A 121,896-nucleotide genomic window follows, 5' to 3' on the forward strand; every position below is an offset into this window, starting at 1 on the left:
CGCTAACCACCTCCGGGTTTTTTCACTACTAATACTAGAGAGGTATAGGGTGCGTAACTCTTAGTAATAAATCCTTTCTTTAAATTCTCTTAGACGTATTCCTTTACTACGGTAAGCTGTTCTATAGATATTCTATAGAGGGGACTTATTAGTAGGCGCGGAGAATCCTTATATGTAAGAGAAATTTAATGATTAACTCCTACACGAGAAGGTAGTAGCTAGTTAGACTCTTATTTTAAAAAGACGTCGCGGTAGTTCTTATACTTAGAGGGTAAACGATCATTAAGGTATTCATTAAAAGCTTCATCTTTATCGGCTTCGTCGATATCATCTAGTATAATAGAATAAAGATCTACTACTTCCGTTAGTATTTTTATAGGTAGGTTAATTTCCATAAGAGAAGTGAAAAAGGTTTCTTAGTTATTAACTTTAATATCGTCGGAGATGTATATTAAAGAAATTAATTAGTTTATCCGTAAAACTTTACTTCGTGCGGATAATTTTAGAACGTTTAAAAGATTTAAAAAAGAAATTCGGTCCGGAGGATCTAACTAAATGAGTTATTAGTTACGGTAATCCGGAAGAACATGATGATATATAAGGAACTAGCGGCCTAGAATAATATTATAGCGCCTAATATCTAGTACGAAGGCGTATATTATAACTAGCCGATGTTAGAAATGGAATTATAATTAATAAATGAAATCGAGTTACTTATTTATGCGTTAGTTAAACCTAGAGACTTTAAGGTTCCCGCTAGTAATCTTTCTTTTCTTAATCCCTAATTCCCTAAGTTATAGAAGAAGTTAAGGATGGATAAAGCTAGATCTATTTACGCCGGTATTAACTAGGGCATAAACAGGTATAGCGCGACTACTAGCTATAATTATAGTTCGCACGGTAAACGGGTGTCCTCTAATAAGGTCATGAACGTTCACCTATAAATTAGTAATTTATAGAGCTCCGAGCTCATGTCTTAGGGAGGAGACTTCCCCTAAGACTTATTATTTTCCGATAAAGAAGAGTATAGTTCTAATGTTATACACTCTTCTCCTTCTTCTTCTATTATAGTATTAACTATCTTTACTTCGGTTTCTAGGCACTATTAGATAAGGTGTCTAAACTTTCCGCATTAATAGTAGGGTCTAATATCGCCTTAGAGTTCCGCTTTTCCTTCACGTATTAGATTTTCTGTTATTACGCGAGGAGTAGATCTCTATGATGACCTTAAAAGAGGCTATTCTCTTAAACTTCTACCTATTAAAAGAGTAGATTTACCTACTTATTCCTGTTATTATTTCTTTATACGGTCTTCCTAGGATGATAAAGATATATTTTAACCGTTTCGGTACTTAATCATACTTTATGTGATAGGGTATGCCTTTTAAAGGTATTCTTTAAATGAAATGGAGTCATCTTATTTAATTCCTACTAAATGAGTTTACAGTAGGGGATCTAATAAAGAGTGAAAATCCTCTTTCTATTATTCGTGCGGAAGGTTAGCTTCTAAAGCTAAGTGTACGAACTCTAACTAGAACTTCTAAAGATCCGTAGGAATTTTATAATGAAGGTCCTTTAGCTTCTTCTTTACATCCTTTTACCGGTGCGGATTCTTAAATACTTACTTAAGCTAGTAATATAAGTCGGTATTAAGGACTAGATTATCTATCTTCGCGCGGGCATAAAGAAATAGTACTAAATGCTATGCTACCTCACCCTATATCCTAGAGAGGATATAACTTATAATGGCTTCCTTAGTATCTATAGTAGTACCTCTTTTAAAGTGGTCCTTATTACTACGGATTTTGTTATTTATGAGGAGCCGCTAATACTCGTACGTAGGGTTTTAGCCGTTTATTAATTCGGGTAGGTCGGGCACTCTTAGTATGCGTTTCTTCTTCTTCCGGGATCCGTTCTCTTCTAAATACTATGAACTTATTAACTTAATAGTATCTTCGCGCGACGAAGTTTAATGACTTAAAATCCTTTCTGCTAAGTTAAGGATAACTTATTTAAGAGTCTTAATTTATATCTTCGCGTGAATAGTAATATCCTAGGTTTATCCCTTTATGAGAGGAGTAATCTCGGATTAATAGTTATTAGCTTCTTCTGGTAGAATATGCCTAAAAGCTTCTTTAACCTAAAATTATATCATGTAAAAAAGACCTTTCTCTTATACTTATATATTAAGCTTAACCGGTGATAGGGAGTAAAAAGACTATAATAAGAAGGGGAGTACCTATCCTCTTCCTTCCTCCGATTCGTAAGGTAATTTAGTACCTCCATACGAGGGTGTTTATTATTAACTACTAGACTCCTCTTAAGTACTAGTCGCGTAGGCTTAATTCTTAGCTATACTATCCGCGTAGAGAATAGTCTTCTACTTTCTCATAAGTAGGTACGGAGAGGATGCCTCCTTAATGTTTATACGCTATACTATAGCCTTATAAAGACTTCTATAGTTAATATGTACTCGATGCTCTTTAGTCCTTAGATAATACTAATGCGCCTTACTGAGATGACTTAAATTTCCTTCTTAAATAATAGACGGTCGTGTATAAGGCTCAGGCTATACATATAGTATACCTAGTTTAGGTATTCTAACACCTCCCTTAGGTGATAAAAAAGTAGGATAGGGATAATACCTAGAATTATCTTCTATATCTATCACGAATCGTTAAGCGGCTAATATGTAGGCTTTCACCCGGAGGCTATCTACTTAGTCGGACGTATGTAAAATTAAAAAGAACTTAATTAAAGTTAAGTAGTTAAAAGATGAAGTTAAGTGAAGTCTTCTTAATTATTATAAATATAGAAGATGCTATATACTCTTCTATCTTCTATATATATTTATATAAGAAGTGAAATGAGAACTAAACTCTCTCTTTACTGCGTAAATTACTACTTTAGTTACGTTATCAAAATAGATAAGAAATTAATCTTCTTATTACCGCGTGAAGTTTCGTTAGCCGTTAAGTAGGCTGTGTATCCTTAGGAGTTTTTATTATCTATCGGCACCACCGGCTTACACGGCTCGGCCGGTTTACGCGGCTCGGTTATAATTAACTTCGGCTTATTAAGTAATCGCGCGAGGGCGTAGTTATAATGTACTCGCGTTACTAGTATCTAATAGCCATCGTAATAGGAGTCTTTACTTTTTACTCATATTATACGTAAGGTTTATTATGTATAGGATGTAAGAGAGTGCTACATTAATTACCTCCTAGGTAGTATTAAAGTTTAGATGAAATCCGAACCTAGTCCTTTTTCCTTAGTAGGTAGGGTTAGGTTTAGAGGCGTCTACTAGGATAGTTCTCTTCGGCATAGTATACTATTTCTTAATTAGGCCTAGTACGATAAGTGGTAGGGATGATAGGGGGAGAGGGCTTATAGGGAAATCCTAGTCTATTTCCTCGGGTTCATTAGCTACTTAAGTAGGTAGTAGGTCGGACGGTGTAGGGGTATCCTAGTCTATTTCCTCGGGTTCATTAGTGAGTTAAGTAGGCGGTAGGCTAGGCAGTATAGGGGTATCCTAGATTTTATGGTTACGGTCGTCTAGTAGAAGGGAAACTAGTTTAGGTAGGGCCTCCCCCTAGGGGGTAGGTACGGGTGTACTTATAGTACGATACTTTAGAGGGTAGGTTTTTACTTTCTAACTTTAGTTATATACGTATGAGCCCGCGCTGTAGAGTTATAGTAGGTGTAGTAATTTTCGATTTTTAAAAATTTTATGTATAGTAATAACTTATTAACGCATAGGCTTTTTTTAAGAAGTAGTAGCTAAACTAAAGAAGAGTATATAATGCCGTATACGTTTATAAGGTAAGTAGGGATGCCTATTAATTAATTAATTAATTAATTAATTTAATTTTACGTCCTAGTAGAGCTAATTAGCTATTTAGGACGGGGCTACCCTATACGTAAATAGCTAAGGGACCGCGTAAGGGGTGCCTAGACTATCTAGTTTATTATCGTATAATAATTTACTATAGGGTATGTAGGTAGGTTTTTAGGGAATAGTTAGCTATTATATATAGATTTTACTCGTACGACCGTAGGTAGCTGCGCGTAAGAATGGAGAAAGGGGTCATATAGAAGGGAAACATAGGGAAGTGTACTAAGGTAAGGGTTTTAGGCCTCCTTAGGCATAAGACTAAGGTACTACTTATAGGTAGATACCTTTATTAACTAGAGGAACTCTATTATGTAGGAGATTCCTAGATGAGTATTTAGGAGGAGCTCTATTAAGAGATTACTCCTATATACTAGCTTAGCTAGCTATGTTAAGAGGCTAGCTAGTAGCTTCTCTTATATACTACTATATCTTAGGTAACTAAGAAGTAGGTATTTTAGGTTTTATGTTACGGTGCTACGGTAGGGGTAGTATGGTATATCTATCTTTCTAAAGCGGTATAGGTAGGCTTTAAAGTAGCTATGCCTAAAAGTTAGTTAGTAGAAGGCCGAGGCACATTACCGTTCCGTATAGGGGATTTTAATGCGTCCTCTAGGCTTCTACTATAGGTTAGCGTAGTAGGTATTAGGGTTTTATATAATAGCTTTCTTAGCTATTTTAGTAATATATGTTACCTATTCTATACGTATCTATACTCATAGCTATTACTAGATATAAGTGAAGCTAGTCCTATCCCTAGAGGGTAAGGTATCTAATACGGCCTCCTTTATAATATGATTAGCTTATTCGTTCCTATAGATACTAGTATGCCCTAGTACCTAGTATAGGGAAACCCTACATCCTATTCATATAAGGGTATTTATGGCTTAAACTATTTATATTTAGTATTCCTAGCCGGCGTTATTAGAGGGGACCTTAAGCCTCTAGAAGGCGGCTTAGTTATCTATGAAGACCTTAATATAGTTATTCTTTAGGCCGTACGAGATAGCCCACTTAAGTATAGTAGGAATAGTATCTAGTTCCCCGTTATATACTGTTAGTAGTAGGCTAAGGTTAGCTCCCTTACTAGTATATAGTACGTCTCTAGATGGGTTCTATGCGTAAAAAGCTATACTAATTCCTTTTCTACTAGGGATGCATGAAGCATCTATATAGATATAAACATCTAAGGAGGGGGCTTCATTTACTATCTACTAATAGGCTATAGCCTCCTCCTCTTTAGAATTAGTACTAATATGCACCTCATACGGGAGAGATCTCTTCTATAGGGGAAAGTAGAAGTGCGTAATCCTCTCCTAGCCATTACTCTTAAGATGTATAATGCTAGCTTTCACTCTCTTAAGCTAAGTTAGCCGCTTTTATACGGGGTCCCCTTCTATTAGAGCGGGGATTTACTTAAGGGCTTTATGGATAGGGTGTACTAGTATAAGTTTCCTTACCTAGAGGGCATAAGACCTAATTTCCTTATTAAGGCGTAGGGCTAGGAGGAGAAGAGCCGCTTCTAGCTCTATTAGCTAGGTAGGGGTCGTCCAGAAGGCTCTAAGAATCCTTTAAAGTGCTACTCCCTATAGGGATTAGTAGCTCCTCATAAAGCTAGCCTAGTTCTTCTAGTAGATTTAGCTGCCGTAGTCTACTATACTAAGCACGCATACTAGGTAGATTTATCATACGGCTTAGGAAGAAAGGCCTTATTCCGTATTTACTAGCCGGGTAAGCCTAGAGAAGGCCCTCTTAGCTTACGTAATACGGGTGGCTAGGTGTTATTTAAAGGTAAGACCTTCATTAAATAGAATACCTAGCCATTATATAAGGGGTTTTAGCTATATCTTTTCCCTATTTAGTAGGTGGACCGGGACTAGGTCTATTTTCCTAGTAGAGAAGTAGATAAGCTCTATCTTATTAAGGTCGAAGTCTACTACACATTCTTTTCCTTTCTAAAAAACGTACGACGTAGCTCTTTATAGGAGGGTTGCGTTACGTTTCTATGAGGAGGAGATAGCGGTAAGGGAGATGTCATCTATATATAAGAGAGGGCTAACGGCCCCTATTTAAAAGATCTCTCATATATATATAAGAAACAGGATGGGTGAGACTAGACTTCCCTAGGGGATTCCTATTTAGACTAGGGTAAGGTTTTCTATCTAGCTATTAAATAATAGCTAGGTCGTACGATCCTATAGGAAGATTTTAACCTAGTATAGAAGGCGTGCCGGAAGCTAAAGTCTAGCCATAACCGTAAGGAGTTAGTTATAGGCTACATGGTTAAATGCCCCTTATACATTAAGAAAGAGGGTAGATGCTTTCTTATTCTACTATCTAGCTCCCTAGACCTAATAAGTTAGGAGGAGAGCTATATCTATTATAGACTTCTTTAGCCTACCCCTAATTTAGGAGGGGTAGAGTAGGTTAGTTATTTTAGTAAGTACCCTAAGCCGTTTTATGAAAAGTCTCTCTAGTACCTTCCCTAGGTAGTTAAGAAGAGAGATAACCCTATACGCCTTAGGTTAGGAGTAGTCTAGTTTACTTAGCTTTTATAGGATCACTCCGCGTGCCTCTCTCTAGAGAAGTAGTTAGTAGCCCTAGTTAAATAGTGTACGATAGATGTAAAGGAGTTACTCTAGGGCAGCCTCGTATACTTTAATGATGATTTCTTACGTAATCATGTCCGGGCTAGGGGACTTACCCTTTATTTAGGAGGAGTATGCGTTAGCTAGCTCTTCTTTAGTAAGTGATAGCTATTCCTAGTCTAGGTCCGGCTAATAGGATGCCTAGTCGTACGACTAAGCCTAAGGGGGTAAGGGGAATAATTTCTCCCGGAGGGCTTAGCATTTACTGGGGAAAGAAGAGTATAAGGTCCCTCTTATGTCTTAAATTTATGGGATAAGACTAGAGGTAGATGGGTAGGTATAAGCCATAGCTTAGAAAATCGTACGGGGTGTTTCTTCTATAAGGAAGGATTTCTAGTGGTTAGACTTTACTGATTTTAGAGCTATAGTGTATTTATTCCGAGCTACCTTATACTCTTCTCCGTTCTTCGTACGTCTAGCCCTTACCATGTTCGTACGAAGGTTAGATAGATCTCTTATCTACTAGGGATTTACCCTAGATTTAGGAGCGTAGGTAGGGATATATATAGCTATAGAGTTACTAATAGCTATTTAAAGTGCCTCCCCTAGTTAGTTAAGTATTAGGATATTAATCTTCTAGGTAAGGACCTCGTTAGGGGCTCGGGTAGGAAGATTTATAATCTTAGGTTACATAGCCTATATGGCTATAGTAAGTCTCATCCGATATAGTTCCTAAAATTCTAGCCATTTAGCTTCCTTTATGTTATACCGAGCTTGTCCGGGGCCTCTAGGCTAGGACTAAATAGTAAGAGTGAATAGTATTCCCTTATAGTCTAAGCCTACCTTAACTATTTACTAGTCTCATATAAGGTTAGCTATAGATGAGGAGGCTACTATAAGATCTATAATAGTCTTATTAGCCATACTATAGCGGAAGTATATACCTTCCCCTAGGATATTCATGATCTTAAGGTTATTATCTTTAATCTAGTCCATTAGCTTCTTAGCCCCTAGTGATTATATAGCTAGGGGGTCCTAGAATGGATAATGTTCGTTAAAATCCCCTATAAAGAGGGAGGGGGTTTCTACCTTATTATATTTTAGGACCCTCTCTATCGTACGAGGAAGGTTTTCATTAGCTTAGGTTTACCTAGCTTCATTATACACGTTAATGAGGTGAGTTTATGTAGTTAGTCCTTCTATCTCTAGCACGAGGGTGTCCTTACTAGGAAGGATATCTAGACGAAAGTTAATCTAGACTCCCTATATGAATCTTAACTAGTATACTAGCGTATAGGGGCGTTTCTACCCGTATAAGGGGAGGATCTAGTAGAAAGATGGGTGGCTAACTAATTATGGACTTCCATCTTATGTTACTATCCACGGTTCTTATATAAGGATTAGGTAGACCCCCATCTCTACTATAAGTTAAAGGGCCGTCTCTATAGGTAGAAGGCTTTTATTAAGGTTAACTTATAGGATTTTAATGTCCTCTATTATGCTTTACGCTTTAAGGTAGTAATAGGGCATTATTTATCTGTTAGCGGTATTCTATAAAGATAAGTAATATCTTTATTATATACCGTATGGTAGATGGTCTATAGTAGAGAATGTAGTAGATTCTTTACTATAAGAGAACTTCCTTAAAGGACTAACTAGCAGGCTACCTAAGGGTGTTTATATAGAAGAACCTATAGATTCTAGAGAGTTCTATCTCTAGGTAATTAGTAATAGGTTCTTCTATTAATAGAAGACGATTTCTAATCAATCTAGACTAGAAGATTCTAGGCCTTAGTAATGAGACAATCTAGAATAAGGGCTAGAATCTGAAAGAACCCGTAGGAATAAGTTCTTAGTAATAGAAGAGGTCTAGAAGAGTCTAGAACAGTCTAGACTTATTCTTAGGCCTCTAACACTATACGTAATAAACCTTACGTATAACATGAGTAAAAAGTGAAGACTCTATGACCTTAGTAACGTCCTACGGGATTATACTGAGATAGGTCGCGTAGGTAATACGTTATTAGTTCTAGCTACTTAAGTTTACTCCCTTAAAAATACTGCTCGTACGCTAGGAGTAAAGGTTTACTAGCTATAAAAGCCGGTCATCCTTCCTATAAACCTAACTAAACCATCGTATATAACCTAAGCCTAGAAAGTAACTACTACTAAAAAACTAAACACGATAACTCCTTACCTAAAGATAATTATAAAGCTAGCTACTACTCCCCTAAAGACCCTATAGGATATATAGGTTATTATCTAGTAGTAGAGTCCCTTCCTAAACTTTAACCCTCTCTCTATATAAAATAATATTAATAATACCTTTAAGAATGTAGGTATATCTAGCCTAGTTATAATAATAGTAATATATATAGAGAAGGGTAACATCCTACTTACCGGCTCACCCTAGTATAACTCTAAATTCTTTACCTCCTATTAAGACCTCTTTACTTACCTATTCCTAGATGCTATAGTCTAGGAGAACTAAACCTAGTATAAGGTTATTACCTATAGCATCCCTCTTAAAGACCTCCATCTACTTAATATTAGATAATTCATTATAGAAGAGGTCCGTACTTTTAACCCTAGCCTATCAGTCGTAGGAACTCTATACTAGCTTACTTCGGCCGAAAGGAGGGCTACCTAAAAAAGTAGGGTTAGTTATTATAGCCTTCTATATAGTAAAAGAGGTAGAGATAGCCATCTTAAAGCTATTCTATCTTATAGGAGTGAGTATAAGGGTTATAAAACTCCTTAGGCTTACTCTAGATGTATAGTATATAAAGTGTTAAGAATTTAGCTATAGCTCCCCTAGGTATTATAATAGGACTAAATGCTCACTATATACTAGCCCCTATACTATAGAAAAGTATGACTATAAATACTATATAAAGAGAGGCATGATATATACCTATATAGCGTTAAAGTATAGTAACTATAACGGTACTCATTACTCCTAGGACCTATACTATCCCTATTATCTAATAAAGCCATCCCCCTAGTATAAATATTAGGTAACCTTAAAGTTATATAAGTTAACTTAAACTAGAATGCCTAGGCTATAGAAGTAGTACTCTAGGATACTCTCTACTTAGGCATCCACCTAATATTTATCTAGGAACTATAGATAATACTATAAGAAGATATAGCTAATATATAATTAATCTCTTACCCCTCTATAATATAAATTATCCTAACCTTCCTATAGGGCTCCTATCCTTAGATAATATTCTACCTAAATAAATCCCTTACCTAAGTCTAGGTAATTCCTTACCTAGATATTTTCTCTAGCCTAGACTGCCTTACTGTTAATTTAACCTACGGAGAAGATACTATCCGCATAGTTAATATCTATAATAAGGTAGAATAAGGTAACCCATCCTCCCTACGTACGATAGAAAGAGTCATTAAGTATAGCCCCCCTACCATGCTAATAATCTACGTAGGGGACTTTAACGAACACTATCTAATATAGGACCTACTCTCCCCCTAATCTCATAAGGTAGAAGCTCTATATGAATAGATTAAGGAAAACCGCCTTAAACTCTAAAACTAGCCTAGAGCAGGTACCTTCTTTCATATAGGGATGGAAAGGGAAATAGTTATTAACCTCTCCCTATGTACTCTAATAATTACCGCTTAAGTGATTAACTAGTAGTTATAAGAGAACCCCTTATCTAACCATAATGCTATTCTCTTTACTATTACGTACGATGAGTTTCGGGATACACTAATGCCTCTACTACGGTTTAACGTTAAAAAAGCTAACTAGGCCTAATATAAGTAAATCGTCTAAGAAGAGTTAAATAAGATTATGATTCTACTTATCTAAGCCCTTCCTAATAGGGTATAATACATACTCTCTAGCGGGACCTTATAAGAGGACCTAGACTAACTTAGACGAAGCCTTATAAAGGTAATAGAGATAGTAGCTAAACGTAGCATCCTACGGGTAACACCTAGATAGTAATAAAAACTATAGTAGTCCCCACTCCTTATAGCCTTAAGGATAACCGCTATATAAGTAAGGCGTAGGGCACATTAGGACTAAGTTACATATATATAAGTATAGAATATATATAATATAGCTATTAAGTAGGTAAAATAAGAGCACTAGAATAACTTCCTTATAAAAGAAACACCCTAGTCTATCTATAAGGTAATAGCGTACATGAAATTAACCCGATCTAAGCAGATCCCCTAGATACGCAACCTTTAAGATTAACTCTCATCATCGTACGACGGTAAGTATACCGCCTTCCGTTAGAAACTCTTCCCCCTACCACTATACATCCCCCTACGCGACTAGATAAACTATAAGGAAGGGCTATAGGACTAGCCCTCCCTTATAGATAAGGAAGTATAGTATGCCTACTCTCGTAAGATTAAAGGCACTACCCCTAGGCTAGACTAGATCTACTAAAGGATGATTACTAAGGCGTACGACGCTTCTCCCGGAAAATTCACCTAGGTATACCGAACCTTCTTTACGTACGGATACCACCTAGATTACTAGAGAGAAGCAGTAGGAGTGATACTTAAGAAACTAGGGAAACCTAATTACGTAGACCTAAAAGCGTATAGAGTTATCTCCCTACTTAACTACCTAGAAAAAGTTCTTAAACATATTATAGTAAAACGTCTTAGAGTGCTTATAGAAGCTACCTACCTCCTATACCTATTCTAAATAGGCGGACGACTATAGAAGTTAGTAATTAATGTAGTAATAATCCTTATACGTATTATCTAAGACGAGAGGAGGGCACGGTATAAGATATTAACCCTATTCCTTAACATATAAGGCGCCTTTAATCATATAGCCTATAACTAGCTCTTATATATAATAGGGGAAATTAGGCTCCCTACTTCCCTCCTAGCATAGGTAAAGATATTTACTAGTGGTTAATAACTCTAGATCTCCTTTAATAGCTAATAAGAGGACCTTTATCTAATAGTTTTAGGAATCCCCTAAGGAAGCCTAGTCTCCCTAATCCTATTTCTTATCTATATATAAAAGCTCTTTTCCTCTTACTTAGTAAGATTCCTCTTATATATTAATGATGTTTTAATCATAATCTCCTTAATGAGTTAGAAGAAAAATGCGTAGATCCTCTAGTAGGAAGTAACCTAGCTCTTCTTACTTAGAACCTAGTATGCTGTTAACTTTAATAAAGATAAAATAGACCTTATCTATTTTATAAGCTTAGATAAGGCTAAGGTAGCTATAATTACGCTCCTAGGAGATTATATAGTAAAGCTAAAGTAACTCATCTAATAGCTTAGGATATAGTTTAATATATACCTATCATTCTGGTAGTATATAATAATTTAAAATACCTAAGTAAAGTAATTACTAGGACGACTCATGTAGCTAGCTAATATATAATATAGACTATCCCCTACTACCGTCTAATAGCTATACCTTACTTACGTATAAAGTGTAGTAGATTATAGGTCCCTAGTTTTCTAGTAAGTTAGTAGCTCTAAGATACTTAGATGAATACTTTAAAATAGTAGACTATGCTAAATCCTAGGAGCCTTTTATACCTCCCTAATTATTCCTATAGAAATTAAAGTAGGCCTTCTCCCCCCCTACCTTAGGAGGAACATGTTACTTTAAGTATATACTATAAGACTCTTTAAACTTAGTTACTAACACCTAGTGCGTATAATTATTAATAAGTTTAAACTAGAGTACATACTAGGACGCTAGACATAACTTAAACATATCTAGAACATAATTTTAGACCTAGTAATAGGTACTAAAAACCCGATTAAGCATGGTTCCTTTCCCCTATAGAAAAAGACTACGCCGTACGAAGTTAAGATTAGCTACCTCTAAAAGGAATAAGAAGCCTAAGCACACGTTAGATACATAGGATATATGACTTAAGCAGTCATCCTATATTCTAACACTTCATCTATCCTAAAAGGAAATAGAGTAGGTATAGGGATCATAGCGTACGATACCTAATAAGATAGTATAAGAGTAGTAGTAAGATATAGAGTAAATACTAGACTATACTAGCTCGTATACGATGGAGAACTAGAGGCACTTATAAGGGCTATAGAGCTAGCTGCCTAGAAATGGCTAGGGCGATAGATTATAGTATATACGGATAACTAAGCTATACTATACCACCTCTAAACCCCGTCCGACCTACTAGGTTAAGGTCTATAACTTTAAGCCATAGATATAGGCCACTTAATTATAGCTAGATAAGGTAGTCTTACCTTCTTATAGGCCCTAGGCTACATAGGGATTAGAGGAAACCTATAAGTAGATGCCCTTATAAAGGAGGCTGCTAGGCTAACCCTAGAGAATAACTACTTAAGTACTACCCTCCTTAGGATGTGCGTACGATAAAGAACTATAGTAGAATAGATAATATATACTATATGTTACTAGGAAGCATAGATAACACCATCCTAGGGGTTATATATACGTAACTTCCTACCTATACTAAGGACGTCTATCTAACTCCCTAAGTATAGATGACTAGAAGTATTAGCCTACTTCTAATTAAAACTAAACTATAGCTACTTTAGAGCCTACCTAGTACAGTTTAGTAAGATAAACTAGGATAATTATAGCTATAATAATACTACCTAATAAATACTATAACACCTTATTAGCGACTACCTACTCTATAGCTCTACTAGGAGAGAAGCTATATAGGTAGTATGTAAGGCGTACGACGATAATAGTAGGAAAATAGCCTCTATACCCTATAGAGAGCTGTTCTAAGGAGATATCGGTTAATAATTCATACTTAAATTCATACGTCGGACGAAGGTTTCTACTAGGGCATAGCATATGTAAATAGTAGACTAAGGGAAAAAAGAAGAGTAAAAAGAAGAGGAGAGAATCCATTCTAATCTCTACTAGTAGAGCGAATAATGAGCTCTATGATCCCTCTACTTATAGTTTCTATAGGTACTACCCTAAAACCCCTCTAACTAAAGATAATTAAGGAAAGGACCCCTTTATCCGTAATCTACCTAATACCCTCTAGGCTTATACCCCTCCTCTACCTTATATAGTGTTAGCGGTATTCTATAAAGATAAGTAATATCTTTATTATATACCGTATAGTAGATGGTTTATAGTAGAGAATGTAGTAGATTCTTTACTATAAGAGAACTTCCTTGAAGGACTAACTAGTAGGCTACCTAAGGGTGTTTATATAGAAGAACCTATAGATTCTAGAGAGTTCTATCTCTAGGTAATTAGTAATAGGTTCTTCTATTAATAGAAGACGATTTCTAATTAATCTAGACTAGAAGATTCTAGGCCTTAGTAATGAGACAATCTAGAATAAGGGCTAGAATCTGAAAGAACCCGTAGGAATAAGTTCTTAGTAATAGAAGAGGTCTAGAAGAGTCTAGAACAGTCTAGACTTATTCTTAGGCCTCTAACACTCCCCCTAACTTATTACGCAGGGTAGTAGAGAGGAATTTAGTAAAGAGAGCCTTAGTAAGTACCTTAGTTAAGGCGTCTGCAGGCATCTCTTTAGTAGAGATATAGGAGAATCTTATAAGATTTTCCTTAACTAGCTGCCTTAAGAAGTGATACCTTATGTCTATATTCTTAGACTTTTTAGTAGCATCTTCCGTAGCAGCTATAGCCGGTATGTTATCCCCTTTAAGGACTATAGGAGTAGGTATAAGGTCTTTATAACCTAACTCTTCTAAAAATCCTTTAATATAAAGGATAACCTTAGCTAGTATACTATAACCTATGTATTCTGCCTCCATAGTAGAAATAGAGACATAGGTTAGTCTACTAGCCTTCCAGGCTATAGGCCCATTAGTAGAGTAAATAATATAAGCTGCTAGAGAATGTCTATTAAGCTCATTCCCTAAGTTAGAGTCGGAGTAGGATTCTAGATTAAAACTAGTACCCTTATAGGTAATAGTATAATCTTTAGTTCCTTTTAGATAGGATAAGACTCTTTTAGCAGCTCTAAGGTGCTCTACTAGAGGGCAGCTTAAATACTGGCTTAAAGAAGCTAGTATATAAGCTATATCAGGCCTAGTATAGACCATAGCATATAGAAGAGAGCCTATTAAAGATCTATACTCTTTAATAAGGTCTTCACTAGCCTGATAGTCCGCGGGTGGTCTAGGAAGCTCCTTATATAAATAAGGAGTCTTAGAAGGCGTAATAGAGCTTAGAGAGAAAGTCTCTAAGACTTTAGAAAGATAGCCTTCCTGTGATAAAGATATAGTCTTTTTAGACCTATCCCGGGTGACTTGAATTCCTAAATAATAGGAAATAGGTCCTAGGTCCTTAATAGTAAACCTAGACCTTATTAATTCTTTAAAAGAATTAATAATAGACATATCCTTACTAAAAAGTAGGATATCGTCTACGTATACTAAGACCCATATAAATAAGCCTTCTTTAAAGGTCTTAGTATATAAGCAGGCCTCAGATAGAAGCTGTTTATAGCCGTTCTCTTCTAAGAAGTGGCTAAAACAGGCTGCCCATGCCCTAGGGGCTTGTTTTAGGCCATAGAGAGCTTTCTTTAATTTACAGACTTTATTATTAAGCTTAAAGCCTGTAGGTTGATGTACATAGACGTCTTCATTTATTTTCCCATTTAGGAAGGCGGTTTCGACGTCTATATGTACGATTTCTAGGTCTAAATGGGCAGAAAGGCTTAGTAGTAGGCGTAAAACTATGGGTGAGACTGTAGGACTAAAAGTCTCTTTATAGTTTATACCATACTCCTGATTTTGGCCTTGTACTACCCATCTAGCCTTATAGCGGGTAAAAATTTCCCTTATTATCAGTTTTAATCTTATAGACCCATTTGCCTCTAAGAATTTTATTATCCTTAGGGGGGTCTACTAAGATCCAGGTTTAATTCTTAATAAGGGAATTATATTCTTCCCGCATAGCTCTCTGCCAGTCTAGGCTATTAGAAGAATTAATAGCCTGACTATAAGTAGTAGGTTCCCCATTACTATAGAGTAAGTAATAAGAGATATCTTCCTCTATATTACTTAGGCCTTCTATAGTAACATAGCTGCTACTACTAGGGATTCTAACCTCTTTAAAGGTCTCTCTAAGAGGATGAGGTACTTCTTCTATAGGGCTATTAATAGTAGCCTCTATAGTAGTCGATTCCTTAGAGGATTTTTCTCTAAGGCGCTCACTTCTCCTAGGGTCCTCCCTACTAGTATCTATAGTAGTTATAGACCTAGATCTTAGTCTATTAGGAGGGCTAGTTATAGAAGAAGGAAATATAGGCTTAGTATAGTCTATATCTTCCTTATCTTCTATACTTTTAGTATAGGGAGAAGGAAATTCATCCTCTTTAAAGGTAACATCCCTAGTGCGTATAATAGCTTGTTTTTCTATATCCCAGCATCTATAAATATGCTCCCCCTCAAAGCCTAATAATATACCAGGCCTAGAGCGTGGAGAATACTTAGAGGATATAGTACGCTTTTCTCTAGGGATGTTTATAAAGACTTTACTTCCGAAAGTCTTTATATAAGAGAGATTTATAGTAGGAGACCTGCCCTCAGCTATATTTAGCCGGGCTAGAGGCGAAATACCCTCTAGGGACTTCTTAGGGGTCCGGTTTAGAATATAAGTGGCGGTTTTAATAGCCTCTAGCCAGAAGGTAAGGGGGACCTTAGAATTTAAGAGAAGGCAACGGGTAATAGTATCTATTAACCCATGTGTCCTCTCTATAAGCCCGTTTTGCTCTGGGCTATAAGGAGAACTCTTTTCTAGAGTTATTCCTTTATTTTCAGCTAGTAAATCTAGCTGAGTTCCCCTATATTCTAGGCCATTATCTAGCCTTAAAGACTGGACTTTACCATGCGGCTCTATAAGTTTAAGATAGTAAACTATCTTATTATAGGCTTCTCCTTTAGTAAATAGGGGGAATACCCATGTAAACCTACTATAATAGTCTATAAAGGCTATATAGTAGGTGTATCCCCCTATTCCCTTAGGAGTAATAGGTCCTACGACATCTAGACCTATCTTCTCATAAGGTTTAGAGACCGCTACTGGTGTAGTAGATATAGTACGCTTAGATTTAGCTAAAGGGCATATAGAATAGTCTATTTTACTACCCTTAATAGGTAGTAGTGCCCTAAGAGCTTCTAAGTTTATATGCCCTAACCTATTATGCTATAGGTTTAAATCTGCTATGTATGAGTGATTTATAGCAGATTCTACCTTAGGTAGTATAAATAGGTTATTCTGAAGTAAAACTTCGGCATATATCTGCTCTCTTTTATCTATAAGTCTTAAGTTCTTTATATCTAGATATATACCATGTGTATATAGCCTAGATATAGAGATAAGATTTATAGATAAATCGGGGATATAGAGAGCGTCTAGAAGGGTTAGATTTATCCTTCTATTAGCGTACTTAAAGGTAATAGGTATAGTACCTATTCCTTTAGCATAGATCTCTCCTTTACCTAGTTTTATAGGTAAATTTACTTCTTTTAAAGAAGTAAAGAGATCTTTATGTCTAGACATATGGGCTGTAGCGCCGGTGTCTAGAATCCAGTCATTTAGGCCGGGACCCGCGGTAAAATAAGAGGTATAACCCGTAATGTGTAGGGTATCCTCTAAATCCGTAGGACTACTATTATTTTCTTTACCCTTTAAATTCCTAGCTCTTTTATAGCAGTCCTTTTCTAGATGGCCATTCTTTTTGCAATAAGAGCACTTCTTAGTACTCTTATTATTATAAGTAGAGGCGTTCTTTTTAGAAGAAGATTTCCCTTTATTACTAGTTGTAGTAATAAGGGCAGTATTGCTTTCTTCTTCTAGTTCTCGGCGCCGAGACTCTTCTACTAGACGCTCTATAAGGTGGTCTAGAGTAGTCTCTTCTTTTAGCCCTAGCTGGGCTACGGCGCTCCATGAAGAATAGCTACTAGGTATATTACTAAAGAATACACCTAGTTTCTGCCTCTCCGTTAAGGCCATCTTAGTCTGAGATAATAGGGTTATCTCATCTAATAGATTAGCCACCTAGGTATTAATATCTCCCGTATCTTTAAGGCTTAGTAGCCTTATAAAGTGTGAGACTTCCCATGAAAGTCCCTTAGATTCACATCTTTTTCTAAGGGCTTCTCCCATAGAACTTGCAGTTCTACAATGGGCAATGCTAGAATAAAGTTTAGGATCTATAGAGGTCCTAATGAAAGTCCTTATTCTAGCATCATTAACCTCCCAGGTAGGATCTTCTACTTTAGGTTGAGATTTAGAGTCTAGATGGGCTTTTAGCCCTTCTATAATCACTATATCATTTATAGTAGATCGCTAAGACTCCCAGTTCTCAGGGCCTTTAAGTTTAGGAATGCTAGGGAATTCTTTTCCTATATTTCCTAGTAGAAGATGTTCCTTTCTTAAGGTATATTAAAGATTTTATACCTTATAGAGGTCTTTAGAGTATAAAACTCTATGTACTTATAGTTTTAAGCGGAAACTATAAGTGTATGAAGTCTCGAAGTTTATTAGGTGCTAATGGGCCTGATGCACCTAATAGAAAGTGGGGAGATTATTAGAGTATCGATGTTTTCTCTAATAACTTAGCCGGGAGTAGAGATATAAGGAATCTGATTTCAGATCCTTATCCGCCGAGTTTTTCTCTTCAAAACGGTATACTACTTTGCTTACTAAGCAAAGTATTCGGGTCGATGCGGGTCGAAAACGTTTCGAAGTGTCGTGAAGTTTTAGTGTTCCTCGTGCCAAGACACTAGCGGGAACTAGTGCAAACGGGTAACGCTTAGGCCTAATATGGTATAGAGGCCGCGCAGCCACACCTTATATCAACGTAGTTGATAGAAATGTGAGGAAATCCGGAGAAAGGCGGAGAAAGGTAAAGAATAGGTAGCGAATAAGGTTATTCTAGACCACTAGAAGGTTCTAGAATAAAATCCTAGGTAGATATAGGCCCGACGGTCCTAGGAAAAATTCGATAGGCTAAGAGCCTAAGGATAGGGCTTAGGATACTAGTCCTTACCCTAAAAAATGCCTTACTTATATAAATAAGTAGGCTTTCCCTAGACTTCTTTATAAGTTTAGCTTAATAGCTATCCACCGAGATAGTCTTACTAAGCCTTACTTATAAGAGCGGTCTAGTATAGAAAGAATAGTATATTCTTTCTTATAAGTAGGGAAGGAAGTAAAATCCTACTTATAAATTATAAGGCAAGCTATATAGTAATCTATAGATTACTATTAGCCGGGCTCATAACCTGTTAGCGGTATTCTATAAAGATAAGTAATATCTTTATTATATACCGTATAGTAGATGGTTTATAGTAGAGAATGTAGTAGATTCTTTACTATAAGAGAACTTCCTTAAAGGACTAACTAGTAGGCTACCTAAGGGTGTTTATATAGAAGAACCTATAGATTCTAGAGAGTTCTATCTCTAGGTAATTAGTAATAGGTTCTTCTATTAATAGAAGACGATTTCTAATCAATCTAGACTAGAAGATTCTAGGCCTTAGTAATGAGATAATCTAGAATAAGGGCTAGAATCTAAAAGAACCCGTAGGAATAAGTTCTTAGTAATAGAAGAGGTCTAGAAGAGTCTAGAACAGTCTAGACTTATTCTTAGGCCTCTAACATATAGAGCCTCTACTAAGACCCTAGCCCTCTAGATTAGAAAGGCGTTAATATAGCTTAGATGACTACTCTATAACTACTCTAGCTAAATCCTCCTACTCCTAATAATGATTAGATAACCGTTTAGCGGTAAGGTAAGGGCTTAACGCTATTTATCTATATAGTATACCTAGGCTAGGGCGGTATATAGAGCTCTATTATTAGTAATAATATTAATGTGCGGTTATTTAACGGTAGTAATAGGGCTAGATTAAATTATAAGTAACATTAATATAGATTAAACCTAGGTTCTTTAGCGTTATTTATTTTCTATGATAAGTGTTAGCTAACTATACTAGTTAGCTAGAAGATATATACTACTAGTTAAAAACCTTACCCGCCTTTTTTACCTTTATAGGTGCTAAGAAAGGTGTTATACAACGCTAACTAAAAAAAAAAAAAAAAATAGTACTATTAGGGATAGTACTAGAACGCTATAGCAGAGCATATATATAATCTACCTTACCTACTACCCTATACTATATTTACTTTTCTATGTACGCCTTCTTCCTATCCCCCTTCCTTTCCTTACTCTTACTTCATGCTATCTATCTACTTAGATAATAGTAGGAAGGCTAGTTCTTAGCCCCCCCTTATCTAAAAAGAGCCTAGATAAACTATCTATCTATAATAACCCTATACCGACATTACACTAAGAATTATACTTTATCGTACGAGATTCTTTAGCCGGGCATCCCTACTTACCTTATAAACGTACGCGGTATCCCCTATAGATAGCTCTATCTTAGATAGCCTATAGCTCTAGTAAGACGTAAAATAATTAATTAATTAATTAATTAATTAATTCCCATCCCCCTTCCTTTCCTTACTCTTACTTCATGCTACCTATCCACTTAGATAACGGTAGGAAGGCTAGTTCTTAGCCCCCCCTTACCTAAAAAGAGCCTAGATAAACTATCTATCTATAATAACCCTATACCGACATTATACCGAGAATTATACTTCGTCGTACGAGATTCTTTAGCTAGGCATCCCTACTTACCTTATAAATATACGCGGTATCCCCTATAGATAGCTCCGTCTTAGATAGCCTATAGCTCTAGTAAGACGTAAAATAATTAATTAATTAATCTAAAAAGAGCCTAGATAAACTATCCGTCTATACCTACCCTATACTAATATTATACTAAGAATCGCGCCTTATTATATGAGATTCTTTAGCCGGGCATTCCTACTTACCTTATAAACGTATACGGGATCCCCTATAGATAGCTCCGTCTTAGATAGCCTATAGCTCCAGCAAGACGTAAAATAATTAATTAATTAATTAATTAATTAATTAATCAATCAATTAATCAATCAATCAATCAATCAACCTAGCGTGGAATAACGCATCATGGATATAAATTCAATAACAAACGTCGTCTCTAATAATAACACTTCGGCACTTTGGCGGAGTGGTTAACGCGCTGGCCTGCTACTATCTCCACGGTCGTAACTAAGCCAGTTCCTTCGGGAGCGTGAGTTCGAATCTCACAGGTGTCGCGTAGCACGTGATTTCTTTTTGCTTTTCACTATGTCATTTTGCTGCTGGTGCGTGTTGTTTTGATCGTTTGCTAGTTTTTTGCGTTCCTCGGCGGAGATGCTCGCGATGGGCGGAAATCGTGGGCGTTGCCCGAACAGGCTAGTGCCACCACTAGCGCCGGCCTCTGGCGAATGGGAGAGCCGTGTGGTCCAGGCGAGACCTCGGCACAGAACCTTGTCTTGACTGCCGCACCCGCGCCGCGCGGGGGCGACGCCCACCCACCACCCCGACCCTTGGTTCTGTCCCATTAAGCCACGGCTCCACAGGCGGATAGCGACGGTACCTGCCGCGACGATGATGACAGCTCCATTATCCAACGCTGTTCCAAGTGCGGACACCTTTTGCCGCGAGAACTAACAGTCAATCATCGTGCCTGACGGCTTACTTACTGTGCTCGAGTCCTTCCACCTCGTCGCGCCTGACATGGGCCGTCCTCGCGCCTTTGATCACCTCATCGCATCGACGTGAAATATACCACCAACCTTCCCAATGAGCCGTCTCTCAAAGTCGGGCATCGACAGTAACGGCGACCACGTGCCAGTCGTGTCACTCTCTGCGACGTGCAAAACAAACGAGCTGCGCGGGAGAACATGCTTTGGACAAAAACTTACACTCACCTCTGCCTACGTTGGGCCTGTTTGACGGTCCAACTGTGCATGGAGCCTTCCGCGCTTCCGCCAGGTTTTGCCTTTGGTAGAGCCTATCCCCGAGGGAGCACCTTCTGCGGCGTTCAGTCACAGCGTCCGCAAATACGAGTAGAGCATACCGAGGGATTGGATTCAAAGCCACTGCCATGCCTTTTACATGGCTGATCATTCGGTAATTCGTTTTTGAACGGCTAATACTGTGTCAGTGTGTTGTTTTCCTCGGACCTTTGGCGATCGCGAAAAGCCCCAAACTACTCCTTACTCTTTTTGGGCAAAGAGTCGCTCGCCAATGCTACTACCTACCTTTGTAGCTCGACAACATGCGTCCCTCATCTGGTGACCAGGGCTGGATGTGGCCAACAAGCCAGGACCGGCGAGTGCTCAAAAAATTCATCACCCGACAATTCATCGCAACACTCCGCCCAAGTGTCAGCCAGTTGCCAAGGCGCAACTTCCCCGTAAGAAGAGATGCTTGGCCGTGCCAACACGCGAGCAGGGAAATCCCTCAAGGATCGAGCTTCTCCTCACCCAGAGGCAAAGTTTGCCCGTCGACCATGCCAACCCAACACCATCTGCAGGATTCGGACCGCTCCTGTCCAAGCCGCAGAGCGCCTCACGACACGGAATTTCGTCGTCGTATTCAACCCATTTACCCACTGTCCCAGATAACAGTCTGCGCTACGAAATGCAGAATCAGTCCGCATCGTCAGGCACACGTAGCGTGTACCCTTGCTGCTCCAGGATGTCGCTGCTCTCGCAAGTGCTCCGGCGAAAAAGATGCGTATTTTCAAAGACTCAATCATTCATTCAAAGTGCTTCATGCATGAGCGCCCACAGCAGCGGCTCAAAGATCGACCAGACGCAGATCAACAAGCCAAATGCGCGTCATCAGCGTGCCATGCTGCGAAACTTGTGACCGCATCCATCGTAGGTTGGCAGTCGACAGTTGACAAACGTAGTAATCCGTCCAGATTTCAGGTTGTCGATTCCAGGGTCGATGGCCGGGAGCCCCAGTTGAAGTGCTTCAAGATTTAATTTCCCCTGGTACCTTTTGTCGATTCAGGTCGGGATGGCTAGATTAGGCCCAGCTAGCGCTCGCGACTTGTGTCCCTTCTCGCGCTACCTATTCTTCTTCGTCGCGTGAAGCTAACGTTAGCTCAAACCGTTGGCACCAAACCCTTTGACAGCGTTGTCGTCCGTCACAAGCCTTGTGCGGCCTAGGGTACTCAGGGAAAGCCATGACGTACGTGTATGCAGGTACGCGGGGAGGAAACAGAGGGGTCGAGTCACCTTGTTCGAAATAGAGTTGACGGCTATTTCCTTCCTTGACAGCAGTGTTTCCGAGTAAACCCAAACCGCCGCCACCACTTATCAGTCACCGGAAATACCAAAATTCTCTATAAGACGGCAAATATCGGACATCGAATGACGAGCTCTGCGAGCAGCGTTAAGGTTGCGCTTGATTCTGAGTTTCATTTAGCTGCCCGGGCTTGGAAGGGAGCTTGCCCCTCTCCAAGTCACCGCTTTTTAAAGAGTAACTTATGCCCTGCACTTTCTTTTAGCAGTCGCCACTTGCACCGACCTCTCGACAGATATTGTGTCAAGCGACAAAACACAAAACTTGAAACCCATAAACGGATCCGACATGCGTCTCCTTACCCTCCTGGCTGCTGGAGCATCCCTCCTCGGCTTCGCGGCCGCGATGCCTGAGGCCTATCCCGACGCGGCCGACTTGGACGTAGTCGGACGTCTTGGAAAACGAGCTCTGATCACCAATTTGGAGACTCGACAACGTGAGGTCTCCACGACATCCATCGACATGACCATCGATATTGACACATCATCTCAATCAGTTTGCAATGGCTCAGTCAAGCTCGACACCTCCACGCAAACCTATGTAATTGCGCAAGGCGACACCTTGACGAAGATTGCGGAGAAGTTCAACCGTGGAATTTGCGACATCGCCAAGACCAACAACATCACTGTCCCCGACTTCATTTTGGCCGGGGCGAAGATCATTATCCCCCCTCAGGTTTGCCATCCCGACAGCACCTCGTGTATCTCCACCGTCACTCCGACTGCGACTTGCATCAATGGCGGTCCCGGGTTTTACATCATCCAGCAAGGCGACACTCTTGGCCAAGTTGCGCGGGCATTCAACATTACGCTGGAAGCCTTAGAGGGAGCCAACAAGGCGAACATTCCTAATCCCGACGTTGTCAACATTGGCCAAGTGGTCAATATCCCGATTTGCGACAACAGCATGGCCGAAGTGACACCATACAAAATAAAGGCTGGGGACACATTCTTCATTCTTGGACGGAGGTACCGCAGCTCGGAAGGCCAGATTCGCGCTGTCAATCCTGGAGTCAACCCCAACACGTTGCAAGTCGACCAGGTCATCACGTTGGTTTCCTTTGCCCGCAAGTTCCCAGGTACTGAGCCACCGAACGAGTTGTAAAAGAGTTGCCTCGCGTGTATAATTCTATCTAATCTCGAGATTGCTGCGACTTGATGAGGCGAGACGGTGTTCACCACGAGATCATATCCAGCTGTTGCCGAAGGATTAATCGAGGTTTTTCTTTTTAACGGCATCACTCTAATTACTAGTGATACAATACATGTCTGTCGATGCCTTCTCACCATCTTGCAATGTGCTGCCTTGGGGCGTTTCTACCTGCCACAGCCCGGCGCCGAGTAGCCGCCTTGCTGATTTCTCGCCACATTCTTAACCATCGCAAATTCAACTTGGTTCAATGTCATATGACAGTTGACCGCAGGTCATGAACGTAACCGACTTCTCGCACCTGCCAGTCTGACCGTAAATGTTGTCGTCGGCAACGCACGCTGTTGTCGTGTTGCATTATCATCCAACAATCCTGACTTGAGGAAGCCATCGTGGCCGGCACCCTTGACCGCGCAGATGAAAAAGCCACGAATCTCCGCAAACCAGAGAAGAAGATCTCGAGCCTTGTTTCCCCCCCCGTCACACGCCTCCCTATTCGCGAATGTCGGCCAACCCGCCAACCGCACCCCAGCATCGGGCGCAGGCAGCGGGAGAGACGGACGGGCGAGCGCGGGACCAACCGCCACCCGTTCAAGGGATATCTGCCGGCCGACCGACCCAACCGGCACTTACCAACCAACCAGCCAGCGAACCTAACCGTCTATGTCTTTCCGTCCGTCTATCTTCCGAGACAAACGCAAACTAGCTTTGGCGTTGCCGGGGCGGCGTTGTCAGGGATGTGTGTGTTTCCCTGGGCGCCCGCGGCCGGCAGAGCCAAGATGCGCCGCGGGCGTGACGGGCTGGTTCTGTCGAGTCCCCGTGGACGAAGCGGCGGGAGGGAAGGCATTGGAATGGGGGCGATTCGGCTGGCGGTGAGGATATTATGCGCATGGTGCGTGTATGTTCGCGTCGTCGTTTGTGGGGTGCTGTCGGCTGTCAGTGATGGGTGTGCATGGTTGACTGTGTTGGCGAGCTCGAAGAGTCCTTGTGCTTTCCACGCGTGAATGTTGAGTCTGAATGCAAGCACCAAATCCACTGCAACCGGGATTCGGGATTGAACTGACGTCGCCTTTGATCTCCCAGTGAAGAGCAACATGCTCAATTGATACGCTCGCCAGGTTCTCGCCATGTTGAGCTCCTTCGCATGTCATCGACTGGCTGACACCACCGCATTGGTCCGGGAAGGAAAGCGCCGTCGCTTCATTTTGCCGGTGTTGACTACTGCAAGCGCGTGTCAGCCATCAGGGACAAGTTACAATGGAGCGAATGCAAACGACAAGACATTGCGCCGTTTCGCTGGTGTAATGCGTAAAGTTCCGCAGGCAACATAGCCGACAGGCTTGACCCCTTTTCACAGTAGAGATAGCTCACCTGAGCCGTGGCAACAGATCAGGAACACGTGATAGGAGCGTGGTCTCTCATACACAGTTTGAAAGCAAAGAGTCCGAAGATCATGCGTCACATGTAGTGTCAGTCACGAGGAGGCTCCGCAGGCAAGGCGAGACGAGACACAGTCTTGTTGTGGTGCGTCTCTCCATTATTATCAGTATATAATGTGTCAAAACCCCAGTCCCACTATGCAGCGGAAACCGAAAACGTTTATGGATTGGTGGCGTAGTGGTAACGCATGTCGTGGATTATCATCGCTTCCGTGGCAAGTCCCAGGTTCAAGTCCTGGCCAATCTGACCGTCGCTGTTTTTGCTCTTTCTTTTGGCCTTTCGTTTTGTCTGCAGGTGAAGTAGAGTGGTAGCGGGGGGGGGGGGGGGTCCGTGACGGCGCCCTGGGTTCCAGAGTCAGGGCTGGGCAAGTGTGAGTGAGGAGGCACAGCATCCAGTGATGACGACTTTTGCCGAGGAGCTTTAGCGGCGGCTTCCATTTTGTACATTTGAGAAGACGGTGTACTTGGGGGGGAAGTCCATGTCGTCAGAAACAGCAGAGCCAGGCCCAAATCACCCGGAACTCAGTTGCTCTTCGCAGTCCAATCGATCTTGCGGAAAGTCGTGTCAAGTCGTGTCTGGACCATATGTACTAACAGACAGCGGAGGACCGGGGGGCACGCTTATTTATACGGCGAGAGAGTTGCTGCCTGGTTCCACAAGACAGCGTGGTCAGATTAGCTGGTCACTGGGTCCTGACGCGCACGTCCTCGTGTGGTGGCCAGTCACGTTTTGCACTCTATTCATCACTTCTTTGTCACATGATCTTCCACCGCAGCTTTGTTCAAGGTCTGACTGCTCGCTGTTGTGAAGAGGTGGCCAAGGAGGCTGGACTCCAAGCAAGTTTTACGCTGGGTTCTTGGAGTCGCGTGATCTCCTTTTCAGGCTCAATCGTTTCCACCCCTGATTCTCGCCATCGTAAAGAAAGGGATATGATTGAATAACACCATGCTAGCAGCCAGTCAGCCTTTTGGCGTACTTGATTGGTCGCGTGTTGCTCCACCGACTGCCTATTTCGGCAAGTCGACTTCCTGATACGGTAGGTGTTCAATCTGCCTTCAACACTGCCACCACTCACTCGTCGTCAATCAACACGCATAGCATTCCTTCCAAATCAGAGGAGTAGTATTATCTAAAGTACGTCTCTCGACTGCTCCCAGTCCGCGGCGTTGACAACCAACATCATCGCCGGACTAGAATGTTTCAGCTTTTCCTGGACAAAGCAATTCTTCTCGATCCACAGAATAGACCACGGGCGCGGGTGGCGATGAATTTGAGAACCAAGCAGGGCACGGAAAGTTCTGAAGAGTCCAGGATTCTTTGTCTTGCATGAGTCTCTCGACCAAATACCAGGAAAACTGGTTGAGTTGAAGAATCTAGACACTTACTTCAAGATAGAAGTGTTATAGCTCCCCTGCAGCTACAGCCAACATGTCACCGTGTGAGTAGCCATGTGATACGACCGGTATGTGTTGGCCTGTCAAAAGATCTTTGCGGCCAGCGTTGCCGCCACGCTTTGTGCGCTCTCTGGTCCCGTAGTCTGCCGTCCTGCGCGACCCCCTGGATGTTTCTGCCGAAGGCATAAAGCCCACAAAGCCTACTGCGACGTACTGCAAAAGTGAGCAACAAGCGCTGCGGCTCAGAACCAATCGCGGACTACATCTCTAGTTTCCTTTGTGACAATCAAGACTGTGTGTCTTTTCCTTGCGGTGTCTTTGATGATGCATCGATCCGTTGGACGGTCAGGATTTTCAAGAGATTGAAAGGAGGAACAGTGAGTGGCAACAGAAGCGGATATGATTGAATTGCCTCGTGGTGCCGTGTTGGTGACGGGAGAACCAAACGCAAAAAATCGGAACTCATACCGAGAGGCTTCGAAGGTGGGAGAAAAACGACGAGGCCGTAGCTGACTGACGTTGACAGCAGAGACAGACCAGTGTTGGGATTCGTCTAAGAGCTCAAAGTGTTTGCAGAAAGCAAGCGGATGAAGAGAGAGTGGAAGACCTTTTTATACCTGGTGCCCGGCTTTCCTGCTCCGCCTGCCACACGCAACAGTCGCAGCGCGTGAACAGCCGAGTGTGACTAACGGGGCAAGACGACGGGGTATAAACGCCGCCCGTTTTCTCTGTTCCATCCACTCCAGGGCGGCGCACAAACCGCATCTCTCGAGAGGGGTAAACTCAGGAGAAAAGAGCGGACAAGAAAAGAGAAAGCAAGCAGTGAAAGGTTTGTGATCTTGGGACAGCACAGTGGCCACCGCTTCAATGATCCTAGCCACAACGCCTCCGACTGCGTTTGTGGGGACAGACAGAAGAGGCGGAGAGCAAGAAGAGGCGGCTTTTGTGCTTCTTTCTCACTCTCTCCCACATGCCCCTCAGCGGGCACATGCCATCTGCTACGAGCCAGGTAGCGGCCTGTCTTCTCGATGCCCACTCATCTGTGGTGTCGCCGCTTGGAACTTGCTCGCATTGTGCAAAACCTGCGCTCTTTCTTCTCTTTCTTCCCGCTTGCATGTCGCCTTGCTCTCTCGCAGACTGAAACCCTGACGATGGAAAAACGACGACGACCATCATCATGATATGACAGTGATGGAACGAAAGAGATGCACACACTTGACAAAGTGTAAAAGGGGAGAGAAGACGAACGAGGAAAGACCAAAAAGATGTGCATCCATGAAGCGCAAAACAAACGGACAGAGTCAACGACGCAGCCAGTCATTCGCCCGCCTGTCTGTCCGTCTGTCTGTCCGTCTGTCCGGATATCTGCCATCGAATCATCACACAATACTCGGAATGTCAAAAAAAATTTAAAAAAAAAAAAATTGAAAAAGTACAATCGCATAGTATCGAATGAACCACAGCAGCAGACACAGACCCGGACCATGCGCCGCGAGCCGCAATGTCGGAATATCGGAATATCGGAATATCGGTACGACGCGGAAGCGAAGTCCAGCGTGTATGCATGCATGAGCTGAGCTGAACTGAGCTGGGAGGGAGAGGGAAAGCGAGTGAGAGAGAGAGAGAGAGAGAGTGAGTGAGTGCTGCGTTGTCCATCCATCTCCCAGGAGTATTGCAGGAGAGGAAGAGGAAATTTATTTTTTAATTTTTTTATTCATTTGCCAGCGCTGCAGCGGATGGGATGGGATGGGCGTGGCTGGGAAGATGCTGGGCGGACGCGTCGAGTGGAAGTGAAGGCAAAGGCGGTCGGTCACTGAATCTCCCTGCCTTTCCCTCTCTCTCACTCAATTAATTCTCTCCCGTCCATCCCGTCATCCCGTCATCCCCTCATCAACCACACCACGCAGCTCGGTCGTCGCTGAAAAACCCCCTTTTCTCTTTTCCTTTGCCCTTTCCCCGCACCCATCGTGCCGTCCATCGCGCTCACTCGTCAAGCTTGACCGCAAATAGCTAGCTAAGCTAGCGCTTCCCTCGCGTCCCCCGCACCCGCATCCGCCTCCGCATCCGCAAACGCTCCGCCACACTGGATGCACTAAGTAGTTATGTACCACATGTACGTTCATACGTACAGCACACCGCTCGGCGCGTCCCTCGGAACAGCCGCAGCAGCGCCGTCGCCGATAGACGCACGGAAAGAAGGGGTGGCACGGTGGTTGGCTGGCTGGCTGGCTGGCTGGCCAATCAGCGAGCGGTGTGGGGCATGGATGGATGCATGGATGCATGCGAAGAAGAGGTTGAGGAAGTTCGGGTGGAGAGGAGGAAGCGATCGCATATTGAGAGAGATGACGGACGGACAGACAAACATGACAGGTATCTGATACCAGTAAACACAACTGGCCGGTGGGTTAGTGGTGGCGGGGAGTGGTCAGTCAGTCAGTCAGTCAGTCAGTCCGTCGCAGTCGCTCGCCGTTTTCGTCGCTGGCATCACCCGCCGCCGCCGCCGCCGCCGCCGCCGCGGCTCATCGTGTCATTGGGCACACACTCCACATGTTTCAGCTCTCATCACCTCACTCACTCATTCGCTCACCTTAGCTAGCTAGCTACCTACCTATCTACCTGTATTTTGGATCGTGGCGCCGTGCAAGCGCTGCAAATGTGGTTCACGAGAACGCGCGAAGGATTGACGCGCCAGCGGCGACGACGACGACGACGACGACGACGACGGGTGAGGCAAACGGAAGGCTTAGGTGCGGAGACAGCCAAGCGAACCGGAGAGGCGCGCGACCGTCGCAAGCCAGCCAGCCGCTCAACCACGTCCCGCTGCAAAATGATCTATGTATGTATATACGCACTGCATGCGCATTTCTGGAGAGAGAAAAATCGGTACCCGGTCCAGGCGGTCGGTCGGTGCGTCGGTCGGTCGGTGTGCCAGATGCGCATTCAGCAGGCACATCAATGCTGCCGCTTGTGAGTCCTCATATTTGTAGGCTCAAACGTACATTATTATGTATAGCTGTACCTACCGTGTGACGCAGGCAGGCAGGCAGGCAGGCAGGCAAGCAAGGAAGCAGACGGGGCGCAGGCAGCTTCCCCAGACTCCGCAACTCCGCGACTCCACGACTCCACCTTTGGATCGGTCGGTCGGTCGGGCGCGCCGTGCTGGCGGGTTGTTTCCCTTGCCTTGCGCAGCGAGTGCGTCGTGCAGGCGCAGCATCCGGTCTCCAGTTTCGTTTCGGCGGAATGCGTATTGGTGGGCGCGACGTTTCCATTTGCTAAGATTTTCGCGGTGCGGGCGCGAAGCGAAGCGAGGAGGGCAAGATAGCGTATGTGTGGATGGATGGACGTCGGGTCGTGGTGTGGTCGGGTCGTCGGTCTGGGGAAAACGAAGAGCAAGAACAAAACGGGTTGCCGGCCGGCCGGCCGTGTGTGTGCTGTGCTACTGCGCATGTGTAATGAAGAATCTGGGGAAAGAGGCGACTGGCACATGGTAGCTGTGCGCACGACACGATGGACAAGGACAAGGAGGCGAGGGGCTACCATACCAAGCCTTTGTTTGAACGGAGGAAATTTGAGTGGCTGCGGCAACGATGATGGGCGCAAGAGGCGTCTGTCTGTCTGGTTTTACGAGATCCGAGCAGGTTGGGCCGGCTTGGGTTCCCTTTGTCGTCGTCGTCGTCTGTCACGCATACGGTACGATGGAAGGATGGCGTATGGGCTGGCTGGGGCGGATAAAAGCGAATGTGGCGGGAAAACAGAGAGAGGCAAGAGGCAATGCTGAGTTGGTCAACCGGACGAAGTGAGGTGAACGGGCCGAGGGAGACGGCGATGGTTGCGAGGGGGTGCCATGTTGCAGAGGGACAAGGCGTGGGGTTTGTGTGGGATGACTAGATACTGCTGCGGTGATGATGGTGATGATGATGATGTTGGCGCCGGGGCAGGCCGAAGTGGGCTTGGCAGTCAGTCGGTTGAGGAAGCTCGCGAGTCGTGCGAGATTTCGGAAGCGGGTTCCTGATGGGTGACAATTCTTTTCACGTACCGTCGGTCGTCGCTGATGAGGCACAGAGGAGATGCATGCGCGCAGTCGGCGGGCGTCGGGGTCGAGGGTCCGTCTGGTCTTCGACTCGACTGGACTGGACCCGACTCTTCGAATTGCCCGTGGCAAGCAAGGGAGAAAGAACCAAAGGCAGACCTGAAGAAGCTTAAGATGGAAAATCTGGCCCGTATCCTGGCTGCTGGCGCCGTTTCTTCTCGACGACGTGTCGCAGAGATAAGCTCCATGCAAAACCAGCGAACCCACGAACGACTCTTATCATCATCATCATCATCATCATCGTAATATGGCTTTTTTAGGATTGGGATGCTCGTTCGGCGCCACCGTCTGTCGATGAACGAGGCAATACTTACAGCTCTGCAGTGTCGTATCCGCCGTCCGCCGTCCGCCGTCGTCGCACAAGCAGTTGATTGATGGACAGAAGAGTGACAAGGCCTCCGGGGCGAGCGAGTCAAGCGCCTATCGCTGGTCTGGTATAGCGTGACCTCAGCTCAGCAAACACCTGCCAGCCCGTAGTCTAGTCTAGTCTAGTCCAGCCTTGCTGGGCACTGCCGCCGCCTCATGCCACGCCATGCCATGCATCCATCCTGCACAAACAGGCAGGCTTCCAGAATTCCGGGGGGAAAAAAAGAGGAAAAAAAAAAAAAAAAAAAAAACTCTGAATGTTACACTCCCGTCAGCAATTGAATTACGCGCCATGTCTTATCAGGAAGGTCTGAAGACGGCCTCTTTTAATTGATCTTTTCCTCCACAAGGCTGACATACAGCGTTACATGGGCCGGGGTACTGCGCCGAGAGATAAGACATGTCGTCCTTACTGAAAGCAGCCCCCCCCCCCCCCCCCCCTCCCTGCGACACCAATTCTTAAAGCCCGCCGACGGCCAGCGCTGCTGCTGTCGTTGAAGAACCTCACCTTCGATCTCGGCCTCGACCTCGACCTCGACCTCGCCCTCCCTCCCTCCTTCCCTCCCTCCCCCCTTCTCCTCCCCCATCGTCCTCCTCCCGCGGCCCACCGAGGCCCCTTCCCGTCACAATGTCCGTGTCCATGTCCGTCGACCACGAAAAGGGCGTCTACAAGGCCAACACCAACCAGTCGCCGCCGCCCCCGCAGCCCCCAGCCTACGGCGAGGCATCAAATCACCAGGAACCGTGGAGCCGCCGCTTCATCGACAGCTTCAAGCGCGACCCCAATGCCCACGCCGCCGCTCCCGTCTCGCACGCCGGTGGCGCCGACGCCAAAGAGTACGACGTTGAAAACGCCGCCCAAGCCACGGCCGAGTCGCCGCTCCAGCGCAAGCTCAAGGGCCGCCACCTGCAAATGATTGCCATTGGAGGCTCAATCGGTTCGTCATCTTCGTCCTTGTCTCGTTGTCGCTGTCGTCTGTCTCTGACTCCCCGCCCCCTCCAGGTACTGGTCTCTTTGTCGGCTCCGGCAAGGCACTGGCCAATGGCGGCCCCGCCTCACTGCTCATCTCCTTCGGCCTGGTTGGCATCATGTTGTACTGCACCGTTCACGCCCTGGGCGAAATGGCCGTCTTGTTCCCCGTCGCCGGTTCCTTCTCCGCCTATTCGACCCGCTTTATCGACCCCGCATGGGGCTTCGCAATGGGCTGGAATTATGCACTGCAATGGCTCGTCGTGCTGCCGCTCGAAATCGTCGCCGCTTCAATTACCGTCAACTACTGGAATGAGGGTCGCATCGACAATTCTGCCTGGGTGGCCATCTTCCTGGTGCTCATCGTCAGCATCAACCTGTTTGGCGTCAAGGGCTACGGCGAGGCCGAGTTTGTTTTTTCCATTGTCAAGGTGACGGCCGTCATTGGCTTCATCATCCTCGGCATCATCCTCAACTGCGGCGGCGGCCCCCAGGGTGGCTACATTGGCAACAAGTACTGGAGAGACCCGGGCGCTTTCAACCATGGCTTCAAGGGCTTGTGCAGCGTCTTTGTCACGGCCGCCTTTGCCTTTGCCGGTACCGAGCTCGTCGGTCTTGCTGCTGCCGAGACGGCCAACCCGCGCAAGTCGCTGCCCACGGCCGTCAAGCAGGTCTTTTGGCGCATCACCCTCTTCTACATTGTCTCACTGACCCTCATCGGCCTGCTGGTCCCATACAATGACGAGCGCCTGCTGAGCGGATCCTCGTCGGCCGACGCGACGGCCTCGCCCTTCGTCATTGCCATCAAGAACGCCGGCATCGACGGCCTGCCGTCCGTCATGAACGTCGTCATCATGATTGCCGTGCTCTCCGTCGGCAACTCGTCCATCTACGGCTCGTCGCGTACGCTGGCCGCGCTGGCCGAGCAGGGCCAGGCGCCCAAGATCCTCGCCTACATCGATCGCAAGGGTCGTCCCATGGTCGGCATTCTGCTGTCGTCGGTGCTGGGCTTCCTCGCCTTCATCGCCTCGTCGCCGGCCGAGGGCGACGTCTTCGACTGGCTGCTCGCCATCTCCGGTCTCTCGTCCATCTTCACCTGGGGCAGCATCTGCTTCGCGCACATCCGCTTCCGCCGGGGCTGGGCCGCGCAGGGCCACACGCTCGACGAACTGGCGTTCCGCAGCCAGCCCGGCGTCTACGGCAGCTGGATCGGCTTCGGCTTCAACGTGCTCGTCCTGATCGCCCAGTTCTGGACCGGCTTCTCGCCCATCGGCTACGCCAGCATGACCACCTCGGAGCTCGTCACCTCCTTCTTCCAGGCCTACCTCGCCGCCCCCATCGTCATCGCCTTCTACCTCGGCTACAAGTTCACCTACCGCCCGTCGATTCAGCGCGCGCACAACATGGATCTGCACACTGGCATCCGCGAGTTCAACCTTGCCGAGCTGATTGCTGAGGAGCGTGCCGAGCAGGCCAACTGGCCGCGCTGGAAGAAGGTGTACAAGTGGTTGTGCTAGTCCAGTAGCAGCGAGGGAGTGAGTGAGTGCATCGAGCAGCGAGTAGACCTAGTAGCGGCACTAGACTTGCCTTTCTTTGTTTCGGCGGAGTTTTTCTTTTCTTCCTTTTTCCTTCATGTGAATCGCCTTTTTTGGGATCGGTTGGTCGGGTCGGAGCTGGAGGTGCGTGGTCGGAGGATACACAAAAAATCCCCTTCCTGTTCTCTTTTTTTTTTTTTTTTTTTTTTTCTTTTTCCCCTTTGCTTTTGCGTATGTAGGATCCTTCCCATCTCCGGGTCGAATTGAATGCCTTGATACCCCCTCACTGCTTTTCGCGCGCTCTTTGCTCTTTGCTCATCTGCGTCATTCCTTGGTGGTGGTGGTAATGGACTCGGCCAATTCAGCCTCGTCAGATCTGCTGAGCAGCGGAAGGCGGGAGGCTGGATCCGGTGATGCCACGCCATCCATGGTGAACTCAACTTGGTTGACGTCGCGGCGGTCAGGTCGGGTGGTACACGGAGGGTGGAGGGTCGCACAGATCGTGGCCCCCGGACGAGGGCGACGGAGCCTCCATTCCTCATTCCTCCTCATTCCTTATTCCTCATCATCATCATCATCATCATCATCATCATCATCATCATCATCGCGTGGCGATACAAGGTAAGAAGGTAACACGGGCGGAGTCACCGAGAGACAGACAGACAGACAGACTGGCAGACAGGCAGAAGAGAAGAGGTGTGTAGGTAGGCAGATACCCGGCTCGTCTTACCCACACACACACACACACACACAACTCGCCTGCTTGCTACGCGCTGGCTGGCTGGCTGGCTGGCTGACATGTCTTGACTGACCGACAGCCAGCCCACCTCCTCGAGGCTCGATCGATGGCGACTGACTGACTGACTGACTGATCGACCCACGGAATGAGTGGCGCACGAACGCATCGCGGTGGTTGTGACAAACTTGCTCGTTACGAGGCTCCGTCATATTGGATGGTTGTACTGTGCTATACTATTTGTTGCTTCGTTTTGCGCGCTGGCACGCGAGCAAGCGAGCGAGCGAGCGCGCCGGCCGCCACCTAGCCGTTCATTCATTCGTTCATTCATTCATTCATTCATTCATCCATCCATCCATCCATCCATCCACACGCCACCACTGGTGTCTTTCCGTTGATCAACGTGGGTTCGGTTCGATTTTCAATCCTTAAGATGAGTGAATTCCATGCGGCAAGAATCCCCTCTTGCGTTGCATCTTCTCCGTAGCGTCGGATGATTTCGAATCCCCTGCGCACCAGCTCACCCTCCATAAGTCTGGCGTCGTTCAGGAGGCCCTTCAAGTCAAAGGTACTTGCAATCAACAACGCAAGTTTGATTGAATGTTCGCTGAATTTGTGTGTCGCCGCCATGATAGTTTCTGACGAGGCTGAGGTGGTTACCCTTGACCTGTGTGTCTCCGTGTTGTCAGTACGTCCAGGTCAACTGATCTGAACAAAACCTCCGAGACCACAGCGCAAATTTAAATTGAAGAAAGAAGTGAAGGACTGGGTTATGGAAAAACAAGTTACTCGGTCGCTGAGTCGGAATTTCACTGCTGCACCTATCCACCAGAAAGAGAATGCCTCGACTGAAGTACACTCGGAGCCAAAAGTTTCACTGCCAATCGCTGAATACAAATAGCGCAGAGTGATGCGGCGCAGTTAATGCAACAAATGGCTTGCGTCGTGACGATTGGAGGCTCCGTATGCCTTGCCCTGTCTTGGATCGACCTTGAGGCCAACAAAAAACGTTTAGGCAACGTAGAGATTGATTGATTGGCTTGGAACCTTGCTGAACAAGTGGGTAAGCAGCTGACCGGCAGCTACCTGCGTGAATATAGCGGCTCAGCGACACATGGTGGGTGGGTTCATGAAACTTTCAATGATGATGGGTTCGTTCTGCACACCCCTAACTTATCCTCCGCGGGCTCTTCGACGCCCCGTTCACGACGTGTCATCAGCCGATGCAGGCTTCAGAGCCCTACCTAACGAGGTTGATGCAAGGCGCAATAGAAGGCTGTCTCCCTTAGCTTATGACTTTACCGATGGACTTCGACCAAGAGAGCAGTCGAACCCATTTTCCGGTTCCAACTTCACTAAAGTGGCATCACTGGATTTGAGTGGATGCCAAAACCAGGAAAAACAAAAGGTATTCCCTCCTGATACATGCAACATGGAGGTGCAGGTACTTACGCGAACGTCATCGCATTTTCAGTCTTCTGATGTCAATAGATTCCGCGTTCTTTGGAGGATGTCGAGACCTTGGAGGCCGAACCGTTGATACTTGGTACCTCGCCTGGAGAAGCCAACTCAGAAAGACCTTCCATTGCTAGAGAACTCTCGCGGGTGCTTTATCGACGATTCTGCATCACTGAAGACATGGAGCACTTGGAAGAGGCCACTGCGCAAGCTCGAGAAGCAGCGGATTAGGCAGTGCAGTACCACTCCTTTACGCAAGAATCCTCCCTGAACCTGGCAAACTTATGTTGCCGTTGGTACCGGCAAATGAAAGAAACCGAAGAATTGCCGCTCGAGTCCTCGCCACTGGAAATGCAGAGTCAAGCACTGGTCGAGCTATTTACGGCAATCGAGCGTCTTTCCCTCGCCCTAGAACACGTTCCGGATGATCATCATGAGCTGCCTGGCTTTCAAAACTACCTGGCGCGAATGATCTACGACCGCGCTCGGCCCACAAGAGATGCCCAGGATTTCAAAGGCGCCGTTAGCCTCGCCAAAAGCGCCCTGCGATCTGTCTTCCAGTCGACTCCCCAGCCGAGCGATATTCCGGGATTTTTCATCCAGACCTACCGGAGAAATCCTGGCCCATAGCCACATTCACCTCGGAGAACTGACCGAAGACGAAACGGTGGACCTCAGCTACCAGCAGACACACACAGGCTGTAGGCAGCACTCTCCCAAAGCATTTCCTCTCGGCGTATGATGATATGAAAAGCCAAGATCATCCTGATCAGAAGAAGCGAAGCATGGAAATGCTCGGCCGTGGCGACCGACTCTTTTACAAGAAGAATTTCAGCGACGCCGGAAAGTTTGCCTACCTGGAACAGGCCATAATTATCTACGAGGATGCGATCGGGGAACATGATCTATCGGACGATACTCGCCGAGCCTGGAGATTCAGGAGACTTTCCAAATGCTTCTGCATGCGTTATCTAGCCAAATTCGCTATCGAGGACCTCCGAAAGGTGCGCAGAGATTGGATCCTCGAGACAATCCAGACCGAGGAGATATCTTGAGAGATTTGGCAGAGGTTCACAGATATCTGTTCCTATGCACGGGCCGCGTTGGGAGCCTCCATGAAGCAGTCGAAACGCTGGAGGACGCCGTAAGTTTGAGGCGTGATTGGGACATCAGAGACCGACCGCACAGCCTTCGCAGCCTAGCCTTGATGCTGCATGAGCGATTCAAGGTCCACAACAACGAAGACGATATCAGGACCGCAGAAGAAAGGATTGCGCAGGCAATTGAACTAGCTTCCGGCCATCAGAATCGACTCAAGGCCTTTTTGAATACCCACGCAGACATTCTCAAAGGCCGCTACACGAAGACGTACAAACCCGAAGATCTCGAACTTGCAATCCAGAAAGCTATCGAATCAAAGGACTTGTGCGCAGGAGACCCACTGAACTTCCATCAGGCTTGCTCCCTGGTTGGCGTTCTGTACAAGCTCAAATTCGCAAGATCTCAACGCGACGAACACTTTAATAACGCTCTTGTGTACTTGCGACTGGCTAGGGAGTCGGCCCCAGTAGGCAGTGAGTATCACACCCAAACCTTGATACGCATAGCCGTCACTGTGGGAGACTTGTACAATCAGACCGGGAAGGCCGAATTGCTCGAAGAAGCAATCGCGTCTGCTCGACAGGCGATTTTATCAGCACCTGAGCAAAATAAATCCATTTATGAAATGAGAACGAACTTGGGGGCACTACTGCTCGACCGTTGCAAATCCGGGGGAAAAGCGAATCATGCGGAATCTGGTGACGCGGGCATTGAAGCCTCCCGGCTTGCCGACTTGAACGAAGCGATTGGATACTTTGAGCAGTCACTGGAAGCTGTGGATAGCACCGGATTGGACTGGGGCACTCGGGCCTTCGGCCTCTCGTTCATGCTCTCATACAGGGCACAACTGACGGGCGACATTTCGTCTCTGCCCACAGCCTCCAAGTTACTGCTTATGAGCGTGGAAAACGAGGCAGAGCCTCCTTTGAACTGGATATCTATGGCTAGCAGGGCTCTCCGCTACATTTGGAGCGACAACAAAGGAATCGTGGAGTTGCAAGACAGACTGGCCAAAGTCGCCATCGATCTTTTGCCCTACGCGTGCAGCCGGGAGCTGTCCCGCGAAGACTAACAGTTAGCAATTAGGGTCGCCGAAGGGTTTGCTGCGGATAGTTGCTCCTTCTCACTCGAACTCGAAAACGTCGAAAAAGCTCTCCAGAGAGTCGAGTACGGCCGCGGGTTGATCTTGGGGCATTTGATTGACAGGAAAGACGACATTACAGGCATGAGAGAAAAGCATGTTGACCTTGCCCAAAGCTATCCGGATCTCCGGGACAGGGCATTTCGTCCCATCGCGGAGGAGAGGCTAAGCGTCAATTAGGGGACGGTGGTTGAAGGTCAGGAAAGCTCACTTGAAGTTGCGCGATTGCGAAAAGGAGATTCGCCGCCAGCACGGCTTCGAGAACTTCCAGAAGCCAAATTCTCTGGAAGAGCTCCAGTGGTGCGCAACTCACGGCCCCATTGTTGTTGTGAACGTCACTTGTTTGAGTTCTGACGCCGTCATCCTCACCAAGTCTAAAGTGGCCACCATACCACTCCCAGAATGATGACCGATATTCCACAGCTCTTCCAAGGTGCTCTGGGAAGATATGCAGCTGGGATGAGGACGTCCAATACGACGATTGATGATTCAAATTCCTTCGCTTTCGATGAACCAGTAGGAAGAAGTGGCTCCAGCACAAAGAATTGGTCAAGGCTGAGTCAACCTATTGAGAAAGATCTCGGGGGGCCGAGTAACACTGAGTTGCTCACCTGGCTATGGAAATCGTGCGTCCGTCCGGTGATCAGGAAGCTTCAAGACCTCGACATATCGCCCGACACAGCGGGGAATCTGGAGCCCGATCAACACGAAGCCTTTTGGAACTCGGCCAGCACGTGTCTGGATTGGATGAAGCCATCGTACGCTCCGACGATTAGAGCACTGAAGTATGCGAGAGCACGAGCCAAGATGGCACAGCTGGATGAGAGGCCTGCTGTTTTGGTAGTCATCATGCCGTCGACACCCGGCCAGTCCGACTTGACCGGAGTCTTGCGAGAGAAGGCCGCGGTCCAAGCAGCCGCGGCCAACTTTCAAGTAAACAGTCTGCCGGACTATCCTGCCGCCGATGCTGTCCTGGCAAGCCTCCCTGGATCATAAGTCGTCCACTTCGCATGCCACGGCATGTCCGACCCGGTCAATCTCGACGAAAGCCACATTCTCCTCCAGAAGAGAGTAATACCGGACAAACCCACCGTCGGAAACATCCTGGACAACACGGCGCCCGACGGATCCGAGAACTGGCTGGTCTATCTGTCAGCATGCTCAACAGCCCATGTAAAAGCCGACAAGATAGGCGACGAAAACCTGCATCTGGCCAGCACCTTCCAGGTCACCGAATTTTGCTCACGCTATCGGTTCCCTGTGGTCGGCGGACGGCAACATTTGCGTCGAGATTGCATGTCTCTTTTTTACCAAGGGCTTTCAAAGTACTCTGGAGATGAGCGCAAGCTTGCCGTTGCTCACGCGTTGCGCGAGGCGGTGATCCAAATTAGGAACCAGCACTACAACAGCCCTGCTCTTTGGGCACCTTCTATTCATTTTCGCGCGTAGGAGGTTCCCGGGTTTGAATCATTGGGAACAGATCGTGAGCGGGGTAAACTTGGTGCTTCGTTCGTGAACAATTCCTGCAGAGTATACAGAAAAGATTCAGAACAGGCATGATGAGGTTAGAGCCTACTCAACGTCTTTGTGTGTATCAAAGGAGTTCACTACCGCGACAAGTGGCTAGATTTGTGTGTTAGTAGGGCTTCATTGGTACGTTGCAGATGAAGAAGCCCGCCGAGGCGCGTCAGTCCGTTTCCGTCTCCTCCGCCCCACAGGTTAGCTTCTGCGAGAGAGCTTCCTTCTCGCTGATCATGATTGCCATGATATCTATGAAGAGTGCTCATTTTGAAGGTCGTTTGTGGTGAGGTGACGGCGGCGGCGGCGGCGGCGGCAAAATCAAAACCTCGACAACGTTGACGATGGCAGCGGCAAGCGACATGTTGGCACCCGGCTGCGGAGCCTCCCAGAAAGCGAGTGAGAGCTGAACTGGAGTGGTTGATTGCTTACAGCACCGTTTATGGTGAAGTGACGGCGACGGCAGCAGCCTGGCAACATCTGTAACTCCGCGACGACAACATCAGCAAGAGCAAGCAAGGCCTACGATTCCACCGCCTGCATGCACAACCCTCAAACCCTTCGTCAAATGCCAAAGATGCAGCCACCATTACATCACCAGCGGGTCCAACCTGACAGATTTGGGAGGGCGAAGGGCCATTTAGCTACCTAGCGCCTGAAACAGTCTAAATTGTAAGTCTGGTGGTGGTAAACGGCTAATGGTCTGGAGTTCGATTCTTGTCGGTGTCTCGAGCCCCAGGCAGTGAGGGATACTTCTTCCGTCCTGAACCCTGCGGACAGATGTAGGCTGTGGGATTCGGTCCATGGCTGAACTGTTTTGTCTTTTTTGCTCTGGATCTTTGACTCTTTTTGCCACTTCCGATCAGTGGTGGTGGTGGTAGTAGTGAATGAACTACATGTAGGATGCGTCTGCTTGATCTTACACGCTATTTTCCTGTGGCGCAGAACCTCTTTCTTGCACGGTATCTCTCACATCACCTCCTGCGAAAGGCCCTCCTGAATCATTTCACACGCCGCTCTTACGGGACGTGATGGCCTTCCCCGGCTTTGACGGCTTGAATTCCAGCCCAGCCCCGGTCAGGAGAACCACTGGTTGCGCAAGACTGGAATACTCCATGTGCGCGTGATGCCCGAGCAACAATGTTTGCACATGGATGCTCCCTATCCGAGGACGTACTGCAGTAATGATGCTTTGAAGATCTATGCTCTCAGCTGAGCAGAGTGTGGGGGGAGAGGAGCAGAAGGGAGAGTTTTTGTACTCTAGGTATGACGTCCGCATATTGCACAACCAGACCGCCGCGTGAGCGCAGTGACTCAAGACCAAGACCACGTGGAGGAGGCATGAGAGCATCAAAAGGGTGAGGGGCGAGGGCGAGGGCGCGCAACGAGTCGTGGGGAAGCTTCTACTCAACGAAGTGCCTTCTTGGAGTATAAAGGCGAGACCTCGTGAATATCGACAACCCGTTAGCAGCAACAGTATAATCCTGTAATCGTGGCAACAAGAATTCTCAGCACCGGGACTGATGCCAACTCTACTGCGATTGTCGGCGAGATCTTCCTGCTCTTTGCACATTGCTCCAAATCTAGTCAGTCAGGCTTCGAAGGTTCAAACTACCGACCACCATCATCAGAGCTAAGTGCTGCAATGAAGGCTCCTCATTACCGAACATCGTGATGGGGACAACACCCATGGCCAAGGTGTTGGCAGGTCCTCTCGCAAAATGAAGAGGAAGCAATGCGTATGAAAAGGCAAACACAGAGCACCAGTGTGCAGGTTGAAGTTCATCTTGCCTTTCCAAAGCACGCAGGCGGCTTTTGGGGAGTGGGGCGAGATTATGGGGTGACAGGACAAATTTTAAATACTGGGGGCTTTGAGGTAGGGCCAATACTCCACGTGCACATGATGACCAACGCACGCGATCGGGACAGACACTTGCCATGGCCATGCGTGGCTCCTTGCCGTAAGAGCTTGTAACGATGATGTCGAGATTCGTGGGTAGTTAATGGATTGATCATGTCGTTAATCTTTGCCGTTATCCCGAATACGTATGTTGCTTGTTTGAGTGAAGGAAAGATGTGAAGCAGTGTTGAGCCGCCGTGAAAATGATGAAATCCGCCGCAAAGGAACCAAAAGGGGATAATCAAACACCAACGCGGGAAAGGTGAGATGTTGGAGAAGAAATAGGAGGGAATTTTCGAGTTGGGAAACATGACTGTGTGATTATTTCTAGTTTTGCATTCCGTCCTTTTTGTAATGTCTTTGAGAAGCGTTCGGGGGAGTAGAGAATGGCAATGGATGGGGTATAGCTGTAGACACAATGAAAAATGAAAGTCGAGGAGGTGGCGATTGGAAATAAGAAGTCGTAAACGTCATATAGTGTCGTATACTCTTTAGATGTTGAAGTTTTCGCGGGAGACGTATGATTTTGGTCTTGTCGGAAGAAAAATGCTATCAGTGGGCGTCGAAAGAAATAGCACACCCTGGGTTTAGCTGCAGTTGTGGACGACAGCTTCCCAGGCGCAACTGGGGCAGTGGATGAATGCTACCTCAGCCGCAACATTTCTTTTGACATCCACTACGACAGCCTTGCATTAAAGCTGCAAGTCACGCCACATTCCAGGCCACGATGACTTGTGTGACCATATTGAACAACCTCTGCAGGTCAAACAAAATACCTGGCCAGCTTAGCCAAGCTCATGAAGCTCTGGAAATTCAAGCCCTCGCGGTCATAGTCCCTACCATAGCCGGTACTGCCATAGTAGCCGCTGCTGTAGCTCCGCGAACCGAAATTGCTCAGACCGGGACCGCCGAGGGCGCCGTTCAATGCCCGCGGCAGGCTGATGCCGTACTGCCGCAAGATTCCATGAAGCGCGCCGCTGCTGAGGAGCGGCCCGAGGACCATGAAAAAGAGCTTAATCGGGTGGCGCCGGGCATAGTCGTAGAGCTCGCGCAGCAGACGCCGGAGCTGATGGAGCAGCCGTTGGATGTATCCGTCGCGCGGGCGTCGCTTGTAGTACGAGGACGAATGCGAATGGGTGGAATAATGGCTGCCGGGCCCGCGCGAGTACGAGGGACGGTAGGTCGAGTGGGAAGAGTATGGAGAACGAGAATTGAACCAGGCCATGGTTGAATGAGAGTGATGGCTGGGGCGCACAACGCGGTAGCGACGAACGGTAGCCGTGGTTGCGGTTGAAGCGGTCTTATGCCCAACGGCGCGACAGGGTATCTGGCGATGAGCAAGGTCGATACAGCCCAAAGAGGCGAGCTGGATTGACAGCGAGGAGGGCGAAGATTGTAGATCAACGAATGGCGTGGGAGATGTGAGGGAATCCGCACGTCTAGTTACAGCGGTCGTGTTGGAAAAAGGGCCGACGTTAGGCACGAGGTAAGGCGGATCACAGGCGGCAAGTGGAGACTTCAACAGCTGTCAATTGCAAATTCGACAAGGTGCAGCAGTGGTCAAAACCGGTGAGAGCAAAAGGGAAGAGTGGTGGAGGATCCGAGTCGAAGAAAAGTGTGGAGGCGAGTACGGCAGGGACTCGAGTCGGGACTAGAGATGCAAGGCGCCCGGGAGGTCAAGGGCACGAATGAGAGGGGCTGAGGATGCCGCGCCATGGCTCTACCCCAATGCCACGGGGCTCGCGATGCTGGACCGGAGGATACATGCGGAGCGTGGTTGGGATGGCGCAAAGACAGTTGCACAACGTCTGGCTGGGCTCGACTGTTGGAGAGAGAGAGGGAGGGAGAGGTCAAAGGCGATGATGGTTGCAGGATGCGGGTTTTTGACTGATCATCTGAGGACGTCCATCCTTGCAGCGTCGCGGATGCAGCTTTAGCCTCCGCCGCCGCAAACAGAGGGGCCAGCTTCCAAAGGCAATTGTTCTCTTGATGATGTTGAATGCACAGACGGGGAGGTTCCCTGATGTGGAGACGGAGCGGACCGGCTGGGCGTTGTGCTTTGAGCGGGTAGGGGTGGTCGAGGCTTTGCTCGTGGCCCATGTGGAGTCGCAGTACGCATGCAGTTTGCAGATGCAGATGTGAGAGTATGCGAGGGAGCAGCTTGAGGTCGACGAAAGTGTGAGGAATTCCGGCGTCTTGGACAGTCGAGTGGGCGAGGTGAGTCGAAGAGCAGGAGAAGAAATTGAAAGAATGCCTCAGGCAACACGTGCCAGGAGACCCGACCCTGCCTGCCCGGGCCCGGGCCCGAGCGGTGGCGACGTCATTGCCGACATCTTCAGGTTGTTCCAGTCACGTCTCCTCTCTAGCACGAGGTCCTGGCCCAACATCCATATCAACCTTCTGTCCTGCTCCCCCTTCGCACGATTATCCGTCGACATGTCCAGTAAGTCCGTCTCTCCACCGTACCGCAAGCGCAATGCTGACCTTTCCCAGCTCCAGATTATTGTAAGGCAATAATGAATTCGCCACGAAGCTCATCTAACCACCATGCCAGACAAGATTCTCGACGTGTCGCCGACTGCGTCGCAACAGCAGATTCGCGATGCCTACAAAAAGGCCGCCCTGAAACATCATCCCGACCGTGTGCCCGCCGACTCGCCAGACCGCGCCTCGCGCACCAAGCGATTCCAGCTGATCAACGACGCATACTACACTCTGTGCGATCCTCAACGCCGACGCGACTATGATCTCGCTCGAAAACACAACAACTATAGCGGAGGTTTCGAAGACAGCGATCCCGAGGAGGAGATTCCGCAAGCCAACACCAGTGGCACGCAGGGACAAGGCGGCGCGGGCGCGGGTTTTGCGGGTTTTGGGAGCTTCCCGTGGTCGTCCTTCTTTGGCAGCGGCTCCAACACCAACGCCAACGCCAACGCCGGCCCTGCTCCAGACTCGCGCAGCAACGAGCAGTTTGGCAGCGTTTTTGAGGAAATGTTGCGCGAGGAGGGCATGGCCGAGGGCGAGCGCGCGCAACCCACGGGCAAGTTTTGGAGCATGGTCGGTGGTCTCAGCGGAGGAGCCATGGGCTTCATCATCGCCAATTTTGCAGGTGCCGTGGCAGGCGTAGTCGCCGGCAGCAAATTGGGGGCGGTGCGGGATGCCAGGGGCAAGAGCGTCTATGCCGTTTTCCAAGAGCTGCCGCAGGCTGACAAGGCGAGGATGCTCAGCGACCTTGCCAGCAAAGTCTTTGCTCATGCCGTGGGCTCATGATGCATGGGCCGGACATTTACGACGAATGATTTGTGATATCCCTTTTTCGGCGTTGGACATGGTTGAGCAAACATTGGCCGACGCAATAATACTGGAGAGGTCGGTGGACGACGCGTTTGGTTTGGGAGGTAAACTGTCGGATTGATATTTAGAGTTGAAGCATCCATGGACACCAAGGTCTTGAGGAAGATGAAGTTGTCGTTTCGACCGGGAGTCTTCTCATGAATCAGTGCAGGGTGCTGCAGGAACCGAGCTCTGTCCGAGCGGCCCGCGTCATATCGACGAGGGTCTAGCGGTAGTCCACCCACAGCATGCATCATGCATCGACACATTTCCATCCCATCTCACCTTTCTCCAACTCACGCTGCCAAACCTCCCCAGGCCTTCCACCTGCGCCACTTTGGCCAGCGGGAAAGTCATCTCCGCAGCTTGTCAGCTACTCCGCCCCTGCCTTTCTTTCCGCCGCTCTCTTGTAAATCCTCCATCACACTAAAACTACCAGCCTTGACCCTTGAACTTGCACTTTTCCCGTCTTCTCTTGCAACCCGCCAAAATGTCCAACAAGACGCGCATAGCGTACATGTACGATCCAGACGTTGGCTGCTACGATTATGAGCCCGGCCATTGCATGAAGCCTTTTCGCATCCGCATGACCCACGATCTGGTCATGTCCTACGGGCTCTATCGCAACATGGAGGTTTACGTACGTCAAGCCTCCCGCGCAACGCTGCACAAGGCGCCCTTTGACTTTTTATTTTGTAGCGCGCCAAACCTGCCACAAGCCTGGAAATGACCCAGTTCCACACCGACGAATATATTGAATTTCTCAAGCGCGTCACTCCCGATACTATCGGCAACTGCCAGCAGGAAGCCCTCAAGTACGACATTAGCGGTGACTGTCCCGTATTCGATGGCCTGTTCGAGTTTTGCTCCATCAGCGCAGGTGGATCGATGGAAGGAGCGGCGCGCCTCAATCGTGGACGATGCGACATTGCGGTCAACTGGGCTGGCGGTCTCCACCACGCCAAAAAGGGCCAGGCCGGCGGTTTCTGCTACGTCAATGGTGTGTTCCATGTACGGACAGCGCGGGCGACGACTGACAAGCGCAGACATTGTACTGGCGATTCTGGAGCTCTTGCGCGTGTACCAACGGGTGCTTTACATCGACATTGACATTCACCACGGAGACGGCGTCGAGGAGGCCTTTTATACAACCGATCGAGTAATGACTTGCTCATTCCACAAGTTTGGCGAATTCTACCCTGGTACCGGCCACCTGTCAGACATTGGAATCGGCTCGGGCAAAAAGTACGCCGTCAATGTACCACTGCGCGATGGTATTGACGATGCGGCGTACAAGAGAATTTTCGAGTCGGTCATAACCGAAGTCATGAAGTGCTACAGGCCGGAAGCTGTGGTCCTCCAATGCGGCGCCGATAGTTTGTCTGGAGATCGCCTTGGAAGCTTCAACTTGAGTATGGAAGGCCATGCGAATTGTGTGAAATTTGTGAAGAGCTTTGGGCTTCCGACGATGCTCCTGGGTGGCGGCGGCTACAGCATTCGCAACGTCGCCCGAACCTGGGCTTTTGAGACTGCTCAGGCGGTTGGAGACAATGTCAGCAAAGTCTTGCCGTTCAGTGACTATTACGAGGTAAGTCTTTTGTACGCTTTTTCGTGGCAGGGGTGGGCATAGTTGGCGAAAAGATAACTCCTGGCACTTTGCTGCATCTTGCACTCTTTCATCGCTCTGGATGGAGCCAAGGAGCCATCGTCCACTTTTTCTAGACCTAAAGAGTGTCAGAGAGGGGGGGATGGAGAACAGGTGAGATTGCTTGGACTGAGCTAACTTAGAGCAGTATTACTGCCCGGAATATTTGCTGGACGTGCCTAGGTCTAATATGAGCAACGACAATACCCCTGATTATTTGACCAAGATTCAGACCACCATTGCCGAGCGCTTGCGCACTCTCCCTTTTGCGCCATCAGTCCAGATGCAAGACGTGCCGCGCGAGAGCCTGGGGGGTGCTGAAGAAGACGACGAATTGCTTGCAGACTTGGACGCCGACGAGAACATGGACGTCAGAATGACCGAGTTGCAGCAAGACAAGACCGTCGAACACGACAACGAGTTCTACGACAGTGATCTCGATGACGAGAGAAATGAGCACGCAGCAACGAAACCCAAGCGTGAAGAGGTCTCTGATGAAGAAATGGCGGACGCTGTCGAGGTCGACGACAATGGCAACGCCGACACCAATGGAACTGCAAACGAAGAAACCCCTGTCCGCTCGCGAAGCTCCATTGTCCGCCCAAGCAAGACGTCAGCCGTGGTGTTGGAGGAAAATGGCATTTCCTCGGGTTCCACGGGAGTCCTCCCTGGAACCGGCAACACGGCCACGCCGCCTGGGAGTATACCTTCAGATCATCCGGCGCCAGAGAGCAATGATGTAGAAAGCTCTCACAGCAATGTCCATGGAGTTTCATCGCCAGCAGAGGCCAACTAGGGGCGAACTTTTTGTTTCTTTTGTCAGCATCAGCAGGTACTCGAGTGTATGCACGCAAGGCGCTGGGAGTTGGAGGGCATGCGCGGGCATATGAGCGTTTTGGCATATTCCGATTGGCTGTTCTCGGTCTTGGTTTCTTGTTTCTAAGGTTTTGATTTGCAGCTTTTGATCGCCAAGTTCGTGGCATCCTTATTCCTGTGGAAGCCGATTTTATACCCGAAGGCTTCCTGAATTGAGCTTGCGGCTTTGTTTCCTTTTGCATTCTGATGACATCTCAGTAGAAAAAACCTGCTGGTGGAGGTTCAGGGGGGCTCTTGCGCCAACTACGGGTGGTGAGTGTGACGTCAGGGGTGAGCAGTTACATGTACATGTACATGTAGTTCCTTCCATCAGGCCCGTCTCTGCTCGCGTCGTCTCCTAAATGTAGACAACACAACACCACGGTTCTAGCCATCTTCACATGCTTATCTGTAGTTCTACCTCCTCGCAGTGGGTGTCGAAAGGACGTTCCCCGAACCTACTGTAGTAGTATTGATAGATCTCTGAGCGTGTCTGATGGCCGTCGAAAGCTTCCTGGGTGCAGCTGTGATAGTTGGTGGATGCTCTCTGAATGCAGAATTAACACTTCTTTTGAATCCCATCGCCCTGCCTCTGAAAAGGGTGCTACCCCTGAAAATGTCACCTCTCAAAACCAACACCAAATGACACCATCCCTTTAACCCCGAAGTTCCCCCGAATACTGCCATCCCCTTACGCGGCAATAAAGGCGGTGTGAAGCATTCTGGTCGGACAATCAATCATCCGCTGGTCTTGGCTCCGTGAGGCCCTCTGAGCCTGGACCAATGGACCCATTGCCGTTCCAAGCTCAAGTGGATTCCAAGCTCACCTTCCTTCATCAAACAGTCCTGACCCTCAATCCTTTCTGGCTGTACTACCTCGCCATGGTCCCGTGATTGCGCCCGGCAGTACGACTCGAACCGCAACTTTGCCGAACCTGGGAGCTTAGCGTAGCTTGCTCAAGCACCTGAAACCCGCCATGTCCCAACCGCCCTCTGCTTCAGCACCGCGGACCGACGAACCCGACCCCAGAAACAGCCTTCGACACGTCCTCCAGGCTGATCCGCCAGCTGAAGCCTCCGACATGCCTACGCCCGTCAAACACGAGGCTCCTCCCAGCCAGGCTGACGAACACGACACGGTCGACGAATCCAGAGGAAAAGGCAAGGCCCCCGAAGACGGTCCCATGTACACTTCAACCACGACCACGACGCGACGCAACGCTAACGGTAGCGTGTCGTCGGTTTACTCAGGGAACAAGATAAGGCATCTCAAGAAAGACGATGGCGTGCCATTGTGGAGAAAAGACATTCAGTACGATTTCCTCAAGGCCGTCTTCGATGACCAGAAGCGCGTCTTCCACAAGGTGTCGGATGGCACGTCGGGGCACACCTTTGCCGATATCTACCTCGACGCCATGGCGAAAAGCAGCAAGTGCAGCAAGATCCTAAAGGACAAGCTGTTGACAGAGCGGTCGGCCGCCATCAACATGGCCATGGTCTGCTTGCTGGTGAATGTTGGCAGGATGAACACTACTCTGAACTGTGAGCAAGGCGTGTGCCGGCTTGGGGAATGATTGCTGACCTGCCCAGTCTTCCCCGAGATGCGTGCGCAGCTCCGGACGTACCACTCGATTCCATCTCTTCAAGCGCATCAAGACCCAAACGCATACAAGCAATTGCAGGATGCTCCCCGCCTCAAGTCGATTCTGAAAGGCGCGACCGAGGACACAGCGCAGCCGAGTACGATTGAAGAAATCAAGGCAACACCTGTCCCGCGTACGAACCCCGTAAACCTCATCTTCGTCCTTGCGCAATATGCCCCCAAGATTTCCGAGATCCACTTCTTCCCGCCGAGGGACTTTTTCGACCTGGTCATGCGGAGCGCTTTGAGTTCAGCAAGCCGGGCGCGTGCGTTCCTGTGGTTAATGTGGTGGTATTTGGAGAGCGACTTTTCGGAGCACGACGCGTTAAACAACCCGTTTGGCGAGGGCAAGCCGGGTTTTCCAGGAGATGCCTCGGGGGGCTTGCCGATCAAGACGCCGTCATTTGACTATCTTCCGCCGGAGGAGGAGGCCCTGGAAAACGTAGACACAGAGGAAGAAAAGGCGTATGGAGAGGAGAAGCGCAAGGAGCGAGCGGCCATTCTCGCCAGCGACACGGCGCCTGTAGTGACCGGCCCGAAGCGCGGCATCAAAAAGGGCTTCACAAACAACCCCGTCTTTTCCGTCGCCTCGGACGACGGCTCTCTCACACCTGGCCGCGAGCACCATTCTCCAGCCCCCGGTTCCTTCAGAGCAAGCGGCCGTTCCAAGCCACCTCTCAAGGCATTGCAGGCCGACTACGGCTCCGACACGGATCGCACACGCTCGGCCAGCCCGCCCAGCGTCGCCGGCTACCCTACTCGAATTACCCCCCATTTGCGCATCAACAACCTTCTCAACGACGAAGGACCAGCCACTCCTCCCGCACCAACACCACCTACTAAAGGCCCAGGCCGGGGAAATTGGGGACCTCGCAACAAGGGCACTCCGTCAACTGCTGCCAGCGGCCGCAACGCCTTCAAATCTTCCATCGACCCGGCTTCTGCTCTCGCAGGCGCTGGTCCACACGGTTTCTACCTCCCGCTCAACGGCGCAGACCCCAGCATCAACCGCAAGCGCCCTCCCACTGCTCACCAAATGGCCGTGGAACAGCACCGCAAGAAGCAGGTCGACTACATCCTCGACCGCAAGATCCGCAAGCAGCATGAGCAAGCCACGAAGAAGCGCGAGTACGAAGGCGCCATGGCACGCACCTGGAAGCGTCTCAAAATGATGCCCGACGGCTATGACAGCGAAGAGGAGTACTACGGTGCCGCTCTAGCTGCCGCTGAGAACGGTGTTGTCCTCGACTACCCGGGCCCTACCCGCAAGCCTGTTCTTGAGGCTCCCAAGTTTGCCGGCCTTTATCCTGTCCAGAGCCGCGTCGAAACTGACGACTGCGGCGAGGAAATGGCGCACTGGGCTCGCGTCTTTCGTCAGACGGGCCGTCGTCTCGACCGCTGGGAGGGCAATGGCGAGCCTGCCATCAAGAAGCAGCGCAGAGATCCCGACGCCGACTTTGAAGGTGGCTTGGCCAACAGCGCAGGCAACTCGTTTGACCAACAACATCCCTCGACCCTTCACCGCGCCACACACGATCTTGTCTGGGTTGGCGAAGATGCAGGCGCCGGCGGTCCCACTTCTGGAACCACCCGTGGCGTTGGACGTGGCCGTGGTCGCCGTAAGAAGGCATCCGCCACCACCTCGACTCGCGGTGGACGTCGCCAGCGCCAGAATGGTCTTCAAGGAGGGGGCCGCAGCAACGCCCGCGCCGCCGTCCCGCCGCTCATCCAACCTCTCATGCACGACGCCGAAGCCGCCGAGGCCGAGGTCGACAGCCAGCCTGGCGAGAGCAGCGCCGTCGGCGTTGAGGATGTCGAAGACCACGAGGGAGTCGCCGACGATGGTGACGTCGAGGACGAAGAGATGGAAGAGGCGGGCGCCGAGGCCGACGTCGAGGGTGAGATGGACGAAGAGATTGAAGGCGACGGAGGCGATGGAAGCTCTGATGATGAAGACATGGAGGGTGCTTGATTGAGATGCACGTGAGGTGGTCGACTGGCATGGATGCATTCACGGGTGGTTTTGCTTCTCTTCTCGAAGGCGACTATGGACGTCTCATTTGCTTTGGCATGGCGTGCACGGACAGATGACGAGCGTTTGACGAACGGGTGGTTATGTTGCTGGGACCGGAGCACAATCGGTAGGAATTGCTTGACTGGACGAGCAACGGGACGGCGTTTTACTCGACAAAGGGCTTGCTTGATTGCTTCAATGGGGTCGATCGACATGGGGTCGGCCTTTCTTGTTCTTCTTCACTTTACTTTTGCTTCGTCTTGCTGGCTTTCTTCTCCCGCGTCAAAGCGGGAGCATTCATGGGGATGGAAGCGTCGCGTTGTGAGGCACAACGTAGGTGGCTATGCGAAAAGAGGATGAATGGGACAGACTAGGTAGCTTCCTCGATGGTAATGCATGAATACCTATCTGCCGTGCTTCTCTGCGTCCCAGAAGCATTTGCTTCGGTGACGCTGACTTTTAGCCGTCTATTCTGGTAAGCTGATGGGCATGTGGGTGAGTGCCGGTTCTGTAACCGCCCAGTTGTGTGTACATTTTCACCCAAGTTTCTGCCACCACCACCACCACCACCACCACCAACCCTCCAACGTCTGCCAAACCTCAACCCAACATCCACTTACATTGCCACCTCCCCTTCGCGCCCCTCGTCCACCATCCACCATCATGTTCGAAAATTACGTGTCCACCCTCTTGCCCCTCAGATCGATAGCGCGGCCCTCATCCCATCTCCTCCCCTCCCCTCCCCTCTCACAACCCTCCTCCCGCTTGATTCTGCTCAGCCACCGCTACCCGTTTGACTCAATGGCTTCCTTGGCGAACACTCACGCGCGGCGCGGGCTCTCATGCGGTTCCGACCACCTACTGGCTCGACTAGGTCCTGCACCACGAGCAGCTACCTATGGCCGCCGTCGTGCGAGCTAGACGCCCACCGCCCAATCCCGCTACGCCCTGTCCATCCCAATTCTCAGGTGAGTAAGCTGGCTGGATCGCCGCCGCCGCTGCTGCTTCTTCCCGATGCATCGTCTGGGCAGCACGGCGGCGGCGGCGACGACGATGAGGAGGAGGAGGAGGAGGAGGAGGAGGAGGAGGAGGAGCAGCAGAAGCAGGAGCAAGAGCCAGCGGACGAAGAGACGCGCGCTCTCAAGAAGCTCGGGAGGACGAGCGCGCTTCTCTACATGTTGATTTGCACGACGGCAGACGAGAAGGTGGGGGAGGTGCTAAGGTGAGGCTCGTCGAGGCCAACGTGGCGGAGCAGTGGGGGATGATTGCTTGTTTTAGAGCTGGGTGATGGGATCGTGTGAGTCTCTTTGCTCGGACTACGTTGTTGTTGTCGTTGACTGACGTTCTGCGGCAGATGCAGTGGAGGAGGGAAGGAGGAGATGAGAAATAGTAAAAGAAGAAGTCGAATACTAGGAGGTTTATACGTATCGAGAGGGTTATTTGTGCATTTGAATGTTGTTTGCAGGTCCAGTACGTTCTGTAGTTGACATGAGAGAGTACTGCTGCTTGAATTTGAGCCAATCAGGTCCGCTGATTGCAACTTCAAACGTCGCAACCTTTTGCCGCCGTTTTAGGTTGGGTAGATGTCTGGAGGCAGTCATTCAAAATAGGTAGGGAAGAGGGAGCCAGTTCCTGTTCAACATGAGGGGTTCAGAAATCCAGTCGCCGCATGCACCACCTGTGCTATGCATCAAATGGTTCTGCTGATGTCCAACATCTCTAGAGTATTGATGGGAGGCCTGCAATTTGAACAGGAGAAAGTTTTCTGTCGACAGATGTAATTTTTTTTTTTGGAGGAAACAGGCAATCTATAGACGAAAAACGTGATTTGACATTAACAAAAGGAGACAGACATCCACCGGGTCATCATCGTCAGATGCAAGTCAGCCAGTCTAAACCCCGCCCACGCTTCCAACTAACCAACCAACCGAACCACAACATGCAAAGCGCGCAATAGACAACTCATTAATTACACCCTCGGAGGCGTGTGGCTGTCATCCCTGATGGTCTCCTCCTCAATCTGCGTGGCGTCCTTCTCGCCATCCACGACGTCGTCGTCGCCACCACCATTCTTCTTGTCGAGCGAGCCCGTCGACTCCTCGTCAAGTTCGCGGTCCAAGCTCTCGCCGTACAGCATCTTGGGGTTGAAGGAGAGCGCGCCCTTGGGGATGAAGGATGCGCTGAGGACGACGACGCAGATGATGGTGAACTGCACGCCGGCGACGTTGCGGATGGCCTCGTGGATGTTGCCGCCGTCGCTGCCGCCGGTCCGCGCGTAGACGCCGTCGATGTAGTCGCCGAGGAGGGGGTTGGCGATGGCGTAGATGACGATGTAGGTAGCGTAGAGGAAGGCCATCACGGCACCCAGAGCCGATACGTCTTTGTTCTCGTCTTCTTTTCGCGCGAGAGTGGCCTGAATGTAGGCTGCAAGGGACACATCTCCGGCCGCCCAGCTGAAAGAAACGGGCAGGAAAGTCGCCGCAACGATCCAGGCCTGGCGCACTTGGTTGGCCGGCGGGTACCAGTATGGCAGGTACCATACGATGAGGAGGGCCAGGGCGTCGAGGCGCAGCCAGGGGATGGGCGTCTTGACGAGGTTGGTGAAGAGGAAGACGAAAAGTGCGCCGAAGAGCTCGCCGAAATTGCTGCCACCGACCATGATTTGCGACCATGCCGAGTTATTGAGGTAGCGCTTGGCGACTGCGGGGGCAACGCCGTTTTCGAGGTATCGGTGAGCGTAAAGGGCGATCGAGTAGCCCGGGAGCAGCCAGACGGTCTTGCGCGAAGTGAAGATGATCTTGCCGCCCGTCCAGACAGACTTGAAGAAGAGAATTGTGCCGGTCCAGATACTCTTCAGGTAGTTGGGATTATCGACGTTTTCGAGACTGGAGACGAAGTTGAGGTTGGAAACGAAGAACCAGAATATGGCGGCGAGTGTGAAGCAGATAGGACTGCGTGATGGTTAGCAACGAGCCGAGTCAGTTGACGTGGGAGACCCCTTACGTGATGATAAAGGCCATGTTGTTTCCAAGGTTAGGAATAAGTCCCAGAGCCGTGCAAAAGGCACCTGATGTTCCACTGACTTCATAAAAAATGTGGACCAAAGCGTCTGAAAAATTAGTCTGTGTCCTGAGGCTTGAATTTTGGACTTACCCATGCGCCGCAGCTTTTGCACGTTTCCGCCAACAATATCCCTTGGAATGACACGACGAATCAATTCGACCATGCCATACGCGATGCCGGCAATGGTGTATACCGGTATCATTCCGTCAGTGTTGTAGTCGCCTATTTGGTGTGAGTTAAAATCAACCTCAAGTTTGGGACTTGCGCACCATAGTAGCTGTAGTCATCGTCGTCCGTCACGCTCGAAGGACGAATTTTTCCTCCTGTTGACGCGTCGATAATCAGGAGTAGGGCCGTCAAAACACCAAAGACGATAATGGCAGCTGACAGGACGAGCCGGGTAGGCCAGCGCTTGATCAGCGGCGCAATCAAGATCGCACCAACGCATTGAAAAGCCTGGTTCAATCCTTGGAGCAGTCCGACTCTTTGAAATGTCTTTGCCTTGACCCCTGCTTGTTCTGCCTCCCAGTCGTAGCGGTTGGTCGCCAGAGCCGTGATCGACCCGTTGAAGGCCTCTAGACTTTTTCATGTCAGAACCACATGTTTTTCCAACAAACAGCGCCTTTTTTAATCACCCGAACTTGTAACACATTATGCCTGCAATATAGAGCGCTATATTGCGTTTTTCTGCTGGAGAAAAGAGGTTCCAGCTCTCCTTGACTGAGGCGACCAGGCCCGGCATCGTGGCGGTTGACTTTGCGAAAATCGGCCGGTGGAACGGCGAGATAAACAACAGACAGGCTGCTGCCTTTTGTGAAAGAGTCCCAAGCAAATAGACTCAAACAAAATGACAAGGATTTTGCAGGTGTGCACAAACAAGCTGCATGGTCCAGTACTGGCCTTGGGCGGACAAGGAGCAGCCGCGATCTTTATCCTCTTGACGCAGATTGACGTCTCCGAAGGCAATGCAAATGAGGGAGCGGCTTTACTCTGGACCATTATCTCGCCATGACTCCCGCCCCCAACTCTGTAGTGGGAGGCCAAACGCAACAAGTAGTTTTCGCACGTGGGCGGATGGTTCATCGGAGGGCGGACAGAGCCAAGCCTTCCAAGCATGCAGTAAGGGCACCCCGCCCGCCAAGGCGCAGCGGAACATGTTGGTTCGACTGGCCAAGCCAATGTTGCACGGTTAAACAGAGTCGAACGGCCGTTTGCCTGTTTGGAGGGAATTTCCGCACATTCAGCCTCGCTGAGACAGCCTAAAGGACTGTAAAAAAACGGCGAGAAGACTGGATGGGGAAGGTGAAATGGCCGAGGGGTCAACTCAAGGAGTATGTAAGCAACCATGTTGCGCCTTAGCCGTACCCAGCAGGCCAAGCTCATTTGGCGGATCGGGCGAAGAGATGGTTTCTCACGAATGAAAAGCAGAGGCCGAGCACGTTCCGACTGTAGAGGCGGAAGTGTTCAGCTCTTCTACGTTGCAGCATAGCCACCACACAAGTCGAGCCCGGAGTAAGGTGAGATGGTGTAGTGGCGGACGCCTGGCTTGGCGTGTGCGCCAACGCTCCGCCAAGGTGGAAGTATGTCGGAGGGCGAACCTTGGTGGTGAACCGTCAAATAGGAAGAGCTATGGCCTGTCCGACCGGCGCCGACATGGTCGAGTTTCGCCGTTGCACGAGCTGAGATGGAAGGTTTCGACAAAAAGACTCTTGAAACAATGCACACTCGCCCCCATGATTCGATGGAGTGCAGCGCTTACGCGATGGGAACGACAGGGTAGCAGCCGTGATTCAGCCTCTGGGAAAACGTCAGTTGACAATCGCCATGTCAAAAGGCTTGCATTCCATCAGCAAATTGATGCACATGTTGTGTTACCTGCCCTGTGAGTAGTACCAGGGTGTCATTTGGTTCATCTTTGAAACATTTTTGGACCAGCTGCCCACCAAGAACGTTAGGATACAATGCCTGGTCGTGCTGCTTTCGGATTTTCCCATCACATCCTCTGCCTCACACAGGCCCTCTCGAGCTCTCCAATAATGCCTCCGCCGGACATGGTCCACTTCTCGCCGACCAGATTGTAATCCACTGCTTTTCTCACCAGGCCGCTGGCAGCATAGTACTCCATAATAGTACGCGCCTCCTCCTTGGTCAAGCCCGTCATCTCTAGCGGCTCCACGTCTTTCAACGCCTGGAACGTGTACTCGTCAATCTTCTTGAAAGGGCTCCACTGTGGCAAGTCCTCCTCTGGCAAGCCGGCCAGCTTGGCCTCGTTGAGCAGGATGGCGTACTCCATGGTCTCTGACTTGGGCGAATCACTTCCAGACGTGGCAGCCAAGACCAGACCACCATTTCTGAATTTGCTCTCGCCGGAAAGGAGGTCAGTAAGATGTCTGACAATCACCAGGTCGTGCGCGTGGATCTTTTGGACGTTGCGATCGTCATAATCGGACTTGTTCATGATGTAGGATACATTGTCGACGCAAAACAAGATGGGCGGGCGAGAAAGGGCCGGGTCGTTCTTGTTCGAGGGTAAATTGATTTCCGACCAAAAGGCTTTCATCGTCGGCCAGGCCAAGTCGGCGTCATTGGCGCCGACGCGGACCAAGTCCAACAGTGTTGCTTCCCCACGGACGACAGGGTGCTTTTGGGCCACACGCAACTCCTTGAGAACTGCTTCATTGGCCTCAGCAGTCCTCTTCAAAAGCTCTGAGATTCTGGCCTTTTGGACGTATTGAGTGGGATTGGTATTTTCAAGAGGCGCGTAATGGCTGTGGCTGAGGACAAGATCCCTGGCTAAAGTGGCAGTCATTAGCATGTTATAGCTGTCTCGTAACCAAGTGTCAACGCACCGTCTGGGAAATTTATCACCAAAACGCCCTTGGCAAAAGACATTGCCATGGCCTGCAGCAGCAATGTCGATTTTCCGCCTGCCCTATTGCCGTGAATGATTCTTCTGAATGTCTTGCTGTCCTCTTGCGCCTGCAAAAGCAGCTTGGCCAATTCCACAGTCTCTTTTGTCATCAGCGTAGCCGGTCTCCGGTACAGACTCCACCCTTGGTTGGTCTTGAATGCCTCTACTGAACGAAGTTTATCCACCGTCTCCATAGGTATTCCAAGGACCTTGCCGTGCAATTCATCAACGGTGTCCTTTTCGAGCTGGGACGCTTCCAAGTCCAACACCCATGGCACTTCTAATGCGTTGTCATTGCTCAGGATGATGCGTTTGCGTAGGGCCTTGCGCTCTTCGGGATCTATTTTGCGAGTAATGGTCTGTGAAGCGACTGGTTCCTTTTTCTTTACAACCGTCATGCGTTTGCCCTTCTCGGGCGGGCCAGCCCTCGAAACCGACTTCTTCGCGCCTGGTTGCTTGAGGAGCGGAGCGGAGGTTGTAAATGGAGCGACGCTGGCGACGGGTTGGCGAGATGCAGTTGATCTGAAGAGATTGGACGGCCAAAAGGGCAATTGCCCCAGGCCAGCTCGTGGAGGCATAGCTCTGGTGTGATGGAGTGCGTGATGGAGCTCGAGGTGTTGGTCGGTGATGCGCGCGCATCAAGGCCGCGGAGGCCGGAATTTTTCAACGCCGATGAATTTTTTGGCCGGAGGACATGGTTTCGTCGCGAGCTTCCGCATCCTACACAACTCGCTCGCCCAAAATGACCAATGACAAAGCAACGGACGTCGCAAGCCACGGAGATGCTGAAATGATGGATGTGGATGCAGGAGAAGCTGGCGCCGCAAAGCAGCGCTTGTAAGGACGAGGCGCCCTCTTCTTGGCATCTCCGTCACTAACAACCTTCCCCAGGCCAGTCACTGTCAACAAGCCTATTCCTTACACTTTTGACCTTGGAAACCTCCTTTGCAATGACGCCAACCCTCTGCCCGAGACTCACGACGAGGAAACTCTCCGTTCAGCAGCACGCGATTGCGCTCAAGGCCTGCTCAACCAACTCCTAACAACCTGCCCTGTAACTTCCACAACAGAGGGCGTACTTCTTCAACTTCCTGCTGCGACAACACCTCTTCCGCGTGAGAAAACTGTGCCTCAACCGAAGGCGCCTACCAAGTGGGAGCTGTTTGCTGCAAAGAAGGGCATCAAGGATAAGAAGAAGGACGGCAAGCTGGTGTACGACGAAGCCTCTGGCGAGTGGGTGCCAAAGTGGGGCTACAAGGGCAAAAACAAGGATGGCGATGACCAATGGCTCGTTGAAGTCGACGCGAAAAAGGAGGCTGCAACTGGCGAAGCCGACAACCCCAGGTCAGTGGGTAGGAAAGAGAGGCTTGAGCGCGTCAAGAGGAACGAGCGGAAACAGAGGGCCAACGAGGCCAGGGCTAGGAAGAAGGGCGCATAAAGAGATGTGAAAAGAGTGATTCCACGTCGGCGCTCGGAGTATGGGACGGCTTTTGGCAGCATCGGAATGGCGTTGGTGCGATGGAAAAAAAATTAATCTTCGAATGGAGGCGCGTTTGGAGCCTCTGAGGCGAGTTTTCGTCGAAAAAATGTTCAAAATGTCAGAACTCGTTCCAAATCCAGACGGGTGGCAATCTCTTTTCTCGGCATCGTTTTCCAGGATTGATCACGTCTGAACCGTCGCGGTCTCAATGCTCTCCATTACCAGGTCAGCGGCTCCCCATTTCGTTCCTCGTGCCAAATCTATTTTCAACTCGTCATCAAATTTGCAGGCCAATTCGAGCTTTCAGTAACCTTGTTGCTGTTTTCGGCCCCTTAGCCGACTTGAAAACAACATTTCTTTCACCGCTCGGCCGACCTTTTGATTGGGGCTATAAGCACCGAACTGTTTGATACTGCGCCAGGAAGTCTATTTAGCATCTCAAATCCGGCTTGGCTTGGCGTCGACACGAAACGAATCTATTTCCCCGGAAGTAGATGGATGCAAGGAGAAAATCAAGGCGGATCTATTCAGCTCAAGACATAGGTTGTGCAAAGGCAGTGATTGTGCTTTGATGAGCGAAATATGCGGCGGAAGGAGCGTACTTATTCTCGACTCTTTTTTCGGCCAAGTCTGCGGATTTCTGACATTTGCAACAACAGGGACAAGCGTCGTGGCGCTCAGCCGGAGCCTGAAATAGCTACGCAGTGCGAAACCCATCGTCAAAGTCCGGATTACGAATCGATTGCATCGTCCAACGCGCGCTAATCGATGATTGTGCCGACTGCGAAAAAAGTATGCAGGTACAAGATGACGAACCAATAAGTCCATTGGTTGACATGCTGCGTCAAATGCTGAGCAGCCAGCGACGAATCTGGAAATTCCCAGAGGCGACCACTCAAATGCTTGTCGCCACACGTCCACAAAGACTCTTAGACTATACGGTCCCGTCTAGAGTCTACCTACTCCTGGCCATCAGAACGGGATCGGAAAAACAGTGCACCGCGCGTAGACGTAGAAGACGGCTGTTGGACTGCCGACTTCCCGTGGACTTTTAAGACGGGTATTGCGCAATCTGACCCTTTGTAGCTAGCGTCTAGCCACCGCTGTCATGACGCTGCCACGCACTCAATCGACAGAAGATTGGCGAAAGGATCTGCCAAAAGAGAGGGCGCTGGAGAATGGGACTATTCGACTTTTGCAGCGATTTTTTCCAGCAGTTACCACTAGAGTCGACGCACGCAAACCCAAGATCAAAACAAACGGCTCAAGAGGTGTGCAGGATCGCTGACGTCAAAGACTTGAAGCTGGTTGAACTGGTGCGGTACCGACTTGATATTGCTGCATACATTATGCGGCGCTAAAAAGTTGGTGGTATGCGGTTAAAGATGACTGCTGCTGGCGACAGGAGCGGCGCGACAGGCTGCATACTGTAACCCAGGACCGAGGCACTTGCAACATTCTGCCAAGTCGTCGGCGATTTTTATCCTTTGCCAATCTGGAATTGCCGTGGGATGAGACCGTGGGCGCTTCTTGAAAAGATGGTGCCGGTGAGGTGTGTTCTCGCTGCCCAAGTTGCTCGGAAAATTCTCGTCTTGTCAACATCATGGCAGATTGGTCGGCAATGGCGAGGCGCAGATTGACTATGGTCTAGAGGATGGAGGCTGGAAGGAGGCGAACCGACCGAAGCCATCACGAACTCGGGCACATGATGAAGAATCAATGGAAAGGGCCCAGCCACGAGACGCAGCTGTTCAGATGAAGGGATCCCCAGGGACTTGGGCTCAACGTGGAGGTGCCAGCGACATCAGCGCTACCGGAACTTGTTGCCGCTGAGAGGCCCAATCTCAAAATAAACCAACACCATCAAGTGTCAGAACTTTGGCAAAAAGCTTGTCTGGCAGCGTCGGCGACTTTTCAGGCACACGTTGACGAAGACTTTGGGCAGCGCACAAGATATCGCCAAATTTCTTCGTTCTCGCAAGTCCAACTTGGGCGGCGAGGGTCGACGTCGTTGATGCCGGACGAGCTCGGGACCAACCGCAGCCTCGATCCCGGTCCATCCAACCACCTCAACACCACAACGGCTGTCAAGATCCCGCCTCCATCATTGTTCATCGCCTCACAATAACCACCAGCGTGACCTGAACCGTGACTGCCCAGGCGATGCCCAGATTCGCCTCCCTCTTCTTGTATCTACGGGATTGGGTGCTGAGCTGAGCGGGCTCTGGTTGCGGCGCAGCGACGCCATTGGGGGATCTGGTCCAACTGTCGTCGCCTCGGTCGTCCCGGCCGACGGTTGGCTGGCGACTATCTGCGCTATAGCATCGCTGAGCGGCAACGGCTGCAAGGCGCCACCGAAATTGCCCTACGCCGTTAGAGACCTGGTGTCGCTAGTGCAAACTCGACAAAAGTCAAGAGACATGGCGCCAGCACGAGACGCCTCCCCCAGGTTATCCTCTACCAGCTTGCGAGGACGGAGCGCGCCGTTGCTTGGCTCGACCAGGCCTCCGGCTCCCCGCCTAGCGCCGCAGACAATCCGTCTCAAGCCACGGCATCCATGGTCTACGTACCTGCCCATGGCAAAATCCCAATGCCCAATATCGCATCTGACGGGATCAGCTTGCACCAGATCCTGCTTGTCAGCCAGGAATCGGCAGTTGCCCTGCAGCAAGCGCCGCTGTCATGGTCACTCGTACCTCTGGCCCTACGCGTGCTTCATGGGCTCCATGGTCTGGGAGTCCAACACTGTCAAGATCTCACATTCAGGCTACTAACGGATCCGCAATGGGTATCGACCATCGAGAACTTGGGGAGCAACGGATGGATACATCCGGTCCTGCACCGTGCGCCTGTTCTTAGGTCGTCGTTTATAATGGTAGCCTGTGCCATGGTTTCGATACCATCTCAAACCTCCTCATATTCCCTCACCTACCCTTTCATCCTCTGATCCAGCTGTGGACCTTTGAGAGACTGACGGGTGTCAGCCAGAAGTTTGGAAAATGTCGTTTCTTGCCAAGTCCGTGGTGCGCAGTCTGACTGCAAGCCATGCCTTTGGTGGTCCAGAGCTGTGGTCGACAGTCGGCAAGACTGAGGGAGCTCTGTCTGCTGCAGACAGAAACGGTACGTCACTCAACCTTCGGACCTCGTGGAATCCAAAACTGATCTGGCTCTAGGCGGCAGTCTTCTTGGCACGTTTGACGCGCCGCACTTGCCAGTCCATCTCGACGGCGCCGAGGCGTCGAGGCTCATGGCCAGAGGCGTCGATTATGACTCCATGCCCGACACGGGCGTGACGCGGTACTACAACCTGACCGTCTCTTACCAAAACATTGCTCCCGATGGAGTGCAAAGAGAAGGCGTCGTCTTCAACGGACAGTACCCAGGTCCTCTGATAGAAGCCAATTGGTGAGTCGACTAGTCTATCGTACGATTATCGCCTTCTGACACGTCCCAGGGGTGATTGGATCTCAGTCACCGTCTACAACGAACTAGGAGCCAAGAACGAGGGTACAACTATTCATTGGCACGGCATTTTGCAAAAGGAGACTCCGTGGATGGACGGCGTGCCTGGTGTGACGCAGTGTCCAATCGTTCCCGGCCAAACCCTGACGTACCTGTTTCGAGCGGATCAGTACGGCACTTCTTGGTATCACAGTCACTACAGCGCCCAGTATTCCGGAGGAGCCGTCGGTCCGATGATCATCTACGGTCCAAACAACACGCAGAGTGCGCAATATGATGTCGACCTCGGTCCAATCATGCTCTCCGATTGGTACCATCAGTCCTACTACGACTTGGTTGAGCAGACAATGGCTCCGGCCGTCCAGCACGTGCCCCCTCCCGTTTCGGACAACAACATCATGAATGGAATGGGCACCTTCGACTGCTCTCAGACCGACCTGCCTTGCACTCCCAATGCAGGCGTCCCCAAGTTCAAGTTTCAGTCTGGGACTTCGTACCGTCTCCGCTTGATCAACTCTGGCTCGGACGCAACGCAAACGTTTTCGATTGACGGACACAGCATGACGGTCATTGCCAACGACTACATTCCCATCAACCCGTACACTGCGACTGCTGTTCAGATTGGCGTCGGCCAGCGTACTGACGTCATTGTAACTGCCAACCAAGACTCTGACGGTGCGTTCTGGGTGCGCTCCAACATTGGACCGGGTCGTAAGGCAGGCGGATGCAACGACAACAATCCGGACGGTCAAACGGCCTTTGGAATCATCTACTACGAGAATGCCGACACTTCGAGCGTGCCCACCTCGACGGCCCAGTCGAATTCGATGCAGACGTACTGTGGCAACGACCCCCTGTCGCAAACGACTCCGCTGAACCCCAGCACGCCGCCGACCCCGGACATGACGGTCGACGTGCCCATTCAGTCGCTCAACAACGGCACGCACAACCTCTTCTACTTCGACGGCGCCACTTTCCGGGCCGACTACAACGACGCGCTGCTGCTGCAAGCCAACCAGGGCGACTTTAGCTTCTCGCCCGACGCCAACGTGCACAACTACGGCACCAACACGTCCGTCCGCCTCGTCGTCTACAACCACAACGCCATGCCGCACCCCATGCACCTGCACGGGCACGACTTTTGGGTGCTGGCCGAGGGCAAGGGCCACTGGGACGGCACCGTCGTCAACCCGCAGAACCCGCAGATGCGCGACACGCAGATCGTCCTGGGCGGCACCGACGCCGTGCCCTCGTACATTGTCATCCAGTACAACCTGGACCACGCGCAAATCAACCCTTTCCACTGCCACATTGTAAGTTCTTTCCTTTTTCCCTGTCTCTCTTCCAATCCAGCAGTTGATCGAGCTCGAGCTGACTTTGCGTGACCATCAGTCCTGGCACAACAGCGCGGGCTTCAACCTGATGGCGCTCGAGAACCCGGCCGCGATCCAGGCGCTCCAGATCCCCGACTCGATCAAGAACACGTGCACGGCGTGGGCCATGTTCACGTCGGGCATCGTGGTTGATCAGATTGACTCGGGCCTGCGCAAGCGGGTCAATCTGGGCGTCGAGGGCGCTGTTGCCATGAGGAGTTAGTTGATCGATCTGCCCTGCTTTCTGATTTTCTTTATCTTTCCCTTCCGATGCATATGAGCGGCGTTTTTCGGTTTTCTTTTTTCGTTCCTGTTGTTGTGATTGTTTTGCTTACCCAAAGACTTGTGCGAAAGAAGTTATGGGATTCGCAAGGGTCCCACCCACCTACAGTATGAGAGAGATCATCCTCCCTTTTTTGTTTTGTTGATTGCTCGCTTACCCCCCTGACTACCTACCTGCCTACTACAACCTCTTCACATATTTCACATGTCTAATGTTTAACGCGGGTTCGCGCGGGCGATGTATTAAGAAAGACTGGAGGATGTTTTGCATCATCGCTAGACTGGAGGCTGCTTGGTTGTCGGTTGTTGATTGGTTGGTGACGAGGCTGTTCATTATCATTGGCCTAGATACGAAGGGTTGGTTGGGGATGTAGATATTTGGTGTCTAGGAGAGAGGGAGAGAGAAATGGGCGGGATTATGATCTTCTGGTATCAAAAAGAGAGAGGTTGGGGGTCGTGTTGTCGTTGTTGGGCGCTCGTTCTCTTCTCTTTTTTGGCCGCACTCTGCTGCACGCGAGAGGATGGTTGTCCGTCTTTTTACCATACATCAATCACCCTGTATAAAACCTTACAAATGAACCGAGATTTCTTGTCAACAATTTCTTCTTACCAGGATTCTTGACTGTGAGACTAGCCACTTTTCATTCACCGAGCTGAGTGCACACACGTACGCACGCGAGAAGAGGACATCGCTGTCACGGTTCAACACAGGCACGAGCGACTCCGATCGACTGACTTGCGAGAAACACAACCAACCCCCTTGATCAGACCACCTACATTTCTACCGGCCGGCAAGGTAGGTACACAGCCAAACAGACCGAGGAATGGACAAACGAACGAACGAGTCAGAACAGTGCAAAAGAATCAAGGCGATTCACGAAACAACAGAAGCGAGCGTCTCTTGAACCCATTCGGCTGTTCAAACTTCACGCCAGTCTCACGTCGTGAAAAGATGAGACGAGACAGGCGGAACGCGAGGTAGAAAGGGAGGGATCCTGCGCGTCAACGTGCAGAACGCACGTACCTACCCGGGAATGTACTTGATCGGGGACTCGATCTGGACAGTGCAGTGAGTGCGGAAAGGAGGCGGCGGCCGGCCGGCGGGCAGAGGCGAAGGCAGGATACACAGGATGAATGAATGGGCTTGGATCATATCTGACTTGGTCACATTCACAGTCGCGAGAAAAGTCAGGCAGCTGCTGCGTGCTGCTGGTCGCCGACATCCATCTAAGGTAGACCAATTGGCCGGTGGTGGCGGCGGGGCGCAGGTGGTCGTCGGTCTAGGTGGATGATGGGATGCGCGGCGCATCCTTCCATCATCTGAGGGATGAATGGCGTTGTGTTGGGCAGACTGGACTGGACTGGACTGACGCGTCGCGTCGAGGCGCGGTGCGCGTGGTCGGTCGTCTGGCTTGTAGAGAGTGTGCCTGAGGTGAGACAAGGTCAGCGGTGATGCTAAGGAAGTCAGGCATTGTCCTGCGCCTGGAGTAGTAGGAGTTGGGCAATTTGCCACATGGGCGCCACCGCTGCCATAGCAGATGTTTGTCGAGGAAGAGAGAGGTCGTCTGGTGGTTGGGTTGTATGTCTGGGCTGCAAACACTGCAAACGTGGCGGGGTGGCGTGGGCGTGGTGTTCTCGTGGCGCTCGACCCGGGATGCGATGCGCGGAGAAGATGCGGCCCAAGCTCCGCTCAAAAGTTCCTGTCACGCTGTTCCTGACTCTGCCGCATACGCAATTGCAATCCACTTTCCAACCTCGACTTTTCTCTTCGTCCTCGTATCTCTCTCTACACGCGCCTTGCTGCCCTGCAAGGTACCCGAGCGCCAGCCTCCGCCACCCGTCGCAACCGCCCACTCCCGTCCACCTCCATCATGGTCCTCGAAGCCATCAAGTACACGCGGGGCACGCTGTCAATCCTCGACCAGCTCAGGCTGCCCCACGCCACCGTCTACGACCCAATCGCCACGTCCACCGACGCCTGGCATGCGATCAAGGCCATGCGGACGCGCGGCGCGCCCGCCATCGCCATTGTCGCGGCGCTTTCGCTGGCGGTGGAGCTCGACGGCTTGGCGGCGCGCAACGAGCTGTCCGACGCCGCCATTGAAGTCGCGACCTTTGTCGATGAGAAGTCGACGTACCTGGTGACGAGCCGGCCCACGGCTGTGAACTTGGCCGACGCGGCGAGGAAGCTGAAGAGCGTAGTCGAGGCCGCGGCGGCGCGCGACGGCGCAACGGGCGAGAGCGTCAAGGAGGCATACGTAAAGGCTGCTGAGCAAATGCTGGTCGACGATGTTAGTGATAACAAGGCCATTGGCGCACACGGTGCGCGGTGGATCAAGGAGAAGACGCAGGCTGGCGCAAAAGGCAAGGTCAGCGTCGTCACACACTGCAATACTGGGTATGTACTGGCTGCGACATGAGGGACTAGAGGACAGCTGACGGACGGCTTGACAGCTCCCTGGCCACGGCCGGCTACGGCACCGCGCTGGGCGTGATCCGTTCGCTCCACGCTGCCGGCAACCTCCAGCACGCCTTTTGCACCGAGACGCGGCCATACAACCAGGGCTCGCGCTTGACGGCCTATGAACTCGTCCACGACTCCATCCCCGCAACCTTGATCACCGACTCGATGGCCGCGGCGCTGCTCAAGCTCAAGGGCCCCGAACAAAACATTGCCGCCATTGTCGTCGGCGCAGACCGTGTTGCCGCGAATGGCGACACGGCCAACAAGATTGGAACGTACGCGCTCGCCATCAACGCGCGCCATCACGGCGTCAAGTTCCTGGTCGCGGCGCCTCGCACCACTGTTGATCTGCATACCAAGTCGGGCGATGACATTGTCATTGAGCAGCGCGCGCCGCAGGAGGTGACGCTCGTCAGGGGCCCAAGAGTCGACGCTGGCAAGCTCGACTTGGAGCAGGTCGAGACGGTGAGCATGGCTGCCGAAGGCATTGATGTGTGGAACCCGGCCTTTGACGTCACGCCGGCGGAGCTGATTGATGGAGTCATAACCGAGGTGGGTGTTGTGGAAAAAGACGCCGATGGAGTCTTCAGGATGGAAAAAGTGTTCGATCAGTAGACGGCGGAAAAGCATTGATGGGGAAACTTTCTTTTGAAATTGTTTAGCGAATGCGGTCGTGAAGAATTACGATCGTCTTGGACTTGGAAGGACTGAAAGACAGGGCTTCCGAGCGTGACAGTCTGATGATGTTGCGACTCTAGACACAATAACCTCTCTCAACGAGAGAAAAAAGGATTTGCAAGGACAATGGAAAACGAAAAGGGTATATTCGCGTTCAGCTGTCGACTCCTAGTCTTAGCTGTCAGGACCCTTGTTGGCGTCGGTGCTACTCGAGCCTTGACCGCCCTGTGATGATCCACCGGCGTCTCCTTGCTGCTTGGGGGATTCTCGAGCTTCATCTGCAGCGGCCAAGAGCGCTTCAATTTGCTTTTCAATCTTGTCGAGATGATTCTCCAGTGCCGCGGCCGTTTGCTCGCCTCGGGCAAGGTCTTGGAATGCCTAGACAAGGCGCCATGAGTGCTTTGCAAATATCGACAACAGATGAAGAATTTACCTGGGCCAGGTCGGCGTCGCCCGTGGGCTTCTGCTGGCCGGCTCCGTTTTGATGCGCGGCCATGTCTGATGGTGTTTGGGCGAGGTTTGAGGTGGGCTAGAGAGAGAGGCGATGACGACGGCGGGCCGCACGGAGATTCGATTCGCTGACCCAAGCATCCCGGCCGCCCACCTGGCTGGGCTACGGTACCTACCAACACCTCACACTCCACCATCTCCAGCTCCGTGCTACTCGACAACACATCCACTCCTTTCCTTGCCTCACGCGCGCCCCCCTCCCTTCGACTTTGATTCCACCCCAACTCGCGCGAGACCCCTCGCGCCCTCTCCCCCGCCATGTTTTCGGGCTCGAGTTCCTTTTTAGGGGGAGCCAACACCGCTCGCGGTCCCGGCCAGCCTCAGCAGCAGCAATATGGCCAGCAACAACAGCCCATGGGCGGCTTTGGCGGCCTCCAGCCCCAGCCCACCGGCTTTGGAGGTGCTCCTCTGCAACCCCAATTCACTGGATTCCCAGGCCAGCAGCAACCGCAGCCTACGGGCTTCCAGCCCCAACCCACGGGCTTCCAGCAGCAGCAATCGGGCTTCCAACAGCAACAACCGCCACAACAGCTTCAACCTCAGTTTACCGGCTTTCCCGGCCAGCCGCAGCAGCAATTCCAACAGCAGCCCCAACCCTCTGGCTTCCAGCCTCAGCCGGCAGGCTTCCAGCAGCAGCAGCAGCAGCAGCAACCTCCGCCGCCGCCGGCACAGCCCCAGCTACCCCAACCTACGGGTATGACGTCGTCCCAGATGGCCGACTCGTTTCGAGGATCTACTTCGCAACCTCAGGCTCCCCAGCCTTCGACTGCCGGCTCCAAGATTCCGACCATCAGACTGAGCTTCATTACAGCTCAGGACCAGGCCAAGTTTGAGCAGCTGTTCAAATCTGCGGTTGGGAATGGGCAGGCAATGACGGGAGAACAAGCCAGGGATATTTTGCTGCGGTCAAAGCTCAATGGAGAGGCATTGGCGCAGATATGGTAAGGATCGCGTGTTTGCGGGAAACGCTGGATGTTGACAGTTGCAGGACTCTGGCAGACACGACCAAGTCGGGCCAACTCCTCTTCCCCGAATTTGCCTTGGCCATGTATCTCTGCAACCTGAAAATGGTCGGCAAAGACCTGCCGCACGATCTCCCGGAGCGCATTCGGAACGAGGTTTCTAGCATGGTGGACATTATTTCGTTCAACGTAGCAGATAGCGGATCGGCTCCCAAACCATCTGTCCCTACGATCCAGGCCCCTCAACCACAGCAGCCGTCGAACTCGCAGCTCCTTTCCAGTCTGCAACCGCAACCTACTGGGTTTCAACCGCAGCCGACGGGCTTCCAGCCGCAACCGACCGGTTTCCAACCTCAGCCAACTGGCTTGCAACATCCAGGTGGTCTACAGCCGCAAATGACTGGCTTCCCAGGACAACAAGGCCTCCAACCCCAGCCTACTGGGTTTGGCATGGGCCAGAACAATTCGTCGATTCCTCCTGTTCCTCCCATTCCCACTGGCCTGCAGCCTCAGCCCACTGGATTTGGAATGGCCGCTCCTCTGAACGCGCAGCCAACCGGCGTGCCTGGCCAGTGGGGTCTGGTCAACACTCCGGCTACTGGTCTACCCAACATTCAGAACCTTAGGCAACAGATGATGCCTCAGCCGGGAAGAGAAGGTGGCTTTAGCGCTACGGGACTTCGCGGAAACGCGGTGGTTCCCTGGGCTGTTACCAAGGATGAGAAGAAGATTTACGACGACCTGTTCAAGGCGTGGGATGGCTTTGGCAAGGGCTACATTACTGGCGAACAGGCTATTGAAATCTTTGGCCAAAGTGGCTTGGATAAGCAAGACCTCGAAAAGATTTGGACGCTCGCCGACTCCAATGATAGGGGTCGTCTGAACATGGACGAGTTCGCCGTGGCCATGCACTTGATTTATCGCCGACTCAATGGCTACCCTGTGCCAAACAGGTTACCCCCGGAGCTTGTTCCTCCCTCGACGAGGAACTTGAACGACTCGATCAGCACCATGAAGGGTCTCATTTCGCGAGACGCCGAAGAACGAAAGGGGTCGTCTGCTTTCCTCCAGCCGCAAAGGACTGGTGTCTCCTACCTCAAGTCTCACTCTTTCCGTGGTGGCAGCCCGGTCTCGGATGGCCGTAAGGATGCTACGGTCTACAAGTTTAATGACGACGAGGTCGGCTACAGGTCCAGCGCTCGCCGCCGCATCGGCAATGGGGGTCGCTCGCCGTCGCCTGCTCAGCCTTCCTCGCCAGCATCAGACAGTTCGTTTGGAGAAAAGTCGATTGAGCAGCTCAAAAAGGAGATCAAAGAGAAGCAGGTCCTCCTCGATGCCATGGACTTTCGGGACGAGAACCAGGCCGAACAAGACGAGGTGTTGGATCGCAAAGACCGTAGGGATGCAGAGGACTTGTACCGCCGCATCAGAAACATCCAAGAAGACATTGACACCCATCCCAACGCTCACGTCCTTGGCGGAGGTTCTGACGCGGAAAGAAGGGCCCTTTCACGCGAGCTTCGTCGTCTTACTGACCGCCTCCCTGAGCTTGCTTCGCACGTGCGCAAGACTGAGCGTGCTATTGCTGACGCAAAGATGGAGCTTTTCCGTCTCAAGGACGCAAAGGAGCACCCTGGATCCGCTGGTGCAATCGTTGGAACCGGCCCTGGTGGCGCCGTCACCGAGTCTGACCGCCTCAAGGCACGTGCCAAGGCCATGATGCAAGCTCGTTCAGCCGCTCTTACGGGCAAGCCAGCTCCCGCTTCTGCTGATGATTCGGGCGATGCCGCGAAGCGCCTTGAAAAAGAGACTCAACGTATTCGCACCGAAAAGGAGAACAATGAACGCATGGTCCAGGATGTTGAGGAGAGTGTCACCGAATTCAGCAAGTCGCTCGAGACCAGTCTCAAGGAGGGCACTTCAGGAGACACCACCGAGCATGAGCGTCGGAGGTGGGAGGACGGTCTCGGTGTTGAGGATGAGGTCAAGCATTTCATCTACGATCTGCAGAGGCAGAGCCGCTCTGCTAGAATTCGCAATGAGGACAGGGGCAGGGAGAGGCCCCGTGAAACGCCTCGTTTTGAAGAGCCTGCCAGGCCAAGCAGTGCAAGAACTCTTGAACCGCCCCGCGAGGAGGCGGTTCGTCCTGCCTCGTCGTCCGGCGGCGCATCGTACTCGTCGTACAAGACGGCCGAGGAGCGTGCGGCATTTATCAAGCAGCAGGCTGAGCAGCGCATGGCTGAGCGTCTGGCCGCGCTAGGTCTGCGTGCGCCGGTCAAGCCGGGTGAGACACCGCAGCAGCGGGCAGAGCGCGAACAACAAGAGAGAGAAGACAAGCGCCGCAAGGCTGAAGAGGAAGATGCTCGCCGTGAGGCAGAAAGACAGCGCAGATTGCAGGACGAGCAGGGTGTTCCTCCTCCCGCCACGAAACCTGCTGGCAAGAAGCCGCCGCCGGCGCCTCCTTCGCGTAAGGCCAAGCCAGATGCTGTTGACGAGGAGACCAAGAGGGCTGAGCAGGCTCTGCGTGAGCAGCAAGAAGCCCAGGAGGTTGAGACCAAGGAGCTCGAGTATGTAGATTCTGCTTCCACATGTACGTTTGCTGACTGTCGCAGGGACGAGGAGAGACGACAGGAGCAGGAAATGGCAAGAGAACGCGAGGCTGCGCAAGAACGCTTGCGCGCTCTCGAGGAGCAAGTCAAGCAGGGCAAGCTCAAGAAGGAGGAAGAGAAGCGCAAGAAGAAGGAGGCCCAACGCGAGGCCAAGGAGAGAGAATCCCGTCTCGCAGCCCAGCGGGCTGAGATTGAGGCTGCCAAGGAACGTGAAAGGCAGCTCCAGCTCCAGCTCTCGGGCATGGGTGATGAAGACTCGTCTTCGTCCGACGATGAAGGTACTCGCGAGATTACGCCGCAGGAGACTACTCCCACTGCCAGTCAAGAACTGCCGAAAGAACAAGCAGCGCCTCCTCCCCTTGCTCCGCTAATGCCCCAACCGGCCGTCGACACGTCTGCTCGTCAAGCGACTCCGCCATCGTCTGTTACAAGCCCTCAGGCATCTGCAGTCACTAGTCCTGGCGCAGTCAACCACGAGGAGACCAAGAACCCCTTCCTCCGCAAGATGGCTCAATCATCGGCCAGCGAGCCCAGCGCCCCTGCTCCGCCCCCGGTCCCCACCATTTCGACCCCCGCGTCCTCGACCGAAGTCTCGACCAACCCCTTCCACCGCCTGGCTCAGCAAGACAGCTCCAACAAGCAGGCCCTCCCTGAGCCTGCCGCCGCGCCCGCACGCACGCGTGCTCGTCCGGCCGCCGAAGAAGACGACTGGTCCGTCGTCGATTCCGACTCTGACTCCGACTCGTCCGACGACGAGCGTCCTGGCGGCGGCTCTGCCAAGCAGCTCGCCTCAATCCTCTTCGGCACCATGGGACCCCCTCGCCCTCTGTCGTCCATGGACAACAAGGACTCGCCGACGGGTACCGGCGGTCCTGGATCTCGCGTCCAGAGCCCCCCTGCGGGCGCCGCGCCCCCTGCTCCGCCGCCTCCGCCGCCCATGCCGGGCACTGGCGCTCCCGGTGCTCCTCCTCCGCCGCCGCCTCCGCCCATGCCCGCCGCCGCCGCTTCCAGCAACGGTCCGCCGCCGCCGCCGCCGGCCGGCGCGGGCGATCGCAGCGCGCTGTTGGGACAGATTCAGGCGGGCAAGGGGTTGAGGAAGGTGCAGACCAAGGATCGGAGTGAGGCGAGTGTTGCGGGGCGGGTGTTGTAGGAAGGTTTTGTCAGTGGTGGGGATGGGATAGGATGGGTAAGGCTCGTATGAGGATAGGGTATCGGGGAATGCCTGATTGGGAAGTCAGTGAGTGGTGGATGTGGCCACATTTATCAATTAGTAATGTACATTCTGTGTTTATCGTTCTAATGACTCTGTGTATTTCTGTCCTATACTGTTCTGTATAATCGTGCGTGCAGCGTGCTAATTGTGGTATGTATTACACCTACCTACCTACCTGCCTGCCTGCCCGCCTGCCCGCCTGCCTGCCTGCCTGCCTGCCTGCCTTGCTTTCTCTGCCACGCTGCCACGCTGCCACGAACGAAAGGCGAAGGGCGAAGAGAATCGTGGGAGACGGCGATGGCGATGGAGCTAGAGCTGGAGCCGGAGCGGAAGCGCAAAGAAAGAAAGAAAGGATGGATGGATGGATGGATGGATCATCGAGGCATGGTGGGAGGTACATGAGATGAGGGGTGGTGGTTGAAGTATGTGGTTGTGGGGGTTTTGTAGCTAAGGTGGGTATGCAGGTGTATGTATAGACGGCATCGTCGTCTAACGATAGTTTTGTTTTCCTGGGAATCGAATCGACTCTCGCATCCACATGGCCATCTATCTCTTCTTTGTCATGAGTTACCTACTATACCTTGCACCGTTCGCCGTTCACCGAGCAAGCAGGTGGGCAGGCAAGCGAGTTTGCTTGATTTGCCATTGCCGTCACCAAGCTAGCACCACACACGGAGCCGATTGCGCTGGTTGATCGATCAATTGCACGATTGATTGATTGGTTGGTTGATGGTTGCACGACGATCACCCGACTACCACGCGTATCCAAGCACGGAGCCACCAGGTAGGTGCACAGGTCAGACAGACAGACGGAACGAACGAGCGAGTCGAGACGCTCTCGCTCGCACTCACTCAGTCTCATCATCATTCAGGCCACCCAATTCCAGGCAATCCCAGAGTCCGCCAGGCCATGGCTGAATTACATACCTACTACCCACACCACCACCTTCCGCCCTCGGTCCACCCAATCCCGCCGTTCCAAAATACGGCGCCGGATACGGAGAGGTTTAGGGTAGGAAAACGGATACGCCGCGCCTTATTCCACTCCCATCCCAGCACGGCAGCCCTATCGAAACTCCGTATTCCCAACGTTTCCTTCCCCCATTTCCATACCGACGGTCGTGGGATCCGGTGGTCTGGTTTGGTCTGGCAGAGAAATGGTGATTCAGTGGTGTAGGCGCGCAGGTAGCTGCCTGTCAAGCCAGCTAGCCAGTGCATGCGTGCGTGCGCGTGTCCGTCCAGTGTAGACTTCTGCAGGCAAGCAGGCGAGCAAGCAAGTTCCATGTCGCGCCGCGGTCGTGTGCTGCCGGCTGCCTGGCACCACTCGAGGCGAGGGTAGGACGGGTTGGATGATGGATTGTTGGATAGATAGCTGTTGCTGCGCTGCTGGCTGGCTGGCTGACCGTCCTTGCTATGCTCGTGGACAGAGAAGAGTCGTCTTCACCATCTCATCCAAAAAATATGGCAAAACCCTTCAACACCTCAACGGCAGCACATGCTGCGCAAGACAGCTCTGGCGGCAGAGCGGGCAATCCGGTCGCTCGCGGCACCAGTCGCCAATGCAGCCCCAGCAAAAGACGTGCCCGCACGTCGTGACGGCCGGATCCTTCATCTCCTCCAGACAGAGCGTGCACTTGCGCTGCTGGCGGGCGGGGATCCACGCCATGGTGTCGGTATTAGCGAGGTCGTAGCGGGGAGTCTTGAGGACTGGCGTGCGGGTAGCGTTTGCGATGCGGCGGGTTTGCTGCTCCGACGATGATGACGGCGACGAGGACCCGCCGCCGTTTGTGGTTTCGAACAGCAGCGCGTTGTTGGCGCTGTAGTCGGCGGCGTTGAGGCTGACTTCGACGCCGTGGTCGAGCACGGCCGTGCCGCCGACGGCCGCGCCCGCGTTCGCGACGCTGACGAGCGAGTTGTGGACGTGGAGGTAGCCCTGGACCGCCAGCTGCAGGACCAGCAGCACGCCCAGGACTTCGTAGCCGACGCGCTGCTCGCCGGGCCCGTCTTCGACCCGCCGCGTGAAGATGTAGCGCAGCCCGACCAGGCGTTTGCCAATCTCGTAGTAGGCGCCAGAGAAGTAAAAGACGGCCAGACTGACCGCGTATACGGGCGCCGGCGACGTGATGGTGTCGAGGTTGGCGAGGAGGTACTTTTGCAGCCGCAGCGCCACGGTCTTGTTGTCCTTCTTGCCATCCTTCTCTTTCGGACCGGTACCCTTCTTTGCCGCCCGCCTGAGCCTTCCCTCCAATTTCGCCCTGAGCCTCCTCCTCAGCGCCGGCAGTACGCGCCCGAGACCATACGGCACGAGCACGCTGGCAACAATGTAGGCCGCGCGCCTGGCCACGCTCGGCAGGCGCAGCGTGTCGTCCTCGACCTGCACAATGTCGCAGTATTCCTCGCCGAGGGTGCGGTTGCCGATGAAGGTCGTCAGGCCCAGGTACAGCAGCTCGGCGACCGTCTTGGTCTCGGTGGTCCAGGCGTGGGCGACCCGGACGCCGCGCAGCTTGCGCACGAGGGCCGACAGCTGCTCGAGCAGCACGGCCGAGAAGTAGGCATCCTTCTGGTGCGAGCGGATGATGTCGGGGGCCGCCGCGAAGGGATAATGCGTGGTGGACGTCATGGCCGTCGTCTGGGCATTGTCTGGAGAGTTGCTGCCCGTGGTATTGTTGTTCCAAGTAGCAGCGCTCGGCTGCGTCATGGGAAAGTATAAGAAGGCCGCCTCGGCTCAGGCCGGGCAGTGTCCGCCCCGCGCCCCGCGGAAATTTTTGCCGGAGCCTGTCGACTCAAGTTGGCTGGCTGGCACCAAGGCGGACACTTGGCTGGATGTGTAGAGGCCCAGACTGCAGGACGCACATGTGGCCATCGCCAGGAGACTGGGTAGGGCAGAAGTATCCATTCATTAAGATTAAAAACTCTGTACAGACGTCGTCTCTTGGACGGCTGCCAATCTACGTATGCTCGCTGTCCCTGTCCCAAGAATCAGACCCACCTTTCTTCGTCAAAACTTCATCGCCATGCCTGGTCCGGCAATGCAAATGGATTCGTATGCTTTGTCTAATGCTTCTCTCTCCTCTCCCACTCGACAACGGCGGGACGCATGGGCTGCGAGAACAGGGACTGCAAACGTTAGCAGCACGGCCTTCAACCCGTCGATACAATGCTTACCGAGTAGTCTGTGCCAACCACGTTGGCCGAACCATCCAGATTCCTGAACTTGAAGACGCGCACCATGCTGGCCAGAATCGTCTGCAGCTGCACGTACGCAAACTGCTCGCCGATGCACCGGTGTCGGCCCGCTCCGAAGGGAAGATAGGGGCTGTTGGTGCCCTTGGACACCATGCCGTATCCGTAATCAATCTGCTCACCATCATCCTGCGCCTCGGTTTCGCCGTCCCAGCGGTGGGGCTCCCACATTTCGGCGTTCGGGAAGTGCTCCTCGCAGGTGGCCGTAACGCCAGGCGAGGCCAGCACGTCGTGAGAAGTCGGAATGGTGTAAACCTTGCCATTGGACTGGATCTGAAGAGTCGACTTGACCTTGCGCATGATGCTGTGAATGGGTGCGTGCAGGCGGAGAGTCTCCTTGACGACCTGGGCGTGCAGGCGGAGCTTGGCAACATCCTCGTGCTTGATCGCCGGAAGATCCTCTCCAAGAACCCTCTTTTGTTCCTCGAAAAGCTCCTCGGTAATGTCGGGGCGGGAAGCCAGACGGAGGATGATCCACGAGATGGTAGACGAAGACGAGTGCTGACCAGCCATGAGCAGAGCAATCATGATGCAGGCAATCTCCTCGTCAGGCAGCGGAGTGCCGTTCTTGTAGGTCGAAGCCATCAGGTTCCAAATCATGTCCTCCGAGTCCTTTTCGACCTTGCCTTCCCGCCTGGCGCGGATAATCTCAGTGTAGACCTCGACCATCTTCTTGTGTGCGGCATCACGGCGCCTGTTGTGCGGCAGCGGAGCACGCGAAAGCTTGAAGTTGATTGGAACGAAACCCATGTCAAGGTCGTGGTACAGGTCGGCAAAGGAGGCGTCAAACTTTTGTCGCACCTCCTTACCCTGCAGCGAGCGCGAAGCGGTGAAAATGGTAACCTGGGCCATGGTCGTCGGCACGTCAAACTTGCCCGATGCGCCTTTGAAAACGGGAGTGCGTTTGATGTAGTCCTCGACCTCTGCAGTGATCAATTCGACGTAGGAGCGGAGGGCCTCCGAGGTCAGGCCAAACTTGACAAACTGCGACGATTAGCACAAACTTCCGCGACCTTTTTTTATTTTTATTTTTATTTTTTTTTTTCTGGTTCCTCGTACCTTCTTCTGCTCCATGAGCTTCGAGTTGGGACAGTCGTACACGACGCCCTTGCCGAAAACCGGGGTGGTGAGGGGGCTGTAAACCTCCTCGGCGTTGACATCCTTGAGCTTGCCATTGAGGATGAAGTCATTACCCTTGGTACCAAGGCAGACGGTGGTGGGCTTGCCGAGCAGCACAAAGGTAAAGACGTCGCCGTACTAATTGAGCGTCAGTACGCGCCGGCGCAGCAGAGGGGCGCGGTACACGGACCTTTCTGCGGTTTTCCGAAAAGAACTTGAAGGGTTCCATGCCGTAGGTCACGGTGCTTCCAATCCAAGGGAACCAGTGGAAGACGACCGGAGGACGGTCGCTCCTCTTGAACAGCAGCTGGCTGAGAACATTGAAGAAGACGGAGAGGAAGATGAAGGCAGCAAAAGCAGCAGAGGCCTTGGCAAGGAGGGAAGAGTCGGCGAAGCGCTCGACCACGGGGCCTGCGACGTTCCCAACGAGACCCATGGTGTTGAGCGTGGAGGATAGAGGGTAAGGTAGGAGAGCGGGAAGCGAAGGTAGGGACGGGAGGCGGAGGAATTATTGCACGTCAACGTCAGGTCAGGTCAGGTCGGGTCAGGTCAGGTACAGGGCGGGCGGAAAGTCGCCAAGGCGGTCAACGATGACCAGCGCTGTGCTGTGCAGTGCAGGCCCCACCCGCGCCCAAGTGGCTGAAGGAAGACGTTCGCACCTAGACAGCTGCTCACCTTAGGCCTCCAGTCGGGTCGTCGACCATTGCGTCAGGAGGCGCAAAGGGGCTCCGTTGCTCATTGTGTTCCTGACGGCCAAGGTGAAGCTCCGCGAGGGACGTCTAGACGAGCTTGGGAAGCTTCTTCGACCATAGACTTCTCGCCTCAGCAAAGTCCACGCCACAAACGGCACACGACGAAATGGTACGATTCTCATATTTGCCGGCTCACCATGATCCGATTTTCCGAACCTGCAGGCGGCCAATGGCCGCGCGTCCATTTTTCACCTCCATTCTTCACCTCCGTCAATCAGTCGCACACAACGGCGGCGCCTTGCCCCGCCACAAACGGGTCGACAACGGGAGCCCTTGCGGCTAAATGACACTATTTGCCATCCCTACATTAGCGTGCTCTCAACCTCCTCAAAATTGTCCCTGAAATGTGCTCATGAAAGCTCAAACAAACAAGCTTTTGGCGTATGAAACAAAAAAATGAAAACGCAAAGTCGCAAATCGCAAATCGCAAATCGTCGAGCAATTGCACCATTTTCCTGCGTCGGGCATAGCAATGGAACAAGCCGAACACCCCAACGCCGCGCCCGGACCACTCTGCTGACGCTCGACATCAAGTCGCACCACAGGAAAAGGAAAACGGAACTCTTGCAGACTTATTCCGCCTTTTTGGTTGAGTAATTGGACGTCTCATCACCAAACAGGAGAATGTCGCCCTTTCCGCCCGCCTCCATAAACTCTTCTGGAGCTCTGTGTTTGGTCGGCGTGTCCTCCTTTTCGGCTTTGCCGTTGCCAACCATGGCCTTGGCGTGCGCTGATGTCGCATAGTGCGCGCCGTTCCCATTGGTTTGGGAGGAACCATTCTTTTCATAAATCTTGAGCGGAGCGGCGTCTTCCTGCAACTCCACAACTTTGCTGACCCGAATGTCGTTGATGGCGCTGAGCATGGTGCGCTCCCGTTCCACCTTGCGCTTGGAAAAGTCGAGCCCGTCCAACGCCCCAGTGAGGCCATCTGTAGAGTCCATGCTCATGCCAGGATTCATGTTGTTCCGTGTCCAGGGGTGTTCAAGACATTGGTCAATCGTGTATCGCTCGTTGACGTCCACCGTTAGCATGCGGTCAATCAAGTCGAGCGCCGGATCTCCAACACTGTCCCAGTACGGGCTCGGGTAGTCGAAACGGCCCATCTTGATCTGTTGCGAGAGCGTGTACGGGTTATCCGGCGTGTAAAGCTCGTCCGAGAATGGCGGGAAGCCGCAAAGGCAAATGTAAAGCACCACGCCGAGGGACCAAATGTCGACAGCCTTGGTGTATCGACGGTGGTTTGAAGACTCAAGTATCTCGGGGGCAACGTAGGAAGGCGTTCCACAGAGCGTCGTGGTAAAGGACTCTTCTCCAATAATCTTGGCAAGTCCGAAATCGGCCAACTTTATTGTCAGATTTTTATCGCAAAGGAGAATGTTTTCTGGCTTGATGTCGCGATGCACAATGTTGCGGTCATGCTTTGGCGAGTTAGCATAATTTTTCGGTCAATACAAGCCAACTTACCAGGTACTTGACTCCCTGGAATAGCTGGACAAACACTCTTCGGGTCTCTGCCTCGCTAAGCTTGCCCTTCATGACAATCCAATTGAACAGCTCGCCTTCGGCAGCAAGTTCCAGCACCAGGTAGACGCCGTCAGACTCGTCAAAAGTATCCTTTAGACACAGCAACGAGGGATGGCTGACGGACATGAGCACCGCAATCTCCTGCTGTAGGCCTTCGACTCGTGAGCGCTCCGACGGTCCATTGCGCTTCTCAAACTTCTTGACAGCATACCGCATTCCAGTAGACTTTTCAATGCAAAGATATACAGACGCGAAGTGGCCCTTGCCGAGTTGCTCCTGGACGCTGTATTGTTGCCTGAAGCCGTTTGGAGCGCGGATGCTTCGCGGGTACCGAAAGGCGCACTTGGCCTCGTTGACAATGGAAATTTCATCGCCTTCGCGCAATTCCCGACGTTGGTTGCGGCCCAGGAGAGCGTCGTTCACAAAAGTGCCGTTTGCCGAGAGGTCTTCAAGAATGGCAACCGTACTACCAGTCTTGTTTTCCATGAAAATGACACAATGACGGTTCGACACGGTAGGAGCTTTGATGACGCGGTCTGGCAGTCGGAGTCAGCCCGCGGCCATGTATGAACCAAATCGGCCACTTACCGCACTCTCCATGCCGGCCAATGAGATAGCCACCGGCTGGAACACCCTCCTTTTTCTTCTTCTCGTAGTCTTCTTCCTGACGTTCAAGGGCCCCTGGCTTCATGCTCTCCTTGCCTGTGGCGACCGCTGGTGGTGCATGGGGCATTGGACATGCGCTACGCCGTTTCAATACCAGTGGGTCTCCAAATACCGTGTCCAAGGGCACCAAGTAGCCCCAAACACCCTCTGCCTCTTCATCTTGAACCTCGTGCCACGGACCAGGCGGGTATACAAACTGCGAATATGGTTGGGTGTCTGAAGGTGGCGAGGACAAGCCAGTGCCGCGGGGGGCAGAGTCGTCCTTGGGTCGCCCGGTGGCTGCTGTGGAAGGCTGAGGCGTCTGGCTAGGAGGAGTCACGGTCCCATCTTTGTAGTCGACTTCGGTAGCTGTTGAGCCTTTGTGCGTGACTGGTGAGGGAAAGGCGGCATTTTGTGTCTTGAGCGGTGTAGCCGGGTCGTGTTGAAGCCGAGTCTCTGCTTCTGTCCGAAGCTTCTTGGCCTCGGTTTCTTCTTCGCCTGCGGATTGCTGGAGCGTTGTCAGCAGAGAGGGAATGGACCACAGCGAGCGAGTGGCGTACCAAGGCGCGCTTCAATTGACTCTTTTCAGGCTGTGGAGCCAGTAGTTTGTCGGCCATGGTGAGGGCTGATTGCCGTTTTTGGACTTATGTTTAAGGCGGGCTCGAGCGCAGGAGAGTGAACTGGCAAAAAAGTGAAGGAGGATAGCGGGGCGATGGGGAGGCAAAATTATGTGGGCCAGGGAGAGGCGCGGTGGTGAGCAGGGAGGAGAGGAAGTGGGAGATGGAGATCTGGATTGGAGGTCAGAGGCGCTGGTCGAGTCGCGGCAGGGTCGCAGTAAGCATCGCCGTGGTAGGTACCTTAGCTACATAAGGTACGCTAAGCCGTGTACTTGGCGCACGCCCAAGGTCCGCCGCAGTCCGGCATCCCGGGGGTCCAGGCATTCCTGCACTGCATCGGCCCCGGCGATTCTCAATGTGAAACCATCACCTCTGAAATCGAGAGTGCGAATGTCCAAGGACGCGTTTCCGTCTTTGTCCTCGGACGCGTTTTCCCACGGCTGTCGCCAGCTTGCCGCCCGCTTCGACCGCTACGGCCATCTTCAGGATGCTTGGCACAGCGTCAAGCTCACCACTGACGTACGTCTGACGCCTGGCAACCCGTCTCCGTTTGCAGTTTGTTTGCAGCTTCCAACATTACAGCAGCAAGAAGGCCAGCTTGGCTTGCAAATTGTCCGCCGAATAAATGTGGACACCGTTTCGCACCCTCCGCCAAGTACTTCAACAGAGCAGTCATCTGATCAGGACGATGGCGACGAGGCAAGTCCGCTATGATGTTTGATATGTACCCGCACTCATCTGGCTAGGAAGCTCTCCCATGCCAGCCAAGCAGTCCCCAAGCCAGAGTAGAATACAGCATATATTCTTCGCCTTCGTACCGCGTGCCAGTGCTCTACATTGGCATCCAGGACTATGATGGTGGAGCAACGACGTCCATTGACAGAATGGGGGAGCTGCTCATTCCACCTCAATTCAAATCGCAGATAGAGAAAGTGGGCATAATCGGCGCAGTGAGCATGACGGTAAGTGGCACAAATCGGGAATACGCATCGAGTGCCGTGGTAACCCGCCATAGAATCACCCCGTGACAGACATGGCTGTGTTTTTCGTTCACCCATGCAACACGGCCGACGCGCTGGAAGCAGCCGCGTCAACCTTGAATCCAAGCCCGTTGGAATATCTCCAGTTATGGTTTGGAATCGTCGGTGCGTGCGTGGGCCTCGACTTTCCTTTGGCCTTGACTTCACAAGGTGGAAGCCATTGAGCGAGCAAACGGCGCGAGTCTCGCGGTCCTGCTTTGAGGGTATCAGAAGATTGCATAAACAAGAGAGACTCCGTAACTACCTTCCCAATCAAAACCCAGCGCGCGCAAACTGCCCAGTCGAGGTTGATATGCCGCCAATCCATGCTATCCCCGAACTTCCACCATGATTTTTTTGCGAGTCGTCGCCTTTGGCTCTATCAAGAGGCGCAGTCGTTCGTGATTAATCTTCATCAGACTCCTCCATGTCCATCTCGTCGTCTTCCTGCTCCTCTTCCTCTTGTGCTGGCGGGGCGTCGAGCTTCTGCCGCTTCGCTTGTTCGGCTGCTTCTTCGTCTGCGCGCTTCCGCTTCGCGTCGTCTGCATCGTGAGCGTCGCCATTGGTGGCTGGCGCGGCGGGGAGGGATGTGTGAGGGTTGTTGAAGATTGATTGCTGGAGAGAGGACTGTGTGGCTCCAGCGGACTGCTGCTGTCCTGGCTGGTCCAGCACATAAGTTCCGAGGAGCTTGTTGAAAACGTTTGACCTGCCTCTGGCGTAGGCAATGTTCTGCTCGTGTTAGCAGACCCTGAATCAGCGGTAGGCCTAGACATACAATCTTGCGCCCATGGAACTCAAAGCCCTGCAAAGCCTTCATGGCCATGCCTGCCTTCTCCGCACTTTGAAAGACAATGTGTGCTTGACCGCGCATTTTCTTATTTTTGACCGCGACGACGTCGATGACGGTGCTGTGGTTGCTGAAGAGCATGTATAGTTCGCGTTTCAGGTCATTCTTGAGCAGCTTGTCATTGAGGTTGTTGCAATACAGTCTGCAAGATGGCGTCAGCGAATGTGAATGGTATGGTCTTTGCGCAGTAGATAAAACGTACGTAGCACTGGGAGGGTTTTGAGGAGGAGGATTTTTGGCGGCCTTGGAGTTGTTCAGAGCGTTCATACGCTCAGTGTGAGACATGGCGGGCTGAGAAGGAGCGTAGAAGCGGGGACGAAGGACTCGAATGTGGGAGTGGAGTGCGGCTCTTGTGAGTAGGCTGGGCGTGGTAAAGTTGTAGGGGAACGCGACAAGCATCCGGATGTTGAAGCTAGGCGTCGCGCACTGCACCCGATGTTTTTCCGGTAGGTAGTCGTGTGGCAGGCGGGAGAAAATGGCACAACACAACACCATGCGTCTCTCTGGGTAGGTCGAAAATGGTTCTGTCCAAGAAGCCTCACCCAACTTGGATTTGAGATGTTCTCGGCGAGAAGATTTCTGTAAAAAGTTCCAATGCCAAATCGGTTCCGGAAATCAAGGAGCTCTTCCTTTCAGTTCGTTATGATCTCGATTGAAGCTCCCAATCTCCTTTCCCCGTTCTGTAGCTGTAAGTTTCCAGCCAATTCGTTCATTCAAACTTCATCAGTGTACTTGGCAGCTGTCGGGTGTCAAAATAAAAGTCCAGGTCCATGGTCGAGCAAGTTGCCCCATTTGGCCTAGCTCAGGTCCCCGCAACAGGCGGCGTCATCGTGGAGCCTCCCGACACCTTCAATTGACTGCTCCTTATCCACACCCCACCACCACACTACACCCAGCAATAGTAGAGAGCTCCTCCTATTGCTCCATCCGCAACAATGGCTCCCTCCGAAGTCCACCACCTCTTCCACCACTCAATTGTCGACCATTCCTTCTCTGCCGACCGCCAGACCCTCGCCGTGACGCGCCAGAACAATGTCGAGCTGTACTCGCGCTCCGGCTCGCACTTTCAGCTCAGCGACGAGCTGGCTGGCCACGACAAAACCGTCACCGGTGTCGACATAGCTCCCAGAAGTGGCAAGATTGTGACTTGCTCTCAAGGTACGCATCACAACATCGCGAGCCGATTCAGGCCCCAGCCAAACCATCCCTGAATGCCCAACTGACCACCATTCCAACAGACCGCAACGCCTACGTCTGGGAGCCGACGCCCGCCGGCTGGAAGCCAACCCTCGTCCTCCTCCGCATCAACCGCGCCGCCACGTGCGTGCGCTGGTCGCCGTCCGAGACCAAGTTCGCTGTCGGCAGCGGCGCGCGCGTCATTGCTATTTGCTACTTTGAAGAGGAAAACGACTGGTGGGTGTCGAAGCACCTGAAGAAGCCCATCCGCAGCACCATCACGAGCGTCGCCTGGCACCCCAACTCGGTTCTCCTGGGCGCCGGGTCGGCCGACGGCCACGCCCGCGTCTTCTCCGCCTTCATCAAGGGCGTCGATCAACGCCCGGAGCCCAGCGCCTGGGGCGAGCGCCTGCCCTTCAACACCGTCTGCGGCGAGTTCCTGAACAATACGGCCGGATGGGTCCACGGGGTCGCGTTTTCGCCCTCGGGCAACGCGCTGGCGTTTGCCGCGCACGACAGCTCTGTGACGGTCGTGTACCCGTCGGCGCCGGACGCGCCGCCTCGCGCCGTGCTGAGCGTGACGACGCAGCTGCTGCCCTTTGTCGGCCTTATCTGGACCTCGGAGTCGGAAATCATCGCCGCCGGCTACGACTGCGAGCCGTACCGCTTCCAGGGCAACGAGGGCGGGTGGGCGCTGGCCGGCGCGCTCGAGAGCAAGGCTGCGCAGCCTGCCAGGCTCGGCGCTGGTGGCGGCGTCGAGGACGGTGGCGAGGAGAATGCCCGCCAGCTCTTCAAGCAGATGGACTTGAAGGGCAAGGTTAAGGACGACACTAAACTCCTGACCACCCACCAAAACAGCATCAACACGGTCAGAGTGTACCAGGAGGCCGGCGGCCGCGTTGCAAATTTTAGCACGGGCGGTGTCGACGGAAGGGTCATTGTTTGGAAGGCTTAGACGCTGAAATTGTGTCGTGGAACCGCAGGAGGACACGGCCATTTCATGTGGCAGGTCTTTTTTGCCCGTTGTTGGGCTAGATAACCAGATACCTATGAAAAGCGGAATCAAACTCTTGCAAGACTTGACAAATGCCAAATCGTTCTTTTGATCCGAAGTCCTGATTCCCCACGCTGCCGTGTCCGTGTCCGTTGTCAATTTACAACGGTACCTGAATGAGACGGACAAGAGCTTGAGAATGAACAAGACTACTTACTTGTGCGTAAGGTAGGTGATGAATTAGACCGACAGGCAGGCAGGCAGTGCGGCAGGTAGGCAACACCGAAAAGGGACGCTGGCAAAGGCGGCAGGCATATCATATCGTTTACACACACACACACACACACACACACACACACACACACCTCCAATAGCAGCAGCATCAGCAACCTCAGCAGCAACATTCTCATCATCACCCCTTCTTCTCTCCTCTCCTTTTCTTTCGCAGTTCAAGAATTGTATGCATAAAAAGGTGGTTCGACCCACTCACCCACTCACTGACTGCCTTTCTGTCTGATTGGTCTGGTCCTAAGGTATTCGACCGTTCCGTTGATCCATCCGTCTGTCCATCCATCCATCCGTGAGGGTGGTTGATCGATTGATTTGTTAATTCTCCATCCCAAGGTACCTTTGTTGTTAACAAGATGCCTGCCTGTAAGCCTGTAACGCCGTCGCTGGAGACATGAAGAAAGAGAGAGAGAGAGAAAGGGAAGGAAGGGAAGGAAAACAAAGAGCACTTTTAGGGTTCGAGGGTTGTTGAGTGTGTTGTTGCGGTTGATCGAGGGTAGTGGTAGGTGGCGAGAGGTTGAGGTTTGGAGAGGAAGTGTGATTGTAGGTGGAGGAGAAGAGCGAAGAGAGAGGGGGAACAGGATATCGCGTTTTCGGGAAGGAAACAATCAACTCCAGCGACTAGGCCGAGTATCATGTCAGTCCAGCGGCCGAATATTCACTCGACGCATCACGCAATGTTGCCCGCCAGCCCGATAAAAAGGGCCTGCGCAGCAAGCTGCAGCGTCCAGATGCCGACCTTTTTGAAGCGGCGCTTGCGCGTCTGGTGGTCGTCGTTGATGTCGCGGACGAAAGCTTCGTAGACCTGTGTTCATTGACAGTCAGCACCATTGCGAAAATTGTTTGTGAGAGGGGGACCAAAGGAGTAGAGCTGCTTACCTCTTTCGACAAGTCGTCCATCAACCCACTGTCGTAAGTGGACCATGAGCCGTCGAACTCGCTGACGCGCTTGACGACGCGGCAGTTGACTGGAATAAAGGTGCGCTTGGAGTTGATGTACGCGACAATGGGGCGGATGAGGGCGTTGTTGATGTACGAAATGTCGTTGGTGAAGAGAGGAACGGCGGCGCGCACGTCGTTGAGCTGCACACGTATATCCATGACGATGAAGCGCTTGTCATCTTCGCTCAGCGCCTGCTCTGTGCTGGGCAGCGTTTTCTTCTGGGCTTGGTCTTCGGAATCCTGATGCCCCAGCGAATCGGTGGCGTTTCGAGGAGCAGTGACTGTGGCTTCCATGCGGTCGTAGAAATCGGACATAACCTTGGCAATGCTCTCGTCGTTGTCGGTGGGAAACATGATGTCTGCTACAACGTCGACGTTGCCTTCGTGAATCCATCCAAAAGGGCCCTCGACGCCACGGTTCAGGTGGTCAATGTTGAGAGCGTCGATCCTGATTCGGCTGTGCTTTTTCCACTGGTTCGGCCCACCTTCCGAGTCGGTGCTGGACACGAGTTGACCACTGGAGTAGTTGTGCGTCTGTCGTGGATGAATGGTAAACAACGAATTGTCAAACGATCCCGACATGTTGTTGGCAGCCAAGAAGTCGTAGAATAGCCACTGCTTGCGCAGTTGGGGTAAGTCGCACGAGTAGATGCTGACTGGGAATGGCCGAAAGTCGTTTGGCTGGTAAATGGTGACGAGCAAATCCTCCATCTTGAACGAGTCCAACTCAAAATCACCAGGATTACGCTCGTGCTTGTATGTCCTTGGGTCAATGTATTCCTCGGGTGCCTTGAGGTGAGTCCGGTCCACGACGCCACGAACGCCCTTGATTTCCACATCCCTAAGGAGTCCCTTGCCATTGAAAAACTTGGTAAATGACAGCGTCACATTCACCGTGTCCATGGAAACGTCAAACTGGGTGTAGTTTCCGTCGTCTTTTTCTGTTGGCTCTTCACCAAAACGCTCCTTTGCTGCGGCAGCTGCGGCTGCGGCTGCTTGTTCTTGCGATCCCTTGCTGACTTGGGCCTGGCCTTGTCCTGGTCGTCTCGACACAAAGACATTTTTGAAGCAAATGACGCCATCACCCCATTTGGGAACAATGGCCGACTCGAAGACAACTTTGATGCCAGAAGACTTGGTGAGATAGTTTCCTATCCACCGGGCAAGAGTCTCTTGCGCAAACACGGTGTTCACCATGAAGATGATTAGGGAGAAGAAGGTGGTGGTTCCGATGATGACCCAAGCCAGGTGTCCCAGAAGAATCCACGAGAAAAATGCACTAATGTCGTCCATGTTGAATTTGCGCCCACTCCGGATGGAGAACCACTTGAAATGCACCTTGAACCTGGACCATGCTCCATTGGCGGCGGCGAGAAGTTCTTCTTTGCTAGGACGATGCGGCAGATGTGGCAGGCGATCCAGCAATTGTTTACTCGATCCAGCGCCAGCTGTTTCAGAAGTCTTCTTCACCTTTCCGTTTTGCGGCAGCTTTTGCTGGGATTCCTGTTGAATGGGATTGCCCTTGGGTTGGTTCCCATCGCTAACCGAACTCTTGTTCCGGCGGCTGAAGACGCCTCTTCGCCGTCGCGCAGTGTTGGAGGCAGATCTCGTCCATGACTTGGCTGCAATTTGGGCTATCCACGAGTCTTGTCGAGATTTGTGTGGCCAGCCGGCCGGGGATGGCGGAAAGCGTCCGGTTCCTTCGAATGACGTTGTCGTGGGACGCGAGAAAGTGAGCCGAGACGCGTGTTGCAGGCGCGACGAGGCGGCAAAAGGCCTCGAGTAGAATGATCTAGCGGAGATTGCCCAGTCCGGGGAGTTCTGGGGAAATGGTCGCGCAGCGCATGGTGATTGAGCAGTGCGGAGCAGGTCGACGATGGAAAGCGAGGTTCTTCCGCCGACCCGAGCGGCTACATGGCGACTCATTATCGAGAGTACGTGGACATGACGGACTGGAGGCTTCGTGAATGGAGGTCGCTGGGCGTGCGTCGGACTTGGTCGCAAAGGTGGGCGTGCGGTGGATTTCAGCCTGTGGCAGCATGAAGAGAGAATGACGCTGACGCGAAAAGCCGGGAAGAGATCGCTGTGCACGCGCTAGCTAGCGGAAGCACGGTCCACACCTTACTACTCACCGCGTTCGCTCAAAAGATTTCCAGCGCCAACCAAAACTCCACTCGCACATCGCCGCCAGTCCCTGAACAATCAACACACCATGCCTGCTCCGACTGCGCTGTTGCGTAACCCCGACGCTGTCGCCGAAGACAATGCCATGACCGACGTTCCCCAAGGCAAGAAATATTCCCACAATAATTTGCCGCCCTCTCTAACCTGTGATCCAGAAGGCGACGTCCCGCTTGATATCGATGCCATCGCAGAGCCCGCAGAGCCCGCCCAGAATGCCTCGGAAGAGATGCAGGTCGACACCGAAGGCCGCCCCCACTTTGCCCCTGCCAAAGACATTCCTCGAATCCTCAAGGTCGAAACGCGCAAGGTCCCCGTCCCGCCGCACCGCATGACGCCGCTCAAGGCCTCGTGGACCAAAATCTACCCGCCGCTGGTCGAGCACCTCAAGCTGCAGGTCCGCATGAACATCAAGAACAAGGCGGTGGAGCTGCGCAACTCGCGCCAAACGACCGACTCGGGGGCGCTGCAAAAGGGCGAGGACTTTATCAAGGCCTTTACGCTCGGCTTCGACGTCGACGACGCCATCGCCCTGCTCCGTCTCGACGATCTGTACATCGAGACGTTTGAGATTAAGGACGTCAAGACGCTGAACGGAGACCACTTGAGCCGCGCTATCGGCCGCATTGCTGGAAAGGACGGCAAGACGAAATTCGCCATTGAAAATGCATCCCGCACACGCATCGTGCTTGCAGACCAAAAGATCCACATCCTGGGCGGATTCAAAAACATTCACGTGGCAAGAGAGGCTGTCGTGTCGCTGATTCTTGGAGCGCCGCCTGGAAAGGTGTATGGCAACCTGCGCACCGTTGCCTCCAGGATGAAGGAGAGGTTTTAAGCGTGAGCAGCAATTTTCTGGACATGGAATGGCGTTGGTGGGTATAAAAATTGGCGTTAGGGTTAATGGCGGATGGATATCACGACACTCAGATACGATTTCTGACGGCACGCGCAAATCTGAATTGATTGGGATCATGATCCTCCAGGCATGAGTTCTTTTGCTCCATTGACCAATGCTTGTGTCCCTAATGGCCCCCATGGCCTCCCCCGTCGTAACCGCATTTGATTCCCTTGGACCTGAGATCTGTTAGATGGATTCAACACTCAGAATTGTCAGGCCGCAAGGCACCTCCCAATTGACTCTGCAAAGCACCATTTAGCCTTGTTTAGGTTGGTCGTCGCGGCCACAATGTTGTCGACGATCATCTCGACGTAGACGAATCCGCCATGCTCCATGTGAACGGTTCTCTGAATGGCGCTCCGGATTTCATGCGCCATTCTCTCGCAGAGCTCGTAATCCAGCAGCCTCACTTCTTCAATCAGGCGGAGGAGGCGATCGACAAGGGACTGGGTTTCTTTGTCGCTGAAATTGCTATCGTCCGTGTTGTAGAGATCAAGAACAATGTCTTCAAAGGGTTTGGTCTTTTTGCGTTGAGCCTCGTACTCGTCCAGGTCTCGGTTCTTCTCCATGGTTTGATTCTTGGTTGGTGTGCTTTCGAATGTGAGTGGTAAGATGTTGAGTGGAGGATGGAGAAAGCACACTTTTTGGACGCGGTTCTTGGTTCAAGGGTAGGTAGATGTTGCGCTGATGAAACCAAAACTGAGCGGTCTCTCATTTATATTCCCACTGAACCACATTACCCCATTCGAATGGTACTTCCGTGGTGAAACCAAGCCCGGTTCCTATCGAACAAACATAACAGGTCTCCAATGCTCCTCAAAATCACCACAACCACCTTCGCCCTAACACCTCAACCTCAACCTCCAGCAAAACAACCCACGGGCACGACACACATCCACGAGCCCCTTCGCCTCTCACTCCTCCATCCGCTTCACAACCGCCAAAAAATTCCCCATGACCAACCGAACTAGGTCAAAGCGGCCATGATGCGCCGAGACGCGAAAGCTCTCAAACGTCTTCTTGACGTCGGCGACGAGCTCCTCGCAGGCGTCGAAGGCCGGCGGCCGCGTCACGCGGTTGACCTCTCCGGCCAGGAGGCCGAGCTGCTCGAAGACGAAGGTGCGCTCTTCGCGGGTGAGCCCGTCGAAGGGGCGCAGACCGAAGTACATTTCGATGGCGAGTTCTTCGAAAAGGGCGACGCGTGAGTGCAGGTAGCGGTAAGATGTTAGGGTGTAGCTCATTTTGGGGGGCGGGTTGGCGTGGGTGGGTGGTTGAGCTATGAGAGCGAGGGGAGTGAGTGGCTAAGGGGCGAGGGAATAACAGACAATCTTGGGATATGAATTGTTTGCTTGGTTGCACGTTTGAAGGCAGTGGAATCTTCTAGTCGCCAGAGAAAATTATACACAGGGGAAAGCGGCCGCCTGAATTCTCTCCCATCTTCCAAACTATTTTTCCTGACCTAGGAAATTCGTGGCTTCACTGACTTTGATCGAGCAGAATATTCGAGACTCCGAGTATCTGCTACAACAGCGTATTTCTCCCATAATCCGCCCTAGACATGAACCATCTGGATCTGAGGATGACATCTCTACAAAAAAAAACCCTGACCAAACCCCTGACAGCCCTCCCCCACGTCCCCACGCCCACCAGCACCCCCTCACTTCTTCAACCCCCTCAAGTTCCTCGCCGTCTCCAAAACATCCATCATAACAATCTTGATGTACTCAAGCCTCCCGCTCTTCGCCATCGACGCCTTGAGCAAGCACGCCGTGATGTCCGTCACGAGCACGTCGCACGCCTCGTGCGGCAGATGGCACGCCTCGCGGGCAACGAGGCCGAGCTGCTCGACGATGAGCTGGTGCTCGTTGGCGGGCATGTTGTACCCCGGAATCTGTTGGTTCGAGAGGTCGTAGACTAGGTTTTCGAATTGCGCGGCTTTGGTGCGCTGCCTGCGGCATTCGCGGAGAATTGTGGCGTCCATGGTCTCGACTTCTGTGTGGAGCTGAAGGGTTGGAGTGGTGTTTGGATTGGTAAATGCACAGAGAGTGAGGGAGGGTTGCCTCAAGCGGAAATGGGTGGAAATGGTGAAATGGCAAAAGCTGCGTGTGTTGTGGCTGCTTAAATACTCTGATAAGTGCTTCTGTTGGCTTGAACTGACTGCAGAAACAATCAATCGGTCCCGCATCAATTACCCGGAATCAACTGTCGACGGAAATATTTACAAACCCGCTTTGTAATCAAACACTGGAATCGGGTTAAGCAGCAGAACATTCGGGATTGATGGTATCTGTTTAAAGACTTCCAGCTTCTATCACATCCCGCCCTGGGCATGAACCATCTGGATCTGACACAAAATCGACGGAACCCCATTCCGATCGAACTCCAACACTAATGCGTTCCTCAATGCCCATTGCTTTCACTTTGCCATACTCTTAACTGCAGCCAGAATATCCTCCAAGACCATGTTCATGTAATGGAAGCCGTCTGATGACGAGTTCGGGGCCTTTTGACTGGAACAATAGACATCCAATGCAATTTTTGCGCACACGCACGCAGCTTGAGGCTTGGTTTCGTGGGCGAGAAGTTTGATATCATCAATGATGTGTTGGCGATAGCTATCGCAGAGGCTGTTGAGGTTGGAGCCTTGAGCCAACAGATGACTGACGAGGTTTTCGAATATTTTGTCCCCCACGCCTTGGGTGTCGTATTGAGTGATTTCGTTCATGGAGCCTTTTCCCGTAGTCGATGTCAGCAGAGATTTTGAGGGCAGCAAGATGTTTATCCGAGGAGTTGAGTGAAATACAGAAGATGGGAGCGATGAAGTTGTGAACTAGAAGTGCTTTTGCCCCTATTATACATGCACAACACCGAAGGCCAGCCGCCACATATGTTTCCAGTAATCGAAAGCCCTAGTTAGCCCTTTTGGCAAGCGCACCTCTCACACAAATCAACTATGAACAGAATCCGAGAGACATCGATGAAGCAGAACATTCAAGATTTGTAGGTTGTATCTGTTCTACAACTCCTAGCTTCTAGCACAACATCCCCTTCACAACTTCTCCCGAAACATCCAGAAACACCCCCTTTCCCAATCCCGCAAACACCATCATCCCGCCACACTCCTCGCCGCATCGCAGATATTCCCAATCAACATCTTGAGAAAGTCGAAGCGGTTGTGACCCGCCGACGTCAAAGCACTCTGAATGACTTCCTCAATCTCCGTCGCAACCGTGTCGCAAAGCTGGAACGAAAAGAGCTTGGCTTCGCGCGCGAGGAGGCCCAGCTGTTCGAGCAGAAAGCGGCGCTCGTCCGTGTGGAGGTCGCCGATGTAGTCGCCAGTGTAGATGTTGAAGGCTAACATTTCGAAGCTGTGCGCCTTTTGGCGCTGTTGGCTGTACTTTTTTTCTGGGCTGATTTCATCAACGCTTGTGTCGGTGATGATTAAGTCGTCCATGCTTGTGTCGGTTGTGGTTAAGGTGAATGTGCGGGGGGTTGCGAGAGGAGAGAGGAGCCGAGTTGTCGAAACAGGGAACTTGGAAGGACGCCCGTAAAAGACAAGAGATGGCTGAAAGGCAGTTGAAAAGAAGAGTGCTGTTAGCTCTTTGATATATGTGCATCCCGCCAAAGAACCCTACTGATGCCACAATCGCAATCCAGCCCAAACACCGCGACAAATCCCAAGAACCCAACTCGCCATCCGCAAACCAAACTGCGCTCTCTCACTCAACCATGGCCATCCTGGGCCCTCCTCCCTCGATAGCTTTGACCGCGGCGACGATATCCCCCAAGACCAACTTCAAGTACTCCAAGCGCCCACTGAGCGATTTTCGGCAGCACTCGTCGACAGCTTTCGTGATGTCCTTGTTGATCTCTTTGCAAATGTTGACGGCAAGCGACCCGGCAGGCGCCATTCTGTCCATGGCCAGAAGGCCCAGTGTTTGGAGGACGAATAAACGCTCTTCGTCCGTGAGAGTTTCGAGTGAGGGAGCGCCGAGGTAGAGGTCCCTCGCGAGCCCTTCGAAGGGCGCGGCTTTGCTGCGTTGCCAGCGGTAGTTGGAGAGAGTTTTATTCATTGTGTTGATGGTGGTGTTTTGGGTACTCTCTAGACTGGAGAGATGCGGTGGCGAGGGTACTGGGGATTGACGTTTGAAAGAGAAGAGAGACAGTGAGTGTAGAAGGAAAGCAATTTTCTTGGATTTTTGAGAGGACTTCCACCGGAACGCCACTGTTTGCGCTTGCTGCAGGCGCGATACCACCCCCGCTCAGAAACAAGACAATTTTAAATGCAAACTTTTGAAAAGACCTCTGTAACCCTTTGCTTTCGTCAAACAGTGGAACTCAAAGCGGGCGATTCTCCATCGAATCACATGGGTCTCTCTTGATTCCATGAACAAACGACTGTGCGGCTCCTGGAGCAGGTTGATCAGGGCTGCTGTCAAAACGGCAACTTCTGCTCTTCAAGCACGCACGCACGTACGCATGCAAGACGCGAGCAGCGCAACTCACGCTACAAGCGCTTCTTGAAGAGGGGACCGTAATCTTCTTCCGCCAAGTCAGTCAACGCTGGTAAAGCTACGGGCTTGTGCGCTTCGGATATGGGCTCTGTCTGAGCGGCTTGATCAACGGAAGATTCTTGCGGGACGGAAGCAGAAGCATTGACGTCAGCTGCGGGTTTGGGCACTTCAGATAGTGGCTCCGTCTGGGCAGCAACTTGATCAACAGAAGACTGTTGTAGGACGGAAGTAGAATCATCAACATCAACTGCAGGCTTGGGCGCTTCGGATAGTGGCTTCGTCTGAGCGTCTTGATCGACGGAAGACTCTTGCGAGATGGAAGCAGAAGCATCGACGTCAGCTACGGGCTTGGGCGCTTCAGATAGAAACTCCGTCTGAGTAGTTGGATCAACGGTGGACTGTTGTGGGACGGAAGTAGAAGCATCGACGTCAGCAGCAGACTTGATGTTTAATGAAGGAATTCTTTGAGCATCCTTACCTTTGGCGTTGTTGATTCCGAGGTAGTCGTGTCGGCCGCTGAAGCCTGGTCGTTGGAGCGTTCCGGTGTCGTAGCTTTGGCGGATGAAGAAAGAGAAGGCTGAGGTTTTGTCACCCAAGTGGGTCGAACATATGTCAAGCCTTGGTTGCCGTCCGAGAGTTTTCCAGCTGATAAATTTGCATGCAGCAATCTTTCACCTCGGGACTTTGGTCTAGCAGAATCTGCAGCTGAGGATTCTGCAGCTGTGTGATCCTCGGCATGCTGCTGGAGCGAAGATTCTGACGCCAGGTTTTCTTGTTGCTGTGCTCTTGCGCTTGCATTGGACACATCCTTCATGGCCTTGATGATGTTGTGAAGCTGGTGCGGGTACACAATGCCCTGTTCCTTTTCCAACAGCCTTATAACTGTGGCTTGCGCCGCGGAACAGACGTCCCACGGCGCCTCTTGCGCACATTCTGACATTTGCTTCAGGTATGGCAACATGTAGTTTTGCACGGTTCGCAGATGTTGATGGTGCGGCGCATTATCAAAGTTCCAACGTCCCTGGAGCCTTGGGAGATATTTGCCCGCTCGAATCTCATTAATGAGGTCATCAAAGAGGGCGGATCGTTCCAGTTGACTGCGAAATTGGTCCTCCCATTTTTTCTTGGGGCCTGCCTGCTTGGATAACCATTGCCTGAACGCGGGGGTTTTTCCAACAAGCTGTCGAAGTGCAGGACGACGAGGGGTCTTGAATAGGGCGGAAGCCATGGCAAAGTCGTATAGAAACTTGGAGTCTTGACGCAGGCGTAGGTTGAATGTCCAGGTCCAGGTGAGAGGTGGTTGTTGTCGGACAAAATTCGGATGCAACGTTGTTCGTCCGTCTCGATGCTCTGTTTGAGGATCGAATTCCTTGCGACCCTCCTCCGGATCAAAGGAACAAAGAAAGTGTAGGAGGAGATTTGGAAGAAGAATTGGACTTTGCTTCTATTTGATGTCTGCCCAGAGTGTGGTATGTAGAGCATCCAAACAGCGCACAGGTAAACAGCATGAATGGAAGGGACCTGAAGTAATGGCGTTGGTGACCAAACAGGCGCGATGTCGTTGGCTTCACGTACAACTGATGTCTCAACGGTTGCCATGTAATCATCAGAATCCGAGCAACTTGAAGACGTTCGATGAGATTCCGCTCTCTGGGGTGTCCGGTCCCTCCGACTGCTGCCACTTCGGAGCTCCACTTGCATCGTCTTCCCTGCCCCGCGACATCACCACCTCAATCCTAACCCTGCGACTAGTCTTTCCTCTGCAATGCGGTACCTTTCCGGCATCACTGCGACCAGACAAGAGAAAAGCATCCTCCTCATTCTGGCCCATTCCTACTTCATCCTCGTCGCCGCCCGCAACATTCGCGAGACCCATCGCCGCCACTCGCCCGACTGCTCGAGCTCGCGAGCGCTCGACCTGATCCACTACTCCATCATCGCCGTCAGCTCGCTCTTTGTCGTGCGCGCAGGATGGCGTCTCACGTCGTAGTCGTCGACTCTTCTGCCCGCAGGGCCACCATCAGGACCACTCCAGCAAAAGCTCTCAGCGACGTCTTGCAAGAAGCCTGCACCAAGTTTGGCATCCGCGCCGATAACTACACGCTGAAATACAACAACAAAACCGTCGATCTCTCGCGTACCATTCGTCTGGCCAATCTCCCCCAGGGCGCTAAACTCGACCTCGTCCAGGGCTCTCGTTCGCCTGCCGTCGTCAATGTCGCCCTGCAGCTGGAGCAGCCCGGTCAGCGCCTTACCCACAAATTTCCGAGCAATACATCGCTATGGCAGGTCCTTCGCGTCTTTGAGACAATTGCGCCGGCGGAGCAAAAGGTCAACCTGACCCAGCGTGGTAGAGCGGTCCAGAATGCGGGCAGCTCCAGCGCTGGGCGTCTTCACTACGAGATACCCTCTATAAACATCATGGGGCGGGAACTAAGCACGTTTTTGGATCTCCAAAAAACGTTGGGCCAAGTGGGACTTAATGGTGGCAGTGCGCTGTTGCGGCTGCAATTCAAGGACAGCGGCGAGCCTCTCGAGAAGGCCATGATGGAAATAACAGATTATTTCAAGAGCCTCGAGTCTGAAGAGTCAACGGAGAAACAGACGGGCGATTCTCAGGCCGGCTCTGCTGGAGATGCTGCTCCAGCGCCAGCGCCAGCACCGCCAACATTGGAGCAGGACAAGGCTGTGGACGAGTCTCAAACATCGGACCCAAGCTCAACAATGGACGTCGACACTCCTGCAACCAACACATCCTCAGCCCCCGCTGCCACTGCTCCGCCTCCCACGACCGAACCCACCAGCTCCAACAATGTCGCGAAATCCTCATCCACAGCCACAGACACGCCCAACACCGAGCAAGAGCCCTCGAAACCCCAGATCACCGACCCGTCAACCCGCCCCATGACCATCTTCTTCCCTCCGTCTTCTTCGACCCCAACCGCCGTTCTCTCAGCCACCTTTGACGAATCCGACTATATTCCCACAATCGAGCACGCCAAATCGCACCAAGCAGCTCTGGCCAGCGCAACGCGCAACCAGCGCCTCGCATCAGACGCCGAGCTTGCCGCGCGCGCCGAAGCCGCAGCTGCGCACAGGGCCGCCGTCGCAGGCGTCACGGTGCGGGTGCGCTTGCCCGACGGACACCAGCTCGAGAGCCGCTTCGGCCGGGACGAGACGGGCAAAGACCTATACTCGTGGGTGCGCGGCCTGCTGGCCAGCAGCGCGGACGAGGGGGCGCGCTTCGTCGTGCGGTACAACAGCCCGGAGAACGCGCGGCTCGTCACCCTGCCCGACGACGCGGCCGTCAAGCTCGTCCGCGACTTGGGGCTCGAGGGCCGCGTGCTCATGACCATGAGCTGGGATGACGGCGCGAGCGTCGCGGTGAGGCGCGGGCCGGTGCTGGCGGACAAGTGGGCGCGCAGAGCTACTGAGTTGAAGGTCAAGGACCCGGGTGCTGAGGCTGCGGCTGCGACTGCGGCTGCAGCTGGTGGAAACACACTGGGTGCGGCTGGTGCTGCGGATGCGGATGCGGAGAAGAAGAGTAAGAAGGGACCTAAGAGTGCGGAGGAGAAGGAGAGTAAGCTGAGGGGCATCTTGGGCAAGGGCTTGTTCGGGAAGAAGAAATAGGGTGAGGAAGTGGGGTTATCGAGGGCTGGTGTAGGCCCGGCTGTTGTTCGTTGCATCTCCACCGTAGATGAATCGGAGACAAATAGCAGGCGAGGCAGCATGCATGTATGTACGCATGATTAGAATAGGATGAGATGAAGGGACAACATGAAGTCAAATCGGCTTTTGAACCGTGAAAGCACAGCTGCTCGTTGCAGAATCAAACTAATTGACACGCTCAAAGCCTTCAAGTCACAGGAGCAAGAACTGAGGGCTGGCTGAAGGTACCCGTCATGACTGAACAAGTACATGTAACGGACAGCAAAGGCAGCGAATGAAGGGTACAAAGTGCATAGTAACGTAGACAGCTACCGTCTGGTTCGCCTATTCACTCCAGCCGTCGAGTTCCCGTTGGTAGCGTACAACAAGGCCAAGAGGAGAGGCTTGATCCATCTGGATAGCTGGTAAGAGAGCAAGGAAGCGCTGCAATGCATTTGCCGCTGGGCACGAAAGGGCTGGTTTGTTGGCGAACGCTCGAAGGGAGGGTGTGTTGAGTCGGGAGGAGATTGCTCGACGAGTGGCGTGCTGTGGTGCTGAGCTCGAGCAGAATTGTTGCGGGAGTGCGTCTGATGGTGGACTGGGTTGGAGCCATTTGGAGGCTAGGTGGCGGCTGCCGTGATTGATGAGCGATGCTCCTGGCGATGGCATGCGTGGTCTCGAGGGTGGATTCGTCTTCGGCGGTCGTATCTTAGGCGTCGATGTCTTTCGATGTTCAATCTGGGCTGTCGAGCTGTATAGTGAGTCTAAGTAGCACCCAAAAAACAAAAAAATCACAGCCCATGAAACAAAAGCCATCCGAATGGAGGGTATATCAGGAGGCGAGGTGCCGCTTTTCTCATGGATATTCGTGTAATCGAGACTACTGCAAGACTCTCGGACCAGCAACACACACCTCGTCCTCCATATCGAGAAGTTTGGTTTCCAGCTTTGGTCCCGTCTTCTCGTTCTTGGTCTCTCTCCCGTGTTTTTTGACCATTTCCCGCGAGAGCGACGATCCCATTCATTCACGCCCCGAGTAGCAGCTGCTGAAGCAAAGAGGAAGAAAAAAGTCCGGATTGCGCTTTTCTGGAGCCTCCCGCTTAGTGGCCGGCCCTCCTGGCCTCGGCGATGACCTTGGTCATCTCGTCGACCTTTCTCTTGGCACGGCCGAAGGTTCCGAGCTGTAATTGCACCGTTAGTATGCGAGCGGGATGTTGTGTTGAGAAGGCGGAGCAGCGTGCTCGCATCGGCGGCGGCGGTGGTGGTGGTGGTAGGTGGAGTGTCCAGACGTACCCTCTTCTTGGCCAGCTTCCTCGCGCGCTTGTCCTTGCTGTTGCGGAGGAGTTCGATGACGCGGCGCTCGTAGGGAGCAAGACTGTAATCGAATTGGTTAGCCAGCGGCTCCGTATCACTCGTCTCGCTCGTGGTGTGTTCGTCTTCCGTCGGTGCCGTCCATGTGTATGCCAAGCCCTCTCAGTCCAAGTCGAAATCCACGTACCCAGAAACCTCCTTGACAATTTCCCTGACGAAAGCGGTGCGCTTGCTGAGGTGGCCCTTGGTCCTCGAGATCTTGGTGGCAGGCTGACGCGGGGTCACCTTCTGTTGGTTGCAAAATTGAATTAGCAACGATTCAGGGCCGGGGAGAGCGGGTCGATTCGAGGGGAGAAGAGACGGAGACGAGACGTACGTGGCCCGCATTGACGCCGCGGACGAGGCCGGACTTCTGCTTGACTTCCTTAACCATTTTGCTGATGGTTAGTATGGCCGCGTGGTTGTCGTGATATGGGTCGCAACTCGCAAAGCAAAAGTCGTTGTCGCAGCCAGACCACTGCCCGAATGTGGGCTTGGCGGTTGGATGAAGGTTGATCCGTTCCGCGCGAGTGCCGCCCGCCGCGGCCGGGGTCAGCGGCGGGCGGTGGGCGGGACTAGGATCGCTGCCCCGATGACCATCTTCATCACTCCTCCAAGCGTCTTACCACCGAGCACCGCTACCTCCGCCTCTTGACTACCTTGCACTCAGGCCAAGATGCTGCGCCTGGCCTTGCGGAGTCATGTCCTTACCGCTTACCTCCGACGGGCTTACCATTGCCAACCTAAGTCACGACGCGGACGGACTGGACTGCGACAGTCAGCCCGATGCGGCGGCAGCAGAAGATGGACGACTAATGGTCTCGAGATCAAGGCTCGATCAAGGCCGTGTGCTCTGCATTGATGCTTCTGCTTTCTCTCCAATGTTCGCCGCTTTCCTATTTCTCTTCGCGAACGCCAAGTCTCCAGTTTAAAAGGTTTCGATCGCTGCCACGACCCTTTGCACCACCCTTGAACGAGCAGAAGATCAATGAAATGTCTCGCTGGATCGGTGGCTTGTGGATTTTGGCCCGAAGTGGCCGACACGGAGGCAACCATCATCGTCGGTGCTTCGGCAGTTGTCTGGTGCCAGGCACGATGAGAAAATGCAACCAGCAAGACTGGACCAGGGCACTGCCGCATCGATGTGCAGCTCGTCTTTCTAATCCGTCATCTCGGCCGTGGGACACGCGGTCAACAAAGGCACCTCACGGCTAACGGGGCCGGATCTCTCCCGTCCGGGCGGATGCGCCTCAGGTCAGGGCACCTGTACATACGGCAGGGCAGGTTTCCCTGGCGGCTCTGGTGACGTCAGGCGCCATCGACTCTTCTTCGGTTCTGTGGGAATGACCATCAACACTGCCCAACAACGTGAGTAATCGCTTTCGCACCTTGGTTCTCTTCCATATTTTACCCTTCCGCTCCATTCAACAGCCCGGCCTCGCGCCCTAAAAATCCTCCCGTGCTCGCACACGCTCCTCGTCTACTCTCCTGTAACCTTCTTTGTTTTTGTGCCTTGCCAACGAGGCATCTGCGCACGCGACCCTACTCGGCGTGAGATTCCCGCAACCCAGATTTCTCCATCGCCTTCCCCCGCGTCCCTGACAGCTTGCCGATATGTGGGGAATATCATATTGGATCGTGCCTCTCTTCTCGGGCATGGTATGGCTGGCAATGCTCCTGGGCATGCTGTTGACATGGGTAGTCGATGGCGAGCCGCACTACTCGTCCATGAACGACAACCAACACATAGCGTGAGCCGCACCCTTTTCCATTGCAGATCTATAACCTAACAAGGAAACAGCTACATTTCCGATATTGGCGCTGGAAGCTTGAAGCCCATGTTCATTGCCATGAGCGCAGTGACGGTGGTGTCCTTCGACCTGGTCTTCATCTTCGAGCGCTGGCTGCGACACAGCGGGCGCTTGCACCCCAACACATCGTGGTTCCAAAAGATTTGCTCCATCATCTGCATCATTGCTGCCATTGCCGGTGCTGCTGGACTCATCCTCCTCTCCATCTTCGACACGAAGCGACACCCAAGTCTGCACGATGCCTTCCTTGTCCTCTTCATGTAAGCTTCACCGCCACGACCCTCTGCTCCGCCACACCTAATCTTGTCACTTAGTGCCGGGTACATTATATCAGCCATTGCCATCTGCGTCGAGTACCAACGACTAGGCGTGCACCACCGCCGCACCATCCTCCACGTCTCTTTCTGGATGAAGATTGGCTTCATCATCATCGAGCTTGGCCTAGCCATCGCGTTCGGCGTCATGAATCAGCAGAATCGCTACAACATGGCCGCAATCCTCGAGTGGGTCATTGCCCTCATCTTCACGTTTTACGTGTGGTCTTTCTTCGTCGACTTCATCCCTGCCGTCCGCACGAAGCGCCACCAGAGCCGCGAGACGACCGTCGAAATGGCCGAGGAAGCCGGCTCCCAGGATCGCCTCTACCCCCACCACCGCAACATGCCCATGGCCAACGGCTACTACCCGCCGCGCGGTGCGACTGCCAGTCCTGCTGCCGCTGCTGGCCACTTTTGATTGCGCGCGTGCTGAACGAGGGCTGTGCACATTGAACGAGCATTTGGATATAGAACGTACATATCGAAAAGGAGGAGCGACGGTCGCACGGCCACAGGGCGTAAATGCATGGCATAGCATTGGCATGGCGCAGCATTTTTTCTTTTTCTTTCTTGAGTTGGATATCCCTCTCCCTCTTCTCATTCTCCTCGTCGGTCGTCCTTCCCCCGGATACGCATGCATACCCGCACGCACGCACGACATAACACACAGGCACCTAGGGGACAAGATCACGCACACACAGACTGGCAGACCGACCGACGAGAAAACGTTACGACGACACGACTTAGACCCGCATTTCTCTCTCATGTATTTTCTCTTCCCCCTTTTATGTCTTTTCCGATCGATACCAGGCGAGTTGGGTGGGTGGCTTGCTTTACGCGAGATACATTGGAGAGCGAGAGAGAGAGAGAGAGAGAGAGAGAGAGAGGCATTGCACGCATGCATGGGTGGAACTTGCATATACCATCTGATTGATTTTGTTTGGCTGGCTGGCTGCATTGCTCTTTTGTGATTCGTTCGTTTCGCATCATGGCATGACAGGCTGTGTTGGAAGAGATGGAAAGAAAATTGAGCGAGTGGCAGGCAGGGAGGATAATCGTGCTTTTGGCTGGTAGAGGTGGAGAAGATGATCGGTCGTGAGGACAATATAAACTTAAGCTTAATCTTAGAGTTCAGGGTGCTTTGAGTCGTGCCGTGTTCGGTGGCTGATACCTGAGGCATTAGTAGGCAGCTTTCCGCGAGCAGCTGTGGCTGACGCATTGTCATTATTTCGGTATCAAACAAGCGCCAATACACGTCTTTGCTGACGGGTATGTGGTAGTTTGATGGTAGATTCATAGGTGTCTGGTTTCTCTATCCCCACTCGCATTGCCCTGTCCCGTCTGATCTGATCGAATCCACCTCTCAGGATGGGCTGGCCTTCAAAAGAGCGCTTCAACTTGCTTCACTCACGATCTGCCTCTGTCCAGCTGTGCCAGATCCCACCGAAAGACAGCCGCCGTCTAATTCACCTGCGTGCCGTAACCGCGAATCCGGTCGGCAAACGCCCAGCTCTGCTTCTCCAGCTGCTCCGCCTGTTTGAGCTCAAGCTCCTTGTCCTTCTGCACAACGGCAATCGAGTAGCAGTCCAAGCTGCGGGCGTCGCGGTAGAACAGGACCTTCATGCACTCCTTGACGAGGTTGACGGCGTCGTCGCGGCTGAGGTTCGCAGCGGCGGCCTCGTCGGGGACGGCGCGGCGCAAGACGGGCGTGGCCAGGTGGGCACCGAAGCCCGTGGCCAGCGCGGGGGCGCTGAAGGTGGTGCCGAGCAGGTCAGCGCTGGCCAGGAAGGGCGCGCCGCCGTGGTCGAAGCCGCCGATGAGCACCACGTTCCACAGCGGGTTGAAGTCGCTGCGGCGCTTGTACAGCACCTTGGATACGTACGTGTGCAGGTTCTTGGCGTTGAGCGTCGTCGCCGCGTCTGCGTTGTTGGTGCTGTCGTCGTCGGCTGAGCCCGACGACGCGCTGTATTCCTCCCGGATCGAGAGCGACGTCAGAAGCCGGTCCAGATACTGCATGTCGCTGACATCGCCGCCGAAGCCGAGGACCGTGTGCGGACCAAACTGTCGCAGCCGTTTGACGTCGGTGAAGCGGGCGAGGGAGCCGTACGATGCTGGTGTTGGCCGTCAGTTTCAACTCTTGCGCGGGAGACGGATAACTCGAGAAGGACGAATGTGTTCGGATTCGGTAGAGATGTGGGCTCCGCTCCACGTACCTAGGTTGTCGGCCGCCATAACAATGCCGTCCTTGAACTTGACCGCCACCACGCTGGTACCCGTCACGATCGGTCGTTGTGTGTGTTGTGTCGGACCAGCCTGTTGCAGAAAGGAGTGGTCATAGGCGCCGTAGATGTCATCTCTGGGCTGTGATGTGAATGTTAGCTATAGCTCGTAGACCTGGCAGGCTGCCAGTGGTGACGTCTTACTCGGCCCCAGGCTTGCGGGAGGTGGTTCATTTTGGTAGGGGCGGAAGCGGTTGGGCAGGGAGGGAGGTTTTGGGGTTGAGGTGAGGAGGTCGGAGGGGAGTGTGGTGGAAAATGGAGAGATGGACGGCGGGTGGTGGTGATGTTGGAGACTGAAGCTCTGGAGCTGTCGTCGGACCCGACGCGCAGCCTGGTAGCTGCCTTGGCCAATCACACGGCAGAGACACATTACATAATCATCAAGTAGAAACGGTCCAGTATTCTCTATGCTCCCGCCCTGACCATTGTTTGCTTTGGCTGATTCCTGGGTATTTTCAAATGTTGGTTCTAGAAATGACCGCCTTGGCTGGAGATCGGTTTGGCTGGCTCGCTTGGGACAGTATCATGGGCATCTGTCCTCCAATCCGCATCCCCCCAGCATCCACTTCAAGCTTGGTTTTACCTGTCAAACCTGCTCCTTTTGCGCGTTTCATAGTCGTAATCTTTCTTCTGGTCATCCCTTCGCTTCCCGCTATCCGATGTAGCCGGCGACCCAGAAATCTCTCTACTCAACCCCGCTCTGACCCTCTCCGCCATGCTGGTGCCCTTTCCACTGCCCAAGCCCAGTCCCGATGAGCTCTCTGGCACAAACTCCACTTTTTGACTTTTTCTTTGCTCCTCCTCCCGCTTGCGACCTACTTCTTGCTGCGACTTGGCCAACTCTTCTGCGTACGCCCACCGTGGGAACTTAGTCGGCAAGGCCACGTCCTCTGGCAGTGTCGTAGCATACTGCTGTTCGCCGTCGATTCCAGCAAATGTCTGCAACCTCTGCAGCAAACTTGGGTTCCGCAGCGCAGATGTATTCTCGAGCCTGTCGTTGAAGTGATGCCCCTTCTTTTTGATCTCTAGGAAGTGCGAGAATTGCGCGGTGGTCTTGGGAGGAGGAGACCCCGGCGGCGATGGTGGAATGTCGAAATTGGGTGCTTTTGGCATGGTCAAGCTTCGTACTGCTGCGCGCGCGGCAGAGTATGGTGACAGTGGCGCCGACTCTGCACCATTCGAGTCGCCCGAATCGTTGGTTGGTGGTAGCGTGGGTCCCGATGCGGGAGCATCGACCGGTATGTCTTGCTTTTGAGGTAGTGAAGGTCCTGGAGCAGGCGCTGTGTCGGCGGGTGGTGGGGTTGATGGTTGCGATATTTGTTCTGGCGGCTCTTCTGCTGCTCCGTTTGCTGCAACAACCTTAGAATCGTTCCATTTCTCTGGATATGCCCTCTTACTCTCTTTCGCCTGCTCTGGAGGGATCGCCGACGTGGGTTTGGCCGTCTAAGACGTCCTTAATTAGTAGCCATCCGTCCAATTCGGTTTGATCTCTACACTGTGTTTTCTTACCTGGTCATGCCGAGGAACTTTCACGCCCTCATCTCCACTGCTTTCATAGTCGTCAAGTCCGAGCATTGTATGAGTGTTGTGCTTGGGCTGGGACGAGCCGTCGCGGTGACATCGATCTGGGGTTGGCGGGCTTGGCGCGCCAGGCAGCTCACAGCTACGTGAGCTTCCCAGCTCCACCACCAACCAACAACATCCAACACTCATCCACTGCCAAATCGCCTCATCCTTCTCTTTTCGCCTCCCGACCCCCATCTGCACCTTCTCTCCACCTTGAAATGGCGTCGATTTTCACCGGTGCTCCGCCAAATGGCGCCCCAGGCTATTCATTCAGACAGACGCCCATGACCGCAACAGAGGCATCAGGCGAGAGGCAACACGGATTTTACCCGTATGGCTCTCACCTTCCCTAGCATCATTTGACCAAGCTAATATCTCTCAGCTACACTGACAACGGCGGTTCCACCCTGGGCATCTCCGGCAAAGACTTCTCGATCCTCGCAGGCGACACCCGCAGCACCTCCGGCTACAACATCAACACGCGCTACTCTCCCAAGCTGTTCAAGATCGGCGGCGAAGGCTCCAACAATGAAGGTGCCCGGATGGTGCTTGCAGTAGTAGGCTTCGCGGCGGACGGAGCGGCCCTCAAGGAACGCCTTGACACGATTGTCAAGATGTACAAGTACCAGCACGGCAAGCCGATGAGCGTCGCCGCATGCGCCCAGCGCCTCTCGCACATTCTCTACAACAAGCGCTTCTTCCCCTACTATGTGCACGCGATCCTGGGCGGCTTGGACGAGGAGGGCCGCGGCGCCTTGTACAGCTACGACCCCGTCGGCAGCTACGAACGTGAGCAGTGCCGCGCGGCGGGTGCGGCCTCCAGTCTCATCATGCCCTTCCTCGACAACCAGGTCAACTACAAGAATCAGTACGTTCCGGGCAGTGGTGTGGGCCACGCGTTGGTCGAAAGGCCGCGTGAGCCGTTGCCGAGGAATGACGTCGAGGAGTTGGTGCAAGATGCGTTCTCGAGTGCGGTGGAGAGGCACATCGAGGTCGGTGACGGACTGCAGATGATGATCATCACGAGAGACGGTATCCAGGAGGTTTACAAGGACTTGAAGAAGGACTAAGGTGGCTCGGCGGATGTCGCACATATCATAAGGAGCTGGTTGAGGAATAGATCATGAAGACCGATATGAACCAAACGCAAGCTTTGTGCTGCTTTCGAGATCAAAACTCCAACCCTTAAGCCCATCATTTTGCAGAGCAGGCCTCACCACTCCTTGGCTCCTGCCGCCTGATTTTCCAGGCGAGATCTGAGCATTGAAACAAGGAAATATGGCTCAAATTCGCCACCCATTGTCTTCTTTGCATGAGAAAAACGATCGTCAGGTGCTCACAAGGGTTGTCTCAGCCCTAACGCCAACGTCGCAGCCAATGCAATTCCTTTGCTCTCCGGATTTGAAGGCAGGTGGGTAGCTGAAGATGGTGCCATGATCACCTTTGGAAGCTTTGGTGCTCCTCGTTGGTTGGAACTTCAGTCGAAAGAGCTTGGATACGGTTGTCCTAGTCACTGACCAGAATTCGAGCAGAGACCATAATGCTTGCTAGCAATGACTCAATTGTAAATTTCACTACATCAACTCAACACCACGGCTCAAGCCCTCGCATGCGTCTCCCCAATCGGATCGCCCTCCTCGCCAACAATCTTCCACCTACCCATGCCCATCTGATCCGGGGCCCTCCTGACGCCCCTGCCCCCGCCACCAACGATGAGGTTGCCGGGGCGGTAATCGGGATCGTGCTGCATGCGCTTGATGACGGAGTGGTGGACGAGGACGTCCATGGGCACGTCGCGCACCTCGCCCTTGGGCAGCGGCCAGGTGATGCTCTTCCACGAGCCGTCCTCGCACAGGTCCATGCGCCGGAACGGGATCCACTCCATCAGGTTCCAGCACATGACGCTGAAGTGCGGGACCCCGTTGTTGAAGCATAGTACGTCGTGCAGCTTGCCCCGCGTCGCGGCTGAGTGGAGAGAGGCGTGGAATTCCTTTTTGGTCGGCTTGTGGTGCTTGCCGTCGTTGTTTTCATCTTCCTCTTTGCTGTGGTTGTTGTTGTTGTTGTTGTTGTGCTGGAGCTTGTGGTTCCGAGCTTCTTCAGACATGAAGGGACCATTTTCGTTCAGCGGAGAGGGGTGGATGACGTTGATGGGCGGCACTGGCGGCGGTGGCGGCGATCCGACAGGCGAAGACATGCTCGACGGCATGGGTGATGCAATGACCGTGTCGCGCCGTACATACTCGGATGGCTCGTCGACGGCGCAGCAGTTGAGTGCCCGCAGCTTCTTCTCGTCAAACTGCAACCCCGCCCGCTGAGCTTCGCGCACCATCCAAACCAGCGGAATGTGGCTAAGTGCCGTGTCTTCGTCCTTGTCTAGGGGCCATCCTCCGCCAATGTCCTGTCGAGTGTCAGTGATTAGCTTGTTGAGTCCACGGGGTAGTGGAGGAAACTCCTACCGCATGACATCCGGCAAACCACACTTCTTGAATGTCTTGCGGGTCTTGGTCCGAGTCGTATCCCGTATCATGCCTATCAGGCGCCGAAGAGGGCTGTGAGACATCGCTGACAGCACGAGAACGCCCTCTGAATCCTGTCGGTGATAGGCCAGGGCTGAGAGATCGTAGACCAGACGTCTCCGAGCTATCCCTGTAGGCTCTCGGAATGTTGAGCTTGCGGTTGAAGGCATTGTGCCGTTCTGGGCTGTGGGAAGGGCTCTGCTCTGGCTTGTTTCGGACGGCCAGGTGATCCTCGTCTTCTTCAACGACGTTGGAACGTCTGCCGATGTCCCATCGATGGTGATGGCGCCGCTTCTTGGTCGTCTTGACTTCCGAGATCAGGTCCTGGCGGAATTTGGCTCGTCTCTCATCGATGGCCACGGCGTGTCGAATAACTCTGGCGGTACTGCGAGCCGTGTAGGGGAACTTGCTGCGCTGCATCCACGCATTTTCAAATGTGGGAACGCTGTTGACGGTATCAAATAGTCCCAGAAAACGGATGCGGCGCACTGGACGGCTAAAAGTCTCGCGAAAGGCGCACATAAAGTCGCGGAGGTATCTTTTTTCTTTTCTCTCTTCTTCAGTGCGCTCCTGGCGAGTTTGCCACTTTTGGAAAGTCTTCCATGCAAAGCGGCACATTTCTTCGTTTCCTGCAGTGAGTAGCCCAGTGTGGTCGAGCATTTCTGCCAAGAAGCGAGCAGTGTAAGCGCCCCGCGAGAAGCCGAAAAAGTAGATTTCATCTCCAGGGAGATAGTAGCGCATGAGGAACTGGAGTTCGAATGAGTAAAAACTCAGGGGTCTCAGACGGATCACTCACCTTGTAGCCCCCCATGACATGTTCAGCAAACGATGTTCCGATTGCGGAGTCTTTGGCTTTCAGATACCAAGATTTGAATCTTGCATAGTGAGAAGTATGGCTGTAGGAGCCTGTCGTAACGTAGGTCCCAATTCCGGGCTGGTAGTAGTGAAATTGTGAGCCATCCCCTAAACAATTAGCTAGTTGAAGCTTTATATAGGTCTCAAATTACCTCTATCGAGCATTCGGTAAATTTTCAAAATATTAGAGTCGGAATTTGTGCCGGAAAACTTATTGCCAGTTCCATCAAAACACAGGACAAATTTCCGCTGGCCACGCTTCTGGAGGGCAAGCTGCGCAGGTTGGAATGGCGCATCACCTCTCGGGCTGGCCCCTCTCGAACTCCGCCCGAAAGTGAATGGAGCATCCTCAGGAGACATGATGGAGTTGATGCTTAGCGAGGATGAGCCTCAAGCACGCCCAGATTTATGAGGTGGTTGGAAAGCCAGAAAGGCGGCGCCAGCACATGATCGCCGATTATGGTGCATTCGACAATGAAGCCACAGACAATGAAGCCATCGACCAACGCGGGTGAGACCTGTCGCCATGGTGTTCAAAAGGGCGGGGACGAGATTGCAGATGACCACAGCATTCCAATTGGCCATTGATCAGCACATTGTCTGGCCGCAATGGGAAGTACAGCTTCACCGGTCATCGCCGTGCCATTAAGATACATGGAGCATTTTCGTAGCTTGCGGGTCGGTCGCGGCAGCGTGCAGGGCAGACGTCAATGTGTTGTGCGAGCTGTGGTCGGCGGCCAAAGGCGACATGGACCATGGTTTGGTGTTGCACGGCTGTGGCACCACTGCCCTCCCTCAGCGGCACCACAACCACCTCTTTCCTCCAACCCACTGCATCTCTCATTCGCCTCGTCCAATTCTCCATTGTCGTACAGCCGACCACCCGCCCTTGGCAGATCCATCTGGGGGCTCTGCATTGGACATCACCTCTTCATCTGCGGCAGCTCGCCTGTCGCTCGTGGCTTGGTGGCAGCTCCTCACTTTGCGTCTCGTCGCACCGCACCTCTAATCCGGCTCGTGTACGTGTGAGGCTACCAAAATGGCGTTCTAAAACATCGATTGGCATATCAAGTGGTCAAAATTCAGCTCGCCACTTCTTCCAACCTACACCACCAAAAGCTCCCAATGTGACGACTATTTGGTTTTTCTCGAGCCACGTCTGCCATCTCTCTGATATCTTCCTTGGCCCAGCACCCAACCCGCCTCCCCGTCGCCTCGGAACCGCTGACAGCATCTCATGCAACGATTTGGCGCTGTGGAGCCCACGCAATATCTCTTTTGTAGAACCCACTGCCTCAGGTGATGCATCACAACCCGACGGAAGCCTGCCGTGGGATCGCCAAAGGCAAGCACTGTGGAGTCTCTCTTCACACATCACTTCTGCAAAGCCGATCCAATGGCATATGCCCTTGACATTGTGGACGCGACAATTGGCGCAAAATTGAAGCAAAAGCACACCCGCCAGCTGAGATGCCTCAATTGATGGCTTGCGCAGGCGATGATCTCTGCCTCCAAAGATGTTCAATGGCTCTTCGGAATCACCGCATGCCTTGATTCCCATTGCGTCAAGATATGATGTGTTGGTGCACGTACATCTGTAGCACTTGGGACCATCACCCTGCCGATCTCCTACATACACTCCTTTTCAAGCGCTGGTTTGCTTGCACTCGGCCTGCACTTTTGATAAGTCCGCAGCAATCCGCCGTCTATCTCGATCTTTGGTTACAACCCGCTAAAAAAACTGACGTACATTCCCAATGACTCTTTCCACAACTTCTCTTACCTTTCTTACTCTTTTCTTCGCAGTTACCATTTGGCAAGCCCCAACAATGCTGCGCCGGATTTCTACCAGTTTCAAACGGGACAAGAGGAAGGAAGACGGGACTGCGAACGGCTATTCAAGAAAAGACAGCGCGCATCCAACAAGTCCAGACGAACGCCCTTCCCCCAAGGATTCGCATTCTGACGCGAGCTCAAATGAGGAGTCCAATAGCCTATTCACTCAGTTTGCTACCGTTCTCCACGCGTCCCAGCGGCCCTTGCCAACTCAGACTGGCGATGGTTCTTATGTTCAGAAGGAGTCCCCGGCGGGGCTGATGGACAATCTCAAATCTCTGGGGATCAAGGACTACAAGACCCTCAGAGATGCACTGACCAACAAAGCAAAGAAGGAGCTCCTTGACGACAAGACATATCTGATGGAGCGGGTCATCCAGGTAAGTCCATCTTTTGTACAGTGTGTCTGGAAGGAAATGGTACTATCTGAGTCTATTTGCGGTAGTTAGCGACAGCTCCATAGGTGCGACTGTTGTGGCGAACGACAGTTCTTTGGCTTCATCTATAGCAGCGAACGAATGCCCCTGGAGCAGTTGCAATCCCATGCGTCATGGCTTCTTTTGGAACCCACTGTGCATGGATCAGCTCATCGGAATCCTGCTAATGCTTTACGCAGCTCGTCTCCGCTCTTCCTGGAAATTCTTCAGTCAGAACAGACCTTACGAATGCCTTTGTCGATGAGCTGTGGGACTGTTTACAGCACCCTCCTCTCTCGTATGATCTCAATGCCAATTTTCAAGAGCTGATGCTGACCGTTGCTAGATATCTCGGCGATCGATTCACGTACCGCATGGCCGATGGCTCTTTCAACGTGTGTTTTGCGCAAAAGAGGTGACACGGATCAGCTAACAGATGCAGAATATCATGTATCCTCACTTAGGAGCAGGTGAGATATTCTTATCAATCACTGAACAATGCTAACACTTAGTAGCGAACACTCCATATGCTCGCAGCGTGCAGCCCAAGACTATTCAGCAAGGAGCACTTCCCGACCCAGGTCTTGTCTTTGACGCTGTCTTTGCTCGAGAAGAGTTTCGAGAACATCCCAACAAGGTTTCTAGCATCCTGTTCTACTGGGCTTCTCTGATTATCCATGATCTCTTCCAAACCGACCACAAGGACATTTCAATATCAAAAACCTCGTCATACCTCGACTTGTCGCCGCTGTACGGTGACAACCAAAATGATCAGGACCAGATCCGCACTTTCAAAGATGGCAAATTGAAGCCTGATTGCTTCGCAGAGGAGCGCCTGCTCGGGTTCCCTCCTGGTTGCGGTGTCCTCTTGATCATGTTCAACCGATTCCACAACTACGTCGTCGAACAGCTTGCCGCTATCAACGAAATGGGACGTTTCACCAAGCCAAATCCGAACGGTCTATCACCTGACCATCTGGCGGAGAAGTGGAAAAAATACGACAATGATCTTTTTCAAACGGGCAGGTTGATCACGTGCGGTCTGTATATGAATATCACTTTGGGCGATTACCTTAGGACCATTGTCGTAAGTGTTACCACGTGTTGCGATTGAGCCTTCTTTGCTAATGAAATGGACAGAATCTCAACAGGAGTAATACGACCTGGACGCTGGATCCTCGCGTCGATATGGCCAAAGTCTTTGGAACAGACGGCACACCACGTGGCGTTGGTAACCAAGTCTCTGCCGAATTCAACTTGGTATACCGCTGGCATTCGGCTACAAGCAAACGTGACGAAGAATGGACCGAGAAAGAATACCAGCGGCTGTTCAAGAAGCCCTCATCAGAAGTCTCCATGGGAGAGCTGATTGCTGGCTTGTCTCTTTGGGACAAGACTCTGCCCAAAGATCCCATGAAGCGCGAGTTTGCAGGCCTTGCACGTGGATCTGACGGCAAGTTCAGCGATGATGACTTGGTTGAAATCCTCTCCGACAGCATCGAGGACACTGCAGGTAAGATATCTGTATGTGACGGCTAGGCAAAGCTGATTTTTTGCAGGTGCTTTCGGGGCGAACAATGTGCCGAAGGCTCTCAAGGCGGTCGAAATCATGGGCATGCAACAATCGAGGAAGTGGGGCTTGGCTACTTTGAACGAATTCCGCAGGTTTTTTGGCCTCAAGCCCCACGAGACTTTTGAGGACATCAACAGTGATCCCAAAGTCGCTGATCAATTGCGCCATCTGTACAATCATCCCGACTTTGTTGAGCTGTACCCAGGTCTGGTCACGGAAGAAGCAAAAACGCCCATGGTGCCAGGTGTCGGAATCGCCCCGACATTCACCATTTCCAAGGCTATCCTTTCGGATGCAGTTGTCCTCGTCCGCGGCGACAGGTTCTACACCGTCGACTATCATGCGAGAAATTTGACAAAGTGAGTGAACCGGGAGCGTTCGTTTATCATTACTGACACGATGGTAGTTGGGGATACACTGAAGCGCAGTACGATCTCAACATTGAGCAAGGATGCGTCTTCTACAAGCTTTTCCTCAGGGCCTTCCCGAACCACTTCAAGCCAAACTCAATCTATGCACACTACCCGGTAAGCCTTCAACTTGATCAATTTGATGACAAAGCTGATGAGGAGCAAGATGACCGTTCCATCTGAGAACCGAAAGATCATGCAAACTCTTGGTCGCGAAAGCCACTACTCGTATGATCGCCCAGGCCTCATCAAACCAAGAGTCAACATCACCTCTTACGTTGGTGCAAAGGCCGTCTTGGAGAATCAAGAGAACTTCAAGGTCACCTGGGGAGCAACTTTGGAAGAACTCATGGGCCCAGGTGGAGCCAATTTCATGCTGTGAGTCCAGAATACCGCTCTTTGACATGTCTAATGTCAACAGGTCTGGCGATACCCCTCTCAACACCAAACAGAGAAAGACAATGGCAAAGACTTTGTATCGGGAGAACTGGAACCAGGATATCAAGATATTCTACGAGTACATCACCTTGAAACTCCTGCACCAAAAGTCGTTCAAGATTGCTGGGACCAACCACGTCGACATTACCAGAGAGTACGTCAGTGCAAAACATGCATGAGTGAGGTACTAATGAGTCCAGTGTTGGCAATCTGGCACATGTCCACTTTGCTTCCAATGTGTTTTCCCTCCCTCTCAAGACGGCCGAGCATCCAAAGGGCATTTTCACTGAGCACGAGATGTACATGGCAGTTGCGGTCATCTTCGTCTGCATCTTCTTCGACATGGACCCTGCCAAGTCTTTCCCACTCCACCTTGCTGCGAAGGCCGTGGCCAAGGGACTTGGGAAGCTCATCGAGGTACTAGGTTTCCACAGTTACCTTATGAGATCTGTACTAATCAATATGTAAAAAGGCAAACGTCAAGTCGGTCAGCATGACCAGCTGGGTTGCGAAGGTCGCCGACTCTCTCCGCGAGAACGAGTCTTTCCTTACCGAGTACGGCGTACACATGACACGTCGACTGCTCGAGTCTGGCCTGAGTGTCGAGCAAGTTGCGTGGTCGCAAGTTTTCCCGACTGCTGTCGCCATGATTCCGAACCAGGCCCAAGTGGTTTGTTCCCTGTTTCAGCTACTACTTCTCTCCCGATTCGCGCTAACGCTTAACAGTTTACTCAAATCCTGGACTTTTATCTTTCTCCAGCCGGCGAAGCTCATCTTCCTGAAATCAACCGCCTTGCGAAAATCAACACCCCTGAGTCTGACGAGCTCCTCCTTCACTACTGCATGGAAGCCATCCGACTCAACGGCACGTTCGGCTCATACAGACGCGCGAGCAGCAGTACGACAATCAATGACGGTCCTGCCTCATCGCCCGACTCCAAACCAATTCCCATCTCCGCCGGCGACAACGTCTTTGTGTCGTTTGTGGACAAGGCAGCGAAGGACCCAACCATCTTCCCTGACCCGGAGACAGTCCGCGTGGACCGCCCGCTCGATAGCTACATCAACTACGGCGCCGGCCCGCACACGTGTCTTGGAAAGAACGCATCGCAGGTTGCTCTCACGGCCATGCTGCGCACCGTTGGTGCACTCGACGGCCTGCGTCGTGCCCCTGGCGACCCGGGTCGCTTGAAGAAGGTCCCGCGTCCAGGCGGATTTTACGTGTACATGAGGGAAGATGGCGGCAGCTATTTTCCATTCCCGTTGAGTGAGTAAAACCTTGACCCCTTTCCTCAACCCTCTGCTCTGCTGTTTTCAACTTGACCCCTGCTCATTGCTGACGTTTCTTTCTTTCGTAGCGTGGCAAGTCTGTTATGATGGCGAGCTGCCTCCACTGAAAGCTTTCTAGAAGTCGAGTGGAAGGCAATCACATTGAGGAAGAACGACTGCATGAATGCTTGGGCAACTATGTACTGTTTAATTTTTACCACTCTACTCGAACCTCGTTCGCTCTTTCGTCTATCGTGGTGGCGTGTGTCCATTACACATATGCCATCATTCATCAGCGCCAAATGAACCTTGGGTCAATTGAAAACAGTGGGCAGTAAGATTTCTGGCTGGACCGGACCCTTCAGACAATTTTATCTGGTCATATCTAGCTTCTACACTCAAGATGTGCCGAGGAAGCGATGTTAGTGATGCCCGTTATGCTAGACTCATGTTCAAATCGTGTGGACGATATGTGAACAGTGAATTTGCATAACACTCGAGATGCAGACCACCACGACGATCAAAGCGCAAACATCTCACGATCCACCATGTAATGATCAGAAAATACCACGGCGGGCGACTAATCTTCAGTGTTGCCGCGCGAGGTTCAGAATAGAACAGACACTCGCCAGAGCAAAAGCCCTTAGCCAATTCCCGGGACGTGGTATGAAATGAATTGAAGGAGCAGACGGCGCTCGCCTGAGCCTGGACCTGACGTTCGTTCCGTCTGAGGTCTCAAAACTTCATTTCTCATTTCAACGCACTGCCACGATGCGCTACGGCTGGGCCCATCCGTCTGCCCATCTGCCAATCTGCCCGCAACGTACCGCCCGTACCGCCCGTTTGGTCTAGTTCTTTTGACCGCTGTAGTCATTGGCTGAGGTACCAACTTGATGGTATGCGCTGCCTGTCAAGCTGGTCTCCGTCGGTCAGTTGGAAGCGCGTGCATCAGAACTACATGCAGTGAGAGCCGTAAATGTCAACGTCTTTGCCATATCCTACATTTGTCGCCTCTCGGACTTTGAGCGGTAGAGTAGCGATTACGTTTGCGTAGCAAGCGGAAAACATACCAGCATAACAGCCAATCTCATCTCGCTCGTCACGTCAATGCGTCCAACAGTCACGCTTGCTTGCTCGCCTGCGACGTGACAGATGCCATGAAACCGGCTTTCAGAGCGCGCTTGGTCATCTCCCTTCACCCACGCACCAAACAACAAGCGCCCATGGGTCGGTCCATCATCAGTGCATACATGATGCGCGAATTTTCCAGACATCTCCTAGAAGAGGGACTTTTCCGATCAGGAATAAAAAGCTAGTCAGTCAGTCAGGTCGGTCGGGGGCCCGCGGGTGCTGAATGCTGAATGAGTGCTGCCCAAGGCCGGCCAGCCGCCTGCTTGATTCATCTTGGCCCTTTGGGTCGGGCGGACTTCTCTGCGATAAACTGCCTGCGCGGCTTGCGGTTGCGTCCCGAAAACTGCCGCGCCGCGCCGGTTCATGTCGGGTCGTCAGCCCAGGTCCGGTCAGTCGCTCAGCGTCTGAGCAGGCGGCGGCGGCATTTCGGAGGCGAGAAGACGAGGCCGCGCGGTGGTCCTGTCTGTCTGTGTTTGTCTGGAATTGTTCTGTCTGCCGCGAGCACGAGTGGTCGTGAAGAATCTTGACGCTCGAAAGAGCCTGGAACCGTCACTGGCAAAAACTTGCAAGTTGGCGCGTTGGACGCGCGGCAGGCTACAGACTTCGCTCATGACGACAGCCCCCGACACTTCAACGACACGCAATCACGCGCGAGACAAAACAGATCCTGACCATTTTCCTCGGTGTTTTCGCGTCGTCTCTCCATCGTGCGGTCGTACTTGCGTCCGTACACCACTCGTCTCGCGTCGCGTCGCGTCGCCGTCCCCACAACCAACCCCCCCCCCCCCCCCCCCCTGGAACGAAAAAAACTTCACCGCCACTCAACACCACGCTACCCCGTCATCTAAATGAAGCAGAAGCTGCTGGATCCGCCGAGAATTGAACTCGGGACCTCTCCCATGCTACTCTAGCGCTATCAGAAGCTTCCTATGAAGGAGAACTGTTGATGTTGCTAAGGGAGTGTCATACCCCTAGACCACAGACCCGATTGTTGTTGGTGTTAGTGGGACGTTGATGAAAGGAAAACTAGTGAAAGAGATTATGAATAGTTAATTGATTGATTGATTGATTGATTGATTAATTAATTATTTTACGTCTTACTAGAGCCATAGGCTATCTAAGACGGAGCTATCTATAGGGGATGCCGCATACATTTATAAGGTGAGTAGGGATGCCCGGCTAAAGAGTCTCATAGATTAATTAATTAATTAATTAATTAATTATTTTACGTCTTACTAGAGCTATAGGCTATCTAAGACGGAGCTATCTATAGGGGATGCCGTATACGTTTATAAGGTAAGTAGGAATGCCCGTCTAAAGAGTCTTATATAATGAAGTATAATTCTTAGTATAGTATTAGTATAGGGTTATTATAGATAGATAGTTTATCTAGGCTCTTTTTAGGTAAGGGGGGGCTAAGAACTAGCCTTCCTACTATTATCTAAGTAGACGGGTAGCATGAAGTAAGAGTAATAAAAGGAAGGGGGGTAGGAAGAAGGCGTACGTAGAAAAGTAAATATAGTATAGGGTAGTAGGTAAGGTAGATTATATATATACTCTACTATAGCATTCTAGTACTATCCCTAATAGTATAACTTTAAGGTTACCTAATATTTATGCTAGGGGGATGGCTTTATTAGATAATAGGGATAGTTTAGGTCCTAGGAGTAATAAGTACCGTTATAGTTACTATACTTTAATGCTATATAGGTATATATTATGCCTCTCTTCATATAGTATTTATAGTTATGCTTCTCTATAGTATAGGGGCTAGTATATAGTAAGCATTTAGTCCTATTACGACACCTAGAGGAGCTATAGCTAAATACTTAACACTTTATATACTATATATCTAGAGTAATCTTAAGGAGCTTTATAACCCTAATACTTACTCCTATAAGATAGAGTAGCTTTAAGATAGCTATCTCTACCTCTTTTACTATACGGAAGGCTATAATGACTAACCCTACTTTTTAGGTAGCCCTCCTTTTAGCTAAAGTAAGCTAGTATAGAGTTCTAATAATAGAAAGGCTAGGATTAAAGGTATAGACCTCTTCTATAATGAATTATCTAATATTAAGTAAGCGTAGGTCTTCTATAGGGATGCTATAGGTAATAACCTTATACTAGGTTTAGTTCTCCTAGACTATAGCATCTAGGAATAGGTAAGTAAAGAGGTCCTTATAGGAGGTAAGGAATTTAGAGTTATACTAGGGTAAGCCGGTAAGTAGGATGTTACCTTTCTCCGTACATATTACTATTAACATAACTAGGCTAGATATACCTACGTTCTTAAAGGCGTTATTAATATTATTTTATATAGAGAGAGGGTTAAAGTCTAGGAAGGGACTTTACTACTAGATAATAACCTATATATCCCGTAGGGCCTTTAGGGGAGTAGTAGCTAGCTTTATAGTTATCTTTAGGTAAGGAGTTATATATAGTTTTCCGGTAGTAGTTACTTTCTAGGCTTAGGTTACGTATAATAGGTTAGCTAGGGTTATAGGAAGGATAACTAGCTTTTATAGCTAGTAGACCTTTACTCCTAGTATATAAGTAGTATTTTTAAGGGAGTAAACTTAAGTAGTAAGAACTAATAATATATTACCTACGCGACCTATCTTAGTATAATCCCGTAGGATGTTACTAAGGTTATAGAGTCTTTACTTCTTACTCATGTTATATATAAGGTTTATTATATATAGGATGTAAGAGAGTGCTATATTAATTACCTCCTAGGTAGTATTAAAGTTTAGATGAAATCCGAACCTAGTCCTTTTTCCTTAGTAGGTAGGGTTAGGTTTAGAGGTATCTACTAGGATAGTTCTCTTTAGTATAGTGTACTATTTCTTAGTTAGGCCTAGTACGATAATTAGTAGGGATGATAGGGGGATAGGGCATATAGGGAAGTCCTAGTCTATTTCCTTAGGTTTATTAGCTAGTTAAGTAGGTAGTAGGCTAGGTAGTATAGGGGTATCTTAGTCTATTTTCTTAGGTTCATGGTTATAGCCGTCTAGTAGAACTAGGTTAGGTAGGGCCTCCCCCTAGGGGGTAGGTACGGGTATACTCATAGTATAATACTTTAGAGGGTAGGTTTTTACTTTCTAACTTTAGTTATATACGTATAAGCCTACGCTATAGAGTTATAGCGGGTGTAGTAATTTTTAATTTTTTAAAAATTTTATATATAGTAATAACTTATTGACGCATAGGCTTTTTTTAAGAAGTAGTAGCTAAACTAAAGAAGAGTGTTAAAAGAGTCTCATATAATAAAGTATAATTCTTAGTATAGTGTTAGTATAGGGTTATTATAGATAGATAGTTTATCTAGGCTCTTTTTAGGTAAGGGGGGGCTAAGAACTAGCCTTCCTACTATTATCTAAGTAGATAGGTAGCATGAAGTAAGAGTAATAAAAGGAAGGGGGGTAGAAAGAAGGCGTACATAGAAAAGTAAATATAGTATAGGGTAGTAGGTAAGGCAGATTATATATATACTCTACTATAGTGTTCTAGTACTATTCCTAATAGCATAATTTTAGGGTAACCTAATATCTATGCTAGGGGGATAGCTTTATTAGATAATAGGGATAGTTTAGGTCCTAGGAGTAATAAGTACCGTTATAGTTACTATACTTTAATGCTATATAGGCATATTTCATACCTCTCTTTATATAGTAGTTATAGTTATGCTTTTCTATGGCGTAGGGGCTAGTATATAGTAAGCATTTAGTCCTATTATGACACCTAGAGGAGCTATAGCTAAATTCTTAATACTTTATATACTACACGTCTAGAGTAATCCTAAGGAGTTTTATAACCCTTATACTTACTCCTATAAGATAGAATAGCTTTAAGATGGCTATCTCTACCTCTTTTACTATATGGAAGGCTATAATAACTAACCCTACTTTTTAGGTAGCCCTCCTTTCGGCTAAAGTAAGCTAGTATAGAGTTCTAATAATAGAAAGGCTAGGATTAAAGGTACGGACCTCTTCTATAATAAATTATCTAATATTAAGTAAGCGTAGGTCTTTAAGAGGGATGCTATAGGTAATAACCTTATACTAGGTTTAGTTCTCCTAGACTATAGTATCTAGGAATAGGTAAGTAAAGAGGTCCTTATAGGAGGTAAGGAATTTAGAGTTATACTAGGGTAAGCTAGTAAGTAGGATGTTACCCTTCTCCGTACATATTACTATTAATATAATAGGGCTAGATATGCCTACGTTCTTAAAGGTATTATTAATATTATTTCGTATAGAGAGAGGGTTAAAGTCTAGGAAGGGACTTTACTACTAGATAATAACCTATATATCCCGTAGGGTCTTTAGGGGAGTAGTAGCTAGCTTATAGTTATCTTTAGGTAAGGAGTTATTATATATAGTTTTCTAGTAGTAGTTACTTTCTAGGCTTAGGTTACGTAAAATAGTTTAGCTAGGTTTATAGGAAGAATAACCGGCTTTTATAGCTAGTAAACCTTTACTCCTAGCGTATAAGTAGTATTTTTAAGGGAGTAAACTTATATAGTAAGAACTAATAACGTATTACCTACGTAACCTATCTTAGTATAATCCCGTAGGATGTTACTAAGGTTATAGAGTCTTTACTTTTTACTTATACTATATATAAGGTTTATTATATATAGGATATAAGAGAGTGCTATATTAATTACCTCCTAGGTAGTATTAAAGTTTAGATGAAATCTAAACCTAGTCCTTTTTCCTTAGTAGGTAGGGTTAGGTTTAGAGGTATCTACTAGGATAGTTCTCTTTAGTATAGTATACTATTTCTTAATTAGGCCTAGTATAATAAGTAGTAGAGATAATAGGGGGAGAGGGCTTATAGGGAAATCCTAGTCTATTTCCTTAGGTTTATTAGCTAGTTAAGTAGGTAGTAGGTTAGATAGTATAGGGGTATCCTAGTCTATTTCCTTAGGTTTATTAGTAAGTTAAGTAGGTAGTAGGCTAGGTAGTATAGGGGTATCCTAGATTTTATGGTTACGGTTATTATCGCGATAGCTATTAGACGCGGCTGTTAGACGCGACGTGATAGCTATTAGACGCTAGTAACGTAAGCATATTATAACTACGCCCTTACGCGATCACTTAATAAGCCGAAGATAATTATAACTAAGCCGTATAAACCGGCTAAGCCGTGTAAGCCGGCGGTACTAATAGATAATAAATACTACTAAGGATACATAGCCTACTTAATAGCTAATAAAACTTCGCGTAGTAATAAGAAGATTAATTTCTTATCTATTTTAATAACATAACTAAAGTGGTAATTCGCGTAGTAAAGAGAGAGTTTAGTTCTCATTTCACTTCTTATATAAATATATATAGAAGATAGAAGAGTACATAGCATCTTCTATATTTATAATAATTAATAAGACTTCACTTAACTTCATCTCTTCTCTACTTAACTTTAATTAAGTTCTTTTAATTTTATATACGTCTAACTAAGTAGATAGCCTTTAGGTAAAAGCCTATATATTAGCCGCTTAATAATTTATGATAGATATAGAAGATCATTCTAGGTATTATCCCTATCCTACTTTTTTATTACCTAAGGGAGGTGTTAGAATACCTAAACTAGACATACTATATATATAGCTTAAGCCTTATACATAACCGCCTATTATTTAAGAAGGTAATTTAAGTCATCTTAGTGAGGTATATTAGTATTATCTAAAGACTAAAGAGTATTAAGTATATATTAACTATAGAAGTCTTTATAAGGCTATAGTATAGCATGCGAACATTAAGGAGGCGTCTTCCCCGTACCTACTTATAAGAAAGTAGAAGACTATTCTATGCGTAGATAGTATAGCTAAGAATTAAGCCTACGTAACTAGTACTTAAGAGGAGTCTAGTAGTTAACAATAAATACCCTTACGTGAAGGTACTAAATTACCTTACGAATCTAAGGAAGGAAGAGGATAGGTATTCCCCTTCTTATTATAATCTTTTTACTCCCTATCACCGGTTAAGCTTAATATATAAGTATAAGAGAAAGGTCTTTTTTACATGATATAATTTTAGGTTAAAGAAGCTTTTAGGCATATTCTACTAGAAGAAGCTAATAACTATTAATCCGAGATTGCCCCCCTTATAAAGGGATAAACATAGGATATTACTATTCACATAAAGATGTAAATTAAGACTCTTAAATAAGTTATCCTTAACTTAGTAGAAAGAATTATAAGTCATTAAATAACGTTACGCGAAGATACTATTAAGTTAATAAGTTCATAGTATTTAGAAGAGAATAGATCCTAGAAGAAGAAGAAATACATACTAAGAGTACCTAACCCACCCGAATTAACGAACGGCTAAAACCCCACGTATAAGTATTAGTAGCTACTCATAAATAATAAAATCCGTAGTAATAAAGACCACTTTAAAAGAGGTACTACTATAGATACTAAGGAAGCTATTATAAGTTACATCCTCTTAAGGATATAGGGTAAGGCAGCATAGCATCTAGTACTATTTTTACGTGCTTACGTAAAGATAGACAATCCGGTTCTTAATACTAACTTATATTACTAGCTTAAGTAAGTATTTAAGAATCCGCATTAGTGAAAGGATGTAAAGAAGAAGCTAAAGGACCTTCATTATAAAATTCCTATAGATCTTTAGAAGTTCTAGTTAGAGTTCGTATACCTAGCTTTAGAGGCTAATCTTCTACATGAATAATAGAAAGAGGATTTTTACTCTTTATTAGATCCCCTACTATAAACTCATTTAGTAGGAATTAAATAAGATGACTCTATCTCATTTAAAGAATACCTTTAAAAGGTATACCCTATTATATAAAGTATGATTAAGTATTAAAATAGTAGAAATATATCTTCATCATCCTAGGAAGACCGCGTAAAGAAATAATAATAGGAATAAGTAGGTAAATCCACTCTTTTAATAGGTAGAAGTTTAGGAGAGTAGCCTTTTTTAAGATCATTATAGAGACCCACTCCTTACACGATAACGGAAAATCTAATACATAAAGGAAAAGTAGAACTCTAAGGTAATATTAGACCCTACTATTAATACGGAAAGTTTAGATACCTTATCTAATAGTACCTAGAAACCGAAGTAAAGATAGTTAATACTATAATAGAAGAAGAAGGAGAAGAGCGCGTAATATTAGAACTATACTCTTCTTTATTAGAAAATAATGAGTCTTAGGGGAAGTCTCCTCCCTAAGATATAAGCTTAGAGCTCTATAAATTACTAATTTATAGGTAAATATTTATGACCTTATTAGAGGACACCCGTTTACCATATAAACTATAATTATAGCTAGTAGTTACGCCGTACCTATTTATGCCCTAGTTAATACTAGCATAAACGAATCTAGCTTTATTCATCCTTAACTTCTTCTATAACTTAGGGAATTAGGGATTAAGAAAAGAAAGATTACTAGCGGGAACCTTAAAGTCTCTAGGTTTAACTAACGCATAAATAAGTAACTTAATTTCATTTATTAATTATAATTCTATTTCTAACATCGGCTAGTCATAACATACGCCTTTATACTAGATATTAGGCGCTATAATATTATTCTAGGCCGCTAGTTCCTTATATATTATTATGTTCTTCCGGATTACCGTAACTAATAACTCATTTAGTTAGATCCTCCGGACCGAATTTCTTTTTTAAATCTTTTAAAAGTTCTAAAATTATCCGTACGAAGTAAAGATCTACGGATAAACTAATTAGTTTCTTTAATATA

General features: G+C 50.9%; 38 protein-coding genes and 3 non-coding genes across 41 annotated transcripts; 22 read left to right on the forward strand and 19 right to left on the reverse strand.

The window, feature by feature from the left end:
• Positions 1–20,542: 20,542 nt before the first annotated feature.
• Positions 20,543–20,644, forward strand: IWZ02DRAFT_t120. The gene has a single exon. It is a non-coding gene; the product is annotated as a tRNA-Ser (tRNA).
• Positions 20,645–22,711: 2,067 nt separating this feature from the next.
• On the forward strand, positions 22,712–23,792 carry IWZ02DRAFT_427406 (extracellular protein 6; the record flags this gene model as incomplete). Its single annotated transcript, XM_066765915.1, has 2 exons — positions 22,712–23,124; positions 23,185–23,792. The coding sequence occupies exons 1-2, from the start codon at positions 22,977–22,979 to the stop codon at positions 23,790–23,792; spliced, it is 756 nt and encodes a 251-aa protein (XP_066618231.1). The 5' UTR covers positions 22,712–22,976.
• Positions 23,793–25,440: 1,648 nt separating this feature from the next.
• IWZ02DRAFT_t121 lies at positions 25,441–25,523 on the forward strand. Its single transcript has one exon. It is a non-coding gene; the product is annotated as a tRNA-Asp (tRNA).
• A 2,048-nt stretch (positions 25,524–27,571) lies between these two features.
• On the reverse strand, positions 27,572–28,436 carry IWZ02DRAFT_111054 (uncharacterized protein). The gene has a single exon (XM_066761360.1). The coding sequence runs from the start codon at positions 28,329–28,331 to the stop codon at positions 27,708–27,710; it is 624 nt and encodes a 207-aa protein (XP_066618232.1). The 5' UTR covers positions 28,332–28,436; the 3' UTR covers positions 27,572–27,707.
• Positions 28,437–31,564: 3,128 nt separating this feature from the next.
• On the forward strand, positions 31,565–33,671 carry IWZ02DRAFT_111094 (putative amino acid permease). The gene is made up of 2 exons (XM_066761361.1): positions 31,565–32,065; positions 32,131–33,671. Exons 1-2 carry the CDS (start codon positions 31,756–31,758, stop codon positions 33,612–33,614), a joined length of 1,794 nt encoding a protein of 597 aa, XP_066618233.1. The 5' UTR covers positions 31,565–31,755; the 3' UTR covers positions 33,615–33,671.
• Positions 33,672–36,941: 3,270 nt separating this feature from the next.
• On the forward strand, positions 36,942–37,999 carry IWZ02DRAFT_494578 (uncharacterized protein; the record flags this gene model as incomplete). Its single annotated transcript, XM_066770037.1, has 2 exons — positions 36,942–36,970; positions 37,024–37,999. 2 exons carry the CDS (start codon positions 36,942–36,944, stop codon positions 37,997–37,999), a joined length of 1,005 nt encoding a protein of 334 aa, XP_066618234.1.
• Positions 38,000–38,234: 235 nt separating this feature from the next.
• On the forward strand, positions 38,235–39,485 carry IWZ02DRAFT_111192 (uncharacterized protein). Its single transcript, XM_066761363.1, has one exon. The coding sequence runs from the start codon at positions 38,471–38,473 to the stop codon at positions 39,062–39,064; it is 594 nt and encodes a 197-aa protein (XP_066618235.1). The 5' UTR covers positions 38,235–38,470; the 3' UTR covers positions 39,065–39,485.
• On the forward strand, positions 39,089–39,517 carry IWZ02DRAFT_494580 (uncharacterized protein; the record flags this gene model as incomplete). The annotated part of the gene is made up of 1 exon (XM_066770038.1): positions 39,089–39,517. One exon carries the CDS (start codon positions 39,089–39,091, stop codon positions 39,515–39,517), a length of 429 nt encoding a protein of 142 aa, XP_066618236.1.
• A 2,419-nt stretch (positions 39,518–41,936) lies between these two features.
• IWZ02DRAFT_111324 (uncharacterized protein) lies at positions 41,937–42,878 on the reverse strand. The gene is made up of 3 exons (XM_066761364.1): positions 42,327–42,878; positions 42,134–42,262; positions 41,937–42,017 (listed from the first exon to the last, which is right to left on the reverse strand). Exons 1-2 carry the CDS (start codon positions 42,709–42,711, stop codon positions 42,192–42,194), a joined length of 456 nt encoding a protein of 151 aa, XP_066618237.1. The 5' UTR covers positions 42,712–42,878; the 3' UTR covers positions 41,937–42,017; positions 42,134–42,191.
• A 760-nt stretch (positions 42,879–43,638) lies between these two features.
• Positions 43,639–45,092, forward strand: IWZ02DRAFT_463981 (uncharacterized protein). Its single transcript, XM_066768375.1, has 2 exons — positions 43,639–43,929; positions 43,980–45,092. The coding sequence occupies exon 2, from the start codon at positions 44,034–44,036 to the stop codon at positions 44,754–44,756; it is 723 nt and encodes a 240-aa protein (XP_066618238.1). The 5' UTR covers positions 43,639–43,929; positions 43,980–44,033; the 3' UTR covers positions 44,757–45,092.
• IWZ02DRAFT_111141 (histone deacetylase 1-like protein) lies at positions 45,068–47,498 on the forward strand. The gene is made up of 4 exons (XM_066761362.1): positions 45,068–45,459; positions 45,519–45,819; positions 45,866–46,407; positions 46,613–47,498. Exons 1-4 carry the CDS (start codon positions 45,310–45,312, stop codon positions 47,258–47,260), a joined length of 1,641 nt encoding a protein of 546 aa, XP_066618239.1. The 5' UTR covers positions 45,068–45,309; the 3' UTR covers positions 47,261–47,498.
• Positions 47,499–48,101: 603 nt separating this feature from the next.
• Positions 48,102–51,139, forward strand: IWZ02DRAFT_111376 (uncharacterized protein). The gene is made up of 2 exons (XM_066761365.1): positions 48,102–48,861; positions 48,910–51,139. The coding sequence occupies exons 1-2, from the start codon at positions 48,297–48,299 to the stop codon at positions 50,931–50,933; spliced, it is 2,589 nt and encodes an 862-aa protein (XP_066618240.1). The 5' UTR covers positions 48,102–48,296; the 3' UTR covers positions 50,934–51,139.
• Positions 51,140–51,556: 417 nt separating this feature from the next.
• Positions 51,557–52,411, forward strand: IWZ02DRAFT_485496 (uncharacterized protein). The gene is made up of 2 exons (XM_066769225.1): positions 51,557–52,272; positions 52,330–52,411. Exon 1 carries the CDS (start codon positions 51,818–51,820, stop codon positions 52,199–52,201), a length of 384 nt encoding a protein of 127 aa, XP_066618241.1. The 5' UTR covers positions 51,557–51,817; the 3' UTR covers positions 52,202–52,272; positions 52,330–52,411.
• Positions 52,412–52,736: 325 nt separating this feature from the next.
• IWZ02DRAFT_111422 (uncharacterized protein) lies at positions 52,737–54,913 on the reverse strand. The gene is made up of 5 exons (XM_066761371.1): positions 54,674–54,913; positions 54,308–54,618; positions 54,129–54,260; positions 53,979–54,084; positions 52,737–53,926 (listed from the first exon to the last, which is right to left on the reverse strand). The coding sequence occupies exons 1-5, from the start codon at positions 54,778–54,780 to the stop codon at positions 52,945–52,947; spliced, it is 1,638 nt and encodes a 545-aa protein (XP_066618242.1). The 5' UTR covers positions 54,781–54,913; the 3' UTR covers positions 52,737–52,944.
• A 753-nt stretch (positions 54,914–55,666) lies between these two features.
• On the reverse strand, positions 55,667–57,647 carry IWZ02DRAFT_111420 (mitochondrial 37S ribosomal protein mS29). The gene is made up of 2 exons (XM_066761370.1): positions 56,888–57,647; positions 55,667–56,831 (listed from the first exon to the last, which is right to left on the reverse strand). Exons 1-2 carry the CDS (start codon positions 57,525–57,527, stop codon positions 56,032–56,034), a joined length of 1,440 nt encoding a protein of 479 aa, XP_066618243.1. The 5' UTR covers positions 57,528–57,647; the 3' UTR covers positions 55,667–56,031.
• Positions 57,249–58,805, forward strand: IWZ02DRAFT_111397 (ribosome biogenesis regulatory protein-domain-containing protein). Its single transcript, XM_066761368.1, has 2 exons — positions 57,249–57,786; positions 57,841–58,805. The coding sequence occupies exons 1-2, from the start codon at positions 57,644–57,646 to the stop codon at positions 58,385–58,387; spliced, it is 690 nt and encodes a 229-aa protein (XP_066618244.1). The 5' UTR covers positions 57,249–57,643; the 3' UTR covers positions 58,388–58,805.
• A 2,511-nt stretch (positions 58,806–61,316) lies between these two features.
• IWZ02DRAFT_111389 (multicopper like protein) lies at positions 61,317–63,720 on the forward strand. Its single transcript, XM_066761367.1, has 4 exons — positions 61,317–61,549; positions 61,603–61,834; positions 61,884–63,204; positions 63,284–63,720. Exons 1-4 carry the CDS (start codon positions 61,429–61,431, stop codon positions 63,485–63,487), a joined length of 1,878 nt encoding a protein of 625 aa, XP_066618245.1. The 5' UTR covers positions 61,317–61,428; the 3' UTR covers positions 63,488–63,720.
• A 1,488-nt stretch (positions 63,721–65,208) lies between these two features.
• IWZ02DRAFT_111405 (uncharacterized protein) lies at positions 65,209–66,812 on the forward strand. The gene is made up of 2 exons (XM_066761369.1): positions 65,209–65,944; positions 66,001–66,812. Exons 1-2 carry the CDS (start codon positions 65,418–65,420, stop codon positions 66,623–66,625), a joined length of 1,152 nt encoding a protein of 383 aa, XP_066618246.1. The 5' UTR covers positions 65,209–65,417; the 3' UTR covers positions 66,626–66,812.
• Positions 66,813–66,862: 50 nt separating this feature from the next.
• IWZ02DRAFT_494590 (uncharacterized protein) lies at positions 66,863–67,184 on the reverse strand (the record flags this gene model as incomplete). The annotated part of the gene is made up of 2 exons (XM_066770039.1): positions 66,863–67,066; positions 67,122–67,184. The coding sequence occupies 2 exons, from the start codon at positions 67,182–67,184 to the stop codon at positions 66,863–66,865; spliced, it is 267 nt and encodes an 88-aa protein (XP_066618247.1).
• Positions 67,185–67,320: 136 nt separating this feature from the next.
• IWZ02DRAFT_464004 (uncharacterized protein) lies at positions 67,321–72,236 on the forward strand. The gene is made up of 3 exons (XM_066768376.1): positions 67,321–68,139; positions 68,187–70,727; positions 70,773–72,236. Exons 1-3 carry the CDS (start codon positions 67,457–67,459, stop codon positions 71,917–71,919), a joined length of 4,371 nt encoding a protein of 1,456 aa, XP_066618248.1. The 5' UTR covers positions 67,321–67,456; the 3' UTR covers positions 71,920–72,236.
• Positions 72,237–73,456: 1,220 nt separating this feature from the next.
• IWZ02DRAFT_386085 (Pex12 amino terminal region-domain-containing protein) lies at positions 73,457–74,602 on the reverse strand (the record flags this gene model as incomplete). Its single annotated transcript, XM_066765445.1, has 1 exon — positions 73,457–74,602. One exon carries the CDS (start codon positions 74,600–74,602, stop codon positions 73,457–73,459), a length of 1,146 nt encoding a protein of 381 aa, XP_066618249.1.
• A 59-nt stretch (positions 74,603–74,661) lies between these two features.
• On the reverse strand, positions 74,662–76,910 carry IWZ02DRAFT_111555 (cytochrome P450 14a-demethylase). The gene is made up of 4 exons (XM_066761372.1): positions 76,535–76,910; positions 76,285–76,482; positions 75,148–76,209; positions 74,662–75,099 (listed from the first exon to the last, which is right to left on the reverse strand). Exons 1-4 carry the CDS (start codon positions 76,778–76,780, stop codon positions 75,037–75,039), a joined length of 1,569 nt encoding a protein of 522 aa, XP_066618250.1. The 5' UTR covers positions 76,781–76,910; the 3' UTR covers positions 74,662–75,036.
• A 758-nt stretch (positions 76,911–77,668) lies between these two features.
• On the reverse strand, positions 77,669–79,882 carry IWZ02DRAFT_494594 (kinase-like domain-containing protein; the record flags this gene model as incomplete). The annotated part of the gene is made up of 4 exons (XM_066770040.1): positions 77,669–78,514; positions 78,561–79,156; positions 79,209–79,773; positions 79,826–79,882. 4 exons carry the CDS (start codon positions 79,880–79,882, stop codon positions 77,669–77,671), a joined length of 2,064 nt encoding a protein of 687 aa, XP_066618251.1.
• A 390-nt stretch (positions 79,883–80,272) lies between these two features.
• On the forward strand, positions 80,273–81,086 carry IWZ02DRAFT_494595 (uncharacterized protein; the record flags this gene model as incomplete). Its single annotated transcript, XM_066770041.1, has 3 exons — positions 80,273–80,401; positions 80,629–80,844; positions 80,898–81,086. 3 exons carry the CDS (start codon positions 80,273–80,275, stop codon positions 81,084–81,086), a joined length of 534 nt encoding a protein of 177 aa, XP_066618252.1.
• Positions 81,087–81,306: 220 nt separating this feature from the next.
• IWZ02DRAFT_494596 (uncharacterized protein) lies at positions 81,307–82,033 on the reverse strand (the record flags this gene model as incomplete). The annotated part of the gene is made up of 3 exons (XM_066770042.1): positions 81,307–81,630; positions 81,677–81,890; positions 81,951–82,033. The coding sequence occupies 3 exons, from the start codon at positions 82,031–82,033 to the stop codon at positions 81,307–81,309; spliced, it is 621 nt and encodes a 206-aa protein (XP_066618253.1).
• Positions 82,034–82,249: 216 nt separating this feature from the next.
• IWZ02DRAFT_409912 (WD40-repeat-containing domain protein) lies at positions 82,250–84,037 on the forward strand. The gene is made up of 2 exons (XM_066765706.1): positions 82,250–82,906; positions 82,987–84,037. Exons 1-2 carry the CDS (start codon positions 82,684–82,686, stop codon positions 83,877–83,879), a joined length of 1,116 nt encoding a protein of 371 aa, XP_066618254.1. The 5' UTR covers positions 82,250–82,683; the 3' UTR covers positions 83,880–84,037.
• Positions 84,038–84,876: 839 nt separating this feature from the next.
• IWZ02DRAFT_437176 (mitochondrion biogenesis protein) lies at positions 84,877–87,074 on the reverse strand (the record flags this gene model as incomplete). The annotated part of the gene is made up of 2 exons (XM_066766592.1): positions 84,877–85,011; positions 85,086–87,074. 2 exons carry the CDS (start codon positions 87,072–87,074, stop codon positions 84,877–84,879), a joined length of 2,124 nt encoding a protein of 707 aa, XP_066618255.1.
• Positions 87,075–87,268: 194 nt separating this feature from the next.
• Positions 87,269–88,322, forward strand: IWZ02DRAFT_464018 (pre-rRNA-processing protein PNO1). The gene is made up of 2 exons (XM_066768377.1): positions 87,269–87,436; positions 87,488–88,322. The coding sequence occupies exons 1-2, from the start codon at positions 87,361–87,363 to the stop codon at positions 88,165–88,167; spliced, it is 756 nt and encodes a 251-aa protein (XP_066618256.1). The 5' UTR covers positions 87,269–87,360; the 3' UTR covers positions 88,168–88,322.
• An 822-nt stretch (positions 88,323–89,144) lies between these two features.
• IWZ02DRAFT_437179 (uncharacterized protein) lies at positions 89,145–89,471 on the reverse strand (the record flags this gene model as incomplete). Its single annotated transcript, XM_066766593.1, has 1 exon — positions 89,145–89,471. One exon carries the CDS (start codon positions 89,469–89,471, stop codon positions 89,145–89,147), a length of 327 nt encoding a protein of 108 aa, XP_066618257.1.
• Positions 89,472–90,646: 1,175 nt separating this feature from the next.
• On the reverse strand, positions 90,647–91,684 carry IWZ02DRAFT_494602 (uncharacterized protein; the record flags this gene model as incomplete). The annotated part of the gene is made up of 2 exons (XM_066770043.1): positions 90,647–90,960; positions 91,351–91,684. The coding sequence occupies 2 exons, from the start codon at positions 91,682–91,684 to the stop codon at positions 90,647–90,649; spliced, it is 648 nt and encodes a 215-aa protein (XP_066618258.1).
• A 265-nt stretch (positions 91,685–91,949) lies between these two features.
• IWZ02DRAFT_494603 (uncharacterized protein) lies at positions 91,950–92,303 on the reverse strand (the record flags this gene model as incomplete). Its single annotated transcript, XM_066770044.1, has 1 exon — positions 91,950–92,303. The coding sequence occupies one exon, from the start codon at positions 92,301–92,303 to the stop codon at positions 91,950–91,952; it is 354 nt and encodes a 117-aa protein (XP_066618259.1).
• A 434-nt stretch (positions 92,304–92,737) lies between these two features.
• On the reverse strand, positions 92,738–93,972 carry IWZ02DRAFT_437183 (uncharacterized protein; the record flags this gene model as incomplete). Its single annotated transcript, XM_066766594.1, has 2 exons — positions 92,738–93,184; positions 93,223–93,972. 2 exons carry the CDS (start codon positions 93,970–93,972, stop codon positions 92,738–92,740), a joined length of 1,197 nt encoding a protein of 398 aa, XP_066618260.1.
• A 336-nt stretch (positions 93,973–94,308) lies between these two features.
• On the forward strand, positions 94,309–96,487 carry IWZ02DRAFT_111754 (GLUT4 regulating protein TUG-domain-containing protein). Its single transcript, XM_066761373.1, has 2 exons — positions 94,309–94,343; positions 94,497–96,487. The coding sequence occupies exon 2, from the start codon at positions 94,716–94,718 to the stop codon at positions 96,372–96,374; it is 1,659 nt and encodes a 552-aa protein (XP_066618261.1). The 5' UTR covers positions 94,309–94,343; positions 94,497–94,715; the 3' UTR covers positions 96,375–96,487.
• A 726-nt stretch (positions 96,488–97,213) lies between these two features.
• Positions 97,214–98,324, reverse strand: IWZ02DRAFT_464026 (60S ribosomal protein eL36). Its single transcript, XM_066768378.1, has 4 exons — positions 98,080–98,324; positions 97,891–97,991; positions 97,686–97,767; positions 97,214–97,573 (listed from the first exon to the last, which is right to left on the reverse strand). The coding sequence occupies exons 1-4, from the start codon at positions 98,134–98,136 to the stop codon at positions 97,493–97,495; spliced, it is 321 nt and encodes a 106-aa protein (XP_066618262.1). The 5' UTR covers positions 98,137–98,324; the 3' UTR covers positions 97,214–97,492.
• Positions 98,325–99,356: 1,032 nt separating this feature from the next.
• IWZ02DRAFT_386219 (putative FK506 suppressor Sfk1) lies at positions 99,357–100,288 on the forward strand (the record flags this gene model as incomplete). The annotated part of the gene is made up of 3 exons (XM_066765452.1): positions 99,357–99,493; positions 99,544–99,813; positions 99,868–100,288. 3 exons carry the CDS (start codon positions 99,357–99,359, stop codon positions 100,286–100,288), a joined length of 828 nt encoding a protein of 275 aa, XP_066618263.1.
• Positions 100,289–101,051: 763 nt separating this feature from the next.
• IWZ02DRAFT_427453 (nucleophile aminohydrolase) lies at positions 101,052–102,539 on the reverse strand. Its single transcript, XM_066765916.1, has 3 exons — positions 102,294–102,539; positions 102,084–102,231; positions 101,052–101,981 (listed from the first exon to the last, which is right to left on the reverse strand). Exons 1-3 carry the CDS (start codon positions 102,321–102,323, stop codon positions 101,332–101,334), a joined length of 828 nt encoding a protein of 275 aa, XP_066618264.1. The 5' UTR covers positions 102,324–102,539; the 3' UTR covers positions 101,052–101,331.
• On the reverse strand, positions 102,540–103,835 carry IWZ02DRAFT_464035 (HCNGP-like protein-domain-containing protein). Its single transcript, XM_066768379.1, has 3 exons — positions 103,659–103,835; positions 103,547–103,592; positions 102,540–103,498 (listed from the first exon to the last, which is right to left on the reverse strand). The coding sequence occupies exons 1-3, from the start codon at positions 103,722–103,724 to the stop codon at positions 102,729–102,731; spliced, it is 882 nt and encodes a 293-aa protein (XP_066618265.1). The 5' UTR covers positions 103,725–103,835; the 3' UTR covers positions 102,540–102,728.
• Positions 103,836–103,933: 98 nt separating this feature from the next.
• On the forward strand, positions 103,934–104,785 carry IWZ02DRAFT_472217 (proteasome subunit beta type-1 precursor; the record flags this gene model as incomplete). Its single annotated transcript, XM_066768934.1, has 2 exons — positions 103,934–104,046; positions 104,098–104,785. 2 exons carry the CDS (start codon positions 103,934–103,936, stop codon positions 104,783–104,785), a joined length of 801 nt encoding a protein of 266 aa, XP_066618266.1.
• Positions 104,786–105,060: 275 nt separating this feature from the next.
• On the reverse strand, positions 105,061–107,605 carry IWZ02DRAFT_111779 (uncharacterized protein). Its single transcript, XM_066761374.1, has 4 exons — positions 107,239–107,605; positions 107,028–107,194; positions 106,172–106,978; positions 105,061–106,113 (listed from the first exon to the last, which is right to left on the reverse strand). The coding sequence occupies exons 1-4, from the start codon at positions 107,444–107,446 to the stop codon at positions 105,313–105,315; spliced, it is 1,983 nt and encodes a 660-aa protein (XP_066618267.1). The 5' UTR covers positions 107,447–107,605; the 3' UTR covers positions 105,061–105,312.
• A 1,098-nt stretch (positions 107,606–108,703) lies between these two features.
• Positions 108,704–113,043, forward strand: IWZ02DRAFT_111915 (fatty acid oxygenase). Its single transcript, XM_066761375.1, has 13 exons — positions 108,704–109,302; positions 109,539–109,636; positions 109,685–109,733; positions 109,781–109,808; positions 109,854–110,425; positions 110,479–110,851; positions 110,898–111,270; positions 111,318–111,438; positions 111,488–111,699; positions 111,743–111,913; positions 111,960–112,176; positions 112,232–112,429; positions 112,486–113,043. Exons 1-13 carry the CDS (start codon positions 108,844–108,846, stop codon positions 113,032–113,034), a joined length of 3,420 nt encoding a protein of 1,139 aa, XP_066618268.1. The 5' UTR covers positions 108,704–108,843; the 3' UTR covers positions 113,035–113,043.
• Positions 113,044–115,023: 1,980 nt separating this feature from the next.
• On the reverse strand, positions 115,024–115,145 carry IWZ02DRAFT_t122. Its single transcript has one exon. It is a non-coding gene; the product is annotated as a tRNA-Ala (tRNA).
• Between the last annotated feature and the right edge of the window lie 6,751 nt (positions 115,146–121,896).

This window comes from Phyllosticta citriasiana (genome assembly GCF_038021145.1).
Source record: "Phyllosticta citriasiana strain CBS 120426 chromosome Unknown IWZ02scaffold_18, whole genome shotgun sequence".
NCBI classification, from domain to species: domain Eukaryota; kingdom Fungi; phylum Ascomycota; class Dothideomycetes; order Botryosphaeriales; family Phyllostictaceae; genus Phyllosticta; species Phyllosticta citriasiana.

Excerpts from the sequence above, each read along its gene's own strand:
- IWZ02DRAFT_464035 (XM_066768379.1), bottom strand. The coding sequence starts at position 103,724 with ATGCTCGGACTTGACGACTATGAAAGCAGTGGAGATGAGGGCGTGAAA. Across the intron at positions 103,593-103,658 it reads AAGTTCCTCGGCATGACCAG|ACGGCCAAACCCACGTCGGC; the intron begins GTAAGAAAACAC and ends AGGACGTCTTAG. Across the intron at positions 103,499-103,546 it reads TCCAGAGCAGGCGAAAGAGA|CAAACGGAGCAGCAGAAGAG; the intron begins GTAAGAGGGCAT and ends AGGTTGTTGCAG.
- IWZ02DRAFT_464004 (XM_066768376.1), top strand. The coding sequence starts at position 67,457 with ATGTTTTCGGGCTCGAGTTCCTTTTTAGGGGGAGCCAACACCGCTCGC. Across the intron at positions 68,140-68,186 it reads GAGGCATTGGCGCAGATATG|GACTCTGGCAGACACGACCA; the intron begins GTAAGGATCGCG and ends TGACAGTTGCAG. Across the intron at positions 70,728-70,772 it reads GTTGAGACCAAGGAGCTCGA|GGACGAGGAGAGACGACAGG; the intron begins GTATGTAGATTC and ends TGACTGTCGCAG.
- IWZ02DRAFT_111389 (XM_066761367.1), top strand. The coding sequence starts at position 61,429 with ATGTCGTTTCTTGCCAAGTCCGTGGTGCGCAGTCTGACTGCAAGCCAT. Across the intron at positions 61,835-61,883 it reads CCTCTGATAGAAGCCAATTG|GGGTGATTGGATCTCAGTCA; the intron begins GTGAGTCGACTA and ends GACACGTCCCAG. Across the intron at positions 63,205-63,283 it reads ACCCTTTCCACTGCCACATT|TCCTGGCACAACAGCGCGGG; the intron begins GTAAGTTCTTTC and ends CGTGACCATCAG.
- IWZ02DRAFT_111397 (XM_066761368.1), top strand. The coding sequence starts at position 57,644 with ATGGTTTCGTCGCGAGCTTCCGCATCCTACACAACTCGCTCGCCCAAA. Across the intron at positions 57,787-57,840 it reads GGCGCCGCAAAGCAGCGCTT|GCCAGTCACTGTCAACAAGC; the intron begins GTAAGGACGAGG and ends AACCTTCCCCAG.
- IWZ02DRAFT_111422 (XM_066761371.1), bottom strand. The coding sequence starts at position 54,780 with ATGCCGGGCCTGGTCGCCTCAGTCAAGGAGAGCTGGAACCTCTTTTCT. Across the intron at positions 54,085-54,128 it reads GCAAAAGCTGCGGCGCATGG|ACGCTTTGGTCCACATTTTT; the intron begins GTAAGTCCAAAA and ends CTAATTTTTCAG. Across the intron at positions 53,927-53,978 it reads AACATGGCCTTTATCATCAC|TCCTATCTGCTTCACACTCG; the intron begins GTAAGGGGTCTC and ends ACCATCACGCAG.
- IWZ02DRAFT_427453 (XM_066765916.1), bottom strand. The coding sequence starts at position 102,323 with ATGAACCACCTCCCGCAAGCCTGGGGCCGA. Across the intron at positions 102,232-102,293 it reads TCCCGCAAGCCTGGGGCCGA|CCCAGAGATGACATCTACGG; the intron begins GTAAGACGTCAC and ends TTCACATCACAG. Across the intron at positions 101,982-102,083 it reads TATGGCGGCCGACAACCTAG|CATCGTACGGCTCCCTCGCC; the intron begins GTACGTGGAGCG and ends GGCCAACACCAG.
- IWZ02DRAFT_111376 (XM_066761365.1), top strand. The coding sequence starts at position 48,297 with ATGTCCCAACCGCCCTCTGCTTCAGCACCGCGGACCGACGAACCCGAC. Across the intron at positions 48,862-48,909 it reads GATGAACACTACTCTGAACT|TCTTCCCCGAGATGCGTGCG; the intron begins GTGAGCAAGGCG and ends TGACCTGCCCAG.
- IWZ02DRAFT_111141 (XM_066761362.1), top strand. The coding sequence starts at position 45,310 with ATGTCCAACAAGACGCGCATAGCGTACATGTACGATCCAGACGTTGGC. Across the intron at positions 45,460-45,518 it reads ATCGCAACATGGAGGTTTAC|CGCGCCAAACCTGCCACAAG; the intron begins GTACGTCAAGCC and ends TTTATTTTGTAG. Across the intron at positions 46,408-46,612 it reads CGTTCAGTGACTATTACGAG|TATTACTGCCCGGAATATTT; the intron begins GTAAGTCTTTTG and ends AACTTAGAGCAG.
- IWZ02DRAFT_111779 (XM_066761374.1), bottom strand. The coding sequence starts at position 107,446 with ATGTCTCCTGAGGATGCTCCATTCACTTTCGGGCGGAGTTCGAGAGGG. Across the intron at positions 107,195-107,238 it reads TTACCGAATGCTCGATAGAG|GGGATGGCTCACAATTTCAC; the intron begins GTAATTTGAGAC and ends CTAATTGTTTAG. Across the intron at positions 106,979-107,027 it reads ATGTCATGGGGGGCTACAAG|TTCCTCATGCGCTACTATCT; the intron begins GTGAGTGATCCG and ends TTCGAACTCCAG.
- IWZ02DRAFT_409912 (XM_066765706.1), top strand. The coding sequence starts at position 82,684 with ATGGCTCCCTCCGAAGTCCACCACCTCTTCCACCACTCAATTGTCGAC. Across the intron at positions 82,907-82,986 it reads GATTGTGACTTGCTCTCAAG|ACCGCAACGCCTACGTCTGG; the intron begins GTACGCATCACA and ends CCATTCCAACAG.
- IWZ02DRAFT_111324 (XM_066761364.1), bottom strand. The coding sequence starts at position 42,711 with ATGGCCTGGTTCAATTCTCGTTCTCCATACTCTTCCCACTCGACCTAC. Across the intron at positions 42,263-42,326 it reads CTATGGCAGTACCGGCTATG|GTATTTTGTTTGACCTGCAG; the intron begins GTAGGGACTATG and ends TAAGCTGGCCAG.
- IWZ02DRAFT_111754 (XM_066761373.1), top strand. The coding sequence starts at position 94,716 with ATGGCGTCTCACGTCGTAGTCGTCGACTCTTCTGCCCGCAGGGCCACC.
- IWZ02DRAFT_111915 (XM_066761375.1), top strand. The coding sequence starts at position 108,844 with ATGACTCTTTCCACAACTTCTCTTACCTTTCTTACTCTTTTCTTCGCA. Across the intron at positions 111,271-111,317 it reads CATGCGAGAAATTTGACAAA|TTGGGGATACACTGAAGCGC; the intron begins GTGAGTGAACCG and ends ACACGATGGTAG. Across the intron at positions 111,439-111,487 it reads CAATCTATGCACACTACCCG|ATGACCGTTCCATCTGAGAA; the intron begins GTAAGCCTTCAA and ends ATGAGGAGCAAG.
- IWZ02DRAFT_111420 (XM_066761370.1), bottom strand. The coding sequence starts at position 57,527 with ATGCCTCCACGAGCTGGCCTGGGGCAATTGCCCTTTTGGCCGTCCAAT. Across the intron at positions 56,832-56,887 it reads GGTGATAAATTTCCCAGACG|CCAGGGATCTTGTCCTCAGC; the intron begins GTGCGTTGACAC and ends CTGCCACTTTAG.
- IWZ02DRAFT_485496 (XM_066769225.1), top strand. The coding sequence starts at position 51,818 with ATGCGGTTCCGACCACCTACTGGCTCGACTAGGTCCTGCACCACGAGC.
- IWZ02DRAFT_111192 (XM_066761363.1), top strand. The coding sequence starts at position 38,471 with ATGATGACCGATATTCCACAGCTCTTCCAAGGTGCTCTGGGAAGATAT.
- IWZ02DRAFT_111555 (XM_066761372.1), bottom strand. The coding sequence starts at position 76,780 with ATGGGTCTCGTTGGGAACGTCGCAGGCCCCGTGGTCGAGCGCTTCGCC. Across the intron at positions 76,210-76,284 it reads AGCTCATGGAGCAGAAGAAG|TTTGTCAAGTTTGGCCTGAC; the intron begins GTACGAGGAACC and ends TAATCGTCGCAG. Across the intron at positions 75,100-75,147 it reads TGGTTGGCACAGACTACTCG|TCCCTGTTCTCGCAGCCCAT; the intron begins GTAAGCATTGTA and ends TAACGTTTGCAG.
- IWZ02DRAFT_111094 (XM_066761361.1), top strand. The coding sequence starts at position 31,756 with ATGTCCGTGTCCATGTCCGTCGACCACGAAAAGGGCGTCTACAAGGCC. Across the intron at positions 32,066-32,130 it reads TGCCATTGGAGGCTCAATCG|GTACTGGTCTCTTTGTCGGC; the intron begins GTTCGTCATCTT and ends CGCCCCCTCCAG.
- IWZ02DRAFT_463981 (XM_066768375.1), top strand. The coding sequence starts at position 44,034 with ATGCCAGACAAGATTCTCGACGTGTCGCCGACTGCGTCGCAACAGCAG.
- IWZ02DRAFT_464018 (XM_066768377.1), top strand. The coding sequence starts at position 87,361 with ATGCCTGCTCCGACTGCGCTGTTGCGTAACCCCGACGCTGTCGCCGAA. Across the intron at positions 87,437-87,487 it reads CATGACCGACGTTCCCCAAG|AAGGCGACGTCCCGCTTGAT; the intron begins GCAAGAAATATT and ends CCTGTGATCCAG.
- IWZ02DRAFT_111405 (XM_066761369.1), top strand. The coding sequence starts at position 65,418 with ATGGTCCTCGAAGCCATCAAGTACACGCGGGGCACGCTGTCAATCCTC. Across the intron at positions 65,945-66,000 it reads GTCACACACTGCAATACTGG|CTCCCTGGCCACGGCCGGCT; the intron begins GTATGTACTGGC and ends ACGGCTTGACAG.
- IWZ02DRAFT_111054 (XM_066761360.1), bottom strand. The coding sequence starts at position 28,331 with ATGGATGGACAACGCAGCACTCACTCACTCTCTCTCTCTCTCTCTCTC.
- IWZ02DRAFT_464026 (XM_066768378.1), bottom strand. The coding sequence starts at position 98,136 with ATGGTTAAGGAAGTCAAGCAGAAGTCCGGCCTCGTCCGCGGCGTCAAT. Across the intron at positions 97,992-98,079 it reads GCGGCGTCAATGCGGGCCAC|AAGGTGACCCCGCGTCAGCC; the intron begins GTACGTCTCGTC and ends TGCAACCAACAG. Across the intron at positions 97,768-97,890 it reads ATTGTCAAGGAGGTTTCTGG|TCTTGCTCCCTACGAGCGCC; the intron begins GTACGTGGATTT and ends ATTCGATTACAG.